This window comes from Cupressus sempervirens, chromosome 4, assembly GCF_028749045.1.
Source record: "Cupressus sempervirens isolate cs-2001-9-10 chromosome 4, ASM2874904v1, whole genome shotgun sequence".
Lineage (NCBI taxonomy): Eukaryota > Viridiplantae > Streptophyta > Pinopsida > Cupressales > Cupressaceae > Cupressus > Cupressus sempervirens.
Window position 1 is genome coordinate 259991084 of NC_143121.1, and position 144179 is coordinate 260135262.

The 144179-nt window shown below is 34.5% G+C and overlaps 1 long non-coding RNA gene across 3 annotated transcripts; it reads right to left on the reverse strand.

Moving 5' to 3' along the window:
- Positions 1-13705: 13705 nt before the first annotated feature.
- Positions 13706-76582, reverse strand: LOC149560978 (uncharacterized). 3 transcript variants are annotated; one of them, XR_016363742.1, is made up of 3 exons: positions 76392-76475; positions 73381-74060; positions 13706-14054 (listed from the first exon to the last, which is right to left on the reverse strand). It is a non-coding gene; the product is annotated as an uncharacterized LOC149560978 (long non-coding RNA). The 3 variants fall into 3 exon arrangements; XR_016363743.1 differs by lacking the exon at positions 76392-76475 and adding an exon at positions 75186-75622; XR_016363741.1 differs by lacking the exon at positions 13706-14054 and adding an exon at positions 30544-31126 and having other exon boundaries at positions 76392-76582.
- Positions 76583-144179: the final 67597 nt, after the last annotated feature.

Genomic DNA, 144179 nt, shown 5'->3' on the forward strand with positions numbered 1-144179 from the left:
AAAATTGATTCCTTTCTTTACCTCGAACACTCGGTAAACACTGGCTGCTTTGTTCACCTTGATCACTCGGTAAACACTGACTTCTTTGTTCACCTTGATTACTCGATAAACACTGACTTCTTTGTTCACCTTGATTACTCGGTAAACACTGACTTCTTTGTTCACCTTGATTACTCGGTAAACACTGAGAACTAGGTAAAGCTTGGCTTCCGGTGAGAGCTCGGTAAGCATTCAGAATCCAATAAGTGTTTTAACTAATGACAAAAATGTATCATAATGCCAACAGCTTTCATGTCAGTTAATTTTATAGTAAGTTTTTAAATTCTTTAAATTCTTACTAGTTTTAAAATAAAGAGTTAGGAAAAGTGTTTTGGAATAAATGATTCACCCTCCCCTCCCCACCCCTCGCCAAGTTATTAAACATGTTCAACATTATTGTCACTTATATTTTACACTGCTATGGTCTTCATTATGTATGCCATTGTAACCATTCAATTTTGGCATGAATACCCTTTCTTTCTTGGCCAAGTGCACTATGTAATGTATGTTTATTTTCACTATCTTTTTTTTAACTTGATCTCTTTGGGCCTTAAGACAATGCATCTTCTACTCAAAATAACCATTTGGTCTTTGTTTGTCCTTCTTCTCATCAACAACCATGCTAATCTTCAAGGTCCATAATTATGCTAAGACTTAGGAATCTCTCTTCTTCATAGTAGTATCTTTGGATTTTTATGCATCTATAGTTTAACTCTACTTAATTATTATATGGTGTTCTCTAAAATATTTGGATTCATTACATTTGTTTTCTTCATTTAAATCATATTGTGCTCCTTAAATTCCCTCATGTTTGTATTTTGAATATATTACTATCTTTTGGTGTCTCTCATCAATTAATTTTTTATAACAATAATGCTTTTAATCTCATTACTTTATTTAACATCATTTATTAGTAATTTATTATTTCTTATTGTCAACCTTGTTGATTTTTTTGATGAAAAAAACTATTATGTGTGTGTGTGCATACAAATGAACGAGGTGATGAGAAAAAGTGTGAAATGAAGAATTAGGCATATAGTTACACAAGTTGTGTGAGGCCTCACCCTGACCCGTCATAGCATAGATATTTTATTTACATTTTGATATTTGATACTTTGATATTTTGACAACTATTCAAGACTTAGATGGATAGTGGATTTTTTTATCTATCGATTTTGATACTTTAGTAGTATTTTACATTATGATATGCACTAAGGACCTAATATTGTGTATGAAATGATCGAACACATATGGATGCAACTTTATGACATGATAGTATTAGATTATAATGTGATGCAAAATGTTAATTGGATTATGATGATTTATGATATGTAAATAAATGTTAAATTAAATATGATGATTTATGATATGTAGATGTATGTTAAATTTATTATGATGGTTTATGATATGCAGATTTGAGATTCTAACACTTTGAATGAGTTAATTGAAATGATTAGGAAAGAAAATTTAATTTGAATTATGTTAATATGGATTTTGTAAAATTTGAATTATGCATTTATGATTACAATTTATATGACCTGCTTGGAATATTGATGCTCGAGTTTAATGTGTAAGAATTGGAACCATGGAAATTCTTGGGAGGGAACAAGTTCCAAACCTATGTGAACACAGTTTAACCAAGGAAAATCTTTGGAAGATTCAAAAGCCTCATTGTGAAAGTATTTTGTTGTGTAATGAACGTTTTCTTGTATGAGGAAATTTTTAATCATAAAGATGCATTAGGGACATGTCATGGTGAAGTGTAATGTATTTTAATGTGTCACCTAATACTTGTAATTGTCCATGTGTTGATGACATGTCACCTAGTGTGTTGGTCATAAGGTCACTTAATCTTAGTCTTCTTTTTTTTCCAATAAATGTTTAAGTACACCCACTTGGGAGAGAGTGTTAGGATGGGTCACCATCATATTGATTTTCGAATTCAAACTTGTCAAGGATTTTAGGGGGCCTAAATGTGACCCTAAAGTGTCATTTTATTAAAAATAAGCCACCCATATGGTAATATAACATGTTACGGGCCTAAATTCAGCCATTTGAGTTCTTAGCTAACTTAGGGGACCCCTTAAACAATGCACTCATGAACCAATTCGAAATTTGGTCACAATCCCACCTAGTCAAACTTTTTTATTTTGAAGGGACAACAATGTAAGAAATAGGGGGCTTGATGTTCCTACTAAAAAATGATTAGTAGAGAGTCTTTTTAGAGGAGTGGTGACAAATTAGTGGGTTGTTCACCCACTCTCTGAGTTTAGGGATAGTTAGGTTTTGGAGGGAGATTAAGGGAACTCTACAAAAACTATCATTTTCCTTTAGCTTGGACCAAGATTGGTGTTTCCAAACCATGTTCATTTCTTTCTTTTAGTATGGTATAGTTAATCTGCAAGTATGGAGTAATTGTTATGGTTTCATGCAATCTGCTATGAATCTTGTATTGTAGAATCTAGCATTGTATTGTGATGTAGTTAATGTGTGTTGTATTCTTGTAAATTACTTAGTTTTCTTTCTTGAATTTTCTTGGTTGATTTGGATGTTGAATGTGATCATGGGTGTGAAGGCTTCACTCACCCTTGGGAGGGAAGAGAAGCCTTGGGTGAAGGGATTATTCGGGCTCAACATTATAGTTGATAAAATTTGCCTCATGATGAGGAGTTGTTTTCTTTCATGGAGTATGGGCTCCATTGAAGCCATATACCTTTGTTTTTTTGGGAGATACAAGGGGTTATGTGTGTAAGAAGGAGGAGATTTTATGATGGCTTTGAGAGGAAAATGCAATTACAATATGATGTTTATGTTTGGTTATGGTATCTCCTCTTCGAAGAGTCCACCTTCACCCAATGCGATAATGATTCCAATGGTGAATCAATGTGTAAACTTTGGAAGGGAGTGTTGTGTGTTGTTTTGTATGTTTATCATGCATTATCAAATGTGGTATGTGTGTATCCCATTTGGATCTTGTTTTCCCTGCTTGTTGGGTGGCTTCATAGAAGCCAAGGATGGGAGGTGAGCCTCCATGGTTCCTAGTTTGTGTGTTTTTGCAAGTTTTGTGAAGATGGACTCTTGAAAGATCTTAGGGTTTCCCCTTTAGCAATGTTGAAAAACTAGGTGTGTAGAGGGAGACCAATGTTCCATGCCATCGCAAATGTGTTGTGATATCAAGGTTTTATTGTTATTTCATTGTGATGTAAAAGAGAATTGTTTATCATTATATGTTGCTGAAAATTGTGTAAGCAAAGGTTGAGGAAATGTAGATAGTTACTTGCAAGGAAATGTTCATTGTAAGTTTTCCACATTATGTGACTGGATGTAATAGGGAGGAAATTATGAAATGAAACCCTCTTTCTTTGATGATCTATAATTGATTTGATAGGTATATTGCATACTTGTTGTGGACAATATTTCTTTTGATAAAGTTGATTTAATATGGATGATTGCAATGTAAAAATTATAGGTTATACTTTTAATACAATGAAAGAAAATTATTAGCTCATGGTACATACAAGAATATTCATTCATTTAGAATTCAAGTCTAATTAAACCCTTAGACTAGATAATATCATCACATCATCAACACAATCACTAAGATTCCAAGGTAGAATATAACAAAATTTGCTTGAGTAGAGAAAATGCATAAATCCAAATCTATGAGAAGACTTGCTATAGGTATACATTTCCTCTCTGGAAAATGTATGGAAAAAGAAAATAAATCCTTCCCCATAATACAGAGCAATAAAATAATAGACAGGATATACCCTAGAATCTAGTACATCAAATATTAATAGAATAACATATATCCTAAGGGAAATACTTTAACATAACAAATACCTACTTTATAAGAATTGCAAATGGAGACTCAAGTGAGTCATGTGACTTTCATGTCACCATCATGCCAAACAAAAGAGAAAAAAAAACCATATATAAAGTTAAAACATAATGAGATATGTCAAATCCTTGAAAACATCCCCCTACATAGGTAAAATTTAAATACCAAAGAAAACAATAAAAAATAAATAAACAAAACCCAAATTTCATTAAAAAGAGGGCCTATGTTAGGATGGAGTCAAGTCCTAAAGTGAAGGTCTTATCACTAAATACCTAGTCATCACCTTTTAAGAAGGAACTACACAATGTTTTAAAAACACACCAAAAAAAAAAACTTACTATGGAGGAAGAACATTGTGGAGCCCACTAGGTGGCCATGTTCTATCACCCTTGGCTTAAGAAAAAAAGTAATAATATTGACTTCCCATGTCTGACATAGGACTACTACCCTCCCTAAGTGCCTACCTTTGAGAGATGTGAAATGGTGTAAAACTTAAGCTACACCCATCAAACCACACCTAGGAAGGTGTAGGGAGAACTTGGGAAATGTTCCAAGTTTGTTTAATTACCTAAAGTCAATCTGCATTGGGGAGCATGCTACCACTTATTTTAATTGTCCCCTAGGCATACTAGGAAGATGTGACTTTTGACATACCACTTGAAAAGAGTGAAAGAAGGGGTACGAAAGTTCAGACCCTAGGAAATTTCGCTTGAGGAAGTAGTTTTAAATAATGAAAAGTTGGGATGGGTAAGTGTAGAACATAGGAATTGTTAATATGGACTTAAGCAATTTAAAGTTATGATTAGGGGTTAGTTTACTAATAATGTATCTTATTAAAAGTGAATAATTAGGAATACATTTTATTAATTAGGATTACTAGGATTTATTTAATAAATTATAAAGTAACTATGTTATAAAATAGTTGCTTTGTAGTAAAAAGACATTGGATTATAGGATTAAAATAGTAATTATAAAGTAACTAATTTATATATATTGGTGGATGGATATGTATATGTAATGGTAATAAGTAACGTAGTTGGTAACTAGACAATGTTGATAGTTAGAATATAATTTTATTAATCAGAGGTATGAACTAAGAATCATAGTTAAGAGTAACGACTTATAGTTGATAATAGAATCATAATTCTCAATTGGATCTTTATATATATTCCTTATTTAATTCATTAAATCATAATGATATGATTTCTAGATAATAATAAAGGATTGATAAATAATAATTTATTTTAGATTTAGATAGTGAATAAATGATAAGCAATTTAAAATACCTTGTTGTAAAACATCTTCACCAAGTAATTATGGAACCATTATAATAACATCAATGCAAAAAAATTTCTTCCCACTTGCATCCATAATGTCTCACCTTGAGTATAGGATGCAAATCAGAAATGATAACATCACTTACCTATTTTGTCATAACCTAGATTGTCAGTTAATGTTAGGAGATAAATTGACACCGCTGTGAAAAAATTTAAGTACATGATGAAAAAAAATTCCATACATTAACTAACCTTATAATCTCCAAACTCAATGATTGAATTAGTAAAATTTTTTCTAGCACCCTCAAGGAAATATAAATTGTTATCCGAACAACTCACCATTCAATAGAACGTTCATAACAAGTATAGATTTATACATTTTATCTTTAAGTTTACCTTTCAAAAAAAAATTGTTGGTTGTGTTTTGCCTCATAAATTTAGGGCATGACAAGTTGATTGAGAAATTCTATATATTTTTATTTTGTATTTCTCTACACTTACTAGATTATTTTTCACTCTTGTAGAAACTTTGCACAAATCTATATTTTTCCTTACGATTGTGCCAAGTCTTCTTAGAATATAGTGAGGTCCTTTGCAATGTGCCTAAACATCTATTGAAAATAAATATATACAAGTATGAATATGTGTTCCAATTACTATTTTATCATTGATGTCAAACTTACTACTTGCTGGTAAGATAATTGCTTAGATGATTTGAGTACTATCATTTGTTTGATTGATGAAGAGGATTTGATCAAACAAGGTAACAATAGCACCTAGAGGAAAGGTTGAGTTATGATATGGAAAAGGAGTACAAGGATTAGTTAAGATAGTGATATTATAGTGCATTGATAATCTACTTAAGGTTGCAAAGGATGGTTACACTGATTAAGTTCAAAAGAACAAGTTAAAAGAATTGTGTCTGCCAAGCTTAACAATCTGCACAGTGAGTGCTGAGAAAAGTTAGTGTAAGTCAAGTATAAAATTAGTTGGAGCTATGAAAATTCAATTTCAATGTAAGCCAAGTAAATTTTAGTTGATTTCGAGTACCAATAAACTTTAGTTCATGCTAAGTGTTTTGATAGTGGATGTCGAGCAACACAGTATGTGCCTAGCATTAGAAGCCAATTAATGTCGAGTGTCAGCATGATGAGAAAGATAAATTTTTTTTGATGAATTATAGCTAATAGGTTTGATTTCTTGGATTGTGTGAGTTGTGTGGAAGATAAAGTTGATGAGTTGGTGGCACAGAATTGATGCAGGAGCATTTAGAGGTATAAGGGCAATCTTGTGTCACCCAAAAAAAATGTACTTAGACTTAGTTTTTGTTTTATGTGTTTTCATTTCTGGATACCCATTTGGGTCAAATAAAGGTTCCAACTCTCACAGTTCCACTATCAGTGTTCTAGGATAGAGTATTTGAACACCTTGGGATACGTGTAAATGCCAAAAAAATAGGAGTATGTAATTGAGCCATCATTTTGGTGAACTAGGAGGTGTAAATTGGCCAAATGAATGTAATTGTAATTTAGAGCATTCCAGAAAAAGAATCAGGTCAAAAGGCCCCATGGTTTTAAAGTTATCACAGTTTTTTGAGTTTTGGAGACCTCCTAAGAATGCTTCAAAGTTAGGTTAGGGGCATTAAATGACCTCAAAAAGGGCCAAAAAAGGGGTATGAGCAAAGCTGGTCCATAGGGCTATAGAGCACTTTGAGAGCTTTCCAAAAATGTAAATAGTTCGTCAATCAAAGCTACGGTTCAAAGGTTATGCCTCCCGAAAGTTCGGTTACCATTTTTGGATTGTTCTAGATTTGTAACTTCTAACATGGCTTTTGAAGCCTTCTATTTGGTCGGTGGATGCCTACTAGCACTTTCTAGAATGTATTCCTAGTCCTTAACCCTCCGGGGTCTATTTAAGGACATTTTTGGCATTGTAAAAGGCAGTTCGGAGTGGAGTTTGAGAGGAGGTATTAAAAAGAGAAATTATCTCTAGATTTATGTTATTATAAGCCCATAGGGAATTTTATGAAGTCTATTTTCTCTGTATTGAATGTACTAGCTTATTTTCAGAGTTAATGCAATTTCCCTTTTCCTGTTGTGTCCATTTTGTGCTTGGGTTATGTCCCCATCAAGTGGTATCAGAGCTGGTTTTCCTGAGTGTGTAGATAGAGCACCGACTGTGAGGCAGTTTGCACCAGGACTTTGTGGTTTTGGGTTAAGAAGATGCCTCCAACCCAAAAAAAATTGGACGAATTCTAAGTCCAAATATTGAACCTACATCCATGCCGAAATTTCAAACCCGCAACTTAGGTGAAAATACTATAAATAATAAACAATGAATACCTACAAGGATGTCATAACCCCATAGTGACATATAACTGATATAAAACTAAACATTATTTTTCTTAATATACATACTCAATCCATCATTAGTAACTCATCTTGTCTTATTAATCATTATAATGTCCACAATTTACATTAACATAATAGAGGATCTTATTGAATTGTACATAAAATAGGAAAATATGAATAAATGATCAAATTTGATAAATGACTATAACAATCATATTTATAGAAATATAATGATAATAATACTTAATATATGCTATTCTTATTATATAAATGGTATATAGAGTTGGGAGTAAAAGGGATGCAACGGCAACGTCTATACAGTTATGAAAATGCACTTCCTTACGAAGGAGAGGACTTAGAATTTTTGTTTTAAAGTTAGAAAAAACAATGTAAAGGGAGTGCATTTTCGTGGCTGTATAGCCATGGGCTATTATTAATACGAGGGACAAATCTACGTATAAACAAAGGGTCTACGAATCCTAATTACCACCCACATGGTATCCACAAACAAAAACGGCAAGGGTCGACAAAACCCAAGGTAATAAAGGCAACAATATTGGGGAAGACGCGGACCCCATCAAAGGTAAAGGCATATTTTAGAAAGATATTATTGTTGTTGATATCAATTTGTGATTATCATTGTATGTAATTAATTATATATTTTTTGCATTTATATAAATTTATGAGAATGGCATTATGTTCATTGACATATAGAGTTTGTAGTGCCTGCCCCTAGTTCACATTTTGTTTTAATTGCCAAACTCTTTTAGGCCAGTTTTATACTTGATGTTTAGTAGCATTACTTTCAGATTATCAGATGTTGTTTTACACTCAATTTATTATATGATGAGATGACTTGGTACTCTATATTTCATGCATGTATGATGATTATTCAATGTTTTCAATTATCAATGATGATTAGTTAGATGGTTTATTATCACATGTGCTTTCTTATGGATACTTACCCCATACTGCACGTGTATGGTGTGCGTGTTTGTTTTCTTTATGTATGGTGTTTCTGATGTGGTTAAGGAAGGGAGTCGTAGTCACCTGCTAGTCAGGATTTACACGATGCACCACTTCCTGCCATTGTCTGTTTAGCTTAGAATATTGTGTCTGTACATGCGTGGATTTTATGCAGGTTGTAGGTACCGGGTATCGACTTCCCTGAATTGCCAGGATGAGCGTACCCTATCGCATTATCTCAATGGTAAGAGAGGGGAGATAAACTCTTAAGTCCAAATCCTAAACCCTTTAGCCAATTGTCCTAATTGATAATTAGGACAAGTATCTGAGTTAAGTACCGTCCAAATGCATCAAATGATGTTATTTCGTGATTATAACTTTTTTTGTTTGATTTAGTATGTGTTCTTCTTTGATGGATTTTCATATGTTGCTTTATGAGTCCTTGATGTATTTTCTATTAATTAAGTTTAATTAAAAAGATTAATTAATGATTTAATTAATAAAAAATTATTATGATATTTTAATATTTAATTATATTTAATTAATTAAGAGATTAATTAAATAAAAAGAATTAAATTTGGAGATAAAAGCTTAAAGATAAATTTAGAACGTGATAATATTTATTTAATTTAATAATAACATATTTAGAGTTCATTTTTAAATAAATGCTAAATAGTATTGTTATTTAAATTAATTAAATATTTTATCAATTAAGTTTCTAAAATAAATTAAAAGTGGAAAAGATATTAAATTATTAAAGTTTCTAGATCGCTTGAGTTGAAAATAAAAGAAATAAATTAAAAGATAATATAATAGAAATAATAATGTTATTTTAATTTCATAAAGTGCACATGAGATTAAAGTAATAAATTAATTTAAAATAGAAGTCAAGTGGAATATTGAATAAAGTTATTTAATAATTCAACTTAATGTGCATGAAAGATGAATGCAAAATAAAATAAAAGATAATAAAGGTTAATTTGGGAGTTAACTGAGTTGAGCAAAGAGTCCTCTCGGGTGAACGCACAATTAGTGCCCCGATTTGAGGAGAAAACTCTTTATCACACTTTGGGGGTTCATTTTTGGGGGAGACGAATTTGGACAACGAATTCGGAGAGACAGAAATTTTGGGAGACACTTTTGGAAGCAAATTTCAGAAGGCGAATTCTAAAGAAGATTTTCAGAAGAAGGTTATTAAAGAGGAGCGAATTTTCTTACAGTTTTTGGAGATTGCATAATAGCATCAGGTTGAGGTAGGGTCTTGTGTTTGATCACGGGTTGAATTATGCAATTTGATAATCCTGTCTTCTCCGTGCGTGTGGATTATAAATCCGAATTGTCTGGATTTCACTGTTTGATCCTTTCGCTCTCTTGTTATGAACCTTATGATACTATATTGTATATTCATCTATATAATAGAATTGGAAGAATAAATCAATTTGAAACCCTCGCTCTAGATGATAGAATTTTACAAATTAAACTAGGGAGAGCTTTTGAAAGGAAAGAAAAGAAAATCTTGATTGAAAATTCGGGTTATATTTATAAAAGTTTATAAAATAAAATAAAATTTGAATTAAAAATAAAATAAAATAAAATGTTTAATTATACATGTTTAGTGATTAGATTGTTTATGTATTAAACAAAGATCCTTTTTTAAAATAGTATATATAATACTTAGAGGAAACGTATTTAAAAGTTTTTAAATTGAAAAGAAAAAATATATATTTAAGAAATTGTTTAATAAACATTAACATGTAATAAAGTTTTTAAAAAAAGAAGAAACTAAATTTTAAAAAATAAAATTTATAGGTTTATGGGAGGGGGCGGGAATACCCGCACCCCCCTGTACCCACCTTCTGGGTTGCTGTCGCCGACAGTCTGCTGGCGCAGGGACTGCGTCAGCAGGCCTGCCATGCTGGCTTAATTAAAAGGCCGGCGACCTATATAAGTTTTGGGATTTATATTAAGTTTTATTTTTTATTTTTATAAAGTTTTTAATTAATTATTTTAAAATTATAAAAGTTGTTAATAGTTATTTTAATATATGTATATTAATTTATAATTATTATTTTTAAATAATAATAATTATTAACAAATTTAATATTATTAATAGATTTTAATATTAAATCAAATATAATTTAATAATATTTTATTAATACATTTCATAATGTAAACTTTGATATTATTTAATAATATTGATAAGTTTTATTATTGTTTAATTAATTTAAATAATAATGTATTTAAAATAAGGTTATTTTATTTAATAAAATTATTAGTAATTATATTAATTATTAATAATTGATAATTCTAGAGTTGGTAATATAAGAACTTAGTTGATTATCATTAGTTAATTTAATTAAACATTAGTTTAATTAAAATTAACCATTGATGAATATAGTTAAATGAAAATTGTAAATCTATAAATTACTTATTTATTTTGATAAGTATCTTGTCTTTAGATCATTTTAGAAAATTGTTTTAAAACCAAATTAGGGTTTTAGCTTGATCCTAATGAAATATAAGAATAGGTTAAGAGATATATTGTAAATCATAAGTACCTAGATTATACACTGGAAACGAGAATAAAAACCCGTACATTTGAATTAACATTATATTATTAAGATTAAATCAAATTGTGAGACTATTCTATATTTCTATGTGTTATCTGTATTATGGGGTGTTTAGGTTTGTTCTAGTATTGACCAGTTTAGGTTGTTACCAGAGGCTCGGGGATTATGTGAATGTGATGTTATGTAGTTTTGATCTCGATCTTTTAAACCCAACCCTGGTGATGTGTTGATATGCTTTATGACATGTTTGTGATTACTGTTTGTTATTGCTTTCCAGTTTCCTGGTGTGAAGCTGAAGTGTATGTATATAAGATACCTGACTTAACCATTTTTGAGTCTCAATCAGTTATATTTGATAACCATTTTTGAGTCTCGATCAGTTACATTTGATAACCATTTTTGAGTCTCGATCAATTATATTTGATAACCATTTTTGAGTCTCGATCAGTTATATTTGATAACCATTTTTGAGTCTCAATTAGTTATACTTGGATTGCTTTTCGGTCGCTGAGAGGACTGAAGTGTTTGTTATGTTCTTGATGATGTCATGTGTTGACTTGACCATTTTGGAGTCTTTGATCAGTATTGTGATTTATTATTGGGATACTTTCTGGTTGCTCATTGGAGAACCATTGGATTTTGTGATTTATCATTGATGCCTTCAGTTGCTGATGGAGAACTGTTGTAATCATATAATTATTATTTGATGCTTATCTGTTGCTCATGAAGAACTGATGTAATTTTTTTGTGGCTTATCTTTTATGATTTTTTTCAGTCGCTTGTATAGGACTGAGGTGATTTTATTATGATTCTTTAATTTGTGATTTCATGAGCCTAGGGTAGGTTATCTATGTGTAGTGTCGGGAAGTGGCTTGCAATGGGGATCAGGGCCTTAAAAGGCTGCCTGGAGTAACCCATTGTAAGTTGTTTTAATAAGTGAAAACATCTCACCTAAATACTGACTTAAATGAACCTAATAAGATAATTGTATGTTCTCTCCCATACCTTGAGTGCTAGTACAAGCTAGGATGGGGTAGAGAGAACGCTTGGTTACGACCTTGCATTCCGTAGTATGCCTCGTCAATATGAGAGGATACTAGTGGCCGCAGGAATCACTAGGGACCCGAGATTCCTAAGGGATTGCTCGGGTAACTTCTACATGACTTTTGCGATGACACTTTCCCACTTGCATAGCAGGTTTCCTACGTGTCTTTGTGGTGCCTCTAGGTCTAGATGTCTTTCTATGTTGGAACCTTTGAGTTAGTATACTTTTAGGATTTCCCAGACTTAGAGAGTACTTGTGTTTTGTGTTTTGATACCTTGTTTAGGACTTGAGACTATCTCCTCAGCGCGGTGGGAGTGGACCATTTAGGTTCCACGCGGTCGGGTGGTAGTGCTTTTACTCTTACCATTTGAGATCCGTCTGGTGCTATCATGGCTGGAGCTTCTTGGGATGCTTGTTCATAATGTTTAGGTGATGTGTTCTACTTTGGAGGATCATCTTATGCTTTATTCTTGCATGTTATATTTCTTTATGCATATAATGTAGTATGTTTTAGGAGTGATGTCCCTATTACTATACTATCGATGATCTCTTCGGTGACTTGGGATGTTACGCGTGGGGGATGGCTAGGGCCCATGATGGTCTAATGATGTTATTGATGGTTGGGAGGAACCACGCACTTAGATTAGTTGTGTTTTATGATAGATGGATAGTTGTATTTCATGTTGGATGTTTATATCTTTTATGATGGATGGATGTATCATGTATGGTATATGATTTCATTTATTTTACTGTACTTTGTATCATTGATTTGAAGATGATGTATCTTTATTTCTATATATGTATATTCTTTTAAGCCTTTCATACCCTGTGACATGTACAGTGGATGATTGAGCATTCCGAATTAATTTGCCCAGAGGCATTCGGAGCAAATGTATATTATGGACATTGGACTTTTTGATTATTCTTTCATATGTATGTGGTAGTTGTTAGACTTAGAATTAATTAAATTTAAATGTGACTCAATGTCTTGGGATCCTTAAGGAGTGTAACTTGTGATGTATGTTTGTTGATGATTACATGTTATTGCTTCCGCTACTATGTGTTTGATGTGTATGTTATACATTCTTACTTTTTTTTCTTTCTTTTTTTTAAATGTTTAGCAAACTTAGTGAAACTTTAGGTTAATTCTTTTGGATCCCTTGGCGGGGCGTTACAGAGTTGATATACATTATAACGCATAAATATTATAATCAATCCAAACTATGTTTGGTGGAGGGCAATTTTGAATGTGATATAATACGATCCAAATTATGTTTGGAGGACATTTGTAAGGATGTCATTTATGATCCAAGTGCACTTGGTGGTGAATGATCCAAGTATAACTTGGTGGAGGGCATTCATCGGGAATGTCATGGAATGATCCAAGCATAGCTTGGTGGAAAACATTCATTATGAATGTTAATCATTATGAATGTTAATTACTTTTGTTTAGACAATTTATTAAGAATATGAAATATTAGTTAGAATTATTATCAATTCTATGCAACTATTATGTGTCTCAAGCTAACCCTAATAGCGGTGACATTACAAAAGAAAACTGATATGCACAAACTTTATTAAAGTCAGTCACCAATATATGATAAAAGGAAGATGTATTTGTATGATAAACAGGCTCATAAGCCACTTGGTTTTATTGACATGAATGGTGGGAAATTGTTTTCACTGTATAAAACCAGACCCAAAATATTGATTGTCAGACATTTCCAAAAATGTAAACTTCTCTCTTGAATACGTCAGCTAAATAAATGTCTATTTCATTCATATATCCCTCAGTTTCCACTTAAGTGGGGAACTATGTGCACGAGGACCATTGCTGATCACTAATGACAAGCACATGCCACTAAACTGCATCCCAAAAGTCCATATAGAGAAATTTGTGATCTCAATAATCAGTTGTCTTTGCATACGATCTATATCAGGGATCATCCTCTCATGCCGAAGAATCTGTACATGCAACAAAAATATTTACCAGAATTATAAAACAATAAATACCAAGTTCAGTTAGATTTGTGAGTAGACCACACACAAACTCAGAATTCAACTAGTTTCTCTAATCTTATGTCCGTACAGGCCTATCTCATGGAGTTTTAATGTCCAGGCTACACCCAGGAAAAATATAGCCCGCAACAACCAGATCAATATTTGAAAACATTTAAAACTTTAGAATCGCATTGACTGCGGATAGTCTTGTAATCCATAATCACTGCACAAATTTGCTACAAGTATAGCAAGACAGTATCAAACATTAAACATATCCCTTTCACTTTATTAAATTTTAGTTAGCATATCCACAAGAATATTACAAAGTATGTTGGCAAAATCATAATTGACCTACATCATCAAACTGAAAATGTATTATAGGCAAATACAATTACAAGCCAATAAACCAACATAAGAACTCAAAACAGCATGAGAAGATAGAGCCTCGTCAGCAGTTTGTGATATTCTTCCCAATTAATAATCCTACTATGGATATACAATTGATTATCCATAAATAATTACATATACAAGAACTTGAAATAGAAGACATGGAGTCCACCTGTATCCTAAATTACAGCCAACTGAGTTTAAACTGACACGTTAACCAATCAACCAATGAGCCAGAAAGGACCAAATTCCAATTGCAAGGGTTCCAAAATTAATCATCATACTTAAATGCATCTAAGGCAAATATAATTGCAAGCTCATTAGCCAACATAAAAACTCAGCCAGTATGATATGATAGAGCACAACATTTTGTGATATGCTTCCCATTCGAAACATTTAGCGATGGAAATATACAAAATTATAAAATTAATAATTACAAAAAAAATAAGCAAATAGAAAACACGGTAATTTTGAGTCTACCTGCATCAAAATTTAAAATTACAACAAAGTGAATTGAGTGACACATCAACCAATGGACCATAAAGGACCAAACTCCAATCACAAGTGTCTCATGACAAATGTTTGGGTCTTCCTAAAACTATTTCATGTTCATTCTCAAAAAGAATATAGTAAAAGTGATGGTAACTCCAGCACAGAAAATTATTTAACATAGAACTTGACATGGAGCATACAACTCTGAAGCTATGTATAAGGATGATTTTACACAAGCAGTCTGGAGAAAAACATGGCCATCTTAGAACTTCCAAAAAAGCAAGACTCCTATAATAAGGACCACTTACATCCAGTGTAACTCAACCCACAAGGAATCACCTGCCACTCAATCCCTATCGCAAAGCCATGGAAACATATTTCTACTTAATTCCTTTGAGCCCTCTTACACTAGTTATTGGGTACTTATTACTCATTGATACATTATGAAAGTTATCGGTTATTAAAACATGATCATTGATTTCACTAATCGATAATTATCGCGCATCATATGAATAAGGATTTAAACAAATTATTAAATTAATAATCAGCAATGTTACTTTTGATTTATAATTATTCGATATCTACAGGCTACAGCAATATAAGTACCAGCAACCAAAATGAGGTGCAATGGTAAGCCGATAGTAAAATATACATATTAAATATTATGTCTGGAACAATTAGAGACAAATCAGATCAATTAGAAACAAAAATCTAATTCTAATTGTATTTTAACTCTCATATAATCCACTTTGACTTTAATTGTACTATTAACCCTAACACTAATTATAATTTAATGTTAATACTAACTCTATCTTTAGTTTTAATCTGAGGAACACAACTCCAATCTTATTCTTTCTCTCTCTTCTCCTTCTTCTCCTCTTCCTGGTTTTTGTTCTTTTTTTTTCATAATAAAACATAATTTTAGTATTCTTAATGTGATAAATATAATTCAATGAATCCAATACATATATAGATATATAATGAAATTAAACTCATAAGTATATAGATAATTAAGTAAAAGAAAAACTCATGAAGTCGTACCATTGATAGTTGCTTTTTTCTATACATCGAAGAGAGTTTTGTCCTGGAGTAAACATTGTAAATATCCCTGTGAACCCTCAGGTTCCCTCGATGGGAAGGAAAAGATCTGTTATAATATGAAGATATCAGCCAGATTGGATGATCGACAAAACAATATGATAGCCTTACCAAAATGCGAAGTCTTGTGGATGGGCAAAAAGTGTTGCAATCGGGCGACATGCCATCACAGAGAGATCGAAAATTCTCCCCAAACTTCCACGTCTTCCCAATCAGAAGTGATGAAGCTCTAAATTCTATGTAATAGGGTATGCAGAATGTATATGAATGGGACAGAGGTGTGTAAATCTTTTGACAGTTTCCCAAAGAGTTTCCATTAAAGGATTTGATAAAATGCAAATATCTGTGGATCTTGAAAAGATTCAAAAAAACTTTTCAAATGAATATAAGTGGAAAACATAAAGCCAGATTTCATAGCCTTTGCAAAGAGTCCTCTCAGTCAATACAAAAGGGAAACTTTGACACAAGGCATTGATATCCATGGGAGTGTATGTGAATTGTGGCATAAAGGGTGGCATGGAAAATGTGTGGTGAATATGTTGGTAAGCATGCATTCAAAATTTGAAAGCATAACAAACACACATGGATGATGTGATCACTGCTGTTCTTCCCCAAAGCTAGCTCTCCAAGAGTGAAGGGGATTCGACTCTTGGTTTGGGACCAGCTAAATCCAGCAATGGAGGGCATCTGTGAACAAAGCTCTGCACAATAAACTGGAAATCCAGAAAATGGAGAATTGAACCTCTGCATCTCAATGCCTGTCTAAAACCTCTGCACAAACTGGCCATGGAAATTTCCCAATTTTCACAGAAAACAATCCTCTCGATTTTGTGTGGGCAACAGAAATAGTTTTTAACTTTTTATATCAAATCCCATAGAAAACTGTATACTTTTTTTATTCTGAGCAGACAAAACTGACAGTTTTCAAATCAGTTGAGATTGAATCTCGGAAAAATTGACTGTCCAGCTAGGAGATCATTTAGTTGTTTCATCACATACAATAATAGTTATATATTTAGATATTTATCAATTAACAATTCTGGCTCGGTGTGAATCAGATGGCTCATGGCATAGATGGAGATGTTGGCAAAATCCGTGGCAGTTTGAGGAGGGTACATCTTGTTGCGCACTCTTTTCACCATATAGTATAAACAAAACTTATGTATGTGCCTGCAATTTGACTTCGCTCATGCATCCCAGCAACGGCTAGACCACCTTTTCCAGGCTAGGCAAGCTAGCGTATTGCTGTGCTTGCATAAAGCGTACAGAGTTCCATAAATAAAATATTAAAGTAGATTTGACAACTTTTCCAGTACCTTATTTAATTTTCTAACAACTTTTCTGGCACCTTTTTAATTTACCAAGTGAGACATTACACAATCCGGTTGAAGTCTGCAGTGTACTAGCCTATCGGATATATATATATAGTCAAAGGTAATGTTAACATATGATGATTTCCTCATATGCTGATAAAACAATTTGTTTCTTGATCAAATCAATCTGACTGAAGCTACAAAATTAACTGTAACACATACGAGTGTAATCCTTGAGTCTTTAAAGTATACAAAGCAATAATGATGAAAAAACCATATCAAATTCTCATTAACAGAGTCAACAGTAAATGTTTGTTAAATACATGCCAGGCCAATAGGTCATGAATTGTGAGGCTTTTTCTACAGGCATTATCTGTCCATGGAAGACAAGGTATTACAGCAACAGCTAAAAACTAAATATCATATGACTATCAGAAGCCATCAATCCTTCCTATGATATGTATTATATTATCATGATTCATACCAACATCATCACCCCTCCCCTATGTGCAACCCTTGAAGGCCAGCCTGGACTTAGGTATCTTACAGCTTAAGCTGATGCAAGAATTGAAAATAAGAATCAAACCAGCCGTAGAAAATGCAAAAATCAAGCTTGGCTTGTCTATTTTGATTTTGAGCTGGTGATGCTTGACACTCGAACAACTCCATTCATTTATGATTCTTGGAAGAGATACAGAATTGCCAAAATTGTTTTTATGTACAAGGGAAAACTCTTTGTCCATGCAAGCAAGCGATGTAACAATCTCAACCTTGAAGAGAAAGTTGCTTCAAATCGCCAAAAGTGTAAGTTGAAGCAAAAAAATCTGATCCAAAGTGTCCGGTACAAAACATATGACATATTTTTTAATTTTTATGAAATATCCCAACTGGCAGCTCTTATGAGAAATAAAAATATTTTTGAAGATTTATCACAATAATCACACAAGTTATAGGAAACTTGAACCTTATGCAAATATTATGGAAATTTCCTTTATTTGCAACCCACTTACATTAAAAAACTTGAATTGTCCACTAGAATTAACCATCTACTACCAATCTCAGCAATAGGAATTTTTACAAAGAATATAAACAAAAAGCTCTTACATACCAGATTGCACCACCATTAAAATGAATCCCATTGTTTCTTTATCAATCATTTCGCAATGATAAACTAGCTGCATTCATTGGGGAACATTTTCTGATAGACTGTTAATAGAAAACTATAATTTTAATACAAGTTGTGATTTACCCTCACAAATTGTTGGCTAAATGATACGTTAATATTTTGAAGCTGAACATTCTGAATTTTTATCAAGATTGAATTACAATCTTCACAAACACTGCAGCGGCCTACTCTATAACCTGTGCACTTACTAAAATCTTGTGGTTGCATCCGATCATAGAATCTCCAGGATTTGCATCCTGGGAAGGTTTCTTGGGAAAGAAACTTGCAGAGATAAAATAAAAATCAAACATAATACCATAATGAATAAGCCTCGGACCTCCTTTGATCCTTTCATAAATCTTCTCCAACTAAAATGCATTTGAGCTCCTCCCTATTTTCCACCTTTGAACTTAGGCATTTAATTTACAATGTTTGTCACTCGTATACTTAAAAAGTTCACCATATGGAAAACACCTAGGAATACTTCAGTAATAACTTTAGTTGGCCCCTTATATTGTTGACAAAATGGTCAGCACTTCCCTTGGGATTTGTGACATGGTTTAACCTCCTCTTGTGGATTCTATAAGTCTAGGAGTTGTATCGGACATTAACAAATCAATCTTCTGGTGCAGTGGCAACCATACTTGTAAGAAGTGGTATCAAAGTTGGTCGCAGGTTTGAAACCCTTAAGAACGCTCAGCGGAAGACTGTTGGCAAAAAGGTCATGTGGGTATCCAACATGGTTTAACCGCCTTCTATGGATTCTATAAGTCTGGTGGTTGTATCAGGCATTATCATATCGATGTTTTGGTGCAAAGGCAACCACACTAGTAACATTTGAGACTTGAAGTTTATAATTAAGAGCTAAAAATTAACTTAAGCTTTTTGCTCCTTTATTTAATTGTTCACGCCATTCTTTGATTAACTTAACGTTTCAGCCTTTGGGGAGAACAAAAAATAGGCTAGCATTGTTATTTATTTACATGCTAGGCAAGAAGGAGACATTACAATCCTCCCTTCCCAGAGATTGCTTACCCTCAAGCAATCCATGCCTGAATGATGAAACCAATTGTTTGGGTCCTATATCAACCTCAAGAACACTACTCCACCAGTTTGCTACACTGCTTTAATGATAGCAAAATTATACTCAAAGTGGTGAAGCAACTCATCACACATGTTTTGAATCTTCTTTACATTTTCTATGCGATGAAGCAGAGTGTATGCCCTCTTACTAGTTGCACCATCAAGCCATGTCCCATGACTATTTGCCAAAACTTGAATGCCAAAATTAGGTGACATCGTAACATTATCTTCTCTACAACTATGGGCTGCATGATCTTGAGGATGAAGAAGTTTGACATTATTGTTATAACAATCAGCACTCATGTCCTCAGCTTTTACAAGCACTTATTCATTGAAAACTACATACTCAACACTTGTAGACCCCTCTGCATTAGTTACTTGAGAAGGGGCTGCAAACGCATGAGAAAAAGTAAACAATTGTAGTCCTAAACCAGAGTTTTGACCTCCTCTTTGCTTTCTTTGGAATCATCTAACGGTGCCAAATTTTTACCTGACTCATTTTCTCCCCAAGTGATTAAAGGTGGTAGTGTCTCAAATAAATCATCTCCAAATGGTGTCTCAAGGTTGCAAAGTATTTCTTTGTGATGTTCTTCAATTATTTCAACAACTTGTTCCACTTTTATACCTCTAAACATTATCACTTTTGCATCATAGAAGTGGCCGCTATAGACAATTGAAATTATTTTTGTCTTTCCTCTTTTAAACTGTCCAAAAGAGGTCTTCTGGGTGCTTATGAGTCATATCCATCATCATACATGAGTTATTTATCTTCCGCTACCACCAAATGGTCATGCAAATCTTCCCATGTCCTATTTTTTTCTTCATGTGTACAAATTGTGTCATTATTGACGTCAACTGTCACACTAGAAGATGCATTGTAATCACCAAAAGAAACCATACCATCATTATCCATATCAATGTCATGGTTAACATCAAGGCAAGTCATGCTTATCTCTCTTATATAATTCTCTTGTAAATCTTCTTGAAAAGATGATGGAGCCTTATGTGAGTCACTACCTGTTGGGACGAAAAATTGCATGCTTCATATTTAGTCCCATTTTGAAATTTTGAGAAATGAATGCCCATAATTGCATATGTACCCGGCTGTACCTTTGAGGCCTAAGAGGTTTTTAATGCTTCTAGTACCCTCCACTCATTGCGTCTATGTGTTCCATGATGATAAACTGACGTTTCGAACCATTCTGTGAAGTCCCCTTTCGAGCAAATTTCAAATCTGCATTTTCACCTTAGTGTCAAACAGCGATAGGAGGCCTTGTTTGCGATTGAATATCTCACACCCAGAAATGTTTTGTGATTCACCACTTTGAGATTGTCTAGTGTCCATACCTAAGAACCTATGTTTAAGATTTCAAGTCGTTTCGAGTTCGTTTGATTAGGTTTTGAATCCCTCAAAGTTGGTCATTTAATGTTTTCATGCTGATGCACATTGCATACATTTCTGGGAAGCCCTGTTTGACGAGTTATAACTTTTGACCAGTTGATCCAATTGTTGAAATTCCTTTTGTGTTGCATTTTAGAGGTCAGAGACATGCTATGTTTTAAGTTTGAGCTTATGACGAATCCTTTTGATCAGTTTTCAAACGCGATCCCAAATGGAATTTCTATCTTTTTACTGGTGTCAGCATTTACAGATTGATTGGAACCCCTGTTCGAGATGTCATATCTTTGTATCTGTGATTAGTAGGACTAAATGGTTTGTTACCCTATATTGTCCACTAAAAATACTACAAGTGTGCCAGTTTTTAGAACTTGACGAATCCGTCCTCACACTTTACCAGAGTCATTCCATTCACAAAAAATGATATTTTACTGATGTAATCTGTCCTGCAAATACAAGTAGCCAGCTTCAAACGCTTGCCAAATTCCTCCCATGATTCGTCATGAGCCCAATTCATAGAATCATATTCTTCTCATGATAAAGAACCAGTACCCCAGTTTTCAGAACCTCATGTGACCATTTGCCCAATTTTCCAGCCTTTTGACATGTTTAATTGCAAGTAATTTCAAGTGAGCAACTTCAAAGGTCGATATTTTTGACCCTGATGTCGTCATGTGACGAGATCAGGCAGACCTGTTGAATGTGTCAGAGAGATGATATATCCTGAGTTTCAGAGTTCTGTCAAATGTTTGAATTAGTTTTCAAGACCGGGTAACAAGCTTCATGACACAGATTTCACAGTGGTGCAAAAATGATAAAATGAGTTTTTAACGATCAAATCTGTGATCAAAACTGATTCAAATCAGTCTGAGAAGGTCAGTGGATCAATTTGAGGATTCAGTTGTCCGGAAACAAAAATTCTTTTTAGCCGGACTCACTTTGGGGCCCGACTGATTCCATAAGATGATTTTAATGCCATAGATATCAGAGTTCTTTGTTTGCCAATTAGCAAATCATCTGTTGAGGATCTCCTCATAAAAGTGAAAAAGAAGAAGCATTTGCAGCTATTAATGTGGGTGTAAAGAATAAGAAGAATTTGCTGGAGTCGCTTGAATCATTTGACTAGGGTGATTTAGTAGGGGATGAGGATGCATACCTCTGTGAGAAATGGAATAAGAAGTTTAATGCATTAAGAAAATGCAAGCGCAAAAGACACAAGACTTCTCTGGAGGCTAGCGGTACGTGCATTGTTCATGAATCCTACTTTTTTGTTACTGGATGAGCCTACAAACCATTTAGATCTTGAAGCTTGTGTCTAGCTCGAGGAAACTCTGAAGAAACTTGATCATATTTTGGTTGTAGTGTCACACTCCCAAGACTTTTTCAATGGAGTTTGTACAAACATTTTCATATGCAAAACAAGAAGTTGAAATTGTATACAGGAAACTCTGATCAGTACATCTAAACAGGGCAAGATCCACGCAAAAGAGCCCATGCATTGGTGAAGAGCCCACGTGGGCTAGGGAAGCACAATACAGTCAAAGCCATTCACAGGCACAGGGGACGTCCACAAAAAGAACACATATGCAAAAAATTAAAAAAATGCCATTCATGCTGTAGCGAGGAACCAAATGCCAGGGGATGCACACTTGGAAGTGGCTGGAAGAAAAGTGATGGGGGTTGCAAATGGAGACCTCTCTGCAACAATGAAGGTATCTAATTCAATCAAGAAAGAACGATTGGCAACATCAACTATGTCTCAACCGGAGGCATCATTAGCCAATCTTCTCAAAAAGAGAGATTAGCATCTTCAAGTACATCACGGGTAGAAGTATCGCTTAGGGAGTTTTCTAGAAAGGAAGTGGTTTAAGAAAACTAGAGCTAGGGCTGTGCCAATGACCGATTCTCTGGAAGAACCTGAATTAAGAAAAGACGCAGAGGATGTTCCCACTAATCAAAGGACGAGTTTGCCAAGATCTCACCCACGCAAGCAAAGAAGTTTAAGGCCACCAGTTAAATGTGGAAACGTCACTACAGGGGACGTTTGAATCTGGCCCTTGAAGACAAAAGATGAAACCCGCCTGCACAAGAAGCAAAGGATGTCGTAATGAGGAGCTTTGCCTACGTCTAAGAGATGAAGGGATCTCAAGCTGAAAAGAGACAGTCAATCACGCAGTAAAAAATGCAAAGAAATTCCCCACACAAATGAAGCAGCCGGGAACTCACATTGTAGAAAAGAAGCCGCATGTGTATAGAGGCACTTCACACCATGAAAGAGCCGCCAGGTTTACAAGGAGAGCCCGTAGTTCAGAGGAAAGAGTCCACATGAGGACAAAATAAAACCAAGCTGCAAGAACAAAGAGAAGCCGCTGGGAACCCGCTTTATCCCACATCTACTAGGTAGCTTTAGTTTTAAATCTTTAAATATACTTCCACACAATGCAAATTGCCTTAAAGGCACGCCAGTTTTTGAAGCTTGGAGTAGTTGCCCGCATGGTGAGCCTGATCCAGATGTCGTGCTAAAAAGGAGTGGACGCCAACTGGAGTAGTCAAAGACAAGATTTTGAACAAACTCACATTCAAAAAGCCGATGACATCAGCATGGAACCAGGTCGTTGGGAAGTTAAAAATTCCGGCAAGGCGCTATGTTGCCAACGGAAAATGGCAAGGTTTTCCGATAGCGACATAGCGCCCTGCTGGAAAACCTTGAAAACCGGCAGAGTGGGTCCCGAGGGTGAAGTGACGGCATCAGCGAATGAAAATAGGACAAGTGGCAGTCAAGTAGTGACAAGGCAATGATGTGGCAATCAGATGAGGTGAACGAGTCCGACAGTGACACGTGGCAAAGGTTGACACGTGTCATTCTGTCGCTATGTCGCTAATGACGTGGCGATTGCTAACTCCCATAGCGACATAGCGCCCAGGCTGACATGGCGATGAGCGGGTGTACACGTGACGGCGCGCGCCCGGGTGTAGTGATAAGGTAGTAACTGTACCAGCCTAAGCCAATCAATGAGCGACATGTGTCCCTTGGTCAACGGAGGGTTGACCTGAATGGAGGCATAAGGGAAAAATGTAAAATGGTCTTAAAGTGATTTTTAAAGTATTTTCTCAATGGGTGTGCACATCACAAGGTTTAAATTCAAAGAGGGTTTTAATAGGAAGTCCAAACTTTAGATTCATTTAAATTTTTGACAATTTTAAAACTTAAAGATGTGCAGACATGATTTTTATATCAGAGGGAGCATTTTCCAAATTAAGATTCTGGGGGTTTTCGATATCGAAAATGGGCACTTCAATATACCACCGGAATCGGCAAAATCTGAATTTTTTGATTCTGCAGTCAATTTTTGCACAGGAATCCGTCTGTTCGAGCAATATGAGGTTTTCTATCAGGTTCCTTTTCTGCGACTGTATTTAGGTATGGAAGTTCAAAATTGATTCCTAGCATAATGATGACATGGGTATGGTTAAAAGACTGTAAAAATGCAGTTGGGGTCGAATTGAATTAATTTCAAATCAGTTAAAGTTTGATTCCTTCAACATTTCATGAAGATTTCAGATATTTTGGCAAGTAAAGGGATTTCATCATTAGGCAAGGATATTTTGTAAGTTTGTTACAGAAAATGATAAAACAAGATCAGATCAAAATGGGAAGAAAGAAGAGAGATGTTTTTCAGTTGAGAGAGATTGAATTCCCAGTGGACAGATGTCAGTTGCATAATGAATCCGGGAATTTCTTCCTCTCTATTTATGCTTTCTTCTTCTCTTTTGTAAGGGTTGGAATTTTGGAAAGTTTCTCTGAATGGAAACACTTAGCAGAATTGGCCCTGGAATTGATGAATTCTGGATGGAAGACCTGGGATGTGCTGGTTCTAGACCATGAGCCTTGCTTTGGCTGTGATACCCCCTTCCCATCCCATCAATTTCTCATTCCCGCCATTTTCTCTCTTGTATGACAGCATATGTTATTGTACAGTCTGGTTTATTAGGTGATTTGTGAGTTAATTTCATGCATTTTCATGTATTATTTCAAGGAAATAAATACAAAGAACAGCAAGGGTTTAGTTTCAATTTAAATCTTGTCTCCATTCTCAGGTGATCTGTAATGTTTTATGATCTTTGAACAAAGAGCTTAGGTCATTTTTGCAGTCCCTTAAGGCTGTATGTTGTTTCATTGTTGCTGATGATTCAAGGAATTGTGTAAATGCTTAAGAGATTCAACAGGGTTGCAGGTTTATTGAGAAGGATATCAAGTAAGAATGAGATTTGAAATGAACATTGATGTCTATTTGCAAGGTTAATGGATAGATCATATATCTGAATATAGGAATAAGTATCAGATATCTAAAATGCATGAGGGAGATTCATAAGTTTGCCCAATGGATCAGGCACTGATCAGATACAGGGTCATTAAGTTGTTCTTCATACTTGGTTTTCATCCACTTTCCCCCACCCACATAAAATCAAATCAAAATCATCTTTACGTTGTATGTTGAAGGACCTAAATGTTTAACCCTTACTCAACTCCTGAGATTCATTGATTTGCATTTAGCTACTGTAGATTGATGTTATTTCATGAGTTACTAGGAGAAATAAGGGCTTGTATCTACTTAATAGATTCAAGGATATGTTTTTGCACTGGTACGGTATCAATTGAATCTGAGGTTCACCCGCCTAGGTCTTGCAGAGCCTGATGTAGAAGAAGAGTCTAGCCTTATAGTTGGCCCTGTGTCTGAAATGATATGTTGATAATGAGAGTTAGCTGCCCCTAGATGTGTCATATTCTCATGGGGATAATTGAAAACCCTCCAGCGTTTTCAAACACCAACACTACCCAATGCTTTCCTTTTGTCCTCATGAACCAAATTTGCATGTTTATCAAATTCTTCACGTAGATTTTTGCATACTTCCTTTGAGCTTGTGGATGATTGTTCTTCTCATTTTGGTATAAAAGTAGGTCGAAATGGTCTATATGAAACTATTGCAATGGCTCTATGGTTTCACTATGTCATCTACTATTAAAATAATCTTTATGTTTCTTTTTAATGCTTATTATTGTATCTTATTATATCTCTGTAAATATTAGAATATTTCTAATATTTAGGTGTAGTCTAGAATAGAATGTTTCTATTCTATTCGACTCTCCTCTTTGTATATATAGATCATTTTGATCTCTGATTAATAAAAAAGTATTTTGCCATTTACGTTTGTAACATGGTATCAAAGCTAATTTTTCAAAACAAAATTCAAAAATTTATAATTTCTATTGAAATTATTTGTTACGATTTTTTGAAATTATTTCTGAGATTTCACCAAGAATTCGGCTAGGGTTTCTACAAATTGTGGTCAAATCTGAAAATAGCGTTTTCTTTTGGCATCTGATTTTGGAAAATGCAGGTTTTGTTTGAAAAATCGCAGCATCAAATCGCCATTTTTTCTAAACAAGGGTTTTACCAAATCGTCTCTGCACAACTCGCATTCGTTTTTGGTTGTTTCTTGTCTACAAACCAGGATTTCTCTCTTCCGTAAATGTTTGGACTTGGCAACGTCTGTAATTGATGACCTTTTCCAACAAAATCGCGACTTAAAACTCATGTTTTTCTTGTGCATAACTCGCATTTTTTTTGGACGACTCTACCCTTTTTTAAACACTCGTGACTGCACATTCCGTTGTTTTTTGGAGTCAACACAAGAATCTTCCATGCCACATCAGCCTGTAGCCGCAATTTGTGACAAAAATCGGCATTTTTTCCCAAGAAATCGCCATTTTTTTTCAATTTTCTTCTTCCATTGCTGCCGACTAGGGTTTTCTTCAAAACCCTAGTTTTTGACATTGGAAATTTTTTTTGTTTTCAAATGTCTGGTGGGTTTTTCAAGATCTCAAATGGGTCTTCATCAGATTTTTGTGGGTGCCTTGATTTTCGAGCCAATGGATCCAGATTCTGACACCGCATTATTTCTGGGGTTTTCGAGCTCTCATCTTTGTACTCCGATTTTCATTTTCTCACCTCGAAGTTTGTGTGATTTGAGATATTCACATATTATGAGCATTTGTATCAGTAACATCAAAAGTTAGAGTCAATTAAAAGGCAAGCCAATGCTGCCCAACATTCAAAGCAGAAAGAATCTATCTACCATGCCTTTATGGCCAGCATACTTGCAAATCATGTGAAATCTTCTACTTTATACATAGATTTCGGTGCCTCCCGACATTTCACTCACAGGCGTGATTGGTTTGTTGAATTCAGCCCCTATTCTGACTTAGTAATCTTTGGAGGCGGCGAAGAATACAATATTATCGACAAGGGCAATGTTCAGATTCAGTCCAGAGGAAAAAGACTCATGTTCCTCAATGTATGTTATGTTCCTGGCATGAAACATAATCTTCTGTCTATTAGTCAAATTATAAAGCACTCCCCTCAATTGGATGTCGTTTTCAATGGAAATAAGTGTTCGATTATTGGTCGTGCTTCTCGCACTACACTTGATGTCGGTCTTGAGGAACATGGTATTTATAGGCTTGTAGATTTAGGCAATTCCCTTGAGCGTGCCTTCATCACCAAATCATCCGCTCTCAACAGCCTTTGGCATCGGCGATACGATCACTTGAACATTCAATATCTAGCACAACTTGCTCGGGATAATTTAGTCCATGGCCTACCTGAGATCTAGACCCAAAACCATTGTGTTTGCGGAGCTTGCCAAGCAGGAAAGCAACATAGGACGCCATTTAAGGATGGTGAATTATGGCGGGCATCTAAAGTACTCCAGCAGGTCCACGCCGATGTATGTGGTCCTATGAATACTCCTTTTGTTACTGGGAATAGGTACTCCTTACTCTTTGTGGATGATTTCAGTCACAAAACATGGGTATATTTTCTTAAGCAAAAATCAAATGCCTTTCCTGTATTTCAGCAATTTACAGCTCTAGTAGAAAAAGAGTCTGGTTCCTCCATCCGTACTCTTAGGACCGATAATGGGGGGGAATTTTGTTCTTCTGCTTTATGTACTACTCATGGCAGTAGATGTCAATTCACCACACCTCACACCCCTCAGCAAAACGGTGTTGTAGAGCATCGAAACTGTACCATCACAAAAATGGCTAGGGCTATGCTAGAACATAGAAATGTTCCCATAAAATATTGGGCAAAAGCAGTATCCACGGTTGTCTACCTTCTTAACCAATCACCCACCCTTGTAGTTAATCGTAAGACTCCTGAGGAAGCCTGGTCTAGTCGCAAACCTAGGATCAACCATTTGAAAGTTTTTGGCTCTCTAGCATATGTATGGATTCCTGATGCCAAACACACTAAGTTGGATTCCAAAAGCCAAAAACTCATGTTTACAGGATACAGTCACACACATAAGGCCTACAGATTAATTGATGTAAATGTTGATCGTTTAATCTTCAGTCGTGATGTTGTGTTTGATGAGGAACTCGGACCATTTCCGCTCTCTGCCTCCCCGCCGCATCTCGAGATTCTGTCTTCAGCAATCTCTGACTTGGGTTCTATTTTATATGAGTCATCTGATGCTACTGATACACCACCTTAGCCACTTCCAAATAATACAGCTCCTGCCCCTGCTCCTCATCCAGCTATTCCAACAGCATCTGATATTGGCTCCTCGACTCTTCGGCCAAAATGGTGGGCTCAAACGATTAGTGATCTTCGTCCTGATGAACTCATTGAGGGTAGAACCTCCAAAAATAAGAGCATTCAGCACAACACAGTTAATATAGCTCTTATGGCCAACATCCACAGTATCCTTGAGCCCCAGACATATGCAGAGGCCAAAGGAATTCCAGAATGAGAACAGGCAATGGATGTTGAGCTTTAGAGTCTTCAAAAGAACCACACCTGGGTTCTTTCAGATCTCCCTCCTGGGAAGAAACCCATTAGCTGTAAATGGGTCTATAAGGTCAAGTACCATGCATATGGTACCTTGCACAAATACAAAGCCAAACTTGTTGCTCGAGGATTCACCCAGCGCGAAGGCAATGACTATGAGGAGACCTTTGCTCTGACAGCCAAGATGAGCACTATTCGCGTTCTTCTTGCCATTGCAGCTCAATATGTTTGGAAAGTTCCTCAGATGGATGTGAAGAGTGTTTTTCTCAATGGTGAATTACAGGAAGAAGTCTACATGACGCAGCCCCCAAGTTTCAAGGTTGTCGGTTCAGAACCAAAAGTATGTAGATTCCAGAAGGCCCTCCATGGTCTTAAACAGGCCCCTAGGGCTTGGTACATAAAGATTGATCAGCACTTGGTTGCTCAAGGATTTCAGCATAGCCCGTCAAACAGTAATCTGTATATTAAACACTCTGGTAATGATATTTTTTTTCTTGTTGTCTATGTGGATGATTTGATTATTACTAGGAGTTCAGAACATTTGATTTCAGAAATCAAACAGGATCTATGCAGAACTTTTGATATGACAGATCTCGGATTGCTTCATTATTGTTTAGGTATTGAGGTTTGGAAGACTGACAACAGCATTTTTTTGTCTTAGTCCAAGTATGCCAGAAATTTGCTTGACAAGTTTCGAATGCAGGATTGCAAACCTGCCTCCACTCCTATGGAGACTTGTCTGAAATTGTCCGCACAATCTGTTTCTCCTCCTGTAGATGAAACACTCTTCAGGCAGCTAGTAGGTAGTCTCATCTACCTTACTACTACTAGACCTGATCTCAGTTTTGCAGTCAGCTACATCTCACGGTTCATGACAAACCCCAAGACTGATCATTGGATTGCAGCGAAATGTGACATTTGTAACATCTACTACTCTAACTTCTTGACTTTCTTTATGGGGAATAGTCCAATCTTATCTGACCCATAGCTGTAATTATGCTGTCCTTTAAGCATTGTAACATTTGCTACTGCCGTTGGGCAAAGGTGTTCAAGAAATCACTTAACTGATTATGTAAATCTCTTAGCAGGCTTTCACCTCTTCTCTCACTTGTCTCTTCAACAAATGTGTCATCCTCAGCTTCTTTCACTTCTTGTCTTGACTTGCTTCTGGTATTATATTTGTGTTGTCCTACCACTCTAGGGTGCATAGAATCCATTCAAACATACAATAATCCACTTTCACAAACTGATCGAAAGTCCCTTGAGGTCTCTACCAAACTGAGACGCAACACAAATCCACTCACTGGGATTGCTCAAAATTAACATGCAATGATAACCCTCTTCATAAAGCACATCTAAACTGACGTGCACGAGCAGCTAAGTCGCATGTAATCATTTAACTTGACATGTAATTGATAATCTTTGACATGCTAGTTTGCCACTGAAAATTTTGACATGCAACTGAAAAACTCAAAGGCTGGTTATAGGAAACTCGAACCTTATGCAAATATTATGGAATTTTCCTTCATTTGCATGGAACCCACACTTACATTAAACAGCTTGAAATGTCTACTAGAATTCACCATCTATAACTAATCACAGCAATCGGAATTTTTACAAAGAATATAAACAAAAAGCTCTAATATACCAGATCGCACCACCATTAAAATGAATTCCATTGTTCCTTTATCAATCATTTAGCAATGATAAACTGAGTGCATACATTGTGGTACCTTTGATGACAAACTATTAACAGCACAGTGTGATTTCAATACCAGTTGTGATTCACCCCCACAATTTGATGGCTAAATGATACCTTAATATTCTAAAGCTGAACGTTCGATTATGGCTCAAGATGAATTACATGTCACAAACACTGTTACAGCCTCCTCTATAACCTGTGATTAAATGAAAAGACACTTGTTGAAGCTTGGGGTTGCGTCCAAGCATAGAATCTCCAGGGTTTGCGTCCTAAGAAGGTTTCTTGGTAAAAATCAAACATAATAGCATTTTAAATACAAGCTATGAGTCACCCCCACAATATGATGGATAAATGATACCTTAATATTCTGAAGCTGAACATTTTAATTATGGCTCAAGATAGAATTACAATCTGTCACAAACACTACTGCAGCCTCCTCTACAATCTGTGACAAAATGAAAAAGCACTTGCTAAAGCTTGGGGTTGCTTCCAAGCATGGAATCTCTAGGGCTTGCATCTTGAGAAGGTTTCTTGGGGAAGAAGCCTGCAGAGATAAAAGAAACATCAAATATAATAGCACAATCAATGAGCCTCAGACCCCAGGTGATTCTTTTATAAAAATTCTCCAACTAAAAAGCTTTTGATCCCCTCCCTGTTTTCTGTCTTTGAACTTAGGCATTTTGTCATGCCCAAACTACGAGGGCAAAAACACACAAAAAAAAGAAAAATTTAAATATAATTATAATGCTCAAGTTTGATAAGTTTGCGATCACAGTTTAAGTATAGGTTCTCTACGTTAAGTCTTAAATTTAAAACTCTAGAGGATGAATACATTGTTAAGATTTTGAAAATTTCGTTATTAGATTTATATCGATAAAGTTATGATCTTACATTTCTTATACAACACTATAGTACAATTTATTTAAATAATAATGTAGATGACTTCAAATTAGCTTAATTTAAAAAAATCTAAGCAATTAACATCTACATTTAAACTTATTTTAAATAGACAATAACCTTAAATTTTAAACCAATTAATACTCAAAAATTTTAACTAACTTCAACACTAAAACTAAATATATTTAAAAATTTAATTAAAAGAAATCAATCTAAATGAACGATTACATCCATAATATCTAAAATTGAATGAGTCGAAATCAAACTATCTTTAATTATTTAAACTTTACTTACCTAAACTAAATCTACTAATTACATTTCAAGATTGGAAGCCTTCCAAAAACAAATATCAATTTAACTAGCATTGCTCCTGAAATTACATACTATCAACAATTTTAGAAATACTAACTTACATCTATACTTTTAAATTAGGACTAATTGGATTCTTATTACATTTAATTTACAATATTTACCACTTAAATATTTTAAAAGTTCACCGTGTGGAAACACCTAGGAACATTTAAGTCATAACTTACGTTGGCCCATTTTACGACTTAAAGTGAAAAATTAGGAGCTAAGAATTTAACATAAGCTTTTTGCTCCTTTATTTAATTATTCACACCAATCTCTAATTAACTTAATGCTTTAGCCTATGGGGAAAATAAATAAAAGGCCAGCATTTATTGACATGCTAGGCAAAAAGGGGACATTACATTTTAAGCCTTCGACATTTATGCCAGTTTAGCTGGAAGTTGCACAAGTCGCAAACGAACATGTTCAATATCCTCCTTTTGCAGAATAATTTCTTAACATTTTTGGAGTGCTTGAATACTATGTTTAAATTTTAGTTTACCCTTTACTTGAAAAGCAATTTTATTTGCACCTGGATATGAAACTGTGTACAACTATACATTAATAGAGGTGAAAATAATAACATAATAGGATAATTATCATTTATGAAACACTAATTTGTACACAAGTAGCAAAAAGTAAGATTATGGTAATGCTTTATGATTAAGGCATAAAATTTGGATGCAAAATTAAAGAGTGACTATTCAATGTCCTGGGGAGAAAGACAGAAAGAAATCAATCCACCCAAAAAAACTCATTCTCTTGGATTCTACCCCACCACAAAGTTCCTGCTTAAAAAGATGGAAATAACATACATAGCTTGCTAAGGAATTCAGAGGACAGCACTTCAAGAATAGTTGCTAGATCTCCTGAGAACACATCCAGCACTATATTTATCCAAAGCTCTCCTCACTTAGAGATTATTAAGGCTCTGCAACCTTCGAAAAAGGGAAGCAACTTCTCGAATTGCTTTTATTTTATTTTAACAACAAAATGGAGGAAGAATCCAAGCTATTTGATAGAATTAGTATTTACATGTAAAAACAACAGTTTAGGAAGGTTGCAATTGATTTAGCAAATCTTAGTGATTGCTGAAGATAGAAGGGTGAGAAGTTACCATATAACTAGATTTAACAAACAGCAGTTACAAAATCAAATCCACTATTAGGCCAAGACGAGATAAAAATGTTAGGACCAATAACAAACCAAGGCAATCACATCAATACAAGTTAGGAAAAATCCCTTCACCTACTTCAAACCAAAACCATATGCTTCCATGTAATGCCCCCACCATGATTAGCATGAGAAAAACATCTTAATTTTAAGACTTAAAAATTTCTATAATATCAGACGATACAAGAAGCAGTTATTCCACCCCATCAGATTGATCAGTATATTCTCAACTAAGGAACAAATTCAATGAAACAAGAAATCAGCGAGTTACCGTTACAAGCAATCACCATATGCCAGCGATCTAATATGTTGACAACAGCATTACTCAAGCGTGAAAGAACTTCAGCAATCTAATGTAGCAGTAATTAGATTTAGTTAAGGGTAAAAGAATCTTGAAGAGAGGACGACCGCCACTAAGAGAAATGACGCTCCAAAAGATTTTAAGGGCTTTGCAGTAGCCTCAGCTAATGGGACTACTGCCCTGTGTACTAAAACAATGATACTGATGTACTCTTGGAGATGTCATGGTTGTGCTGATTAGGATGCTTCACCCTAGACTTCCCAAAATTGGGAATTTGTTTTGAACATAGTGGACAAGAAGTCCTCTACAAGGGCTATCCAATTGATCCCCAAGTTTTATCCATAGTTCAAAATCCCGTTCTCTACCACTTATCGACGAGGCAAAAAAAAAAATTCTTGGCAAATATCGGAGATAAATCGGTAACCTCTCAAGAAATATCGGAAATTTTTTAAATGACTTAAATTTAATCAAAAGTGCATTTTTTTGCAAAATTCAATAAGTAGATGCATCTAATAATCAGGAAATGAGTATATAAATCCAACAACCTGATCTAGATATATATAAATACCATAAGTAACAAAATTGCATCCTCATGTGGAATGCCAATGTAGTCAGAGACTCTGAACTATGAAACAAACTACAAATAGCAAATTGTTTTGTAAAGCCAACTTTTCATTTTTGCAAGTCCGAAGCCAACTGTGATCCCTATCACCAAATTGGTGTGGTAAATGGAAAGAATACAAGCACAAAGTAGTAACTGAAGACTTCTGGGGTATTTCAGCTAAGACGAATATGAGATGAGAAGAATGTGGTAAAGAATATTTGTAAACTTAATCAGGACATTTGAACTTTTCCCTACACCTAACCAACTATAAGATGATGGAGATTGTACCCATCCATACTATGAAGAAGAGAAAGATGAAGATCTTCCTCCAATAAAATGGTCTAGTTCTTAAACTTGCAGATTTGACAACATTAATGAAGGTAGTTACCAAGTATACCAATTGTTGGGAAGATCAGAAAATTCACAAACTAATGGAAGATATTATTGCCTTATTATTTGATGGGCAACATGGAAGCACATTCTTCCAGTGATGATGAAGCAACCCACAGTGCTGAGAAACTTGAAGGCTGAAAATATAAAAGAAAAGATACAACAAAAACTTCAGCAAGATCAAGAAGAAAGAAGGTTGCAAAAAAAGAAAAAGAAATCAATTTTGGCCCATTCTTCAGCTTGCACTTCATCCATGAAGGGTATTGATTTCACCAATCGAAAAAATATATCAATTGCTGAAAACGAACCACAAGTGGAAATGGAAATTCCTCCTCCAATTCATGAACAAAATGCAGAACCTATTGAGTAGGAAATCCAAGAAGAGAAGACAGTAAATTCTCGAGAGAAGTTTCAAACTTCTTGGCTCTGTTTTCTTGCACAAAAACTATGTGTTTTCTCGCGAGCTGTAACTTCTCGTGAGAAGCTAATTTATCGCAGATTTCTCTGCATAATTTTGATCTAGGGTTTCATCCAAGAGGTTGAGAAGAATATTTCGACATTGCAAGGAAAATAAGGCGAACAATGCATGATTCTTGACAAGTCTTCCTTCAAAGGCAAGGCCATCTACACTAATATCCAACCTATCTTGAAAAGACACAAGAAGGTATTTGGCAATATCTTACCGAGTCTTCCCCCAAGAAAGGTTTCAAACATCCCATAGAACATGATGAAGAGGCAAAGACCACAATGAGCACACCTTATAGGCATCCCAAAAGTTCAAAGAGAAGATAGAAATATTGTAATGTTCCTTTCTTGGATCACCTTCTAGTTTGCACTAATTTCACAAACCCAAACAAAATAAAAAGTATAATGTAGTTAAAGATACAAGTCTATTTCAAAACCCTACAATCAAGTTAGATAATAATGTAGATAGAATTCGTGAGATAAATCCATTTCTAGGGATAAGTTATATATTTACATATAATTTAAATGATTATGTGGGGGTTCAAGCATAGAAAGGATTGGAATAGGAGACATGAAAAGGTGCCCCAATTTTTTCCGACTCTATGCCCAAGGGTGTAAGCTCTACTCCCCTTGGCCTCATCTGGCCCTTAACAATTCTCATGAGGTGGTGTACCTAGTGAGGCGTGTACGTTGTTTGCTTCTATAAGCAACAATTGCTAATTGGGGACTCTGCAAATTGTTTTCCCTTCTTTTATTTGTCTCCTAATTTTCCTCTAAATCACTTGTAATTACTGATTTTATTTTAACAGTTTTTAAGATAACTGATTAAAAAATAAGAAACAAATTTCATAACCATGAGGACGCTAACTCCACAAATAGCTGCTAAAAAATTTAAGCAGCCACGAGGGTGCCTATTACCCTTATAATCAGATCTACAAGCAAAATTTGAGCAGAACTAAGAGTAGTTATAAGACAGAGATAAAGGAGACCCTCGAGATGATTTGGAGTGGACCTCTGAAAACAGATTTATAGCAGATCCTAAGGGTTATATCAAAGCAATCAGCATTAGTACATGGCTATAACGAATCATCAAACAAACATTTTCAAAGGAAAATCAAGCAACCCATAGATAGATTAACCCATTCAGCAATCACCATTCTTTTCAAAGAGGGGGACACTGAATCCCCTATCAAGTATGTCAACCCCTAGGTACAGCCAAGAGGCTGAATGACTTAGTGTTCATCCCATGCTCTACCTTTAGTAATTTTTATTGAGTAGAACCGGGAGAGATATTTCCAAACCCAAAGAAAAACCGTTTCATTTTTCATTATTGTCTCCATTTTTTTTGCTTTCTATTATTTCCAGTGTAACCCGGAGACTCACACCACCCTCCCAAACCATGAAGTACCCGTCCCTGAGACATCCTTGCACTGGGTACTTGAGTGCCCAAGCACACCCCACCTCTGCCATTCCGCAACCATGCCGCTGCTGGCATGTGTACTTGAATTTCTATTTGAATTTTGATTTTTGAATGTTACTATTGGGTATGTAATACGTTACTATGTTGAATGTCAATCATTCTAATTCATGTAGCGATTTTGCTATGTTCAAGTATTTTAATTTGGAATGTTCTAGTGAACTACTAAAACATCATTTCATAACTAGCATTTCAAGTTCTATATGTATACTATACAACACCCCTCTCTGGCCCGTCCTCCCCTTGCCGCCATCCCTAGTCGTGCCCCCGCTGTCTCGAAAATGAGGCCCATTTTCCCTGCATCCTGGAAACTCGCCCCACCGTCCTACCATCCCGAAGTACCCCAGTACTAGTTTACCACTGATTCTTTACTTTGATATAGCTCTTCTTTTTTTCCCCTCTTTTCAACCTTTTTGTTTGGCTTACATGCAATGAAGCTCATAGAGGGCGTGGAAAACCACAATGGCGCTGAAGGAGTATAATTTTTAGTAATCCCAATTTCACCTCGAGAAATCTCAAAGAATTCAGAGCAATTAAGTGTGAGCAAAATGTTGTAATTGAAAGACTCAGATACTCAAAAGACAACCATGATCCAATCCAAATTTAGGACAAATCCTTTTCGCAAGATAAGGCTGTTAAGAATCTAATCTCTAATTCAAAGGAAATTATAGAGAGATACCAAGGCAATGGGCCAAACAAATCCACTCAGAAAGTACCAATTTGTGTTGTCTAACACCCCACCTTTCTCACGAATTTAGATCCCTCTAACTAGCTAACCAAGCAAACAAAGAAACAAAAGGAGGCTAGACAACTAAGGAAACAACTACTAAACTGCTCAGGTCAAATGATTCAAGGAAACCCTACAAACTGACTGAGCCACTCAAACAAATCTCAAGTCAAATGACTCAGAAAAAAATTCAACCTTGTAGCATGAGGGAAAGTTCACTAAGGATCACCTACTCAAACTTGTCATGATTACCTTCTAGTTCTTCAAAGACGTTATCTTTGCCTTCGATGATTCCCATTCCTTGAACAAAATCTATCACTTCCTTAATTTTCTTCTCAACATTTCACCTTGTATTGTAATGAGTGAAAGTTCTTCCTCTTCATTACCACTGGCATAAGCTTAGCCATGCTATATTGATGCAACTGATTTCTTTCTTCAACCTTTGGTTCCCGACTTGAGTGATTGTTGGAAAGTTTGTTGAAAAGGTAAGGTGTTCAGAGGAGGGTGAATCCGTACCTTCTAAAACTTTTAACCCTCAATACCAATATGTCTATGTCCTCAGTTTGCATTCATAAACATAACAGCATTTGTTGAATAAAGTAAACAAACCTAATAGCTATGATAATAACACATTACACATCCAAAGGGGGGTGAATCAATACCTTCTAAAACTTTTAACCCTCAATACCAGTATGTCTATGTCATCGGTTTGCATTCATAAACATAACAACATTTATTGAATACAGTAAGCAAATCTACTAGCTATGATAATAACACATTACACATCTATCAACAAACATGACACAATGATTTGGTCTGGCAAAAACCCTTGGTTAGAGGGAAAAACTGCAGTGGGGATGGTACCCACAAATACATTACTACTGCAACATAAAGGCTACTCGGTTAAAGCATACAAAATCACTTATGGTGATTTACCCTTTTAGGAGTAATAAATTAAGACCTGCTACAGTCCTATTTGTTAAAGGACTTCAAAAAACCCTTCAAGTGTGTACTATGTTAGGAGATTTATAATATAAGGCTTGTTAAGACCTACCCCGCTTAAAGGATTTAAGAAATACAATAAAAACAAATTATTACTGTAAAACTAATCTGTAAGAATGCATCTACCTCATACTTATTCAAATCCTTTATGCTATGTATTGATCCATCAACTTCCTATGATTGATTTCACCCAATTCGTCCTTAATCTTTGCTCGATAGCTCTGCTCTATACTAACTATGCTATATCTTCAAATTGTCTTCCTCTCACCAACATCTAATCTATTCTCAATCCATCTTCATATAGAACTCATGTTGCTTCCTCAATACGTGACCTAATTAGGGTTTTAGATCCTTTTGGAATGCTCAGATGATAGATCAATGATCCTCATTCATTCTTATCTTCAAAAACATTAGGCTTTTATTTCATTGGTTTACATTTTTCCTTGGGATCCATAAAATCATGTACCAATCCCAATACGCCTTTGTCATGTCCCCAATTTCTGCCCTTCCTTAGTGACAACATTTTTAGCAAGGTTGGTCTATTATCTGGTTTTCATAGGCCAGCAGAGCATAGAGGGAACCAACCCAAGGGCTTTGAGAGTCATGCATGAGCTTCCCAAGTAGTTTGGAGCAGTAGACAACAATTTCCTACAATTTAGGAGGGATTCCTAATTTGTAGGGATTGACTAGGAGTGGTCTAGGAGGCATTTGGAGACCTCGGCGAACGTTTTGGAGACTTAGAGTGCATCTCCTATTTTTTAGGAGGAACTCCCAGTTCAGTGACAGTTCTCTCAGAGGTGCACACAGTAGGGGAGATTCATTGGGACTCAATTTTGTTTGATTGGGGCAATCTCCTACTTTTTAGGAGCATCCCTAGATTTTAGGGATGGACTACCAGTTGACCCATCTTGTTCGGCATCAGTCACAGACAGGTGACAAGGTCAGATTCATGTTTGATTGGTCATTTTGGGCCTTTTGGGACCATTTGGGAAATATTTTAATATATTTAAATATGTCCTAAGTTGGTGATTAAATAAATTAAATAAGGTTGAGTTTTAGCCATTTTGGAGTAATAAGGGGTTTTTTGGCCTCATTTGGATGCGCATCCTATGGTGTGATAGCTCGTTGGAAAGGCCTCAAAATTCTCTAAATCTTTCTCTTTGGTCTCCGGGCATTTCAGTGAATGGAATTCTATCTATGAGGAAAAAAGTCATTTTCTAGTAACATGACCACTTTAAAATAAGAAATTATAACATTTTCACTACACAATGCCACTTGGAGACACTTAGGGTTCAATTTGCAATTGAGAGGGGGTTATAAGGAGATGGAAGCTTCATTCTAAGATCATCTTTTGCATATTGAAAAACTTGTTTTTGTGAATTGGCTCTGAGAGAGCAATTCTTCATCTGGGACGCAAACCCCAGGTTCTGAACTGGCTGGGACGTAGCCCTCAGCAGTTATTGGCATTGGATTCTTCAGACAGTGTGCGTTGCTATCAGGGATAGAGTACACCATTCTTTATTGTGGATTTAGGTTGCAGATTTATGGTTTCAACGTTACAGATTGATTCTTTCAGCTGGGACGTGATTCCTTGCAGTCTTACGGCTGCCATTTGCAGCAGTTTGGCATCATTGTTGGATTTAAGCTCCTTGGAACTGCATTGGATTTATTATTTGGCTTTATAAATCAGAAATCTGCCTGGTACGATTTATAGCAATTCTGATTTGGCTCTATGTTCTTATTTATTTTCAGTCTCCTCTCATGTTTATTGTTCATTATTCATTACTATTGTGAAAACTATCAAAAAAACACAAAACAAAAACAAAACCTTCTGAAACTTCTGTCTATTCTCAAAGACCATCAAAGAAATCACAAGAAAATATAGTTTATTAATTTAAAAACTACAGCAGATCAGCAAGGGTATCTATCAAGGATCTTTCAGTGGTATCAGAGCCTACATCCTGCCAGCCTGTAGGGTTTGTGAGAAATTGTCACAACAGATTTTGGCATCTAGGCATTGGATAAAAAGTTTTGATAATTCATTTCAGCATCTGGGTACTCGCTTAAAAGTTTTGATAATTCATTACGGCATCTGGGTATTGGATAAAAGGTTTTGATAATTCATTTGAGCATCTGGGTACTAGCTAAAAAATTTAGATAATTCATTTTGGCATCTGGGTACTAGATCAAAAGTTTTGATAATTCATATTAGCAGTACAGGGTCGATTTTTGCTCTGGCATGTTAGTTTCTGTTGGTCAGCGTGGTAGTTCATTATGGCAAAATTGTTAAGAGATATAACCCTGTGGAAAGAATGGGAACAGTCACAACAAAAATTCAAGCTTCAATTGCAGCAGTTCAATGATTCTATGTCAAGGAAATTTGGACATGCTAGTGGATCATCATCTTCTTCTAGAAAGGATCCATTGCCACTAGACAGGAAAATGGAAGTAATTAGCATACTTGAGGAGTATAATACTCTTCCTCAATATGTTAGGGAGAAATTTCATTTCAAAGATTACATTGACATGCATCCAAAAATTTGTCATAAGGTTAAGCTTGCAAAAAAGGAATACCATGCCATAGTTGATGATATGTTTTCATGTGAGAAAGAAGATTTGTGTCAACCTATCCATGTTCATGATAAAAACACCATAATGGATCAGTCACTTGCAGGGTATGCAGAAGAAAGGCATGAAGATGTGTTATCATTTGAGTTGCAGCCTATGAAAAACAAAAATCAGTCATCATGTGGGATTCCTAAAGAAGAAATAACTCTAGATCAGGAGGAGACACATAGCACACCATTGATTCATCAAGTTGATCACAAAATGGAAGAGATTACAATCATGGATCAGTCCATTAGGGATGCTGAAAGCATGTCTCCAAGGTCTGATCCCTATTCTAATTTTTGCAATAGTAGCTCTAGTCATGTGGTATCATCCATTTCACATGAAGGTAATGAGGTTGTTGAGTCTTCCTATGATGGTACTCAGGTTAAGTGTGTTGCAAATGAGATTTATATTGTGGATTCAAACCACAAAGGTTTTGATTGTGTTTACCCCACCTTAGAAGATGTGAAAAAGGCTCAAGAGACGTGCAATGGATGGTCACATAGAGCTAAGAAGGCCAAGATGCTTGCTGCCCAAGCAAGACAACACTTACAAGAAGTCAAGGAAAAATGCAATCAGCTTGATAATGCAAGAAGACAAAGAGAGTCATACATTAGATCCTTATTTCTTCCAAGGGAAGAAAGTGAGGATGTTGAGCATACAAGGGAAGAGCTTCTTGAGGTAAGTCCACAAGAAGAGCATGTTGAGATGTGTGAAGAGGAAAAGAGTTATGATTTAGAAAACTCAGTTTGGTCTAGTTTGCATCATGAAGTTTATGACGTTCCTCTTTTAAAGAGCCCCTTAAAGGCTCCAAACAATGATGATATTAGTTTCACACTTGATGGACCAGCCACGTGTGTTATTTTCATTTGTGTGGAATGGAACATTATTGATTCTGATTTGGTTAGTCATGCATCATCTACAATGGAAGGACAATTGTTAAGATCATATGAAGCATCTTGTCTTAAAGAGATGATTAGGGAGACTAAGAGGCTGATTACTAAGAAGATATTGCATTTTGATAATGTTTGGTTTGTTTGGCATACTACACCTTGGAGTTTGTTAGTAATGGAAAACATATCAGTTATGGAGATAGAGGTATGGATCAGATTTTGGGCAGCTAAGGCAGTTAATGGGACATGTTATATTCGTTTGAACACACCCCATGGACCAGCACCTTTAAAGGAGTCACCTACCTTGGAAGGAGAGGCAAGAGAAAACCGCAAAAACATTGTGAAAAGGTATGAACATACTTCTGATTTTCTGACTTTGAACAGCAATTCTCTTTCATCTCATGAGTCAAACTTTGAACCTTGGGTTGGTTACATTCAAGTTGGGGTGTTCAAGTGTGAAGTTGATCCTTCCCTACCAAGAGTTGATGACATATTAAGTTGCATACCTAGTGGACCAGCCACAAAGAGCCTGTCTTTGTTGAGAATTAGAAACATCTCTCAATCATCAATGGGTTTATCACCTCTTCCATATGATAGGGCAGCGATGTACCTTTTGATTGAAGATTCAGACTTTTTAAATATTACATTGGGCTTTCAAGATCAGAATATAAGGGACTTTGTTGGTTACATGGTTAAACAAAACATTTACTTAACAACCTTTAATGAAGGCACACTAATTTGTGAAAATATAGGTAAAGTTGCAGCAACTATTTGGAAGAGTTGGAAAAGTATTCAACAAACTTTCCTTGCCAATGATTGGCTCATTTGTGAATTCCTAACAACATTGGTTGTTGGTAGTAATTGTGGCTTCATTTGGAGTGAAGTTCTTAGTTGGTTGGATGAGGTACAGTTTCACAACAACATAATGAGTATCAACATGCCGGAGGGATGTCTCAGTGCAAAGATTTGGGATCTTGGTATCAACATGTGTCGAGCATTTCTTCAGTGGATTCATATTGAGTTGCTTCACTTTTGGTATATAGATGTTTACATCAGAGTAGCGCAGTGGTTGGGTGGAGCAACATTTCTCAGATCGATATGGGATTCAGGAATTGATAATCCTACAATGTTGGGTACAAATGACACACGCTGTCCAAGCCAGAATCATTTACTACTTGACTTGGCATTGACTACATCCATGATTCGGTATGAGGGCATTGAGGAGTGTTTCTTTGGGACATTTGTTATTTGGAATTGGTATGATGACGTCTATGATATCATTTGAGTTGCTGGTCAGAATTATAGCAGCATTGTTAGGTGGTCATGTGGGTTGGAATACTGGTTTATGGGAGTTCACTTTCACACCTTGCTGGTTTGCTTCATTGTATGTATGTTTCATGGAGTGCGGTTGAGATACTTCTTCATCTCATTCAGTACATTTGGTATTTTGGTTTGGGATCCGGGCCCTGGTCTCATTGATACATTGATGCTTCAGGGTCCTAATGAATTGCTTTACAACTTGTGGTTCACTAATATTTATATCAAAGTGACGAAGCGTCAGCATGGTGGTTCCCTTTTGAGGCGAATTTGGAATCTTGGAATCACTTGGATTTGCAGTTCAATAGTTGAGAATGTGGAAGCCAATGTAGGCTTACTAGAGTTTCCACCTTTAGTGTTCCAGTTTGGTTCTTTCGGAGAGCAATTCATTGAGGAGTTGACAGAGTTGGTACAGTATTTGATTGCTCTTCCTTCAGGGGGTTTTCATGAGGCTACTTGTTTGGGTGCAGTGCAGGACAGTGTTTCTAGAAGATGGAACTACAAACCTTCTAGGATGGCTTGGGACCCTGGGATCATTCTTGGTTATGGTATGGACTTGCCTAATGTTTGTGGAGTTGGATTGACATTGCTTGAGGACGAGCAATCTTTGGGAAGGGAGGACTGTCATGTCCCCAATTTCTGCCCTTCCTTAGTGACTACATTTTTAGCAAGGTTGGTCTATTATCTGGTTTTCATAGGCCAGCAGAGCATAGAGGGAACCAACCTAGGGGCTTTGAGAGTCATGCATGAGCTTCCCAAGTAGTTTGGAGCAGTAGACAACAATTTCCTACAATTTAGGAGGGATTCCTAATTTGTAAGGATTGACTAGGAGTGGTCTAGGAGGGATTTGGAGATCTCGGCGAACGTTTTGGAGACTCAGAGTGCATCTCCTATTTTTTAGGAGGAACTCCCAGTTCAGTGACAGTTCTCTCATAGGTGCACACAGTAGGGGAGATTCATTGGGACTCAATTTTGTTTGATTGGGGCAATCTCCTACTTTTTAGGAGCATCCCTAGATTTTAGGGATGGACTGCCAGTTGACCCATCTTGTTCGGCATCAGTCACAACCAGGTGACAAGGTCAAATTCATGTTTGATTGGTCATTTTGGGCCTTTTGGGACCATTTGGGAAATATTTTAATATATTTTAATATTTCCTAAGTTGGTAATTAAATAAATTAAATAAGGTTAAGTTTTAGCCATTTTGGAGTAATAACGGGTTTTTTGGCCTCATCTGGATGCGCATCCTATGGTGTGATAGCTCGTTGGAAAGGTCTCAAAATTCTCTAAATCTTTCTCTTTGGTCTGAGGGCATTTCAATGAATGGAATTCTATCTATGAGGAAAAAAGTCATTTTCTAGTAACATGACCACTTTAAAATAAGAAATTATAACATTTTCACTACGCAATGCCACTTGGAGACACTTAGGGTTCAATTTGCAATTGAGAGGGGGTTATAAGGAGATGGAAGCTTCATTCTAAAATGATCTTTTGCATATTGAAAAACTTGTTTTTGTGAATTGGCTCTGAGAGAGCAATTCTTCATCTGGGACGCAAACCCTAGGTTCTGGATTGGCTAGAACGTAGCCCTCAGCAGTTATTGGCATTGGATTCTTCAAACAGTGTGCGTTGCTATCAGGGATAGAGTACACCATTCTTTATTGTGGATTTAGGTTGCAAATTTATGGTTTCAACGTTACAGATTGATTCTTTCAGCTGGGACGTGATTCCTTGCAGTCTTACGGCTGCTATTTGCAGCAGTTTGGCATCATTGTTGGATGTAAGCTCCTTGGAACTGCATTGGATTTATTATTTGGCTTTATAAATCAGAAATCTGCTTGGTACGATTTATAGCAATTCTGATTTGGCTCTATGTTCTTATTTATTTTCAGTCTCCTCTCATGTTTATTGTTCATTATTCATTACTATTGTGAAAACTATCAAAAAAACACAAAACAAAAACAAAACCTTTTGCAACTTCTGTCTATTCTCAAAGACCCTCAAAGAAATCACAGGAAAATATAGTTTATTAATTTAAAAACTACAGCAGATCAGCAAGGGTATCTATCAGGGATCTTTCAGCCTTTATCTAACAATCTTCTCGATCTTCATAAACCGTTTCCTAGCTTCGTAGGATTCAAACACAAAATTTTGAGCATTCACAAACTTTCATATTCATCCTGTGTTTTGATGGGACTCAAAAATGCATACCCAATTGAGTACCATTCTAAGCTTTTGAGTTATTTTGAGCCCCTATAAGTGCATTTAATGCATATGTACCCGGCTGTCTTTTTGAGGCCTAAGAGGTGTTTCATGTTTCCAACACCTTCCATTCAATATATCCATGCATCCTATAATGATAAATTGTCATTTCGAGTCATTCCGTGAAGTTTTTTTTTAGCAATGTTCAGATCTACATTTTTGCCCGTGTCAAGCAGCGATAGGAATCCTAGTTTGCATTTGAATACCTTGCACCCAGTAATGTTTCATGACTCCCTATTTTGGGAGTATTTAGTATGCATATCAGAGAACCTATGTTTCTGTTTTCAAATCGTTTCTATATGTTTTGACTAGGTTTTGAATCCCTCAAAGTCGGTTATTTATTGTTGTCATGCTGATGTAAATTCTTCAGAATTCTGAGAGGCCATGTTTGACCAACTATAACTTTGACTCAATTGACCGAAATGAGAAAAAAAAATTGCATTGCATTCTAGGGGTCAGATACATGCTATGTTTCAAATTTGAGCCTATGATGAATCCATTTGATCACTTTTCAAATGCGATTCCAAATGCAATTTGTAAAGTTTTACTGGTGTCAAGAAATGTAGATTGATCAGTACCCCTATTCAAGATGTCAGGAAATTGAATCCGTGATTGACAGAACCAAATGCATTGTTGAATTCGTCTACACACTTTCCCAAGTCCATTCCATTTGTGAAAATCACAGTTCTGCCACTGTTCCCAGTTTTGCAAATCCATGTACCCCACTTTGAACGTTCACCAATTTCACCCTGTTATTCATCATAAGCCCAAATCACAGAATTATACTCTCCTCCTGACAGTGAACTTATGCCCTAATTTTCAAGCTCCCAAGTGTCAATTTGACCTATTTTCGAAGCCAAAACCAAATGCGATTTATTGTTTTCTGACATGTTTGCTTGCAGGCAATTTCACAAATGCAACTTTGACGGTCAATATCTTTAGACCCTAATGTCCTCATGACACGAGATCTGACAAGGTAAGAGAATGTGGAACAAAGAATCAGTATGTCTGATTTCAGAGCTCAATTTAGTGTTTTGGTCAATTTTTAAAGTCAGCCTATATGCCTTCTTGTCAGAAAATCTCAGTTTGCAGATACGTGGTAAAAGGGGTTTTTCAATGGTGACTCAACGGTTGATTTAGATTTTAATCAGTACCAGTTGCTCATTGGATCAGTTTGAGATTACAGGTGTTTCAATTCGAGAAAAAAAATTAGCCAGACCCACTCTGAGGCCCACTATTTCTGTCAACTTGATATTGATTATGGGGTCTCAAGATGCTCAAAGAGTTGGTGTTTTAAATTTTTTTAAGAAGGGGCTTTCAATGTATGCACAACACTGTTTGAAAGGGTGATAGAACAAGTCACAATACACAATGGACAAAAGGAAATGCATGTGAAGTCTTGGAGCTTACGTACATATAGCAATGGTTTCCTCTCTATATAAGATTTTCTTATGTGATAGATAAGGAGAGGCTTATGAGGATTATCATGGTGATGAGTAATATTATGTGATCATTTGTCGGTGTAAGTGGAAGTAGGGCATGTCAAGTCATGCGAGATGAACTTTGCACAATCAAGCCAATCACTCGTTGGTCCAACTCAGGCCTCTAATGATATTTCTTTGCTACGCGACCATCAACATTGATCTTTAATATTTGGCGTGCTCTAAAACTAGGAACACATTTTATTTTTTTAAATGGTGACCATTACTCAAAAGGCAGTAGTAAATCATTTTTAGCTTAGTGTAATAGATGTAAAGGTCCTACAACAAATGACGATGGATACCACTACATTAACTTTGCCTTCCAAAGTCACCTTGAGAGGTAAAATCTTTGCAAAATTGGGGATGTTCAAAGCATTCAGGATTGGCTGGGAATGGCTGGCATAAATAAATGAAGTTTGGATGGAGTGCGAGTATTGAAGAAGGGCATCACAAGCTTCTTTCCCCTCTCGTAGTGTGTGAAGACTCCAACAGTTTGTTGCGTGTTGTAAAGTGGAGACGGAAGGTTTCTTTTCTATTTACCCATGGCAATGTGAGTACCTGTTTTACTGTATCAAGTCAAAATTGATTCGTGGGTGGAGCAGACAAGGAGACAATCTCCGCAACCGCTTCCATTTGCTTGTGTAAGAAATGCATGCCAATTTTATTGCAATGGTGGAAGTAAAATTGTGTTTTCAATTGCCATCGAACCCATCTTGGAGTGAGAATGGGTGGAATGAGAAATGTTGTGCAACTGAAATAAGAAGGGCTAGTCAAAAGAATAAATTAGGGAACAGCTTGCAGACATCCATGGTGCCTTTTCCAATGCCGACTGCTCTAGTGGATATCTTTATCCCTCATGTTAAAAAATTTCATGAGTCCCTACCATTGAATCGCTCTTAGTCCAGGCATTAAAGATGCTACGGATCTCCTTCTTTTTGTCCATGTTGGAGAGCGACTGAGGCAGAAAAGGGATGGCTCCCCAATCCTTTGACGATGGTTTCTCCACTGTAATTTATCAGTGAGTTTCATGCTAAAACAAAACTGAACTGAACTGAATGTACATGAATTTGGATGGGAATAGGCAAGGGTTTCTTGGTTTGAAGGCTAGTGTAGGTTTTCATTTGCCAATGCAAGCATTATCAGCTCCAAGTGTAGTTGTAGAGCGAACAATTTGAACCATCCAAGTTCATAGACGAAGCATAGCAAGTAGTACAAACTTAGGGCTTTAGTCCCACATTCATGTCGTGGGGACATTACAAATACTTTATAAGCATGAGCCCACACTTCCATAGTGTCTAACAAGACACACAGCTTTTGAAGCCGCTGGCTCATGTGTGAGGGCCCCACCGTGGACGGATGATAGCTGGTGGTAACTGGACCAAAATTTTGAAACAAACCATAGGCGGTAAAGAGAAATGATGACATTAGCAACGACCTCAACGACCAACCAGCAGGTGCCATGTAGCACAAATTTTGAGGTAGGCCCAATTCGCACGATTGCAATGGTCAAGCCGCGGTTAGGCCTAACCACAGTGACGGAGTGAAGCGGTCAGTAAACCATCACATGCGCAATTGCGACAATAACTACGCAGTTAGTGGAGACACTTCCAAAGATGTGAAAACGGTAGACTTAATTACGTCATGATTTCACAACGAAAAATGTTAAGCCAGTTGAAACCGCCCTGACCATGCGAAATGGCTTATTTCACAACTTTGCAGGATTTAACTACAGTTAGTGAAGATGGATTCCAAAGGTGCAAAATGCCTTATTTCGGGTGATCGCCAAGGTTAAGAGGTAGTTAAGGTTAAGAGCCCCGATTATGCGAAAAATCAACATATGGCAAGGCATCTAATAGGGCAATAATGATGTAGCGGAGCCGACCAATGAGGGGCTGACGCATGGCGTCTACATGACGGTCAACCAGGAGGTTTGACCCGGATTCAAAAAGGAGCCAAAATATATGAAAGTGAGAAATTTTGATTTTATTGATTTTCATTCAAAATTTGAATGTGCAAGCTCTGAGATGAAAAATTCAAATGATTTTAAGAATTTTCTATAGTTTTGACTATATCATTTTTTAAAAATTTCATTTAATGCTCTGTTCATAAACTGGGGTCTACAATTTCAAACGCATGCTAGAGGGGCATTTTTTATCCTAAAGATAGTGCATTATACCTAATGGAGCTCAAATTTTTTGCAAAATTTAGGATCTCCATTTAAGAAATAATGTTGAGAATTTGATAAAACACTAGCGTTGATGTCGAAAGCATGAAGACAAAGACTAAGAGATGGATACATCTCGAAATTAATGTGACTGGGTAGATTCAAAAAGAAAGAAAAGGCAGAGTATATAGAATATGCAATGAAGAGAAACAATAGTATATAGAGTTCACTATGAGCAATAAAGATATACATAAGTTGAGCCTCATTGAAAGTATAAATAATATGTAAGGCAGTAATTATTGGTGTCATTGATCATGTCAATCAAATGGCAAAGTGTTATTGTTCGGGCTTAATTTAGTACATATCTGATATGCTTTAATGTGTGCACATCAGAATGACATAAAGTGACAGTGGCTTGCCATTGGGTTGGAGTGTGACCAATTTAATCCCATCAAGCAAAGAGTACAGAATATCGAATGAATATGAAAAGATCATCTTCAATGAAGACAGAAATAATGGTAATCAAGACACTCTTGTGCAGATCATATACCATAAGGGGTGTTGATGTGCTTATTGTTGAAGATTCATGGATCTAATAAAGCGAGATAATAATCGTATACTACAGCCAAATGTTGGATAAGAGGCAATCTGAAAGACTTTCAAATAGAAATAAGTGAATAAGATAATAATCAATAGCTGAAATAAAAACGGCACCACGAAGGCTGTCACAAGTGATTACAAGAGATCTAGAAGACCAAGGACACTATTTCCCAGTTCATAACAAGTAATAGACAAGATAAAATAAACATATGGTACTATTAAGGAGATTCATCACCGGTGATTGTTAATAAAGATATCAAATTAGTCTCCAGCAGTCATCGTAAAGGTTGTGAAACAAACAAAGTTAAAACCGGGCACATAAAAATCAAATAGCAAATCCTCCTCATGTGGATGTCGTCAAGACTTAGAAGAGCCACGAAGTTATGCAGTCAATAAATGCCAACAATAACAAATATATATTAGCTTCTGAACCCAAAGTCATGTATGAAGAAAAGGAAAAACTATCTGACAAAAACAATAGCAAACACCAAATATTGAAGGATTGACGGGAGTATCTGAAGATGGTGTTGGTCCTGAAGATGAGCAATTCACTTAAGACGCACAACTCCGTGGATCTGAAGACGAAACTTCTGATGAAAAGAAGCGGAGAGTCAGGCAAACACTACACAAGACCTACACAGAGTGACACGTGAATGCAAAGAGCTCCAAGTCAGGAGAGAAATCGAAGTCAAAAATGAAGCCGTCCACATCCAAAGTCATATAACACACAGGAAATGATATTCATCATGTACACAAAGTAATGGAAGTTTATGCGATGGAAGAGAAATTATAATAGAAGCCATTAGCATCAAGGTTCTATGACTTAAATTCACGGGATTATTTTTGAAGAATTAAAATGTTAAAATCATTCAAACTATTTACGGCACCAAAATTTATTCCTGAAAAGGCGTGATTAGTAATTCAAATGAGGTGCGATTTATTTTTAGGGATATGATTTTTTATTTCAAAAGTTCACGTTCCTTTTAAGATATAAATATAGAAAAGATATGATCTTTTATTAAAAAAGGCATGACTTTAGAAGGAAGAGATGTAAATAATAATAAGAACATTGAGCCAAGGAGACATTGTAACACATCCGAACATTTTACATACACAAGGAGTATTTTATATTTATTGTACGGAGGAATAAGGGGCTTATTATGGCTTTGAAATATAAATTCTGTTATTTTATTTTTAATAAATTAAATAAAATATTTTTGCTTATTATTAAAGGCATGGAGATTTAAACTATAGGCGAATCGTCCTTTGTAATTTTATTTTTTTAAATTCTGTATACAAATTAAATATCGGATAAGTGGATACGATCATTTAGCATTTTAAATTTGATCATCGCAAATATTGTGAAATAAATAATTGTTTCCGCATCTGCGTCCAATTTGTCTCCCTGCCAGAGGAGTTAAAATTCAATCTCGACTAATTTAAGATGGCATAATATTTGATCTGTCGCATCTCGGTTATTTAATTGTTGGCAGTAAGGTGGGTAAAACATTATAAAGTTGTACGTGATAATTCACTGAAGTTGACTCTATTGCCCAGATAAGCAGAGGCACTGGTCTTTTTATTGAAGTCAGAAAATCTATAATTTCCTTCCTGCAAACACCAAATCACTTATTTAAAATTATACAAAATATTCAATTATCAAATATTCAGCATCTAGTTTCAATTTCATCGAGTTTGAGGACCTTGTCAGTCGAAGAACTCCAAGTTTAAATTCGCTATAGAAAAACCTTGAATCAAACAATCAACGTTTGAGGTAAAGATTAACCCGCCTGGGTGTAGTGGAGCCTGAAATGCAGGGGAATCAAGAAGTATTCCCGTTCGTTGGCCTTAACCGGTTGGACATCCCAACATCGAGCAAGCAAGGCTCGTAGGATTCCAACCTGCGGTTTTGGGAACCAACAATACCATTGGAACCGGGAGAAAACGAGCTATCCAGATATGGAATTAGAAAATGCATAGTATTCACCGGTACAGGCTACAGGCAAATTTGTAAAATGGGGAGCATTCTCAGCAGAAGGAGCAATTTTCATGATTGAGCATCAAATTCAGTTAGAAGAGCAAACATGAAGTTGGTTGACTCCAGATTTGGAGGAAAATGTTTCTGAGAATCGCATTTTTCCTTTAAGAGTCATTTGGTGGGTATTTTCCCCCTTGTCTTAAATATCATATCTGGCATCTTTTTTAGTTGCATGTATCCATCATTCTGAAGATATTTTCAAAGCATTCTTCAGCAGCAGGGAAAAGATCTGATTTTCAGTTACAAAGAGAGGGTAGAGAGATGTTCTTCATCGACAAATGGAAGCTTTTCAAGTGGACAAATGCCAGCATCTGATCTGATCCGAGATTGCTTCCTGTCTTTATACTCTCTTTTCTTCTCTTTTTTTAGGGTTGGTTCGAGTTCTTGGACATTTTTCACTGTTGTGATACCACAACGATGGTTCCGGTTAGGTTGAAATTTCTCGCATGGCTATGATTCCACCATTCTTCAACATTTCTCTTGTAATGAACAGCAAGTAATGATATTATAGATAGTTCTAGTCTATTCAGCAGTTTTATATTTCAATTTCATGCATCCTTTATGTATTTGTTTCAAGGAAATAAATAAAAATGCAGCAGAAAGTTTATCTTCAATCTGAATCTTGTCTCTTATTCATGTAGTTTGTAATCTTTTCTGTTTGTCAACAAAGAGCACAAAGCTCATTTGCAATCTGTTCTAGGTTGTACGTTTGGTATGCTTTGCTTATGATTCAAGGAGTTATGTAAATGCTTGATTTACCATAATGGGGTTGCAGATTGTAAAGATTCTGCAACTTCTTTGTATCAGACTTTTAATACTGATTTCCTTGGTTGCTGATTATTCCTACTGAGATCTGAATATAGATGAAATCTATACTTGTAAATTCTGATCTTTGTATGTAACTGCAGGTAGAATAGTATAATAATCTCCTTAAGAAAACAGTCTTAGATTTGAAGGACTTGAAGAACACTTAATTTCTTTTATCTCAGACACAAGAAGAAAGAATCGATAGTTTGATCTGATTTGGACAATATCTTAAATGCTGCTAAATAATGAACAATGGTGCTTGTAGAAACAGACTGAACTTTTTGTGTTGTGTGTCCTACAAGTCTGCATCATTATTCCCCTAAATATCTAAACCAAGGGACGTCACCATCCAGGGGCATGTCCAACTTATAACCAATTACGTGAGGCCACTAATTCATGGGCCAATAAGAAAATTTCAGTTTAGGAAGATTGATGTGGTGGGAATCCTTTGGTTAGAGAATTTTCACCAAACATGATTTTCTTGAAATGCCATTACCAAAACTTATCCCATTTCAACCTTTCTTTAACAATTTCTTCTTCCACTTTCCCTTCCAATGTTGGATTTATGTCTTTAGACCAGATTTGAGCACCTTGGAGAGTGGTGGAATTTTTGGGTTTGGGAGGATTAATGTGGTAAAAATCCTAACGAGAGCAGATTTCCACGGTCGGAATCCTTTGGAAAGAGAATTTCCACCAAATATAATTTTATCACTTAGACTTCCAAAACTTTTCATTTTGCACCCCTCATGTTTTGCATTTTCAAGTTGTCATGCCTTAGCATGATTTTGGATCAATTTTAAGTTGACGAGGAGCAAGGTGGAAATCCTAAAGATCTAGGGTTTCCACAGTGGAATCCTCTAGTCAAAGGATTTCCACCAAACATGACTACGGCAGTTACCCTTAGGAAAATTACCATTCTTCCTTCTCTTCATTGTTTTAATATTGTATCAATTAGTCTGTTGATTTAGCAAGGATCCCCTACAACCAAGTTTGCATCACATCACTTTTAACTAAGGCAAAATCCTAAGAGTTTGGGGAGAAACGATAGCTAGTGGAAATCCTGGAGCTTGAGGATTTCCATAGGGGAAATACTTTCCAAATTTGCTCACAATCCTTCTCCCATCTCCCAAGCATGTAAACCTTTCTCACTTAGACTTAAACTCTACCCCTCCACAAGAACTTAGGCTACAAAAATAACAGAAAAGGACATCAAAATCCTCGCACTAACCCCAAACAAATATTACTTCTTAGCAGGCCAAAATGTTCAAAATAAAACCAACTAAAATCACCTAAGACAATGAATCCTACTTGCTAAAGTAAAAAGAGGAGGTCCCCATTTACAATGGATTGATGGTGTGAAAACCTCAAAACAATGACCTATCAAATATATATATATATATATATATATACTTAAATGTAAGGTTACAAAATAATTGATCTTATGAACTATATTACAAATACTATCTAATACAGTTGCAAGATCTCAACCAGCCTTATCTTGATAAAGTCATATTATTCATAAAGGTGTGATTCTAACTATATTACATTTTTATTTTTAATTGCACTTGTAAATCTAGGGAAAGATCGAGGATCCTCCCAAAAAAGGGACATTACAATTGGTATAAAACTTTGATCCTTCCAGCCTACAAGGCAAAGATAAATCAATGGATGCATTCTAGTCAATGACGAAGGATTTATTAACACAGTCCAAATATACGACAGTGACTAAATACCAATGGCAAGCTATGAATTTATTGCATCTAAGGGCATAGATGTGTATTATGCTTCTAATACTAATCTTAATATAAGCTCTTGTTCTCATTGTTGAAGATTATTGGGATACCCCACCTAAGAGTGAAAACAAAACATATCTTGGTTTAAATTTGGAAGTTGAGTTAATATCACAGTTGTGCAGTAGAAGCAATTTATATCCCATGGAGGATCTAAGGGCAACATTTCTCCAAGGGTCAGTTTAGGGACCCTCACATTGAAAAGAATTGTTTAAACCGTCACTACTCAAGGACAAGCAATCTTGGGAAGGACAGACTCTCATGCCACCGCCATAGAGACTTCAACAACCCATCACACTAGTATAAATAGCCAAACTTGGGTGATTGCATAAAAAGGCCAACTAGGACAAATGGAAGGGATGACCAATTGGTGTTTGAATTAAAAGTAAGGTTGATTCCTCAAAAGAAAAGACAAAGGGCATGTATTTAAGAAAAGCGTAATTACCTCTAAAGGATGAAGGAAAAAAGCAATAATAGGTAGTGATTGTCAGAGTAGAAAGCGGCAAAAAATAATAGGCTATATGCAATGATTATCATAATATATGCAACAGGGATTGAAGAATACAAAGGTAAGTGATCCCACTAATAACAAGTTTGATAAAAGATTAACATATAAATCAAAGTAATAAAAGAGATTGACTAATATTATCGGTTTGAAATTAAATAAAGATTAATAGTGAAGGGCAGCAATTTATGAGAAGGGGTGTGTCCATTCCAGAAAGGACAAGAAAAAGGGTCATGTTCTTTCACAAGGATCGTCCCTCCTCATGAAGACCTTACGATATAAAATAAAGAAACATATGGGAGAAAAAAGAAGTTAACCAAGGGAGAAAAAAGAAGTTAACCAAGGCAGACCTTGTGAACACCTGTAGCAGATCCAACTAAGAGCAGTAATGAGGCAGAGAAAGAGAAGACCCTCGAGGTGAATGGGGCAGAAATTTAAGACAGATGAATAGCAGATCCTAAGGGTCCCATTAAAGCATTCAGCATCAAGAAACAAAGTTTGAGCAAATCATAAAGCAATCATTTTCAAAGGACCACTGACATTATAATGGAGTAGACAATATTCAGTGATTCAATAGATGGATCAAATCATCAAGCAATAAGCATTCATTCAAAAAAGTGGCACTGAATCCCCCACCAAGTACACCAACACCGAGGTGGGGCCCAGAGGCTGAATGAGTAGATGTTCATTATGTGCTCTTGGGCTTATTCAGAAATAAGCATTCGTTCAAAGGAGCAGCACTGAATCCCCCACCAAATACACCAATACCTAAATGGGACCAAGAGGCTGAATGATTGGATATTGAATTTGTGCTCTTGGGCGTGATTTGAAAGAAAAAATACCTGATAAAGAGACAGCAGCACTGAGTCTTGCATCAAGTACCCCAACCCTCAAGGTAGGGCCAAAAAGCCAAATGACTGGGTGTTCATTCTAGGATGGGTTCTTGTTGCCTTATTTGATCCTCCAAGAGATTCCATTTTTTATTTTTGGAAGATAACAAAGGTACCCACCCCACTAAGTAAACCACCTCATGTTAGATGTCCAGTGTGCCTACCACTTGGGACCAAGAGGGTGAGTGTCTGCTCTTGGGTTTAGAGTGAGGATTTCAATCATAAGAGGATGATTAAGGAAACATGGATCAGATACAAGTGTCCCACTGGGTACCACCCAATGCTGGAATATACCCGATGCTGGAATACATTATACCATCCACTTGGGGCAAAGAAAGTGAGTGTCAACTCCTGGGCTTAGTGAGAATATTTGCTTGGCCAAATCCTATCAAGCTCCTTCATTTAAACTCCATTGTCATTAGAAATATTAAATATGATATGGGTGTAATATGACCTATCTAATGAATTATAATAATTATATGAAGTTGTACTTACACACAAGATTACTAAATCTAATGGGAATGATTGATCTTATGAATTATATTACAAATATTGTTTAATATGCTTGCAAGACCTCACCCACATTTATCTCGATAAATTCATTTTATTGGTAAAAGTGTGATTCTAACTATACTAAGATCTTTATTTTTTTATTGCACTTCTGATATGAGGCAAGTTTGAGGATCCTCCCAAAGAGGGGACATTACAATGAGTAAAATACACGCCTCTATTTTTTATATCGAATGCATGAAAGGGAATAACAACATAGTAGTGTGTACCCTTTCAATAAGACCCCATCTATGCTCCAAGACGAGCCTCTTTGCAGATTGGAAGAATCAATTATCGTTGAGTACACCAAAAGACATGACAATGACATGATAGAAGGGAACATGCAAAATGAATAATATAAGGTGGTAAAAGAACTCATCCTATAAAAAGATAGGATATACCTTGCATTGAATTCAAAAAAGGAAAGAACGGATCACAAGGGAATACCATGACAGCCCCTTGGTCAACCATCGAGGATAATATTAAACTACGCAAGGGTAAAATACTCATAGAAAGGCATCAATAGACATACTCAAACATCTTCAAGAATACCTAACTTGCCAAAAGAATAAAGTAGAACATATCCAATAGGGCTCCTATAACAATTACCCATTCCTAATCAAAAAAGGGAACGTGATTCTGTGGTGTTCATAACTGCGCTACCCCAAAGTGCAAGGCAAATATTGCATATACGTGATAGTGGATTGCTTACCGAATATGCACACTTCGTGGCAATATCTAGCAACTATAGAGTTCCCCAAGTAGCTAAGGTCTTCTTCAAAGAAATTTAAGATTGCATGCCCTCCCAAGAAACATCTTCAATGATAGAGAGAGTTAATTCCTTAACCTATTTTGGCAAGAACTCTTCTAGCTGGAAGGGACAACTTCCACCAAGTGCAAGCTATCATACCCAAACAATTGGGCAGACAAATATAGTAATCAAATAGGTGGAACAATACGTAAGAAACTATTTCACGAGTTTGCCTCGATCAATCAAAGTGGAGTGAGCCATAGAATAGTAGGTGGGCCAAGTTCAGGAAAGAAACTTCTTCCATTGCGAGACTAGGGGATGGTCCATCCCCTTTTTTGAGCATAATATTCCGAGTTGATGATGAAGCGCAGAACAAAATGCTTGCATCAAATGATTACACCTTGAAGAAAATTGTTATAAAGCCCCCCCTAATATGTCATTGCTCATAATGAACCTTTCAAGGCCTCCAAGGAAGTCGTGTACCAAGGGCCAAAGACTTTACATAACAAAATATAGATATTATTGTTGATGTTTTGGTAGCTTTAGTAGGATAAACTTGTGAGATCAAAGAGATATTAAAATAATGACAATGATTCATATATATATATATATATATATATATATATATATATATATATATATATAAGGTTGTCATTACATTATATTAATTATGTTGATGAATAGACATGTCCCATGAAGGGACATATTTCTCCTCTTGGTTTATTCCTCTTACAAATACAACTAGGACGCTGCCACCATTTGGAAAATACATACCAAATACTATGGCAGTGCTTAGTACAGTTGCAGCGATACCCGAAACTCAACATGGTATTAGAGCCAAGTTGAAAATGTAAGAAAGGATAAAAAAGATTGAAGAATAGTCATTGAACAATAAGCCAAGGATGTCAAAGTTGTATAAAATGTTTTACCAACTGGCTTTATTAATGTGATTACCATGTCCTTGCTTCAGCACTATGATCTTAACGAATCAAATATTAAAGTCTATGTTGTTCCATTCCTAGATATCTGTCTGTGTTTAGGTTACTAATCATTGATCGAAACATGCATTTTTCATACGGGAAAAATAAACAAGAAGATACATTAAAAGGGTTGTTATGTGATTGACAGGCCTGATGGGAAAAGATTAATACAGACATCAGCTTTTGATTGGCTCAAACCGTCAGGGTAAACAATATTATGCAACTGTCATTCAGCAAAATAGAGAAGTGGCTGTAAAGGTTGACCCATTATTGAGCACTCTCCAAAAGCAATCGAATGGAATATGAAAATATAACAAGGGGCAAACAAAAAAATTTATAAATGCTCCTAAATCGATGGCAAAATCATAGCTCATTCATTGCTGCGAGAAAGAAGGTGTAAAGTGTTGGAAGTTGGACGAGCAAATCTATACGTCTACAAATTAAAGAGCACTCAAAATTATCGCACAAACTTCCCAAATGGTAATAAGGAAATTGGAAAATCGAGGTAGGGGTTCCTAAAAGTGCTAATCACAGAGTCTCAAAAAGAGAGCGAAAGACTAAGCGCAAAATGATTCATTTGGAGAACGATTTCCCCAATAACCGTTACCGACCAACATGTCTTTTGCTCGAACCATGGGCCAATGGAGAGGTAGTAAGGTGACATTGGAAGTTCAATGGGGTCCACAACAGACCCATGTAAACGACCCACTGCACGTGTTGGTTTAGAAAACTAACAAAGGTAAATGCTAAATATTGGAGAGTGAACTAATTTCGGTTATTGAGCAAGGCCAATGAGAACACCAATGATAAATAAATCAATTAAATTATGAACTATCACGTAAGATAAGAACTATGTGGGCTTTCCATGGGTCACGTCACTTGTAGGGCCCAAGTCGCTTATTTATTTGTGCCTAAGATGTAATTAAGGGCATGGAATATATTTGAGGAATCAAACGTTGATTTAAATCGTAGAAGTTGATTGGTGTATCTAGGTTATAAAGGCCGTGTTCTACCAATCAAAGTTGTGTGTGCAGCTAGGTATAAACGATTATTTATGAATAACTTATTAAGAATGGGGATCATACTCAAAGTAAGATAGAACAAGGTTAGTTCATAATTATTATTATTTTGATTTATTATATTTATATATATAAGGTGGAGAATTATTAAATGAAGAATTCTCTTAGGATGCTATATATATGAATAAAATACATATATTTGTTATTAAATTAATAACATTAAAATTTTGAAGTATTGTATTCTTGATGTAATAAATCTCTCTTGTATTTATTGTATTTCTATACATAAGAGCTATTTTTCCTTCATATTTTTTCTAAGGATGTTATTGCAAGAAAAAGAGAGATTGAGATTCGGAGGGAGACTGACATTTTAGGCAACCTTGAAAGAGAGAGAGCAAGTAGAGTATATGATTCAGTCAACCTTTGATGATCTTGATCGTATTGATTCAAAGGGAGTAAACCATGTTAAGATGGATTCTCCAGTGATCAATAAATTGTAGTAGTCAAGAGGACTATGCTTTATACCTCGTGACTATGTTATTTCAATGGGCCTACCCCCTATGTACATCATTAGGAAGTGACGAGTTCCAAATGATGTCACTTGTATTTGCAGAAGTTACTGTAACGTAATAATCTAACAATAACTTGTATTATGAAAATCAAACAAATTGAGTATATAGTGAATGTCTTGCATCTCAACATTCTGGAAGGCCATTACTCAAAGAGTACTTGGTGAATATCATTGATATTAACCAAGGCCAATACTCTTGATATTAGATGTGATATCAAACTTTATTTTGAGTACTTCGTGAATATCATTGACATTCTGGGAGACCAATACTCTTGATATTAGATGTGATATCAAACGTTAGTGAGGAATTGGTGAACATCATGTATTCTAGGAAACCAATATTCATGATATCAAATGTGATATCAAAATGGTGGATATCTTCTACTCAAAGAGATATTAAGGTTGTCATTATATTATATTAATTATGTTGATGAATAGACATGTCCCATGAAGGGACATGTCTCTTCTCTTGGTTTATTCCTCTTACAAATACAACCAGGATGTTGCCATTTGGAAAATACATACCAAATACTATGGCAGTGCTTAGTACATTTGCAGCAATACCTGAAACTCAACAATTACGAATACACTCAAACATAATCTACACAATGCACAAAACCAGCAAAAGATTAATGCCAACCACAACTAAATCAAAAGGAAAATTGAAGTTGGGGACTTGGTTTCTTAAGGTTACAACCTTACAAACAATCATTAACAAAGCTTAAATTTAGATTCTATGCACTATACAAGATTTGATAAAGAATAGGGAAGCTTCCTACAACTTATAACTACCAACAAGCAGCAAGATCCACATATCTTTCATGTCTACTACCTCAAAAAGTAAAAGGGCAACATGTTACTCCATACTTAGAGGTACCTTTGCTTGATGATGAAGGCAAACTACCTCTAGAACCTAAAACTATTCTTGATGTGCGAGAAAGGAAACTTCGAAATAAGTCCATTTCTGAGTACTTGGTTAGATGGATGGGTCTACCCACCAAAGAAGCCACTTGGGAAGGAGTTGAGATCTTTGATTGTCATAATTTAAAATTGCTTGAAGACGAGCAATCTTGGGAGGGGTGAACTGTAATGCCCTTGTTGTGACTAGCACAAGAAGATTATCTTAAATTCTTAATTAAAAGACCAATGAAGGGTCTACCCACAAAAGGCGTCACTTGGGAAGGAACAAATTCAAGGAAACAAGCAATCAGTGAGTTACGATGAGAAGGGCAAACTATCATGCCTCAGCCATGACTAGCACAAGAAAATTATGTTAATTTTAAGGCTGCAATTTTTTGTAATCCATATTAGACAGGAGAAGAAGCAATGACTCTATCCCATCAATTAGATTGATAGATTCATAACTAAGGAAAAAATCAGTGAAACAAGCAATTAGTTTGTTAAGATCAAAAGCAATATAATGTAACAACAATTATGTCATGTCCCCACTCTAGCTTAGTCTAGCAGAGACATATGAGTCAGCCTATTATGGAGTCTTGTAGGCTGACAGGGTTGGATAGAGACCCAGTATGGTTATTCAGTGTTGGGGACTTGATGTTCTGACAGTTATTGATCAGTTGGGAGATGCTCCTTGTTTTTAGGAGGCAGTTCCTACTTTTTAGGAGATATGATCTTGCACAGGGTTGGGTCTCCATGAGATTACTCTTTGGGTTCAGTTTCAGAGGGATAGGGCTTGTTTCCTAAATCTTAGGATCATCCCTAGATTTTATGCATGAGACTGCCAGTGGATCCTTGATTTTCGACTTCAGTCACAGACAAGTGACAGGATGATTTTATGGTTTGTGATGTCAGTAGGGCATTTTGTGGCTATTTGGGTTATATTTTTAATATTTCCTAAGTTAGCATTCAATAATTAAATAAGGCAAGTTTTAGCCATTTTGGAGTAATAAGGGGCTTTTTGGCCTCATCTGGATGTGCATCCTATGGTGTGATAGCTCGTTGGAAAGGTCTCGAAATTTTCTAAATCTTTCTCTTTAGTCTCAAGCCAATTCAGTGAATAGAATTCTATCTATGAGGAAAAAGGTGATTTTCTAGTAACATGACCACTTTAAAATAAGAAATTATAACACTTTCACTACACAACACCACTTGGAGACACTTAGGGTTCGATTTGCAATTGATGGGTTATAAGGAGATGGAAGCTTCATTCTATGATCATCTTTTGCATATTTGACAACTTGTTTATGAATTTGCTCTAAATGGGCGATTTCTAGTTTGGGACGCAAACCCCAGGTTAGTGATTGGCTAGGACATAGCCCTCAGCAATCTTTGGCACCGAATTTCTTAGGCATTGTGCATGGTGATTAAGGACAAAGGCATCAATTCTCATTGGGGTTTCAACGTGGCATATCATCTTTCCAGTTGGGACGTGGTTCATTACAGACTATGGGACGCCATTTGCAACAAATACACCACATGGTGTATAGGGTATTGCTTGTATTCACCTCCATATGTATGTTGGATTCAAGAACAATCTTCACCTTTCAGTTTGACATCAAATTTGTATGTGAGCTTTGGGAAATGCATTGGATTTATTGCTTGGCTCTATAATTCAGACAAATCTGTCTGGTACAGTTTGCAATAATTCTGATTTTTGCTGCATACCTTATTTATTCCAACCTTGTTTCATGTTTGTTGTTCCCTATTCCTTTCTATGTTATAAAACCATCAAAAAAAAACCTTTCTGCACTTCTGTCTAGTTCTGCAAGAAAACATAAATAAACAGGAAAACAAAATTAAATATAAAAAATTACAGCAATTTAACAAGAGAGATCTATCAGGGATCTTTTAGTGGTATCAGAGCTTACATCTTGCCAGCCTATAGGGTTTGTAAGAAATTGTCACAACAGATTTCAGCATCTGGGTACTGGCTAAAAAGTTCTGATAATTCATTTTGGCATCTAGGTATTGGATAAAAAGTTTTGATAATTCATTTTAGCATTTGGGTACTGGCTAAAAAGTTTTGATAATTCATTTTGACAGCTGGGTGTTGGCTAGAAAGTTTTGATAATTCATTTTGGCATCTGGATACTAGATCAAAAGTTTTGATAATTCATATTAGCATCTAGGTAGTCACTAGATGGTGGATTGAATACAAATCTATGCATCCAAGAGCTAAGATACACAGATTTTATACACGCAAGAGAGCTCAACTTGAGCAAGGGTTTGGAATAGACCAGGAATCTATTATGGCAGAAGAACAAGTGGGCGGCACAGGGAATTAGGATGATGAAGAGAGAGAAATGGTGCGGACCCTATTCACTACCCAGCCCAAGATCGCTTAGGCTTTAGACAGATTACAGGATACCTTGGAGTGTTTGGAGATGGGTGGACATAGAGGCAAGCGAAGTAGATCAGTTTCAGTGGCAAGTAGTCAATGCAGCCATCAGTCCCATTCTTCAGTTGGGAGCTCCCTTCATTCCTCTAGGCGGCATCACCATCGTACACCTACTACGAATAGGCCATTACTTCCCCAATTCATACCAAGTGAACAACTAGCGCAAGTGGAACCACCAGAGGTGGGGTTTCAAGAGTGAGTTTTGGCGGCCATAGATGAGTGAGAGCTCTACCTCCTGAGGTTAGGGACGTCTTCCCTCTTCCCCAGTATTGTGCATAGTGTAGAGATACAGCCAGGTTCAGGGGAGATCGTGGTAATAGACCACCACAACAACAGCAGAATTATGACCTCAACAGAGCTACTAGGAAGATTACATTGGCCCCATATAATGACTCAGGAGACACTAGCGCACGAGCTTGGGTCCACAAGTTGGACATATATCTTTCATTAAGGCCCATGCCTGAGTGTGAGGCTATTAAGTTTGTTGTGTTGCATTTAGAGGAGATTGCCTATGATTGGTGGCACCATGGGTTGATCACCCAAGATCACGCCTTAGTTCACTCCTATGCTGAGTTCACTGAGCGACTCATTGTATGGTTTGATCGTGTAAGGATACAAAACTTTATTACAGAGAGTTGGCTCACCTTAAACAAACTGGTCATGCAGAAGCCTATATTAATGAGTTCCAGCGTATTGCAGTTATGGTACCTAATATGCCTCAGAGACGTAGTGCGATGTTGTTCATTGAGGGCTTGCAAGATAGGCTAAAATGATTGGTGCGTGCTTTCTGACCAGTGACCCTTAAGGAGGCTATTGATGTGACATTGAGACTGGATACTGTTCCCACTTCTTATCAGGCAGATAAGAAACCATTTAGAGATTCACGGCCTGCACAGAAGGCCAATACATCACAGAACAAAGGAGGGACTTCATCTAAAACCCCTTGGATGAATCAGGAGACGAGGAATGAATTGAGGAGGAAAAAGTTATGTTTTTCCTGCAAAGAACCATGAGAACCAGGATGTCATAAGATCTCTCAGAGATAATTTACAACAGGCCCAGAATCAGCAAAAGACGTATGCTGACAGGCATAGGATTGAGAGAGCATTTGCGGTGGATGATATGGTCTTTCTGCACTTACAACCATATTGGCAGAGCACCCTAAAAAAGGGGGGAGCTGAGAAGCTCAAACCACATTTTTATGGTCCATACAGGGTACTCAGGTGAGTGGGAGAGGTTGCATATGAGGTTGAGTTGCCACCTGGCAGCAAAATTCATAATGTATTTCATGTATCTTGCCTGAAAAAGGCCCTTGGACAACATATTACAGTTTCACCCGAGTTACCTCCTATGGATGAGGAAGGTAAATTGATCTTGGTTCCTGATGAGATTCTTGAGGTGAGGGAACGGTGATTCGAGAGTATTTGGTTCGATAGAGAGATCTTCCCATAGAGGATGCCACCTGGGAGGGTGAGAGCATTTTATAGCATCCAGCATTACAGTTGCTTGTGGGCAAGCATCTCCGAGAGGGGAGGACTGTCATGTCCCCACTCTAGCTCAGTCCAGCAGAGATATGTGAGTCAGCTTATTATGGGATCTTGTAGGCTGACAGGGTTGGATAGAGACCCAGTATGGTTATTCAGTGTTGGGGACTTGATGTTATGGTAGTTATTGATCAGTTGGGAGACGTTCCTTTTTTTTAGGAGGCAGTTCCTACTTTTTAGGAGGTGTGATCTTGCACAGGGTTGGGTCACCATGAGATTACTCTTTGGGTTCAGTTTCAGAGGGATAGGGCTTGTTTCCTAAATCTTAGGATCATCCCTAGATTTTAGGCATGAGACTGCCAGTGGATCCTTGATTTCCGACTTCAGTCACAGACAAGTGATAGGATGATTTTATGGTTTGTGATGTCAGTTGGGCATTTTGTGGCTATTTGATTTATATTTTTAATATTTCCTAAGTTAGCATTTAATAATTAATTAAGGCTAAGTTTTAGCCATTTTGGAGTAATAAGGGGTTTTTTGGCCTCATATGGATGCACATCCTATGGTGTGATAGCTCGTTGGAAAGGTCTCGAAATTCTCTAAATCTTTCTCTTTGGTCTTAGGGCAATTCAATGAACGGAATTCTATCTATGAGGAAAAAGGTCATTTTCTAGTAACATGACCACTTTAAAATAAGAAATTATAACACTTTCACTACACAACGCCACTTGGAGACACTTAGGGTTTGATTTGCAATTGAGAGGTGTTATAAGGAGATGGAAGCTTCATTCTATGATCATCTTTTGCATATTTGACAACTTGTTTATGAATTTGCTCTGAATGGGCGATTTCTAGTCTGGGACACAGACCCCAAGTTAGTGATTGGCTAGGACGTAGCTCTCAGCAATCTTTGGCACCGAATTTCTTAGGCATTGTGCGTGGTGATTAAAGACAGAGGCATCAATTCTCATTGGGGTTTCAGCATGGCATATCATCTTTCCAGTTGGGACATGGTTCATTGCAGCCTGTGGGATGCCATTTGCAGCAGATACATCACGTGGTGTATAGGGTATTGCTTGTATTCACCTCCATATGTATGCTGGATTCGAGAACAATCTTCACCTTCCGGTTTGACATCAAATTTGTATGTGAGCTTTGGGAAATGCATTGGATTTATTGCTTGGCTCTATAATTCAGACAAATCTGTCTGGTACAGTTTGCAATCATTCTGATTTTTGCTGCATACCTTATTTATTCCAATCTTGTTTCATGTTTGTTGTTCCCTATTCCTTTCTATGTTATAAAACCATGAAAAACAAACAAACATTTTTGCACTTCTGTCTAGTTCTGCAAGAAAACATAAATAAACAGGAAAACAAAATTAAATAGAAAAAATTACAGCAGTTTAACAGAAGAGATCCATCAGGGATCTTTCAAATTCGAAATTAATTAAGGGTAAAAGAAGTCTTCAAGAGAGAGTGACCGCCGCAAAGAAACATAGCCCTCCAAACGATACTCAAGACAGAATTGCGATGGAAGGCATTGAGGAATTAACATAAATGACTTATCCAAAAATCAGAAGTCCACATGCAAAGGAAATCACATCAGTTCAGATTCACTTAATTTACAATAACTGAACTAGAATTATATATCCTGCAATAAGCTCGTATTCTACAAGTATTGTGGTATGCAATGGAATGATAGACTTAATACTCAACATATATACTTGCTTGTGTGATAATATGAAATCCAATTCTCAATTATTACACCATTTATTACTAACAACCAATCATGTAGAGAAGAGGACACAAAGGGAGAGCACATATGAGATCACCATCTAAGTAGGCCACCCCATGTTGAATGACTGACATGTCTGCCATAAGTGGGTCAAAAGTTTACTGCATTCCACAATTGGGCTTAGTTTGGAGTATTTTGCACACCCTATTGTGGTTTCCTCCCCAACCTCTATGATGGTTGATTGGTGAAGTCACAATCAAAAGCCAGTTAATAAGGTGACCTGAATATGAAGGGCAGGGGCAAGCCTTCCCACCAAGTAGGCCACCTACATATGATTGACGCATCTAAAACATGTGGACCAAGAGTGTATTAAGTCCATTCTTCGGCTTAGTTTGAGAATTGATTTGGGCACCCTATTGGCTCCCTCATTCAATCCCAATTATGGTTGAATAATAACAATGAATATAAATATTATGACTTATCTAATGGATTATGATCATTATTATACACATATTTTGTACTCATATGTTTGATTCCTAACCCTTTAGAAATAATTGGTTTAATGAATTATATATATCCAATATTGTTTTCTATGATTGTAGGACCTAAACCAAGATTTACCTTGGTTAAGGCAATTTTATTGGTAAAGTCATGAACTCTAACTTTTACATTTATTATTTTAATGGAATTTGTTATTCTAGGGCAATATTTAGGGCAATTCCAAAAAGGGACATTAAATTTCATGTAAATGGATATAGTAGAATTTACTCCTTAAAGTAAGATTACCATTGTATTCTATATTGTAAAAAGGCAAAAAGAAATATCCACCTACAATTAGAATGCTTGAGATTTCTTACATAATAAATTAACTGTAATATATCTAAGGATATGATAGTTGGGTGTGTTGGGTAGTAAATATATAAAGGAGCAAATAAATATATTTTGTAAGCCATCTCACTAATTAATTTAAAAAATTATTAGATTAAGCATTTACTATTTATCCCACATGTATGAGATATTTCATATTAGTAATTTTCTTTAGTAAAACTATATATTCTAAGGGCTTGCCAACAATTAAGCATCAATATTGAACTATATTACAAGATTGGCACTTGAAGTGCCCAAATTTGGGTACCAGAGGCCAATTTATTGGGGATTTCTAGTCAAGTGTGCATGGACAATTTATTATTATAGGGCAATATTTAAGGCAATCCCATAAAAGGACATTAGATTTCATGTAAATGAAAATAGTGGAATTTACTCACTAAAGTAAAATTACCATTATATTCTCTACCTGAGTTACCGATTCTTCCTAAGCAATCTTGGATATGGAAGTTGGTGCGTGTGGATGCCTTGTGCATCTGGAAGCCCTATGGATGCCACTTGGATGCCACCCATAGGAACCCAAAGTCCAAGCAAAGATTTTGTGCTTTCTACTTGATGATGTTGGTGTCCTAAGAGGGAAAGTATGGGATTGAAGATTTTCTAGTATGGCATATTGTGCTAATACGTCCAGGCAGACTGTGGCTGGCCAAACTATTAATACTTCTCTAAATTTCCTTCATTGGTTGGGTGTCTAGTTGTCGACGGCAGTTAACAGTTTTTGGGAGTTATTTACATGTTATCCAATGATACTTACAGCCCAGATGCACGAGCTGCATATTAATATACATCTTGGTTCTATTTGTTCTTTGAAATGTATTTGGACATCTTGGTTCAAGGATTTGTTCTTTGAACTGTATTTGGACGTCTTGGTTCAAGGTAATATTGCTGTTAATAAGCAGATTTGTTAGTAATCAGCCATTTTTCGGCAATCTCGCATCCCGCATCTGTTTCCTGCATCCACTTCCAGTTCTGCATCTGAATCAGTAACTTAGTTCTCTATTGTAAACGGGCAAAAAGAAATATCCACCTAAAATTACAATGCTTTAGATTTCTTAAATAATAAACTAACCGTAATATATAGGGTGTGTTGGGTAGTAAATATATAAGGGTGCGGATAAATATATTTTGTAAGCCATCTCACTAATTATAAAAAATTGAATTAGAATAAGTATTTACTATTTATACAACAAAATGGTAACTTGTGAGCCGCTCATCTAGGAGGTCTTATGTTCGAGTTTGCTCGAGCTTACCAAATAATTATGACTAATCTTAACAAATAATAATAATTAATCAAGGCTTCAGCCCATTAGCTATCAAAAAAGTATTTATTATTTAAAATTTATCCCACATGAATGAATTGTTTCATATTAGTAATTTTCTTTAGTCAAACTATATATTGTAAGGGCTTACCAAGTATAAAGCATCAATCTTGAACTATGTTACAAAATTGGCACTTGAAGTGCCCAAATTAGGGTATTGGGGGCCAATTTATTGAGAATTTCTATTCAAGTGTGCATGGACAATTTATTGATGAAGTGGATTCATTGGATATATTAAGAAACAACAGTGGTGGCATTTACACGAGACAAGACGCCCAACAAGGGCAATGCCAAACAAGCAATTGGACTTCTCAACTAAGGGTCTTCATTGCAGAAGGGTAGTTGTAAGTCTTCTCTATTAAATCTTTTATCATCACACGTACACCCACAAAGTGTTTAAATACACAATATCACGCACATCCCTTGCAAATACAATATTATAATCATTTTGATTTCCTTTTCTTTGATTAAGAATAATCTTCCTGTCTCTATCTTAGAGTCTAGGTTTTGCTATTGTGGATCTTGACAATGCAATTTTCTTTTAGAGGATATCATCAAAGTAGTTTTTCTCAATTTATTGGTAATATAGAATAAGGAGCAAGAAAATAATTGAGGAAGATCAATTGGCTGCATTGATCTCCAGCATAATTTATGTTATTGAATGGGATGACAGAAATTGTAGCTGATAAACTATGTATGATTTTTAATCGATAGTCACATGCCAGTTACTAATATCATCTCTGGCTTTATTTATAATGCATAGGGCAACAAAATTGAATTAGAGGTTTCAAGGAAGTTAAGGAAACTTTAATAGAATAGGTAGGGGTCCTTGCTGTTTGAAAGATGCAGGCCTTAATCGTGGGGCATTGACTGCTGAAGAGGATTCCATTCTAACTAAATACATCTCAATTCATGGCGATGGTGGATGGAAATATCTCCCACAGAAAGCAGGTGAAATAAAACATTTGCTCTACTTCACTTTTAAAAATATATATTCCACTAACAGTAGGTCTCTTAACTGCTTAGATGTTGGATAATTTGTTCTTCAGACTACTTCTAGCCTCTGAGTTATTCAATTGATGCATTACCTTCAGTTAAGGTAGGTCTCTTTATTATTATTATATTATTTTAATTCTTTATTTTATTCAATTGATGCTTTAGCTCCAGCTGAGGTAGGTCTCTTTATTAAATTTTTATTAATCAATAAATAAATGAAACTATATTTTGGTTGCAGGACAGGCAATTCGAAAGATAGGTCTCTTAATTGCTTAAATAGTGGGTAGTTTTCTTCTTTTCCAGATCTGAAGCGGTGTGGGAAAAGCTGTAGATTATGCTGGTTGAACTACCTCTGTCATGATATTAAGTGTGGAAACGTCTCAACCGATGAAGAGGAACTCATTATCGAAAGCATAAACTACTTGGGAACAGGTACTTTCTTAATCCCTTAATTGGAAAGTTAGACAATACCAATCATACGATCTCTATTCTAACCAAGGTGTTTTGGTTTGTTCAATGTAGATGGAAGACTGCCTGGTCAAACAGACAACAATATATTTGTTGTGAGTGAACTTGCATTAACCCATAAGGAATCCAATCGAAAAATCACATCTTACCCCAAATGCTATGTATATTTTCTTTTTGAGGTTATCAATTTCTTGAAAATCTGAGTTTTTTCTTTTACATTTTACAAATACTGAAAAGGGTGAATACACTAGATGTGGCAAAAACTAAACCAACCTTAGAATCACAGAGAGAAGTATAAATTAGGAGAACACCCTGCAATAAGATGAATCTGAACCTTTCAAACTCATTCGATTGTGATAAGACAAACACTTGTTTAAGCCATCTGAATGAAATAATAAGAGCATTCGGATGGTTCTGTGCTTAACCCATAGTACTCCTACAATTTGAATGGAAAAAACAATATCCAGATTTCAAAATAATATTTCGTTAGCATGAATGCTGATATTCCTATGCGGGAGTATATTAGCATTGCTGGAGACATGATTCAGTGGTTATGTGTTGCATTCATGACAGTGTTTGTCATTGATGTCAACATACTTGTTATTCTGTGAAGACTGGCAGAGTTACAGAGGTAGAAGTGTTTGGTGCAGTTCATGGATTGAAGATCAGCATATGCGCTCTTGAAATTATATTCTACAATATATACGGATGCTACAATTAAAAGCGCATGTGGAAATATGAAGCCTGGACAGAGTTATGAGGATTTTAGTGAAGGCAGCTTTCAGAGAGCGTTTCTGGAAAGAAGGGTATTGTTGTTTTGATTCCATCTCCTCACAGGGACGGAATTGGCTTAAGCGGACTGAGACAGAGATTGAATACATATCAGAGATGCCTTGGTTAAGAGGGCATAATCAGAAGATCATCATGTGCAAAGTTATTAAGAACTATGAGCTGACAGTTTTGCTTGTAATCTTGAAAAGATGTAAAATTGTGATGTAATGTGTATTGCGATATCTTAAGATTCTCTTATATTATTATTGTAAAGTGGGAAAGCCTCAAGGCTGACTCAATACTTAATCTTAAGTACTTGGTATAAAGGAAAGGTTATTTCCTTGTGGTAAAGTGTAGCTTTTTATCAATGAGATTATTTGTTGTTATGTGAACTAGAAAGTGAGATCTAGTGCGGATAGTTATTGTATGAGTGAACCTGAATGCAAATATCTTTTAATAAAAGTAGAGTTTGGTGCGGTTGATGCACAGTGAACTCAAAAGGAACTGAGTTGGCAAGATAAGTTGCTAGTTGGACAGTTGTTACTTCATATTTGTATTACTCAGTGAGAATAGTACTGAGAAAATTGGGATAGTGAGTTTAGTTGTCCTCTTTTCAACTCCTAACAGGGTTGGAATCTGCTAACAAGGATTCAAAGTCTCCTAACATGGACTCATATGTACTGATTGTATTTCATTGACTCCTAATAGGGTCTATCCTTTCACAAGGAACTTTTATATTAGTACATCTTATGGGCGTCATTCCCACCGAGGTTTTACCTCTAATCAAGGGTTTCCCTAGTTAACATATCTGGTGTTATTGTGCATGGTTATCTTTCTATGGTTGTTAAATCTACTGTTTACATGTTTCAAAATTAATAGAGATATTGAGAGTTGTTTTAAATGCATAACTGATTCACCACCCCCCCCCCCCCCCCCCCCCCCCACTCAGTTATCTTGGTGGACTTTACTTTCTAACATATTTGTCATGTTAATATTCAAAATTGATAACAAAATAAACTAAATTATTAGTATATGCATGTACTAATATAGGTAGTTGGTTGCAAGAAGAGTATTTTAAAAGGAGGCATGTTACATATATAATCTGGTCGATTTTTACTTGCCATTTTCGCCAAGCTCCAGAAAGGAGGGCTAGAATAAATGCACCCCTGCCCCCTTGATGAAGTGGATTCATTGTTGTCGATAAATTTAACTTCAGATTGACTAGACTAACCAAGTAGTCAAATGGTTAGCACTGGACTATAGTACTCTATGGTGAGGGAGATAATTGTAAGGGGATCCCCCATACTAGAAAAAAGTTAAGGGATCATTGCACCATTGATAGGCCTTATCTGCAACTTCATGAAGACTAACACTTTCGACCAAGAGGAAGGAACTATGCCTTCACTTCCAAATGAATAGCCAAAGAGATCCCAAGGTCTCCTATGTTGATGAATATCTTATTGCATGAGTGCTTTGACAAAGATTCTTTTATCCAACAACTATTTCCTCTCCCCATCTGAGGGGGGACTAAAGTTTTCCTACCCACCCTAGAAAGATAGATAACCCCGTGCAACATATTAGAGAGGTAGAAGCAGCTACCCCTCACTTTGTTATAGATCCTCTAGTAGAGCCCCTTGTTACAATTGCATTTGAACCCCATGGGTCAAAGAATGAATGAACTTAATTAGATCCAGCTAAATCTCATTTAAAATAACATATATTATAATTAAATTTATTAATATTGTGTAAACTAATGCTTATAAATATTTTTATGCAATAATATAACGATTTAAATATCTATATTTTGTATCTCGTATTCTTAATTTAAGCCTACAAATATGTATTTATTTATGATTTTTGTACCGATGAACCCAAAACAAACCAGCCCTAATTGTTTTGACTGAAACGGCAAACTTAAACCTAAACCAGTATCAGAATTGGTAACTTAGATCTTGAATATTATAATTAGTGTGTGCGCCCCATAGGAAGTTTCGCCCACTGAACTAGTTATGGATGTTAGAGCAATACTGGGATGGGTCACCTCCTGGGAAGGCTTGATGCTTCACCCCAGTGAGCACGACCTAGAAGCAATGAGTGCTAAGTGTTCCATTCATTCTCATGAGAGATGGGTTCTTCTGAACCAATCCTCATGAAGATGGGTCGTTGAGTTTAACTCAAAAACTACACAGTTGAATCCTGATAGCAATATCACAATTTGACTTGCTGCAGAAAATATCTCCTACTTATCAGTTGCATATCTTGTTTCCCCCTATTATGTAGCTATCCAATGTTGTTCCCCTGAACTAATTGATCATTTCTGAATACATTGCATATATCTATTATTCTGTGTGGTTCCTAACATTACCCCAGCTTGCATCAGTTAGATGCCCAACGACAGGTAAACACACACAATTTGTTAGACAGGGTGGTCGTCATCAAATGTGCATCCAATGCATACTAAAACATATACATGGTTTGTGCTTGATCTTGAACCTTTACAAATCCTTCATCCTCTGCACTCTTTTGTTGTGGGCTTATACTGTCCTCTTATCACAACTGGCAGGATACTAGGGCAAGTACATCCTATGACAAGTGATCTAATTTCTGATGTCCCGTCAAGTCACCCACTCTTGTTTAACATGCTTGTAATAACAAAAGTTCACAGTGATACATGAATGAAACTAGACCACTAATACAAGCACAATCATCACAAAATCAGCTATGCAGACTGCAAGTTTGTTAGATCAGAAGTCTTTAAAAAAATGACAACCTAGGCAACAACTAAAATTACAAATATTCGGGCCACACAGATGCTTTAACTCAATCTAAATGCTTTTCTAGCAAATAAAAATCATTTATGCTTCTATTTATTACTTTATTTCTCTTCCTAGTACATAGTCAAGACTTCAATTCCCATATAATGATTTGCAAAATTTGACGAAGAATATGAGATCAGAACCAGCAAAAAACTGTGATGATAAATATCTAATCAAATTTTCACAAGATTCCACAAAAATCAGCAAGCAACATTATGAATTAAAAAAAAATTCCAAAGTTTCAGAGCCAGATAGTTGATGCACAATACAGATAATCTTAATTTTTTAGATTTCTCAAATTCTGGAATGACATCGAGTCTAAATATCAAATACAAAACCATCAATGCATACCTTGAAAACAGATTGAAAAGTTTTCTTAGAAGTTCAGGCCTGACGAACCACATTACCACCCTTGAATATTGACATGCTTCAGCCTCCATACAAACAATCTTAGCAACCACGCAGAGACGCCTGGCAATTGTCATCCTTCTGATTGAATGTGGAACAAATTGACTTTGATCGTAATTAGGCATGATTCCTATGAGATGTCCTCTGTGGTATGACTCGAAAAACAAACCGCAAAAATGATCCAACAACTGAGCTGACAGAGTAGTAGACTGTAGCAAACCGCTGCTCTTGCAGTATCCAAAAACTACTGATAGTCGCAAGAAAGCACTGACAAACAGCTGACAGTATCCCCATTTTAATAACCAAAAAAAAATGTGCTGGGTAAATTGTGGCAGTCATGAAACACGACTAAAGTTCTTTGCAATAAAAATTGCAAGATCAAACCAGTTCACAATAAACAGCCACATCTTAACCCCTTTATTAGCCAGTAATAGGTTTGAACCACTATTTTCAATTCCTTTAAGAAAAAATGGAAATGACCATCCTCTCTGTTCCGCTATTAAGCCTTCACAACTTCAAAATTTGAAGTACATTAAATTATTGCCTCCGGACTATAAATTTGTCAAACTTGACCAAGTAACTATAAATGCCCCCAAGAAATCATTTTACTCACTATGTTAGACCTGCAACATATTACTCAATATTAGCAACAATAGGTCATGGTTAAAATGACAATGTCATTCAAAATCCTAGAAACTATATTTTGCAGTGTAATCTAAAAACTCCAAAAGTAACCAAAATCTCCTTTCATTCAAATTGTAACTTAGTTTCTGCAATTTAATTTCATATAAGTAAATAACATATAATGATTAAAGAGAATAAACTTAGAATATTACAGCCAATACCTCTTGCTTGCATATTACTCAGAATTAAGAGTCCTATTAGAGTTTAGACAATAACAAACTGCTTATTTCTATGAGCAGTGTCTTTATATACCGGAGGAAAGTGAGATGCTTACAACAAAATGATACTGAAAAAAAGGCTATTGGCTTTTGTCATTTGATTAAAGGATCCTTGGGGAAAACATAAGAGCTTTCCTGTAGCCAAGGCCAGGAAACTGACACGTAGACTCCACCAACCCGTGAATTTGTTTCTGATTAAAAAAATAAAAGTTCACTGTCTGTCATGCAACTATTTCTCTCACCCCATTAACAATGTATGTCCAGCTCTAAAATGGCACCAAATACAAATGAGTGTATTATCTAGAGATAAACTACATAAATAATAACCATAGTTAATATGATCATGCAACTTAGTAGACAACATCCGGATCAGAACGATTTATTAAAAATTGACTACTAAAGTAAATGTCATGAATATTTGGCAATGAAACCGCTTTTGTTTTCTATGGTAGCTAAATATCAGGTCCTTTTAGTAAACACGCTTAAATCAGAACTGTCGATCCAAAATTGCTTCAAACAGCAGATGTCAAGAGAGTTTCGGTGATTAAACCACTTTGGCTTTATTGGGTATTGTACAATGTAAACAATGAACAATTCTTATAAATATAGTTCTTGGTGCTGTGGTGATTTTCGAAAGTTAATGAAATGAACCTATTTGAGGAACCTCGAGAGCTACACCTGTGAGTCAAACCTACACCTCTCTTTGTGAGCCTACAAACAATTTGTTCTTGATCAGCTAATGTAAACTTCCCTTGTATTCATAAACTATAACAGGCATAAATAGTGATAAACAGATTTGCCGCTGATTTAAAAACCGTATAAAAAAGTTCTCTAAAAATATATTACCAATGAAAACAGCTTCCAGTTAAATTCATAAGAACGGTGCAAATTTTATGGTGTAACGGAAATAATGTCGCTCATAAGACCACGATCCAGTATTGAATCCTCTCCTCTCGTTAAGTCATCATGTAATCCCAGTGGACATGTGATGAGGTTCTATAGTAACTAATATATGGTACATTGTAGTGAGTGCCAGTTTTAATAAAAGTAATTCAACCGTAACCTAGTTTTAAATCTTGATATTGTGACTCTTCACAGCCCCTGTTAATCGCGAATCGGTACATCATCCAGAATGGCCAAGCAACAAAGAAATTCAGAAAACCGACACAACAAATCTGTACATTAGAGAACCGTGCACCATATTTTTAGTTTCTTTTCTCTCTTATTTTTATTAGTCCCCTCTTTTTCCATGCCCACCTTCACTTTCTTGGCAATGCAGACTACGTACGGTACTATGAAGTAAGTTTGTAATCCAACTCTCAATGACGATGGATCATTGACTGTGATCCGAAACATATTGATAAAAAATGAACACGGTTAAATCCTACTGTTATCTTCATGGACTGTAAAACACATTCCTACACTTTAACGATGACTTTCAAAGTTAAACGTCTTTTTCAAAAATTGTCGAAGAACAACTCCAATTCTTGAAAAACTACGTCAAAGATTATTTCGAATAATCAAAGTTAACTGCCTTTTAACTTTTCTAACAAAACGTCCAAGAACATTATCTTCAAGACTTGAACTATATCAAAGAATTTTTTCCAAATAATAATGCTCTTTCCCGAAATCCATCCATTTCGTAGGATAGTTTTTCACGGTTCTTTCAAATTTCACCATATCCGTTAAATTTCACGTTCGTTTTAAAATCTATTTACTTTCCAGATCTTTAAAGTTTCACGACATCTGGAAAAATGTTGACTCATTGTTCGTTTTAAAATCCATTTACTTTCCAGATCTTTAAAGTTTCACGACATCTGGAAAAATGTTGACTCATTGTTCTTTTAAAACATGCTAGCTTCTGGTTTTTCCAAATCTTTCGTGTTCTCCAGTTCTTTAGTAGCACTATATTTTTTTGGCAAATCAAGATAGATAGATAGATAAAAATTTAACGTCCACAAGACTAAAAATAGCCTATGGAAGGTTATTAGAGATCTCCAATATTGTAATGTATGGAAACATTGAAAATGAATGACAAAATTCTGTACCTACCTGAAAGATTTGAAATTCCTGGAAGCATCGCCATTATTGGAGAGGGTTTTAAAAATGGAAGAAGAAAGGCGTTATATAATATTATATAAACGAATTCCATGTGTTGTCCGCGGATTTGCTTAGCTTGTACGGAAATAGACAAAAGGAAGGTTCCATGTAGCTGCTTCTTCTTTTTTTTGTTTTATTTGTTTCTATTAGATTGCTTTTTAATTGATATTTTGAATCAAATTTTATGTTCGAAATGATAATTAATATAATGGCATTATGGCAGAAAGGTGGATTAGAAAAGTGTGAGCGAACAATTATTATTTTTAATTTCAATATTTATAATAATAATAATAATGATATGATTTGCTAAAATTATAAATAACTAAATAATCATTTTAAGTGATTCATTTTATAAATTAATTAATTTTTTCAATTAGTTATTTTTAAATATTTATATAATTCTCTTATCTAGATGTGAAACTTGTATATTCATCAAGACTTAACTAACTATAAATTATTAACAAAAAATAATCATATATTTGTAAATATTTTTAAAGTTGCTTTATGTCTAAATTTTTGTCAAAATTCATTATTATGAAAGAAACTCTATTGTTACAATTCACCAAAATAATTATGATACTACCTATTCAAATATTAAAATTTTAGTACAAATGACTAGAGACAAAATAATGATAATATAGGACAAGATACACAAAAGTTCATATAATAATTGAATAAATACAACCATAATAAAGATAATGGAAGTGCACATTTATAAACCATAATAAAGATGATTGCGACTACACATTTGACAAACATATCTATAGTAAGTGCACATTTATAAAGCATAATAAAGATGATTGGGACTACACATTTGACTAACATATCTATAGTAAGACAAGTGCCACTAGCTTAGTATTGCCTTTAGTTTTTATATAATTATAGTTTTAATTTAACAAATTTATTATAGTTTATAAAATATTTTAATTAAGAAAAATATTATATATTTATAGTAGATATTAATTAGGAATATAATTTAAATTTTATTTATTAATATAATTATTGATATAAATATTTTATTGCATATATATCATGTGATACCATTATATTATAAATAAATTATAATATCTTTATAATAATATTTCTTAAATGGTTATATAATACAAGAAATATCATTTTTTTAATATTTTTAATTGAATGACAAAAATTATATTATAAAAAGTGCAATATTAAAATATAAAAATATAAGCCAACCCACTTACATTCAAAAAAATATATTAAAAAATTAATCACAATCACTTTAATAAAAACAATTATACAATCCATCTAATGTAAAGTTAAAAATCTTACATCTATGTTATGCAACATATTAGTTTTGATAACAAAAGTTTTTTAAAAATTAATTTGATTCGCACAAGCCAATAAATTTAATCACTATTAAAGCCTAAAATTCAAAATGTATGACAAGTACTAATAAGTAGAGAGGGAAAGACTTAAACCAAAAGCATCCATATGCTCACCAAATTTTCTAGAATATTATATTGTTTTTTTTGGATTTTTGTTGACATTTACATCTAAGTAATTTCATTATTGTGGGCGAATAAGAGTAACTATTTTTTGTTTAATCGAGTATTTTTAAAGTTTGGAGACTTGTTTTTAAATTTCTTATATTATATGATTTATTTATCTTGGTTGAATTAATTTTTTGTTATAGGAGCCCTTTTTTCGAAGGCTCCTCCTTATTACATTTTTTTGGCTAAAGTTTAGGTAACCATTTAGATGAATAGTTAATAATACTATAATTACATTAAATAAAACTATATAATTATATAAATAAATTTATTAATAATTTTATCATATCTAAATATAGATTTTAATTATAGATCATTGTTATATTTTGAACAACTTAATTATAATATATACATGTTAGAAATAAATATTATAATTTAAAATGTATATTATATTGTTATATAATCTTTGCAATATAATAATACTATATTTTATGTGCAATATAATTAATATCCTAAAATAGAATTTTATATATATATATCTTACATTTTCTAATATAATCTTATCTTTTAGAATATATTTTTTGTACAATACAATTTAAAACTACAATATAATTTAAAGTTACTCATTACTAAAATATTTATTATATTAAAATTAAAATATATACATGCAATTACATTTTTTTAACAATATAATGTCAATCTACTAACGACAAGTGCAAGCCACTATGTGGCACTTGTTCAACAATAGCTCCTAGTTTTGATCATGTTTCATTTGACAATGCAATGGGTAAGAAAGTCACTTATTTTTTATAATAATGATTTTTAAAATTACATACAATTATAAAAATCAAGTATGTAAAAAGGTTTAATTTATAACTTTAATTTACTCATTTAGATGATGATAAGGTAATAATCTCTTGTATAACAAGAGCTCTCAAGAGCTTCAGTCCATGCCCTATGTAATTAAAGACAAATTTAAGAAGCATTCTAAGAGGATATGTAAAGAAAAAGTTGTTCATATAGTATTAGTAATAGATTTAGTAATTATAAAATTTTATTAGAAACACTAAACTTATATTTATTTGTATCGATCAGATCTAATGCAAACTTTATATGCTTCTAGGAGTTTGTAGTAAGCTTAGTTTCAAGTTATATCTAGGCCAGATACAATACCTAGGAGTTTGAACAAATTGATCACACAACCTTGGGAACCATGTCACTATTATCTTCTTCACAGTCTTTGATACCTCTAGGATACACAAAATTGTCATTGGTCTCACACTATTATCAATGATAGATGTTCACAATATTGGGGTAATACCGTAATACACATCTCCACAAGCTTAATCACATCTCCCTTATTAGTTTTCTTGATTGTGATTACCTAATGACTTCGGCTAATACCTATTATTGCTAACCTTGAAATAGTTGTCTCAAACATGAATCTCTTTATTGTGGCGATACTTCATAAGTCCCATAATACAAACATAAATCCCCCACTATCTAAGTGAACGAATGATTACGGGTTTGTGTCAGTCTACCAACATACTAATTGCTTGTGAATGGATATATGTTTCACTACCTTAATGTGATTTATTTTACGCCAATAGACATCCTTTTGAAATAGGTCCGACCTTTGTTATATTGATCATAATGGCATCAATCTGGATATATCATCGCTTTACATCCAACCATGTTAGATGTTTGTCCTTAAACCAACTTATAACACTTGAACTTAGAACAATCAACTTGAATCATTCTCCAATATCTTGAATCATATTTCTTCTTTTGTTATAATTTTTATATTTTGTATTTCTTTTTTCTATAAGCCTAAATGTAATATTTTGAAGTTTATAATTTATTTTAAAATGAATTAATTTAAATTACAAAATGTTTTAATCTAAAACACCCAATCAATCAATTTTGATCTTAAAATTAATAAAACGTTTATCCCTCCAAGACAACCAATTCTAAATATTTACATATTTCATACTTCTTAGAATATAAAATCATATGGATCAAATGTATTGTTCATTGGTCTAGAATATATTGAAAAATGGGGGTTCTATAAAATGTTTACATTGTGCTTTCACTACTTACTTATTCAAGGATTATATGAAAACAAGCTTGAGAAATCCCCAAAATATAAGGCTACATGCAAGATTGTGTCCAAAAGTTGTCCACAAAATGCATACAAAGAAGTCGACATTATGCAGCACCTAACTGGTCATCTCAAGATTAAAATGCTTCATTCAATGTATGATGATGCAATTCCTTACATCTTGTAGTGAAGTTTTTTTGGGGAAGATTGGTTATTTCTCTCATAAATAATGAGATTAAGATAATTTGGCATACAAAAGACAAATTAACAAACTGGTTTAATAAAAATGAATTATTACACAAAAAAAATAAGATTACAGTTTGAATTGATATATTAAATCAAAATAATAAACAAATAATAAGGTGTATGAAACTTTGCAATAATTAGGCACAAATGGTTAGTTATTTAATGTAGAGGGGAAAAGGGAATTTATGAGATAGTAAGTGGTGGACATTTGTTCGCCAACGGAAAAACATATTTTTGGGTCTCAATTCTGTAAGCTAACAAGATTTTGTCAAATTCTCTAGCTGAGTATTTGAGGATTATGGCTTCACATTTAGCTTTAAGTAAATAAAAGAAAAACGTAGGCAGACATCTACATTTTTTACTATATGATAGTTTTGTTAGAAATAATAGTCTACCAAGATAACGGAGAGGGGGGGGCGGTGAATCAATTATCCAATTAAAACATTTTTCAACCTTAATTAATCTTAACCATTCAATCAAAGTAAACAACAACCATAACAAGATGCACATGCACAATTACACCAGATTTTTTAACTAGGGAAACCCTTGATCAAAGGGGAAACCCCGGTGGGAATGATGCCCAAGGGTAAAAGCACAAACCTGTGTCACCTTTTGTGATATCTTGTACCGTTTCGGCCGAAACACTTTTGACCGTAACGGTTTCGGTCATAACGGATCCGGTCGTACACACGTGGCAGTTTTGCGCGCCTACGTGGCGTGTACCGTTTCGACCAGAACCGGTTCGGCCGAAAGGGTTCCGGCCGAAACCCTAAGACGGAATAAAACCCGACGCAAACCTCTAGCGGCTATCATTGTTACTGTTGCGGTTATTGAATGTTTGGAGAGCGGGTTAAGGGTTTTGGCCGTAACTGGTTGGTGGTTTTTTCCTCCTTATTTTTTAATAGTTTTTAAACGTATTTTTTGATTAATAGATGTTAATCGTACTTAAAATAGTTGTTTTTTACGTATTTTGTGAGTGGAATGCTTTAAATTATTTATTTTTTAATATGTTTAAATTATTTTAATTATTTTAGATTATTTTAGAATGGTATTTAAATTAATTTGTTAGCAAAAATGTAGTTAAACATGAGATAAAAAAGTAGAAAAACATTAATTAAAAGTGTAGAAAAATATTAGGAAAAACATTAGGGTAAAATATAGAAAAACATTAGTTAAAAGTGTAGAAAAACATTAGGTTAAAATATAAAAAAACATTAGGTTAAAATATAGAAAAACATTAGGTTAAAATTTAGAAAAAAATTAGGTTAAAATATAGAAAAATATTAGGTTATGAGGTAAACATGTAAAAAAATATTAGTAAAAAATGTAGCAAACTTTTAGGGAACATTATTCAGTTTCTAACATAACTTGATGGATCTAGAGGTGAAACAATAATATCTTATGGTGAAATTAATTTTGACATTAAATACACCTTCTAACATAACCTTATATTAACTACAATCATAACCCATACCACATTCTAACCATAACATAGGCCCTCTACTAACCGAATGAACCACACTTAGATATTGATGATGTTCATTTTAACAACTAGTTATTGTTAGGTAATAATGATTCTTACATTACCAAATGACACATAACGACCTCATGATACATTTCTAGGTATTTTTATCTATATATATGTTAAGGGAACCTAGGGACTCCTACTAGGTCATTACATCTGTTATAGGTTGTAATAGGTATTCATATGTTTACTAGCACATAATAGGTATTGTCAGGTAATAATGAGTCTTACATTACCAAACAACACATTACTTGATCACTTATGTCAACTGCATTTTTCAATATGTTATCCATACATGTGTGTCTTAAGGGGACATAGGAGTCGTAATAGGTCATACTATTTTTTATAGGTTCTAATAAATCTTAATATGTATTATTAGGATATAATAGGTCTTATTAGGTAATGATGATTCTTACATTACCAAATGACACATAACGACCTCATGATACATTTTTAGGTATTTTTATCCATATATATGTTAAGGGGACCTAGGGACTCCTACTAGGTCATTACATCTGTTATAGGTTGTAATAGGTATTCATATGTTTACTAGCACATAATAGGTATTGTCAAGTAATAATGAGTCTTACATTACCAAACAACACATTACTTGATCACTTATGTCAATTGCATTTTTCAATACGTTATCCATACATGTGTGTCTTAAGGGGACATAGGAGTCGTAATAGGTCATACTATTTTTTATAGGTTCTAATAAATCTTAATATGTATTATTAGGATATAATAGGTCTTATAAGGTAATGACGATTCTTACATTACCAAATGAACATAACGACCTCATGATACATTTTTAGGTATTTTTATCCATATATATGTTAAGGGGACCTAGGGACTCCTACTAGGTCATTACATCTGTTATAGGTTGTAATAGGTATTCATATGTTTACTAGCACATAATAGGTATTGTCAGGTAATAATGAGTCTTACATTACCAAACAACACATTACTTGATCACTTATGTCAACTGCGTTTTTCAATACGTTATCCATACATGTGTGTCTTAAGGGGACATAGGAGTCGTAATAGGTCATACTATTTTTTATAGGTTCTAATAAATCTTAATATGTATTATTAGGATATAATAGGTCTTATTAGGTAATTATGATTCTTACATTACCAAATGACACATAACAACCTCATGATACATTTTTAGGTATTTTTATCCATATATATGTTAAGGGGACCTAGGGACTCCTACTAGTTCATTACGTCTGTTATAGGTTGTAATAGGTATTCATATGTTTACTAGCACATAATAGGTATTTTCAGGTAATAATGAGTCTTACATTACCAAACAGCACATTACTTGATAACTTATGTCAATTGCATTTTTCAATACGTTATCCATACATGTGTGTCTTAAGGGGACATAGGAGTCGTAATAGGTCATACTATTTTTTATAGGTTCTAATAAATCTTAATATGTATTATTAGGATATAATAGGTCTTATTAGGTAATGATGATTCTTACATTACCAAATGACACATAACGACCTCATGATACATTTTTAGGTATTTTTATCCATATATATGTTAAGGGGACCTAGGGACTCCTACTAGGTCATTACGTCTGTTATAGGTTGTAATAGGTATTCATATGTTTACTAGCACATAATAGGTATTGTCAGGTAATAATGAGTCTTACATTACCAAACAACACATTACTTGATCACTTATGTCAACTACGTTTTTCAATACATTATCCATACATGTGTGTCTTAAGGGGACATAGGATTCGTAATAGGACCTCATGATACATTTCTAGGTATTTTTATCCATATATATGTTAAGGGGACCTAGGGACTCCTACTAGGTCATTACGTCTGTTATAGGTTGTTATAGGTATTTATATGTTTAAACTAGCACATAATAGACTGACCTTACTATCAACCTTAATAAAACTATATCCCATTTACTTTATTAACATTCTTAACTCTAATTCAAACTAGTAAATTAAGTCATGAGTTCTAAATTGTAAATTAAAATTTGCTAACTAAACTCATTTACTTATCTAGTAACAAATTTTTCTATCCCTATGTCGTAACTCTCATCTACACTCCCCATAATCATCAAAGCATTTACATCAAAATTTAGATTTTAGTCAAGAATTATATTTTTTTATTGCATGTATGTACATGTGTGCACTTAGTTATCATTTAATCAAGAAATTTTATTTTATTTTTATTGCATATACATGTACATGTACGAATATTTATTTTTCACACTTGCATGAGCACGTTACAATGTACATTAGATATGGTCTCTAAGATAATTTGTTTTAAAATACATATGTATGTTACATGATTGTTCATTTAGCACCATACATTTAATGTTGTGTATTTATATGTACATGTGTTTCAAATTAAATTTAACTTTTAATTATTTTAATTTAAATAGACTTGTATGTTTATATTTGTATATATATGCATGTGCAGATCTCTAGATATTTATCACTCAGATTGTAGCTTCACATTCATATTCTCATATTTATTTTCATATATACATTATGGCATCCGATTCTGGGGATCGTGCTCCTGCATCCTCAGGGGATGCCAGTGTTCGTGGTGGGGGTCGGAGTGTTGAGTCTGGTATAGCACGTAGAGCGACCTCCACCCATGATAGACATCAGTTATTTAGAGGTACAGTGGCGAGATTATCTCGTGCTATGCAGGTTTTGGATAGCTCACTTTCCTCTTCTACCACCCTCCCTAATAGGGAGAAGGTTATAGCGATGCGAGAGGAGTTATTTCGTATGATTCAGACAGTTGAATCATACAACCCTTTTGATGATATGAGCATTGAGACATTTTATTCTTCTTTATCTCATAGTGTCACTGGCACTACGAAGTACACACAGATTGATACTGAGGTTTCCACCGGCATGGTGAAAACCATGTTTCCATCTTATGCAAATCGTCGCAGAGTCAGAGGCTACTCTACGACGAAGTGTATTGAACCACTCGTCGCACCATTGATGTATCCTCGTTGGTTGGCTACTCATCATAGATGGCCACAGAAGGATGAGTTCCCCCTATATTTCTGCAAACAATTGTTTGCAAAATTTCATTTACACTATGATGTTGACTATACAGATTATCCAGGGCATGTTGGGTAGGATCAAGGGAGACTTTCTGATAGATTTAGACCCATGGACACTCCTGCGCTCGTTAACAAATGGGCAATGGTGGGTCCAAACCTTTTGGTTATGCCGAGAGGTCCACAGATGGCTACTGTAGGTGAGAGTGTTCCTGATGACACAATTAGGACACAGATTTTTTCGAGCATCGCCACCGTCACCACACAGTTACACGAGATTTCTTCTGATCGATGTAGTCGATATATGCTACGGTCTCGAGGTACCGCTCCCACAGCTGCATCATCTAGCACACCTGTTGATGATGATTATGGAGTTGCAGACATACCTTCTCCTGTAGACATTTTTGCAGTCTTAGAGGTGGATGTGTTGCATCGTTTGGCATCATATTTAGCATTTGATCTTTTAGATCCATATCGAGCATTATCTACACTCTCAGGGATTCCACTTCGTGACATGAGCTCTCAGATTAGACATGTTTTGTCACATACAGCAATTCCAGAGGATTCACAGAGGCAGGAGGACATTCCTGCACCTTCTACTACTCCTACTGCTACACAGACCCAGGCTACAAAACCAGCCCTAGCTACTCAGGACCCTACAACACCCCCCCTACTCAGGATCTCAGTGGCACCATACAGCCTGGTCTATTTACTTCCATGCTTTCAGATCAGGGCCGCACTATTGACTTGGATGCTGATACTATTTTTTCATTACATGATTCAGATATCAGTCAGATCGGCAGAGCATTACATAATGCTACGGTAAATATCTCTATATGTTTAGATTTATTTTTATTATAGTAAATAATATGTCTATATGTTTAAATTAATGTATATGTGTGTGTTTGTGTATGTGTTATAGGGTTTGACTGATAGTATGTTACGTTTTGCTGATCTGCAGACACCGACAGATCCTACACGTCGTGAGTCCTAGGTATGTTACAATATATATATATATATATATATATATATATATATATATATATATATATATATATATATATATATATATATATATTTGATTTATATACATGTAGATCTTGATATAATTTGTCTGTACACATAATTAAATGGCTCACTTGTTATCATTTGACACAGGGTTCAGATGTAGCTGATAGACCCTTTTGGGGACAAGGCCCAGGATCAGGAGGGGGGATGTAGCTGATTAGATCATATGTGGCCTTTTATTTTATTACACACATGTTATGTCTAGATACATATTTATATGGATAGTTTGATGTTTTATATGTTATTTCCATATGCATACATTTTATATTCAGACACTTTGATGTCTTATATGTTATTTTCAGATACATGGTTTATATGGACACTTTGATGTTTTATATGTTATTTCTAGATACGTGTTTATATCATGGACACTATATGATGTTTTATATGTTATTTCGAGATACATGCTTATATGGAGATTTTGATGTTTTATATATGTTATTTCCAGACATTTGATCTACATGATCTATTTTTATACATTTAATATGGGTACATTATATTCTCCAGATATATGCACATGTATGTTATTGATCTTTTAATGTAGACGTCTATTTTATTGATCTTTTGATGTCTTCATCTTTTATGTAACTTATGCATGTGTTATGCACATGTTTCTATATGTTATTCATATTTTCAATATTCAAGTTTACATGTATATGTATAGTTATTCATCTTAATGCCTTAATCTAAGTGTAATTAACTATATAATTTTAATGGTCAATGTACATAACAATATAACATATATTTAATGACATGTCTTAATTAACTGTATAATTAACTATATTTAGTCTAATTATATTTAATGTAGATCATGTATTAACTATATTTAATGACATGCCTTAATTAACTATAATTAACTATATTAAATCTAATTATATTTAATGTCTTAATAATTAAGTCTATTTAATGACTTAATTAACTCTATTTAATGACATGCCTTAATTAACTATAATTAACTATATTTAACCTAATTAACTATAACTAACTATATTTAATCCTATTAACTATATTTAATCTAATTATATTTAATATCTTACTAATTAACTCTATTTAATGACTTAATTAGTTACTCTATTTAATGACATGTCTTAATTAACTATAGTTAACTATATTTAACCTAATTAACTATAACTAACTATATTTAATCTAATTATATTTAATGTCTTAATAATTAACTCTATTTAATGACTTAATTAACTGTATTTAATGACATACATTCTTAATTAACTGTAATTAACAACATTTAATTAATAAAATATAATGTACATGTAATTATATGTAACATAGTTCATATAACATATACATGTAATCTTAACATAACGATTATATAAAAACATAAAGAATGTATCATATAAGAACATATAAAGATTATATGTACATACAAATACATACAAATACTAAAAAGGCTGTCTTAAGGGGAGGTCCTAAGAGACCTGGTCTTAAATGAGATATCCATGTCGAATTTAAATAAAAATAGCAATACATGTCTAATTTTGCATATGCAAGATAAATGATCCAATGTACAAAAATTTATATAAAACAAATATCCTATCAATATTAAATATGAAAGTATAAGAGCTATATAGGCATAACTCAACTAGAGCTCCACAATAAGTACATAGGTAAACTAGAGCTCCACAAACAATATATTGTTAGGATCCTCTCTACTTTTTATTATCTCTAGAAGTTTTTCATGTTCTTCAATAGGCAATTTCCACTTTTGATTTCCAAGACGTCCTTTTCTTTGTACTGCTTCAAATTGTAATTTGGTTGCTATAACATGGTTACTATAGTGTAAAACCTTTTCTCCAGGGTTGTATTCAATAAATTCAATACCACTACCAATTACCCTTGTTTGTTGATAATATGCTCCTTCAATAACAACTGATCCAATTGGATATGATTGTTCATCAGCATCTATAGTTCCTTCTAGCAACTTGTGTTTTGCTTTTGTGCATCTTAAAAGATAATAGTCCACATTTTCTGCATTATCTGGTAAGGCTTGAACTGCAAAAATATCTCCTCCATGTATATAAAAAGAGAAATATAAATTAATTTTAAAACAAATATACATGTATATTAATTTATATATATGTATATATGCACACAAACCTGCCACAACTAAATCAGAAATGCGCTCATAATCAGCTGAATATACAGGATCATGAATGTCAATATCAATGTCAACATCTTCAAAAGGAGGCTTTCTAACTATCTCCTTCAAATCCCAATGTGAAACATATCCATTCTCAATATTTTCACATGCACTCACTACATTGTCCTTAATGCAATCATCACAAAAACATGTTTTCTCTCTTACTTTAAGTACTGGAGGTTTATGGTTTCCTGTAGTCATCACTTGATGTAAACTTCTAATTCCAGGAATCGTTTGACAATTGTAAGGATTAGATCGATCTATATCTGTTACAAATACAAAAACTAATTGTCATATTTCAAAATAAATATTTAATTAAAAACTCAACTTGATTTGAAAAAGACATTAAAAATAAATATAACTTAGTTCACCTTTCACCTCCCAAAAGTAACGCTTATTGTATTCAGTATCTCGAGTAGCAAAATGAACTTTGCACCATTCAACAATTTGATTTGCACTCTCTATCCTATTCCCTGTATGTACATAAAATATGCATATATATATATAAAATTTAAAATATATGCTATTAGAGTATTAAACATGTACATTTAAAAAATGCATATACTTACCTGCAAGTTCATGTTGTCGAAGCGCACGTTTTATACATGCTCCTGCTCCATCATGCTCCCCTTTTTCGTGTCCACTTTCAAAGAAATTCCATAAAAACTTAACATTGGTTCTAGCATGTTGCATTGCTAACCAATTAAATGCTTTTGCAGATTTGAATTGTCCTGTGAACGTGAAACATGATAAGTATCTACAATTATCCAAGTACATATATTAAATAGAAATAGACATATCCAAATAAATACAAGTTAAAATAAAGTTAAATAAATGTGTAACTATTTCGTGTATACTAACCTGCGCATCCATCAGACCAAATCTAGTGCTCTGAAACATTTATTCCACGATTTCTGAGATCTTCAGAGAACATTGCAAAACAATGAGCCACATAACTCTTGTCATGAACTTTATCATCGCTAATATAGAAATGAACCTCTTTGATGATGATGCATTCATTTTCATCCAATCTTTCTATCTGATCCACCTCAAATTGTGCATGTCTATAGTTGATGCAGGAGCATCCAGAGGTATAAGGGCAATCCTGTGTCACCCAAAAAAATGTACTTAGACTTAGTTTCTGTTTCATGTCTTTACATTTTTGGATACCCATTTGGCTCAAATAAAGGTTCCAACTCTCACAGTTCAACTATCAGTGCGTTTGAAAATCTTGAAAAATTAGGAGCATGTATTTGGGCTATCATTTTGATAAACTAGAAGGTGTGAATTGGCCAGATGAATTTAATCATGATTTAGAGCATTCCAAAAAAAGAATCAGGTCAATAGGCCCCACGATTTGAAAGTTATTGCAGTTTTTTGGGTTTTGGAGACCTCCTAAGAATGCTTCAAAGTCAGGTTTGGGGCATTAAATAACCTCAAAAAGGGTCAAAAAATGGGGGATGAGCAAAGCTTGTCCATAGGGCTATAGAGCGCTTCGAGAGCTTTTCAAAAATGTAAATGGTTTGTCAATCGGAGCTACGGTTCAAAAGTTATGCCTCCCGGAAGTTCGATTACCGTTTCTTGATTCTTCTAGATTTGCACCGACTTCTAACGCAGCTTCCGGAACCTTCTATTTCGTCGATGGATGCCTACTAGCACTTTCTAGAATGTACTCCTAGTCCTTAACCCTTCGGGGTCTATTTAAGGAGATTTCTGGCATTGTAAAAGGCAGTTCGGAGTGGAGCCTGAGAGGAGGTGCTAAAAGGAGAAATATTCTCCAGATTTATGCTATTGTAAGCCCTTAGGGCATGTTCTGAAGTTTATTTTCTCTGTACTATTTGTACTAGCTTATTTTCTCAGTTAATATAATTTCCCTTTTCTGTTGTGTCCATTCTGTTCTTGGGTTGTGTCCCCATCAATAGGTCACTTGCACAAATATTGCAACTTGTTCAGAATGATAATATTGGCTTTGGAGCTCTGTATGAGGTGCAAATGTATAATTCTCAGAAAAATCTACAATTGAAAGTATACAACCAGGTGGAAAACAATTTTTGGAATCACGAAACTGTTTAGCTTGCCATCGTGCACCATGACAATGTTGGATATGTGGATATATCAATGGACGGAACTTGGCCATGAACTCATCATAATGCAATTCACTCTCCTTCAATACAATTTTTTTGGATTCATCCCCTCTATTATTTTGGTATGTCTCATATTCATATCTCATCCATGAAACTTGTGTGGATTCATTAATATTCTCAACTTGCATAATTTGAGAAAATTTGTGTAAATCTGCACAAACTTCACACTGATTTTTGATGCATTGCACTTTGATTTCATCTGAATCTTCTAATTTATCACGTAATATGGACCTCACAATTTGTGTTGTACTGCTAGGGATGACCAAATTAGGATCAAGTATTGCCATAACTTTTTTAAATGATTGCAAGTGTAGACCAAATTCAACATGATTTCTACAACATCAAGTTTCTCGCATCTTATTTATGCGTACAAAGGAAGGACGTAAACTCTCAAACATTCTCTAACATATTTTGACATTTGAAAATTCTTGTTTGAATGCTTCAAAAAGTTCACTTTGAGTTATATCTATGAAATGTTTTGAATGTTCAATTTTGGCCCCTGTTTCTTGATCTTTAATTTGTATAGTATCACGCCTGTTGGAAGAAACACGAGAATGTGTGGTCCAAAATTCAATAACTTGTCTTTTTACTTCTTCAAAAATCTTGTCTTTTCGAGGAACTCTACAAATATTCACCCAGTTATTCTCAATGTTATCATCTAGCATATTTCTCCTCTTGATGTATCTCTGGACAGTTCTTCTAGATATATGTAGTACATCAAAAATTGCACGTACTTATTTTCTATGTGTCAATTTTCTACTAGATATAGGAGTCATCGATGCTCTATGTGCATTACTCAAATCACCTCCTCGAGTTGTGTTGTCAATTTTGTTATAAGCATTTTGCAAATTTTCAACTATTGTTTTATTAATATTATGAGCATGGCTTTTCCTGTTATCAACACCCAACAACTCTACGACAGGTCTCATATCTCTTCTCCTAAATAACTTGACAAATAATTGTGCCTGTCCAAATATACTTTTATCCTTGAAATATTCATCCCACATGTTCTGACAATGCTTTTTGATAGTGTTATCATTTATCATATCTTTAGATGGAATTTGGTTAAAAAGTAGTTCTTCATCCAAATCTATCAAATTTTTTATGCTTTCTAATTTGTCTCTATCAATAGAACTGCCAATTTCTTCCTCTTCATTACTTTCATTTTCTTCATGAATCTCATCATGTTCAGGAATTTTAGTAGGTTGGTTTTGAGCATGTTTTGTATGGCCTTTCATTTTGTCATCTCTTTTTCTATCATATTTCCTTGATCTTTTCCTTTTACTACCTATTGAATAATTCAACCTATAGAAAAAAAAATAAAAAAATTAGATTTCACTAAATATCAGCTAATGGTTCAATATATAATACATAAAAATAAAAATAATTAGAAGAGAAAAAAAGCACCTTCAAATTATTCGATCCTTTGCAATATTGATTAAATCTGGAAAACAGTTGTTGAAAATTGCTTCAAAATTAATTGTTTTTTGCAAATCTTCTTTCAATTTTCATTGTCCCTATATATTTAATTATTTAAAAAAGATAAAACAATATTTTTTTATATCAAAAAGTCACACTAACCACTAGCAGTTTCTCAAGCCGACTGGGGGTTTCGGCCGTAACTGTTCCGGCCGAAACTGTTACGGCCGAAACAGTTTTGGCCGTAACTATCTATGTGGCAGCCAAACAAGCAAAAATCAGAACTTCTGTAAACATCTCACTTTGAAGGCCAATTTGACCTACTAAATTGAAGTATTTTTTAAAACTAAAAATATACTTTAGTAGTTCTCGGAGTCACGATTATGATTGTATAATTTTTTTAAAGTTTTGATTATGAATAATATGTTATAATTTAAAAATATTACAAGTAGGTATCTTAAGATTCAGGAAGATGTCTATTCAAATTTAAGAAAAAAATAGTAAATCATGTTAAATTTTTTTTTAAAAATTTTATGGTGCACTAGAGGAGAGAGTCTTCTTCAAGAATATGTAATTTTTAAAAAAAAATATGTAGATTTGATGGAAAAAGTTTGACGGGAGAAAAAAACTGTCTATTTCTGATAACTTTGACTTTGACCAGTTATAACTTCAAAAATATTAGCCGAATTTCAATTTTTCTTTTTTGGTGCACCAGGTATACATGTTAACTCTAACATATTCCAAAATCAAACCAAAATATGAACATTTGCATATATTTGTTTGACGGGAAAAAAACTCTATATTTTTAGTATTTTTAAAAAATTAAAAAATACACTTTAAAAAATCAAAAATAAATAAAATTTTCACTCAATTAAAAAAAAAAAAATTATAGACATAAACTTCATCCAATTTTACACATTTCATTAGTTTACATCATCTTCAAATTCTAAGCACAAATGCCACTTTTATTTTGTTAAAGTTGAAGACTTTAAATTCTGATATCACTTCTCCTTTATAAAAGGTGACACAGGTTTGTGCTTTTACCCCCACAAAGATATATATATATATATATATATATATAGTCCTTGTTAGAGGATGGGCCCTATTAGGAGTCTATAAACACATTCAGTACATCAAGAGTCCCTATTAGGAGACTTTGAATCCCTATTAGGAGTTGTAGAAGGCAAAAGGACCCACTATCCAAACAGCTTCTGGGGCAAGAACACTGAACTTCATTGCCCAACTGATCTCTCAACTATTCCTTGCAAAAAAATTGTTTGTTATGTGTTTTATCCTCTTTCATCTATCCTATCAACTAGACCAATCACTGTCAAACCTTGTGGACTAGGTCACGAACCTCAAATCCAAATATCAAATCTCAGATCTCAAAATAAAACCTCGGCAACAAAGTTTTCTCCAAATTTTCTCTGCATAGCTTATCCTCACATATCAACTTGTTTCTCTTCTATTCCTTTCTTCATGCTTCACACAATCATTCATCCATAACAAAGGAAAATGTCCTTCCTTTATACCAAGTCCACAAAACAATTCCCTTGAGTCAGCTAATACACCTTCTTAATTAATTATTACAAGACCTCATTAAGAACATGTTATACTTAGCGATAACATCAATCAGTTGCCTTATAACTTGAATAAATTTTTGTACATGTAATATTATGATGAGTGAGATTAGCTACATCATATCAAACATGTCTTTTATATGCCTTTAACCTTGCTTCTCAGAATAACAATTATGCTAAGAGATATAACAAGTTCATTAGAACATGCTTCTGTAAACTCTATCTTAGAACAGTCTTCACCAAAACTTGCATTACTTCTTCCAGACTTAATATCGTATGCACCCAAGGTTAGCTACATATATTAGACACTAGTAGTATCTCCCATTTACCTTGCTGGTGAAAATACTTAACGATCTGTCCGTACCAACTTGATCTTTACCACTGTTCTTCTGTCAGATACCACAAAAAACTGCTATGTTGACATCAATGACAAACTCAGTCATGAATGTAACATATCATCATGATAATGATCTAATCATGTTTCTACAATACTCCCCCAATGGAATAGCATCGACATTCATGCTTTCAACAAGTTTATCTAACATTTTAAGGCGAGGATTGTATTTTTATTAATCTACGTAAACGTACACTAGCAAATGTTCTCTATACATATTCATGTATTTAAATGTGAAATCTTTAATGTTAGGGTTGAGTTATGTTTTTCCTATGTGCCCAAAATTATAGAGATATTTGGCAATGATTAATCACTTTTATTTTATTATGCATCCCTAATAACTATACACTGTGGTAAATTTGTCAAAATTGAAAGGCTTGATGAAGGTTTAATCTCTAAAGTCTAAATTAAAAATATAGGTATACACAGAGTCACAATACCTATGAAATTATAAGTTAAATTAGCCCTCTATTTTGTTTAAAAATTAGAGATTGAAGTTAAGTGCAAGGTGTGGTCTACATGCCTATATGATAGCTTAGTTTAAAGATAACCCTGAAAAACCTCCATATTTTGAGGATGCTTGAATGTCATGCCTTCCCAATCACAACACAATAACACAATAATTAAGTTGCTTAAGTCTATCATATTAAAAAGAAATGGCAATCCAACACTTATTTAAAAAAATGTAATGAAATAGTTTGGGGTACATGAATATGATTACTAAATTGTCTTTTGCGATGAATCAAAACATAACATTTAGAATAAGATTGATACTTACAGGCCATTCTAGCACTTTCAATATTACCGTTCAAATGCATCCTAATGATCATTTTGGGCCCTTTAGTAATGAAAGAAAATAATCCATTTGTATTCTATTGAATGAAACATGGTGAATCTGTGGACCAAAAGTTAATTATTATTTCAAAACATGGCATTGATATAGAAAACATGCAATGTGAATACATTTGTAAGATGTTTGGATTAAATAAATTCCTAAATATATTCTAACTTCAAATTTGAGGCTTTAAAAAATCTAAACTATAGAAGAAAACTCTTGTGTATAGAAGCTATATGAACTTAGGTGATATTTTTTGTCTATAAGATAGTTCTTTTGAGTATTTAGAAAACAAATATCATATCAAGAAAAATGCAGTTCTTAAGTATACTAAGTGTCAAGTTACGGTTCTTAATAAAAAAATAATAATGTTAAGAAAAAAATTAGTAGAGAAATAGTCATGAATGTCGTGCCCATTACCATATCACAAAATTAGAGAAGAACTTCTAACTGGAAGCACATTTGGAAAGTCTTCAATCTTCATCTATTCACACAAGAATAACTGCCATTAGATTCATTAACAATTCAAAAAAATAGAAATCAATCTAAGGATAGAACCAGACAAATTATGGATGAAAAATGATCCACTATTATGAGTTCCATATAGCTATCCACTAGCATCTACAATTATAGCCATCCCCTGCAAGAAGAGAAGCAATTTAGAACTTGCTCTGATCTAATGGGAAAGCTCCCATTTAAAAACAAAAAAGAGATTATGTAAAAAAATTTGAAATCAAAACTATTTTAAAAAGCTGCACTTTTGTGTACATTCATTTTGGGTATTATTGGGTTCTACTATGCCCTTTAAAAGTGCGCTAAATTTATCTGGGATGAATCCACCATCATTTGCACACATTACGGTTGAATTCCTTATTGAATTTCCCTTGAAGATAGTATAGGAAGGAATTAAACCTAGAGCTTGGCATGTTAAGAGTTGAATAGATTTTTCTAGATTTAGATCAATGAAAATCTTGATTCAAATATTGCTCAACTTCACCATCATTCAATTGGCTCACCCATTTTACTCATCCACAACAATCACTGCCAAGTCCTAAACACCTACAGTAAAAAAACCAATCCAATTACTATAATTTAAGTATTTTAAAATTGATATTATTATTATTATTTTTGATTAGTAAATGGCCAAAGCCATGTGTTATATTGAATAAATTAAAATTGAATTTGCAAAATTCTCCATTCAAATGAGCATTGGTAGGAAAGAACAGAGCAAGAAAACCTCTAGTCTTGCCCGAGACCGAAGTCCACTATTATACAATTTAAAGGGGCATACCCCAGTTTACATAAAACTTCATACATGTTTATACAAAATTTGATGAAGCAATTAATAACAAATAAACTTCCTTTGAAAAGGGGACATAAACCTAAAGAGAGGTAAGGTTCCAAACAAAATTCAGCAAGGATCCTGCCATGAAGAATTGATCCACCAACCATCTACATGACATAATACAACTATCTTCTAATATGGGATTAGTACTGAATCAATGTGATCATAAAAAAACCAATCAACATACTGAGACACTCTTCATACAATAAGAATCCTAGATTGTACCAATGGAGTTAATTAGAAGAGTTTTATAATATGCTTTATGTGAATCTTTATCTAGAATCTCATCCCATTACCTATTTAGTTTACAGTTTATACTTAGAGTGGATTAGATTTTCAGGGTCCTTATCTAGTTCGAATGAATAGATCAATCAAGATTATATTAACTAAATTCAATAATTTTAGATGTTCATTGATTCTACTTATTCTAATTGCATACTTATGAGTTTAAGAGGAGAAGTCTGAATCAGTAGCCAAGTTGAATTCATTCCTATTTCCTAACTAAGATTGTAAAATAATTAGTGGTAGGGAAAAACACCTTGCTCTGCTTAAAGCTCTAATCTTAGTATTCTACTTAACTTAATTATGTTATGCTAAATATATAAAGTCTTCTCCCTCCACTCCTTTATTTGCCAATTTATCAGCTTCTAAATTCCTTCATGATAAATATGCCATATTCTAATCTCCTCAAATTGGTCTATAAGATTAAGTACATTTTCTAGTTTAGCATTTAATACCCAATTTGGTGTTTGTCGCTTTCTAATTGCATTTAGGATTATTTGTGAATCACCTTCAATAATTAACTTTTTAATATTCTTTTTTATGCTTAATTTTAATCATTCTTTTAATGCTTCCAATTCAACTATATCATCAGTTACATTACCTAATGGTTTAGCTCTTCTTAATATCCAATCTCTGTTTTCTGATATAACTATACAGTCCAATCCTACTTTTCCAGGATTCCCTCTAGAAGCTCCATCAAAGTTTAATTTCTTCCATCCTATCAGAGGTGCAACCCATTTACATTCTTTCCTGGCTATAGTACCCTTTTTAGGATAAACTAAGGGAGGATTAATCAAATCTAGCCATTTTTTCCTCATATTCTCATCCCATGTTGAGAATGTACCTTCTGCCTTGGGTGTGTTCCTGAGATGGCAATTCATAATTTATGTGATGGCTGCCTCAATTTTATTGAAAAAAGTTATCTTACTAAGTTCTAAATTTTGAAATATTCGTCTATTTCTTTCCTTCCATATTTCCCACATAATGATTGCAGGTGTAATATTCCATAATTTCTCATAGACACTAATCATATTCTTAACTAGCCAACCCCTAAGAAATCCCTCGATATCCTGAGGTATAGGGGATGTCCAATTCAATTTATTCTTAACCCAATACCAACAATCTTTGCATGAAGGGGCACTTAAACAAAATACGCTCCATATTTTCATATTCATTTTTGCATAGACTACATCTGGATGGTCCTTCAAAACCCATTTTAGAGAATCTATTAGTTGTAAGAATCCGGTTTCGAATTGCTACCCAGACAAAGATGCCAACCTTGGGTAGGCACGTTGAATCCCAACATAGATCCAAGGGTATATTAATATTATCCCATCTTTGTGAGTTAATTATAAGATCATATCCTAGCTTAACTTTGTATATTCCATCATTAGATGCTCCCCATATGAGTTTATCTGCTCGATTATTATGATTCACAGATCTACCCTTAATGATATTTTCAAGGATAGTTTTATCTATACTTGGAATTGTTGGTGTAATTAAATATTCACTAATTACACTTACTTAAGCTTACTTAGGATAATGCATTGTAAAGTAGTTTGTGATTGAGACACTTGGGAGTTTGCACTTCAATTAAACACATGGTGTAGGAGAATTCCACTCTAGGTGGTCATAGTTGTTATCTCATTCCACCTTTAGTGTACTTATCACATTATCATCCTCATCATCGCACATACTTCATTGCATGATGGAGGATAATCCACCTTTGGTGGACATATGATTCCACCTTGTGTGGGTGATAGCTTATCTTCTCCTTATCATTGTCTCTTATTGTCCCTATATAAGGAGGCCTATTATGTACATTTCAAATCAATCTATTAGATGTCAATCAAGTCCATTATCAATAATAGCATTATTGCATCTTCATGCAATTGTCTTGCCAATCTCTTGTGGAAGTTATCTTGGTCTTTCATTTGATCCTGAGGGTGTTGTAGAGTCACCTAAAACTCTAACATGGTATCAGAGATCTCATGGTGAGAAGACTTCTTCTCAGGACATACAATATTGGCTTGACTCATTGTTGGTGTAGCATTGGCAATTTGGACATCACAATTTGGAGGAGATTTCAAGAGTCGTATTTTGTGACCTTCTATTGCAAGCAAAAATTGAAGCTTGCTGGTGCAAATTAGAGGTTGGCATCATATAGAGGAGGAACAAAAACCCCTAACTCAAATTTTGTTTCATCCAAATTGAACATCTGAGGCCAAATCTAGAGCCATTTGATTTTTGAAGGTGCGGCGGCAGCGATTCAAGAAAAATAATTTCAGAGGCGATTTTCAAACAACGATATCTCCCTCATATGGACTCCTTTTTCTAAGCGATTTTTTTTTGTTTTGGGGGTAGAATTCCATAATCTACATAGTGGTGTAGGTGATTTTGGATCTCTATCTCTAAATTTTTTTGAAAATTACAAATCCCATTTTTTGCAACTTTCAAGACTCTATTTGGGCACATTCGGTAACATTTTTAGGTGTAATTTTTTTTGAAAGTGCATGATTTTTCCTCTACTTTCTAGATCTAGAATCAAATTTTAGTGATTTGGAGTGGACATCTCACTTTTAGAAATAGATCTTTTTTGGCTATATTTGCACTTGGTGAATCCTTGGGTTTCAATTTCCTTAATTGAGTTAGTAATTTGAAGGAGTTATCAGCTTATTTCAGTCATCATTTGATTTCATTATGGATTTTTCAAAAGTTTCATTAGTCTCTCCATATAACTATCATGAATGGAAACAAGCAGTTTCTAATCGGTTGATGAGTATTGGATTGCTTAGAATGATTCTTGGACAAGATCTAGAACCAGCTACAAGTGTTGTAGAAAGAAGAAAATGGTTTGATAGAAGGGATAAAGCACTTGGTTGTCTTAGATCTACCATCTCCAATGATTTGTTATATCATATTGCATCCTTCACACATCCTCATGATGCTTGGACTAAATTGGAATGAATCTTTGGTAAACCTAATAGAATAAGAAAATTCAAATCAAAGAATGAGCTTATAGGTCTAAGTCCATGTGATTTTGATAATATTCAAGACTTTTTCTCTAAGTTCAATTCCATTAGATTGGAGCTTTCTAATTGTGGTATTACTAAAGATGATGAGTAATTGATATTATCTATTCTTTCCAAGCTAGGTCCTAAATATTCAATCTTTGTTTCCACATTCTATGCTACTATGGATGCTCTTGGTAGTGCATACAAAATGCATTCTCTTGATGAATTTGCAACTCAACTCACAAGAGAACAAGCAAAGTTAGCACACATGGGTCAATTGAAGCCTTTAAAGCATCAAGCATTGGTTGCAAATGAATCCTCTCCAAAGGCCCCCAAAGGAAAGGGAAACAAACAACACAAGGATCCTAAGCAACATGAAAAAGGTGATGACTCTGCTTCACAACATAATATTGAATCCAAGTCCTCTTCAAGAGAGGAATCATCTATAAGAAAGAGACATAAATGTGCTTATTGAAAAAAGTTAGGACATGATGAGCATAAATGTCTCCATAAGAAGATTAATGAGCTTACTCACATTCTTCAAAAGAACAATATCCAGTTGCCTTCATCAGTGTCTTCTCCTTCTTCTCAATATCAGGCAGTTGCTACATCTACATCATCATCTAGAGGCAAAGGACAAGCACTCATTGCTTCCACACATCCTAAGCAAGGTAAATGGCTTCTTGATTCAGGTGCATCACATCATATGACATCTTCTATGAATATATTTTATTCTATTGAGCCTTGTACTTCTCCACCTATATTGATGGGTAATAATATACACATGAAGGTTTGTGGGAAAGGTTCTATTCCTATGGGAGAGGGTACATTTAATGATGTTCTTTGTCTACCATCCTTGACCACTAATATCCTTTCCATTTACCAAATTACTCATGGGGCACAAGGTAAAATTGTTGAGTTCACTCCTAATTGTGTCTATATTAGGGACATGGAGACTAGAGATGTCATAGCTATGGGAGTTGTTGATCATACATCACGCTTGTATTATTTTGCACATTTTATTGATAATGATGATGATATTCATGATGTACCTAACCCTTTATCAAGGGTGAATAATTCATGCGAGGAGAACATTGGACACTTGAATCATTTTTTTCTTGAGACAAGTGTTGAACTTTCTACTCCTCCACCTCCTGTTTCTTCAAACATGAGTTCTACTATTCAACATGATGATCTTTATGCTTCAAATCTTGCAGTGTGGAATGAATTCCTAGATGCTTTTTTAGATGAGTCTCATAATGCAAATTTGGTTAATACATCTGAGGAGGTTTCTCTTTGAGATTCTTCTTCACCTTCTTTGGAGATTGGATTTCCCAAATCTTCATGTTCTCTTGGTTTTTCACATCTCATAGGTCATCTTGATGGTGTGATAGAATCTTTGAGTTTGGAGACACCTATTCAGTCTTCAAAGATGCATACATGGAGACGTTCTTCCTCCTTCCTTTCTTTTTACACGGAGTGGCTTCTTCATCATTTGATGTATTTGTCTCTTGCTAAGGGGAGACATGTTTCTTGTAGGCATTGGATTATATTTTTCTTGTAGGTACTCTTCATCTACATTGGAGCTTCTTCATTATGGGTGGGATATCATGTCTCCTTATTTCCTTCCTATGGGGGGATCATTCTTTGTATATACATGATGTATGTAATTTTTGGGGGGTCTTGAGTACTCCATCCATCCATGCATCTAGTTTTCATCTCTCTTTTTAGAGGAGGGTTTTTCCCATGAGGTTTTCTCTCTTTCTCCACTTTATGAGAGATTAAATTTCATGTATTGCTTTGCATATTGTACATGGGTACCTAAAATGGACTTGTAGCCAAGACCCATCTTGCATTGTGAGTTTAAGTGCATTCCCCTAAGTTTCACTTAAGGGGGGTGTTGATGTAATTAAATATTCACTAATTACACTTAATTAAGCTTACTTAGGATAATGCATTGCATAGTAGTTTGTGATTGAGACACTTGGGAGTTTGCACCTCAATTAAACACATGGTGTAGGAGAATTCCACTCTAGGTGGTCATAGTTGTTATCTTCCACCTTTAGTGTACTTATCACATTATCATCCTCATCATTGCACATACTTCATTGCATAATGGAGGATGATCCACCTTTGGTGGACATGTGATTCCACCTTGTGTGGGTGATTGGTGTAGGAGCACCCACATAAAATATTTTGGAGGTGATTTCTAATTGAAGAATTTATCCCGATTTTGTCATTACGATAAGATTTTTTTCTTGGGATTCGTACAGATCATTGTGGGGTCATTCTTCCCTATTCTATATCAATCTAGAGTATTCTATAGACTATTTTTCCTATTTTGTAATAATCTAGAATTTTTCGTAGACCATCTTAGCAAGTATAAATAGAGTTTTAGGTTTAGGTTTAGGTTGAGGGAAAGTCTTTGGAATATGAAATTACGGGAGAAGAAATTTGTACAAGAGAAAATATATTTACTATTCATTTGAAGAATTAATTAAGAAGAAATTTTAATATATATTTCTTGCTGGTGCTGGTTCCTTTTTTATATTGCTTTCGTTGAATTTATCTCGACATCATTTTTGGTATCAGAGCTTGGGAAAAGCTCTTGAGGCAATTAGATTTTATGTCTGGATCAGAATCAGAAGCTGAAACATCAAACATGGTCACCAATGTTGAATTGGCAAAGAAGATGCAAGAACATGAGAAAATCAATAAGTGGTTAGTAGATGAATTTGAGAAGATGAAGGGGCGGATGGAAAAGACAACAATGATCTCCTTAGAGCAAGAGGAAGAAGGGGAAGAAGAGTATACCCCTGAGAGGAGGTGGTTAACATACCTACAAACCATAGATACTTCATAGAGGCCCTTGAAAGAGTTGGTAAGAAAGATGCCAAAGGTAACCTACCCATCTTCTCGAGAAAGATGGATGCTAACGCTGTTGTGGATTGGATAGAAGCCTTGAACAACTATTTTGAATGTGAAAATATAGCAGAGAAGGATAAGGTAAAAATTGCCAAGTCAAAGTTGAAGGGACCAACCCTCACTTGGTGGAATTTCATTCAAGGAGAAAGGGTCAAAGAAGGTAAGAAAATGACAACTTCATGGGAAAGGATGTATGCCAAGGTGAGAGAAACATACTTACTTGAGGATTATGAAATCCAACTTCATCGAAGGAGACAAAGTTTAAGACAAAAGGAACTAGATGTCACTACCTATACTGAAGAATTCCAAAAACTAAGCCTGAGGGCAAAGTAGAGTCAATGTGAAAGTGTAAAAGTTTCTGGATATCTCAATGGATTGAGGTTGAACATTCAAGAAGAACTTAATTTATTGTGTCCTGATACAATACATAAATGTTATCAACTAGCATTGAAGGTGGAAGCCAAATTGAAAAGAAGGCAAGAACAAAATAGTAGAGGAAGAGGAAGAAATCAAAGGGGAAGAGGAAATTTCCAAGGAAGAGGACAAAACCATGAAGATCATAAGAAAATAAAGCAAGAAACAAGTCAAAGTGAAGGAAATTTCAAAGGTAACTTCAGAGGTAGAAGAGGCAGTTCAAGAGGTGGATTTCGTGGTAGAAGGGCAAGTCCAATTATTTGTTTCAATTGCAATAAGGAGGGACATTATGCATCTAGGTCTTCGGATAAAGCAAGTTCAAGTTCACAATGTGAAAGAAGAACACATTTGGTACAAGATGATGAATACCAAGAGAAGGATGCGGCTGACTCAGATAGTGTACCTAAAAGAGGAGAAAGTTTAATGATGAAAATAACACTTTTGAAAGTGCCTACTACCATGGAACCACCAGAAAGGAAAACTATCTTTAGGACTGCTTGCAAATTTAGAGGTATGGTATGTAAAGTCATTATTGACTTAGGATCTACTGAAAATTTAGTTTCTCTTGAGATGGTTCAGAAGTTAAAACTTAGGAGGATACCTCATCCTTTTCCTTATAAGGTTTCATGGCTAACAAAGGGTCAACAAACTCTTGTAAATGAGCAAGCATGGGTTGATTTTCAGATTGGAAAGTATAAGGATAGAATTTTGTGTGATATAGTTGATATGGATGCATGCCACCTATTATTTGGTAGGCCTTGGCAGTATGATTTGTAGGCACAGCATGATGGAAAACTCAATATATACACCATCAAAAAGGATGGAAAAGTGATTAGATTGATTCCATTTGCTGATCATGAGGAAGTGGAAGAAAATAAAGAGAGGGAAGCCAAAATTATTATGGTTGATAAAAAGGAATTCTTATGGGACATGAAGGATAAACCTAAGCCTTGTTTTCTTTTGATGCCTAACCCACAACCACAAGAACTCGTTGGAAATGACAGAAAGGAGGCTGAAACAAAGAAGGCAATTCCTAATGAAGTGAAAGAACTTTTGGATAAATATGAAGGTTTGATTTTAGAAGGTATGCCAAAGTCTTTACCACCTATACGAGACATTAGTCATTATATTGATTTTATTCCTGGAGCTACTTTACCCAATAAGGCTGCATACAAGATGACACCACAACAAAATGAAGAGATTGCTAGACAAATAAAGGAATTACTTGATTCTAGCTTGATTACGAAAAGCTTAAGCCCATGTGTTGTACCTACTATTTTGGCACCCAAGAAGGAAGGAACCTAGAGGTTGTGCATTGATTCTAGAGCCATTAATAAGATTACAATCAGATATAGGTTTCCAATGCCAAGAATTGAAGATTTACTTGATTGTTTGGGAGGTGCAAAGTATTTCTCCAAGATTGACTTAAAAAGTGGGTACCATCAAATAAGGATAAGAGCTAGAGATGAGTGGAAGACAACATTCAAAACAAATGATGGATTATATGAATGGAAGGTAATGCCATTTGGACTCTCTAATGCTCCTAGTACCTTCATGAGACTTATGAATGAAATACTCAAAGACTTTAATGGCAAGTTCATCATAGTATATTTAGATGATATATTAATTTTCAGCAAGACAAAGGAAGAACACCTAGAACACATTGACATGGTTTTGAGAAGACTTCATGAGGAGAAATTGGTAATAAATTTGGAAAAGTGTTTGTTCATGCAAAAGGAGCTGACATATCTTGGTTTTGTGATCTCCCAAGGTAGCCTGAAGATGGATAAAGATAAGGTAAGTGCTATAGTATCCTGGCTACCCCCGAGAATAGTTGGAGATGTTAGAAGCTTTCATGTTCTTGCTACATTTTATAGGAAATTCATAAAAAAAATTTGTGATATATGTGATCCTATGTTAGAAACTATTAAAGGAGGAAGGAAGTGTAAGTTTGCATGGAGTCAATCAGAAAATGAAGCTTTTGAATTGCTTACAAAAAATGTTAGTGAGCAGCCAATTCTTTCTTTACCTAATTTTAACAAAGTTTTTCAAGTAGGATATGATGCTAGCAAGGTTGCTATAGGGGTAGTTCTTAGTCAAGAAGGAAAACTAGTATCTTTCTTAAGTGAAAAACTCAATGAAGCCAAGAAAAAATACTCTTCATATGACCTAGAAATGTATGCATTGGTTCAAGCTCTCAAAAGGTGGAGATACTACTTGTTGCCAAAGGAGTTTGTTGTATATACCGATAACCAAGCACTCAATTTTTTGAATAGCTAAGACAAATTAAGTCATAGGCACATGAAATGGGTGGAGTATTTACAAGCCTATACCTTTACCATCAAGCATAAGAAGGGAATATCAAACAAGGTTGCTAATGCTCTTAGTAGAAGGAATTTGACTGTCTCCCAAACACAACTAGAAATGTAGGAAGTGAAGCACTCAAGGACATGTATGTAGCATATCCAAATTTTGGCGACATCTACAAGGTATGTATGGAGTTTGGTGAAAGATACCATGCTGATTTTCCTTTTTTTTTGATACAAGATAGACTTCTTTTCAAAGGAGGACAACTATGTGTACCCAGGTGCTCTATGAGAACAAACATTATCAAAGAGAAGCATAGTGGAACAATTGGTGGACATTTTGGTTTGGATAAAACCTTAGAATTGATTAAAAGGTACTACTATTGGCCTAAACTTCAGATTGATGTTAGAAACTTTGTAGAAACATGTATGATTTGTCAAAGGGCCAAAGGAAGGACTAGAAATGCAAGGCTTTATCAACCTTTGCCAATACCATCTAGACCCTAGGAAAGCATAACGATGGATTTTGTAATGGGGCTGCCATGAACACAAAAGGGGCATGATAGTGTATTTGTTGTAGTAGATAGGTTCAGCAAAATGGCTCACTTCTTACCATGTAAGTTGATCAATGATGCTTCTCATATAGCAGATCTCTTTTTCAAGGAAGTCATAAGGATTCATGGGCTACCTCTCAACATAGTTTCAGATAGGGATGTGAATTTTATAGGACACTTTTGGAGAACTTTATGAAGGAAACTTGGAACCAATTTATCATTCTCATCAGCCTACCACCCTCAAACTGATGGCCAAACAGAGGTAGTTAATAGAACTTTGGGGAATTTGTTAAGAACACTCACAAGACAACATGCAACAAAATGGGATGTAATCCTTCCCCAAGATGAATTTGCATATAATGACTCCATCAATAGAAGTATAGGAAAGTCACCATTTCAAGTGGTATATGGAATTCATCCTAGAGGGATTTTTGAGTTAAGAGATATGAGTCCACAACAACAAGCTAGTGCCCAAGGAGAAGAATTTGCTACAACCATAAAAGAAATCCATGATGAAGTCAAAGGACAACTCCAACAAACCTCTAACAAGTATAAGAAGCATGCAGATCAAAAACAAAGATACTTAGAATTTGAAGTGGGAGATTTAGTATGGAAAAATCTCAAGAAAGAGAGGCTACCAAAAGACAAATCTACTTAGCTTATGTTGAGAAAACTAGGTCCTTGTCAAATATTGAAGAAGTTTGGAACCAATGCTTATGAGATTCGATTGCCACCTGAGATTGGCATTTCTCCCATCTTCAACATAGTAGACCTCACACCATTCAAAGCACTCACTGAAGAAATTGATACAGGATAGATTGATGATACAGAAGACATTCAACGTCTACCATTTAAGCAGATACCACAGCTAGAAAGGATACTTGACACCAAAGTCATAAAGCAGAGAAGAGGAAAGGAGTCCAAGCAGTATTTGGTAAAACTCAAAGGTTATTTGAATGTAGATACTATGTGGATGACTAAACAAGATATCAAGAAGCAAGGTACCACTCTATAAGTGCTCATCTCAAGTGGGCTTGAGATAAAATTTCTTGGGGAGTATGGTGTAGGAGCACCCACATAAAATATTTTGGATGTGATTTCTAATTTAAGAATTTATCCTGATTTTTTCATTACGATAATATTTTTTTCTTGGGATTCATATAGATCATTGTGGGGTCATTCTTCCCTATTCTATATCAATCTAGAGTATTCTATAGACTGTTTTTCCTATTTTGTAATAATCTATATTTTTTTGTAGACCATCTTAGCAAGTATAAATAGAGTTTTAGGTTTAGGTTTAGGTTGAGGGCAAGTCTTTGGAATATGAAATTATAGAAGAAATTTTTAGGAGAGAAAATGTATTTACTGTTCATTTGAAGAATTAATTAAGAAGAAATTTTAATATATATTTCTTGCTGGTGTTGGTTCCTTTTTGATATTGCTTCCGTTGAATTTATCTTTGCATCAGTGATAGCTTATCTTCTCCTTCTTATTGTCTCTTATCACCTCTCCTATATAAGGAGGCCTATTATGTACATTTCAAATCAATCCATTGGATGTCAATCAAGTCCATTACCAATAATAGCATTCTTGCATCTTCATGCAATTGTCATGCCAATCTCTCGTGGAAGTTATCTTGGTCTTTCATTTGATTTTGGGGGTGTTGTAGAGTCACCTAAAACTCTAAAATGAATATTAATATTATCCAAAGATTTCCATACCCAAGTCTCAATCTCATCAATCCTGATAAGTGTTTTGGCATCTGAAACCTTGGGTCCCCAAATATTAGTAATGACATTGATGTTGTTTCTGGATATTCCAGAATTAATAATCAGGGGTTGACTATCCGATGAATCATCCTAGAATAATGCCTCATCACCTCTACCTAAATCCCAAGTAAGATATTTGCTGACCAGAGGCCTACACTTCATCATAAAATTCCAAATTTTTGAACCACTTGGTGGATTTTTGATTTTAAAGAGAGGAAGGATCTAATGGATTAAGATATTCATTATAAAGTATTTTTGTCCATTTTTTATCTTTTTCCTTGTATAGATGCCATACTAGCTTTGCTCCTAATGTCTCATTTTGCCAACTGAGATTTTTTATGCCCAATCCTCCTTTATTCTTAGGAAAACATATCTTATCCCATTTTATTAGTGTTTGTTTCTTTTTCTCTTTTGTTCCACTCTAGAATTTTTTTCTAAGTTTTCCTTCCAGTTTTTTATTAACATTATTCGGTAGCAAAAGGAAAGATAGAGGATAAGTAGGAATAGCTGATAGAACATATTTAAATTTTGTTACTCTCCTAGCTTTAGTTAACCTTTTTCCTTTCCATGATTATGTTTGTTTTTCTACTCTTTCTAAGATATTGTCCTAACCTTTTTTACTCCTAAATCCTTTTTCTAAGTATATCCCTAAATATTTGCATGGAAAGTTACTCTTTATGTATCCCATATAATTGTATATATATTCCTTCATGTTCCATGGTGTGTTTAAAAAGAAAATTTCCAATTCTTCTTCATTAACCTTTTGTCCCAATGCTGTTGAATAATCCAATATAATTTGTTTAAAAGCTTTGATTTCTTCCTTCATACTACTTCCTGGAAGAATGGCATCATCAACAAACTGCTGATGGGTAATGTTTGGAACATTCTTAGTGATAGTAATTCCTTTAATTAATCCTACACCCTGTGCCTTTTGAATAGCTCTACCAAATTCTTCTAGCATAATTATAAAAAGAAAAGGTGACATAAGGTCTCCTTTTCGGATACCCCTTGAAATCTTGAAGAAACCTTCAAGAGTACCATTAATAAGTAGTGACATTTTTGGAGTAGATATATAGTTAAAAATTATATTTATCCATTGTTTGGAAAATCCAAACTTTTCTAGGAATTTACATAAAAACCTCCAATCTACTACGTCATTTTCTTTTTTTATATCTAACTTCATAAACATACAACCTTCTTTGTTTTTAACTGTTGAATGTATAGTTTCCTGAATGATGGATATTCCATCGAGTATTGATCTACTCGGTACAAACCCAATTTGTTCTTTTGAGATAATATTTGGAAGCAAAGTTTTAATCCTATTTGCTATTTCTTTAGAATAAATTTTATATATTATATTACATAATGTTATGGGGCGAAAATTTGAGGTTGACTCTGCTGTAACTTTTTTTGGTATTAATGCTAAAAAAGGTATGATTAATTTTAGTTAAGATTGATTCCCCATTTCTAGCTACCTCTATTGCTTCCCATAATTCTTCCCCTATAATTTCCTAGCATTTTTGGAAGAAAAAAGCTTAGAAACCATTAGGCCATGGAGATTTATCTGGGCTAAGCTTAAAAAGGGCTAATTTGATTTCTTCTTTTGTAAAAGGTTTATTGAGCTCCATGTTGTCAAATTCTGTGATAACTTTAGGTATATTATTAAGCATTGTTTTTTGTTTGATTAAATTGGATGAGTCATAATTTTTTAATAGATTCTCATAGTATGCGACGAAGGTTTGAGAAATTTCTGCTAGATTATCAATAGTATTACCATTATTGTCTTTAATTTGAGTAATAGTTTTAAGAGCTCTATTGTGTATTATACTGTTGTGAAAGAATTTTGTGTTTCTGTCTCCTTCTGCTAACCATTTTTCCCTCGACTTTTGTCTCCAAAAGACTTCTTCTTTTGCTAAAATGTCTTCTTGTATGATTTATAGTTCTTTTTCTTTAATGAATTTTTCATTGTCCATACCATTTTTAATGATTTCATTATTTAATTTTTAAGATCTTATTCGTTATTCAGTTTGACTTGGAATATATTATTGAAATGAGTTTTATTCCATTTTTGTATGTTTTCTTTGAGCATTTTAAGTTTTGATACAAAACAATACATCTTTGATCCTATAAACTTGCCTTCATCCCACCATTGTTTAATGTTCTCCATGAATGTTTCATCTAAGAACCACATCTTTTCACATTTGAAAGGATTCCTATTAGATTTTATAGGTTCTATTAACTCAATTTTGACAAGATAATGATCTGATCCTGCAATAGGTTGAATGGAGGTAGTGATTGTGAAATCCAATTCTGCTAGTTCTCCTTTGAAAAAGAATCTATCCAATTTTTCTACAATATAACTGAAATCTTCTCTTTTATTATTCCATGCGAATACTCTGTTACTAGTTGGTATTTCTATCAATTTATTAACTTTGACCCATTCTCTGAATTCTACTATGTTTTTTGTTAAAATTTGGGAACCTCCAAATTTTTGTTTGAGGTCAAGTATGGCATTGAAGTCACCACCTACGATCATGTTTTTCTCAGGATATAACTCCATAAAGGCAAATATATCATCCCAAACTTTCTATTTGTTTGAAGTTTGTATTGGACCATAAACATTAATTAGAATGAATTGTAGATTATTCTTATTACTTGAAACCGTACTCCCCATCTAGTCACTAATACATTAGGGGTCAATTTGTGACGGCAAGCAAATATAATGTGTTTTTGGCTTTTGTTTTTTCAATTTTAGCTCGATGTCGTTGCAATTGCGACACTATCTCCAATACATATGGAGTGGAATTGCAATGGCGGAAAATGTTATGTGATTTTTGGCCCCTTTTTTTCAACTTTAACTTAAAAATGTCGCAATTGCGATGCTAACGGGATATAAGAGGAAAAAAAAACCAAAATTGCTCATTTGAAATCGACACAGGGACTCTGGGTTCTTCAGAAAGGAAAGGCAGGAGACTTCAGCAGCGAGTTGACTTAATGCAAAAGCCTAATTGCCATCTACCAGACTTCTCGTTCTAGCCATCTATCTCCCTCAACTCGAGGCATTGAGAGGGGCAGAGACCCGCATCTACTAACTGCTTGCTTGCCCTACTATTCTATGGCGATCTCTGTGGCAAAAGGGCCAAGGGCAACATTCAGAGGAGGATGATGGCAAGGTGCAAAACAAAAAAACCCATTACTCTTAGAATCCTTTTTTCTCCAATCATTATTATTATTATTCCATAAAGAAGACATATTTGTTCAACCAAACCTAGCAAATACGATTATATCAAGGGAAAGATGAATATGAAGATTGAATCAAAAGTTAAAGTTGATTGCATACTGAGATATGCTTTCGAAAAATAGTGTCATTTCAATACAAAAGGCACCTGATTATGAATCCATATGCAATAGTGACGGCCACCAAAAGGACAATATTAAATGGTCAGTAGAAGTGGCTAACCTACATTTACCCCATGGCAAATTTGCATTCACCATAGGTTATTTGCAACTAGTAAAGTGGGAAAGATATAACTAAGCAGTCAAAGAGTCAGAAACTGGATCACCAACCAATTTTATTCCTTTTTCTTGGAAATTGATCTTTTGTCTTCTAACATTGTAAATCAAGGAGCTATTATAAACTTCTCCATCCTTGTGAGATTGTTAGACAATACTAAAAACTGATGCTTGGGCATTGGTCCCTTGGCGTTATCTAGCACAAAAGAATCCAAGACAAAAACTATTGCTGGTATTAATTTGATACAATCAATATCTAGGATAAAGTGATGATTTTGAGAATGATTGTACAAGCAGCAACACCCCTCAGTGACCATTTGAAGACAAAAGTAATAATAGCTAAGTGAAGACCATAAATCATGTCCTTCAGAATCAAGTTTTCTAGATAAAAATCATAGAATGGAAATTCGAAAGCCCCTTCATAACCTTGATATTTGACAGGGCAGATATATACACTAACTATAGTATTTCTTTGTATCATCATGCTTAAAGTAGACACGTACATTATTTTCCATTTGAGGCTATATCTAAATTATGGGAGGCAAAATATTAGTATCTAAATGGGGAGATTAGAAAGATGACCAAAATTTGTCAATCTATTTGTAATTTATCTTAATTTTTCGATTGTGTTCAAGAATTATTTTGTTTTCTTGCAATTTCAGGTATGGATTGTATGATGAATGTCTGAGAAAATATAGAAATGCAAATGTATGGAAGTATTTTATAGATCTCTTTGATTACTTGCCACTAATAGCCCTTATTGAAAGCCAAGTAAAGAAAAGGATATTATACACTATTTTGTTGGTACCCTGTGTAGCACAACAAACTTGTTCTTACTATAAGAAATTTTTTTTTTTTTTTTTTTTAGTGTAGATCTTCTACTTGCACGGAGGTCTCTCCCCATCATTGGACACACTTGATAACATACGAGCTTTGGATCGCATACAGGAAGTGCATCTATACACATAAGTATAATGTTCTGTGCTGCATAGATTTGAAAAGAAGATCACAACCATAACATTCAGTTCTATGCATGATAGTGTTTTAGATTTGGTTCTATGTAGTGTTCTCTATTTGAAGAATTTTCTATCCTTGTTACTAAATAGTTTCTATTTGAAAGTATTTTGGTTGTACTGGCTATGTAGTGCCCCGCCAAGGAACCCTTAAAACTAAGCATAAAACATGCAGGGGATTTTGTTAAAGCAATTGCATCATTACACACTTAAATTAGGACAACAATGCTAACAACATGAACAAAAATGAACAAAAAATCACTATCACTTTGTGCTTGTGCACAAGTAGAAGTCTTGACACACTTCCAAGGATCACTTGACACTCTACTAAACAATTGTAATGAAATTCCCACATTCCATTGTTTTGCCTGATACAAATGGCCTGTTATCAGACCAGTAGGGATGAAGGTGCCAATTACCAGTTGGAGGCACTGATTAATGTATGTGTTGAAATATTGGTGGAGACATTAATCTAGCAAAATTGCCCACAAGTTGAGTTAATATTCACCCAAGACTGTGCTAACTCCAACATATGGCTGAATACATAACATCCTCTTCAATTAGGGTCCAATAACATGATTGTCAAGGCCAAATCACTTGAGTATAACAACATACATATGCATCAATTTGCTACATTACAATATCCATGAATACATGCATGACTCTTACTAAAATTGGAAGAGAGAGAGAGAGAGAGAGAGAGAGAGAGAGAGAGAGAGAGAGAGAGAGAGGTGCAGAAGGAACTCATGTAGGTGCCACTAAATCTGATTTAATACTTGTACACCGGTCCCCAATAGTGCCTTGTCAAACCACTCAATCATGTGGTACTCTCAGGTCCACCTCACTATGCTTGTGGAGATAGTCACATAGCCCAAACAAGAACACAAGGTATACAAGGAGGTATAAGCATACTCACACCAATCAATGTATATAGAGTGCAAATAAATCATAGGCTTATTTAAGACAAAACATGGAGCAACACAACATGAAGCAATAGCCACAATGCAATATCTAAACACACTCAATTAACCAATACCCAAGAGGTGCTATTCATACTACTAGGACTTCGGTGGTTGAGTACAGTGCATAGGGAATGTCATCACATGCCCATACATGTGTCAACTATCCTCACAAGTCACCCATTGCCTTGAGGAAGTGCTCATGGTATTATGCTCATGGATTTAATTGTGAAACTACCCTCACAAGTCACCCATTGCCTTGAGGTAGCACTCTTGGTATTCTTGGGGATTTAATTGTGAAACTACCCTCACAATTCAGCCATAGCCTTGAGAAACTGCTTATGGTGTGCTCGGGGATTCTATTATGCATAATGCCCTCAGAAGTCACCCATAGCCTTGTAAAAGCACGTATGGCATGCTTGGGGATTCTATTATGCATATTGTCCTCACAAGTCACCCACAGCCTAGAGAAACTGCCCACGACATGCTCGTAGATTCAATCATACAGCTACCCTCACAAGTCATCATAGCCTTGTGAAAGTGCTAACGTGCTCATGGATTCTATTATTTTATTTTCCATACCTAGTCAAAGCACCTAATCCTATGGCTTAAACTTTTTAGAGAAGGTTAAAGCACCTGATCCTATGGCTTAAACTCAAAAGACTTGATTGGTAATCACCAAGAGTGCAGGTCCCAAGATGATCACACAATATAATAACATGACTCCATTGGCCAACATGCCAAGAGGGTGGATCTCAATAAGATCTCACATTACCAAGTAATATCCCAATATATTAATATACCAAATCACAATATCCACAACGTCGCATAGATCCCCTTTTACAAGCAAAGGCAATGTGCAACAAGCATACTCAGTTGGCATCTCAGCCAAGAGTATGAATCCCTAAGTGATCCAGAGTACATTTCACATCACATAGCCATATAATAGCACATGTAAAGTTTAAGTGCATTACCACAAAGAATATAACCTCAAAATGACAAATGTCCAATCATGCACATATGCACACTCAATTGACCTCTATACCAAGAGTTTAGATCCCAATGCACCTGAAATGAAAATTCCACAACAATTATACCCAATGCTCCACATGGGGATAACATATCACAATGCACAAAATCTAGTGTTAATAAAATGCCATTCATGGCCTAAAACTAGTTTTAGAAATTAATAAAACTAATCTGGAGTTTACCTATATACAATAATCAGAGGTGCAATTAGTTAAACAAAGATACATTGACCCAAACAGAAATGATAATAGCTATAGATTATGAAGGGCCAATGTGACTATCTCCTCTAACCACTGTCAGGGATATAGACATAGGTAGACCTGTGAAGTTAGTTGGAGTTGATGTCAGGTACCTGCCATCACTACAACACACATTAAGTGTAGATGTTCACCAATTAAACAATTTTTAACCAATGATAAAGGGTGATGCTGATATCTTGCACTGGTGACTGATATCTGACTCAACTTTTAACTGTTGAGAATATAGCCTCAACTTCCCAAGGATAATCCTTAGTTCATTTATTTTAAAGTCAACGATGGTCTACCAAAATAAACTTGTTATGAAAAATCTGTAAGGCTTAACAGAAAAAGCGAGCTCAATGCTCAAAGGAGGAATCAATGTGATCTAAATATATTGCCAGGATAGACTAAAATTGGGGGAAACCGTGTGTCCCCAACTCAGTATATTGCCAGCACATATCCTATTTGACATTGGCATTAATGTTCCTCCTTTCCTTCCCAATCCCTTCTTCATGAGAATAATGCAAGGCACACATCCAAGGACCATCCAAATTGAAGACCCACCTTGAGGACACTCAAGAGAGTGTAGAGGCAATTTGATCTAAGTATCTATGGCTAATTATGGATGTCTTTCTCAACTTGATGCTTTATAAACAAGGCTATGAATCAATGAAGAAAGAAAATAAACTTGGAAATGAAATCAAGATGACGAGACTGACAACTAGATCTAGTATTGACAAGAAGTCTAAGAGACTATCCATTTACAACAGATCAGTGATGCCTTCAGTTGCCAATAGAGAACTGTTGTGGTCATGATTTTCTATGGATGCTTTTCCAGATGCTCATGGAGATTTGATGATTCTCATCTTGGAGATTTGATGATTCTTATTATGGATATTTGATGCTTTTATCATGGATATTTGATGATTCTTTTTATGGATTATCTTTTGGATTTTCTTTACAGTCGCGTGTACAGGACTGTGGTGATTTTATGATTCCATGAGCTTAGGGTAGGTAATCTACTTGTAGTGTCGGGAAGTGGCTTGCAATGGGGCCCGGGGCCCTAAGTGGCTGCCAGGGTAACTCATTGTAAGTTTGGTTAATAAGTGATAACATTTACACACTAAATGGGGATTAAATGAACCTAAAAAGATAATTTTTTTGGTTCTCGCCCATGCCTTGAGCGCTTGTACAGGCTAGGATGGGAGTAGTGAGAATGCATGGTTGCGACCATGCATTCCGTAGTATGCCTCGTCAGTATGAGAGGATACTAGTGGCCACATGAGATCAGTATGGACCTGTAGAGTTTAGCTAACTACCAGGGTAACTTGTACATGATAAATGCGATGACACTTTCCCGCTTGTAGAGTAGGTTTCCTACATGTCATTGTGTGCCTCTGGGAATTAGATGTCAGTTTTGTGTGATGGAACCTTTGAGTTATACAATTTTAGGATTCATGGATTTATAGAGATTTATACTTTGTGGTTTTGATAGCCTGTTTGGGACTTGAGATTATCTCCTCAGCACGGTGGGAGTGGACCACTTAGGTTCCATTCGGTCGGGTGGTAGTGTTTTTCCACTCTTATCATTTGAGATCCGTCTGAGACACTGTGACTGAAGCATTCTTGGTTGGTATTTATCTTCATTATGATCTTGGAGCATTATGATAGATGATATACCTTATGATGGATGTATTTTTTGGTATGTTTCTTATATTGATGATTCGCATATGTTAGATGATGGTATCCTATGCTTTACTTTACATGTTAGTAGGATGTTTTAGGAGTGACATTCCTACTATGATAATACTGATGATCTCTTCAGTGCTTTGGAATGTTATGCACGGAGGGATGGCTAGGATCCACGATGGTCTAATGATGCTATTTACGGTTGGGAGGAACTGTGCACTTAGTTATTTATGTTTGTGATGTATGGTTATCTCTTATGATGGAAGTTTATATCTTTTGTGATGATGTATCATGTATGACATGTGGTTTCATTTACTTTAATTGCATCATGGATTAATATTAGATGATGATGTACTATATTTACATGGATGTTTATTCTTTTAAGCCTTTGACATGTACAGTGGAGGATTGAGTAATCAGAAAATATAATTTATGTATGTTGAATGTATCATTTCTATTTCATAAGGATGTGATGTTAGATGAAGAGTTAATTTAGATGTGATTCAATGTTAAGGGATCTTTAAAGAATTTAATATGTTATGTTATGTCTACTTTCAGTTGGATGTTGCTATTGCTTCTGCTATCATGTAAATGTTATGAATGGTTTTACTTTCATGTTTAAAAAAAAAAATTTGTTTGGTAAACTTAGTGAAATTCTTTGGATCCCTTGGCAGGGCATTACATTTGGTATCAGAGCCTAAGTTTCAACATTGGGAGCTCTGGGTATATTGGAATGCCACTAGTTGTTAACTAGTTGAACAAAACAAAAACTTTGAACTATCATGTGTATCTCTTTCAAACTGAAAACTTGAAACTAGGTGAACTGAAACGGAACTTAAAACTATTACTTGCATACTTCAACACTTAGCTTTCAAAACTGGAAATTCTACTGAAAACTTAAACGAAGGCAAAACTGACAATTGAAACATATTCTAGTTGTAAAACATGTATCTTTTATCTATATTGTGAGGTAGTATGTCCTTGATTATCTTTGCGAGCATTAAGTTGCTCTTGTTTAGAATGTATTAAGGGATCTATTTTAGTAGTTGTTAAAAGAGTGAATGTTGGATCAATATGGTTTTCGATTTACCATTAAACCAGAATCATATTGCTCTAAGGGTGTTGTAATGTCTTCAGTGGAATCATGTTTCCCTATAGAGGTAAGAAGGTTCAATGGTACTCGCAAAGTGAGTAACTTAGTTTCTCAATCTTATAGGCTTCCAAGAGTAAGCCTAATCCCAGGGGGGGTGGATGTAGTGCCTGCCCCTAGTTCACATTTTGTTATCGTTGCTGAACTCTTTTAGAGCTAGTTTTATGTTGTTGGTTAGCAACATTCTTTTGAGATTATCAGATATTGTGCTATGGATTCAGTTGATATGTGATGAGATTACTTAGATTTTTCATTTCATGTATGCATGACGATTATTTTCAATGTTTGCAGTTATTAATGATGATTAGTAAGATGATTTATTATCATATGTGTTTTCTTATGGATACTTAACCCATACTTGCATGTGTATGGTGTGCGTGTTTGCTTTGCATGTTTGCTTTTGTATGGTGTGTCTAATGTGGTTAAGGAAGGGAGTCGTAGTCACCTGCTAGTCGAGATCTACACGATGCACCACTTCCTGCCATTGCCTGTTTAGTTTAGTATATATTGTGCTTGTACATGCGTGGTTTTTATGCAGGTTGCAGGTACTGGGTATCAACTTCCTTGAATTGCTAAGATGAGCATACCCTATCACATTATCTCAATGATAAGAGAGGGGAGATAAATTCTCAAGTCCAAATCCCAACCCTTTAAGCCATTTGTTCTAATTAAAAAATTAGGACAAGTATCTGAGTTGGTACCCTCCGAATACGTTGGATAACATAATTCGTGATATTAAGCCTTGGCTTGATTTTGTATGTATTTTGGCTATGATAGGTTTTCGTATTTTTACCTTGTGAGTCTTTGGAGTATTTTTTATTAATTAAGCCTAATTAAAAGATTTAATTAATGGTTTAATTTAATGGAAAATTAATATGGTATTTTAATATTTATTTTATTTAATTAAATAAAATAACTAAATTTGAAAATAAAAGTTTAAAGTTTAAATTTGGAATGTGACAGTATTTATTTTAATACTAATATATTTGGAGCTCATTTTTAAATAAATGACTAAATAATATTATTATTAAAGCTAATAAATATTTTAGCGATTAAGTTTTGGAAAATGAAATTTAAAAGTAGAAAATATATTTAAAATTATTAAAAGATTCTAGATCTCATGTGATTAAAATATAAATATATTAAGATTGAAAAGTGGAATTATTAAAGTTAGTGCATAAGATTTAATAAATTAATAAATTAAATTGAAAAGAGTAAATTAAATATTATATTAATTATTGTGCATTATTTTAATATTTGCTCACATAGGAGTTGGCAAATTCTCGAGAGTTGTCATGTAGACAACACAGGAGTTTGCACTCTAAGAATGCACTAGTTGTCTACACTTAGGAGTTAACATTTTATTTGAGCACATGGTGTCTACAACCTTAGGACTCATCTAGAAGGTTGGAGTAGACTCATGCTCAGTTGTCATGCTTATCTTCCAGTTCTTTCTAGACACATTCTAGATGCATCTTAGAGGCCTTTATATAGAGGCTCCCGTAGTGTGTATGATCATCCTAATGGGTGTCTACAAGCTTATATGCATTTGAGAAGCTCTTATGCTTCTACATCCTCATCTGCTTCTACAAGCACTTCTAGTCACTGGGAGGAGGTTCAATTTTTGGAGGAATTGTGATTGAGGGAGGAGGGGACTTACCTATGGACTCCAAAGGCGTAGTGGATCAACATCAGAGTCCAACTAAGCACTCTTGACCATTTCGCATATACCATTACTCTCTCCCTCTTCCTGTTCTATTCACATTTTCTAAAAAGACTATTTGAATATGGCATCATACTTTTAGCCACATTATCATAGAGATTAAAACAATCTATTTTAGAATAGGAGTGGTTGCTTGCATTCTCAGTATTGCAGTAAATGATCCATGGTTAAATTTGAATCAGTAGGTTAAAATCACGAAATTAAAAGAGTGAGGCATTTGCGAGGCTAGGGTTTAAACCATTTTGGAAACTCCACATATTCTAGCTAGGTTTAGAACCAAATCCTTTAATCACGATTGTTTGATTGCCCACATATTCAAACTATACATATGTGTAATAAGAATGTTGTCTTTGTTGATTTAGACCCTCGAACTGATGAGACTTTATATCTCTGATTCAGTGATTGATCTATTACATTACGCATCTTGATTGACTATGGGAATGAGATTTATTGATCATTATATTCTCTTAGAACCAAAACTTTGAGTGTAAATTAAATTTGGTCCTTATAGCATACTGAATCACTTTGCACGAGTCGAGTAGTATCAAGTTTTAAATCAAAAATTTTCTTGAGTCAAATGTGCGATTGTATTTGCTGTTAGTTAAGTAGACTCTTAGAACATTCATCACAATGGTATTGTATATCAATTAAGACAAGAAATTACAAGACTTTTATCATGGTAGGGAATGAATGAAGGAGCCCAAACAACTTGTTCAACCTTTGGATAATCAGCCCCTCTGATGTAGTGCAAAGCTAGTAGATTCTTTAATGGTGTATATATTTATTTTCCTTGGATCTGGAATCTTGTATTTCCATTCAAGATCTTTTACTGTGGATCTTGATGAAGAACTTATAAGGCCATTATGTCTTCTTCATCAGCGTGAGATTACTGTAACAGCAGAGCCATAAAATGTGATATATCACTACACTTTATTAAGGAATAAGATAGAATTAAATTGGTAATTCCTATCTAGATGACCCAACTACTATGCATGCGGGCGATGAATCTAGACTGATCGATTTCATCAACATTACTTTCAACCAATATAACTTATGAAGCACAATAATTTTAGAGTACTGCTCCAGAAGAAGAAGTCGATCTCCTCAATATCAATCGCTGAGCAATAGGAGCAGTGCATGACCATTTTTATTGCTGGCAGAGGCTATAATAGCTTATGCTCATGAGAATTATGCAAGGTGATAATAAACATATATATACACACACACATATATATATATATATATATATGTATGTATGTATATATATAGTTAGGGTTTTGTTTTTTGTATAGATCTCACCAATCGATCATAGCATGCTTGGTCTTGCCTTTAGTTACATACATCATTCTCAATATAGTTCATTATCTCATCTACCTAAGCTTTTAAGGCTTTATGATCTTCTATATTATTATGAGGATCACAGGTGGAATGAGTAATCAAATGGCTATCAAATAGCAAACCGATAGGCATAGTCCCTATTCTATTGCAAAACATGAAGTTGAAGCTGCGGCATAATCAATGGGTAAAGATGACTTAGACTTCTCATGATGTAGAGATATAGACTTTTATCCTTTTACAGCAACAGGGAGCGTTGATAATGTCACGGCAAGGATACAAACAACTCAAGACTGTGAAAAGACAATTCAGAATCTAGTGGTGCTGTCAAGATAGATGATCTTTATGCACAACCTTGGTTAATATTATGCACAGCCTATAAAAGCCATATACGTTATTTCGTTGATTGTTATATAGTAAGTTTCATGGTGTCCTCTTCTAATAATAGATAAATTGGAAAGTGGGAAGCTCTCCTTTCTGAAGTTGGGCATTTTCTGCGTGCACAACCGAATCAATGTTTAAGCTCTCTTAACAAATTTTGTTTTGAAAATTCTGCATATGATTCAATACACTGATGTAGAAATGAGGTATCTTCTTAAGATGTCTCTCAAGCTTGATTATTAAGACTCAACTGCACAATCCTGTAGGGTTGTAGTAATATATTAAATGATATTAAAACTATTATTGTTATTCAACAGTAATAGGTTTTAACTTATAGCAATGTATGATTATTATTTAATAATTAATATTAAATATTAATTATTAAATAATATTTATTTTTCCTTTAGAGGCTGTAATTACTAAATATGGAGTATTAAATACTAGTTTTTATCTAAGGAGTTATAAGTTTTATTTAAAGCAATGTGGGTTATTATTAACCATTTGAATGGTGTTTAATTAAATTATTATTAATAATAATTTAATTGAGAGGTTTGAATTATGATAAAATTTAGCGAGTTCTCAATTAAGTTTTTAATTAAGGATTTGGGTTAGGTTTGGATCAATAGTCAAATACTATTACTTACTTTCAAGCCATGTTATGACTTATTAAATGTACAGGAGTAAAAACACAATGGCGACTCTTATTGACTCGAAAGTTTATATGGAAATTGAAATCTCCTTATTAAGCATTAGTGTTAATTAATCTAATTAAAATTAATTTAATTAAGATTAGTTATATTGGACGAATTGTAATTAATTAATAGTTAACTTGGATGAATAGATTTTAAGTAAGATCAATTCAAAAGAAATGAGATATTGACATAAGTGTCTAACAAAATTTTGTACTATTGAATTATTAATAAGATTGACGGTTATCTTGTTTTAAAACAAGGAAAGATTATTTTAAATAAATGATCATTCTTGAAGTGCTCTAAGACAATTACTAATTAAACATTCAAAAGTTGATTTGTATCGTCCAATGGTTTGATTCTATGTCTCAAACGAGGGGATAAATGGGTTGACCTATAGATTAAATGATGAATCTTATTCACTTGAAATATATGGCGAAAATGAAATCCCACATTTATCCCAACTATGTAATTTTAGTAAACCAAAACATGTGTTTCAATCGTGTATTCTATATGCTTCTTGTTTTGGGTTTTGGGTTGACTAGTGTTGACCAGTCTTAGGTTGTTACTAGAGGCTCGGGGGTTATGAGATGTGATGGCATGTTGATCTTATTTGGTATCGATCTTTATAAGCCCAACCATGGTAATGTGATCGTATGCTCTATGAAATGTTTGTAATTACTGATTGTTATAGTTGAGATTCTTATGTATCTGAGACACTTGAGCTAATCATTTTTGAGTCATCGATCAATTATCCTTGGATTATTTTCTAGTCGACATGATGGGACTGAAATGTGGATTTATTTCTTGATGATGTCATGTTGTGACATGTTTGACTCAACCATTTTGGAGTCTTCGATCAGTATGATTTTGAAATGTTCTTGGTTGCTTGTTGAGAACCAATGGATATGGTGATCTATTTTGAGATATATTTTGGTTATTGAGAACCAATGGATACTTATGATTATCAGTGATGCCTTTAGTTGCCAATAGAGAACTATTGTGGTCATGATTTTCTATGGATGCTTTTCCAGATGCTCATGCAGATTTGATGATTCTTATATTGGAGATTTGATGATTCTTATTATGGATATTTGATGCTTTTATCATGGATATTTGATGATTCTTTTTATGGATTATCTTTTGGATTTTCTTTACAGTCGCTTGTACAGGACTGTGGTGATTTTATGATTCCATGAGCTTAGGGTAGGTAATCTACTTGTAGTGTCGAGAAGTGGCTTGCAATGGGGTCCGGGGCCCTAAGTGGCTGCCAGGGTAACTCATTGTAAGTTTGGTTAATAAGTGATAACATTTACACACTAAATGGGGATTAAATGAACCTAAAAAGATAATTGTTTTGGTTCTCATCCATGCCTTGAGCACTTGTACAGGCTAGGATGGGAGTAGTGAGAATGTATGATTGCCACCGTGCATTCCGTAGTATGCCTCGTCAGTATGAGAGGATACTAGTGGCCGCATGAGATCAGTATGGACCCGTGGAGTTTAGCTAACTGCCAGGGTAACTTGTACGTGATAAATGTGATGACACTTTCCGCTTGCAGAGTAGGTTTCCTACATGTCATTGTGTGCCTCTGGGAATTAGATGTCAGTTTTGTGTGATGGAACCTTTGAGTTATATACTTTTAGGATTCGTGGATTTATAGAGATTTATACTTTGTGGTTTTGATAGCCTGTTTGAGACTTGAGATTATCTCCTCAGCACGGTGGGAGTGGACCACTTAGGTTCCATGTGGTCGGGTGGTAGTGTTTTTCCACTCTTATCATTTGAGATCCATCTGAGACACCGTGGCTGGAGCATTCTTGGTTGGTATTTATCTTCATTATGATCTTGGAGAATTATGATAGATGATATACCTTATGATGGATGTATTTGTTGGTATGTTTCTTATATTGATGATTTGCATATGTTAGATGATGGTATCCTATGCTTTACTTTACATGTTAGTATGATGTTTTAGGAGTGACATTCCTACTATGATAATACCGATGATCTCTTCGGTACTTTGGAATGTTACGCATGGAGGGATGGCTAGGATCCATGATGGTCTAATGATGCTATTTACGGTTGGGAGGAACCGTGGACTTAGTTATTTATGATTGTGATGTATGGTTATCTCTTATGATGGAAGTTTATATCTTTTGTGATGATGTATCATGTATGACATGTGGTTTCATTTACTTTAATTACATCATGGATTAATATTGGATGATGATGTACTATATTTACATGGATGTTTATTCTTTTAAGCCTTTGACATGTACAGTGGATGATTGAGTAATCAGAAAATGTAATTTATGTATGTTGAATGTATCATTGCTATTTCATAAGGATGTGATGTTAGATGAATAGTTAATTTAGATGTGATTCAACGTTAAGGGATTTTTAAAGAATGTAATCTGTTATGTTATGTCTACTTTCAGTTGGATGTTGCTATTACTTCCGCTATCATGTAAATGTTATGAATGGTTTTACTTTCATGTTTAAAAAAAAAAATTTGTTTGGTAAACTTAGTGAAATTCTTTGGATCCCTTGGTGGGGCATTACATGAGCTACAATTAAGTTTCTAATTTAGTATAACTAGTGGGAGACACCTTTCTGGATCTGTGAGGAAATCAGCTAGAAGAATGGCTACCCTACATATCCATATTTAATCAATGTTTGAGCTCCATGAAATCTGCAAACTTGATATTTTAACTAAAACTCCAAACTTACAGTGTTATTGTTGCGCTTTTGCTTGCAAAATTTTGTTTTCGATGTAGATCAAGGATACTGTAGGTTGAAGCCTATACCAAAATGCCCATTGCAATATTAGTGAACACTCAGCAACATGTTACTTCTAGACTTTTGTTCATTAATCTTGAGGGGACACTCTCAATATAAAAGTCAAATAAAAAACCAAGATCTTGCATGCTCTATCAGTAAACTAAGCAATGCAAATTTACAATTTGTCTTCTAGCAAATGCAAGTTGTAGCACTAAATAGTCTAGAACATAAGAGATGACATTTAAATACTCATTATTATCCAATCAAAATTTGGTTAGATCTGTCTTAAGAATTTAAAATGGAGGCAATAATTCTAAGAACTCTAGATTCTGAACGAAGACTTAACGAATGGAAAAGTGGCTTCACACTACCCATTGCCTTTCAACATGACAATTCAGAAGCATGGTGAAGAATGGAATTAATAATTGAAAAATCTTCCTAAAATTAATAATGCCGAATTCTAATAATTAAAATTTAAAAATACAGTCTCCTATTTTTTCAGATATTATTGTAAAGATCATTCACACCAGTCCAAGATATCAACATCACCCTTTACATAACAATAAAGGGGCATTTGGACGATGTAATCATTTTTATATATTCAAATGTTAGGACATTGACCCTTTCATATCTGATCACCATTTAAACCATCATAATAATAATGTAATTAAATATATGCATTTAAATAGCATTTAAACAACAATGAGTATATATCAAATCTCTGAACTAGATAATAACAAAGTATTATCAACAACAATATGTCAACAAATCAATAACCAGATAATTTATGTGCTTTTTCATGACTATGTTTGACTCATATAATTGTGATCTCTCTAGCACTATGATGTCGTTTAGTATGTCTTGCTAAAGCTTGTAAATTTTATTCCTTTTGCCATGTCATGTAATATGTCTTTCCTTGTAGCTTATATGTTTTGAAATTGCTGTTAGGCCTTGTAGCTTGTATAATTTGATTGCTGGAGAGCTTCTACAACTAAGCAAGAAGGCCGTTGCACGAGTTATAGCTGCGCGCTCGGGTATGAAAATTGTATATTTTTTAATCTAATGTATATATTTAACTAGACTTTTAGCTTATATGTTTTGAAATTTCTTTTAGTGGCTTAATGTCGTAAGGTCTCTTGAAATAAGACCTTCAGGCGGTTGGTCAAAGTTTTACAAATAATCTTATCCACAAATTTGCCTAGAGTAATTGACTGAATGTTATAAAAGGTGATTGGGTTAAATGTCTTAGGAATAAAGTCAATTAAGAAAGTATTTTTAAAATATTAAAGTATTTAGCTAGGTCTAAGAAGATTTGTGTACTTTTGACAGTTTTTCTTAGTTTGTGAAAGTTGTAGACCAAAGTTTTCATAGCCCAATTTTTGCTTCCTGCGAAGAACGATCATGTCAGATAATATAAGTGAAGAACAAAATAGGGAGACAATCAATAGATTGTGGTCTAACTTGAAAAGAAAAGGTGATGAAAAATGTTATTGTTTTTGAAAAATTTGTAAGGGCTTAAACCGTAGAAGACTACTAATCAGAATAGTTAAGAGACATTGTAGGGAGAATGGTCACATTGAAGGGGGGCATGACTATCATCCACTGGTAAGTTGTTCATTATATCATTTTAACAATTTATATACATATGAAATCACTCGATGATTAGTTGATGATCATGGTTTATTTATGTTAATCAATTTTATATAGGTTGATCTCCCCAAGGAAGTACATGATATGAACCACAACAATCCAAAGAATATAGTTTTCGAAGTGGAGGAACATGGAGGTGCGAATATCCAAGGTGAAGATAATGATCCCATGGAAGATGACTATCATGTGCCAAAAAACACAATTGAAGATGATGGTATAAATACATTGATCCATGACACATTTATTCCAAGTGTATTTGATCATGATGATGATGATAGCCTTGATGTACCTCTACTTGAGAAGGTATACGAGCCCCTATACAAAGACTCCCAAACAACTCTTCTCTCTACTATATTGTTGTTGTTGAACTTGAAGGTTATGAATGGTTTATCCAACATAACAATGTCACGTATGTTAAGGTATGTCATATATGTCTTTATAGTTAACAAAGGGTGAATAATGTACCACTAATATGGTTTATATTAACAACTTATATTTTTTGTTGTAGATTGATAGGCAAGTTTCTATTACCACCATCAAATATTCTACCTCACTCATATCGAAAATTATCTGCTATTATGAAAGATATTGGAATGGAGTATGAAGCAATACATGCTTGTCCCAATGATCATATTATATATTATAAAGAACATGAATTTGCAACACAATGCCCTGTATGTCATACTACTAGATATCAAATAGATCAACTAACAAAAAAGGTTTCTCAAAAGGTTCTTCGTTACATCCGCATTATTCCACGAATGAGAGAATTATTCAGGTGTAGTAGCTTGGCTCGATTTATGGATTATCATGCACACAATAGAAGTCGAGATGACATTATTCAAATCCCTGCGGATGGTTCAACATTTATGCACATAGAGGAAAAGTGACAACACTTCAAAGAAGAACCTCGTAATCTCAGGCTTTCATTGGCAGTAGACAGTATTAATCCATTTGGAGAGATGAAATCTATTTACTCGATGTGGCCTGTTTTTGTTATCAACAATTTAATATTCCTCTGTGGATGTCAATAAAGAGGGAGAACATTATGTTGGCAATGATTGTTCCAGGTATCTTATCATTTGATAGTTATTAATTTACATGTACTTACAAATCTTGCAATAAAATGGTCACAATAATTATGTAATGTTACTGTTCATTCAAGTAGGTAAATATCAAGTTAAATATATGAATGTATATATTGAGCCTCTTATTGACGAGTTGGTGGAGTTATGGAATGGTGTCACTATGTATGACGTGTCTAGACCAATAGGACAAAGACAATTTCAATTCCATGCAATACTTGCATGGACAATACATGATGCCCCAGGGCTAACACATTTTTGTGGTATGTTATAGTGAATTCAAGTTGCACACGATAAGTCTAATTATAAAAATTAACATATTTAATAATCCAATTATATCATTATCTTGTAGGTCTTCAAACAAAGGGAAAATTTGCATGTCCAGTTTGTGGTCCAAAGATGAAATCTCATCATTCAAAAAGTTTAGGAAAAGCATGTATTTGATGAGTGTAGACACTTCCTCTACAGGAATCATAAGTATCGAAGTACGAAAAAACATCTTTTCAATGGGAAAGAAGAGACTACATCAAAGCCATGAAGAATGACACCTCGCCTATGGAAGTTGGAATATGATAGAATTAATCGTCGAGGTAATGTCATTCCACCTAATGGTTTATGTTTGTAATTTATATATTTCTATTGTGATTTTTGTTTACTAATTGTGTAATTGATGATCATGAAGGTCATCAAGACAGTAATGACAACCTTCCAAAGGGACTAAAAAGCTATCCCGGACAATTTAGTAGGTTGCCCTACTATGAGCTCTTACAAATTGTGCATTTGTTTGATACTATGCATATTGAAAAGAATATAATAGAGACATTGTGGAAAATATTGGATGGAAGGCGTGACAAAGAAAAAATTGTCAAAATTTGTAATGACATTCATGAATCAAATCATGCATTGAAGAATTTCATTCACTCAAATAGCAACATAGATTAGATTAATATAAGTGCCCTTCCTTGGTTATTAACAGAGCAACAAAGTGATGCCATAAAATAAGTCATACAAAAAATTTGATTTCCCATAGGATTTGTTGTGAACATAAACAATCTCATATAAAAAAAAAGTGAATTTGGGCCAGGGCTCAAAACACATGATTGGCATACTTTCATCAAGGTAAGTTATGTTCTTCTGTATTTACAATATATTCATAAACTACGTGTACTGTTTGTTATGTTATGTTAGAAAACAATGAAATGATTGGTTTATAATTACTATAGTACATGCTTCCTCTATCTCTCCCAGAGCCCTTCAACAATAACATCAAATAAGTGATATACGATCTTGGAAAATACATGAGATAAGCAGTAATATCTATTCAATTTGTTGTATATATTTATTATATTCATGATTTGTTTTTCTTGCTATGTAATCTATTGTATATTATTTTGTAAAGTCTCGTATCTATATATTTTTTGTGACTTGAATCTCTTAATGTAGGTGGTTTTCATCTAAAGAAATCCATAAAGAAGATATAAACTATTGGAAGAGAAGAATTCCTCATTTACTATGTCAAATGAAAAAGTGTCTACCTCCAACTTTTTTCAATGCATAGGAACACTACCTCATACACCTAGTTGAGGAGATTGAATTGTGTGGACCTGTACACAGTAGGTCAATGTGGATGGTTGAGAGGCACTTGAAATCTTTGAAGGCTTTGGTTTGACAAAGAGCACATCCTGAGGGCTCTACAGTAGAGGGATATATGGTATACTAGACTATGGTGTACATTACTGAATATCTTCTTAAGTTTGCATCAAATATCCATGTAGATCGCATTTGGGATTTTGAGCGTTTTAAAAAATTAGAAGGGGAGTACTTGATGGGGAAAGGTAAATTGAGGAAAGTGAGAGGTAATAAATTATAAGATGTTATTGTAATAAATTATTTCTTAATCTTCAAAGTAAATTGGTTGTAAGTTGTCTATTTTTTTTTTGTATAGGTGCTTGAGAGTGTGATGCACTACATTTGTATATTGCAAAAAATCTTGATTGGATGACGGTATGGATTGAACGATGTCAACATTATGGTCAGACATTAACATGGGAAGGTGTATCTTCATTGGTTAAAGAAGCTCATCATAATGGAGATTCCAATATTACACAAAGGGAAATAGATTTAGCACATGGTTTAAGAGATTTCTAGGTACGTACAAATTTATTAATCACCCGTATGTTTATCAACTCATGATACAATAATTTTGACATGTTTCACATATTATTGTAGGTTAAACACCACAAGGCTATGTTCTGTAATGGTCAAAAATTTTGCTCAAAGTGTTGGATGACATGAAGAAAAATTGTGATTCAAGAATAACTGCAGTCTTTCAAGTGACTAATATTTCATCTAGAAACGACTTACATCCTTGAGAGTCTAAAAATTGATACTATGGCATTTTGGATGATATACTTGAGTGTGACTTTAGTTCTTTCAAATTAGTACTCTTTTTTGTCAAATGGTACAAGCTACGACTTAATCGAAATGATCCTGATAGAACTGTTATTGAATATGATAATGGATTTACAATGGTTAATACAAGGTCATTTGAACCAATTGGGGATGAGCCCTATGTTCTTCCGAGCCAATGTGAGCAGGTATTTTACTCAGAGGTTCCACATAAACCAGGTTGGTCATTTGTTGTTAGACATGAACCGAGAGGAAGGCCAATAAAGTATAATGCGATGGAAGAAGAAGATACTGAAGAAGTAGACGATGATGTAGATGGTGATCACGATCAACAGTTATTGGATGATGTTCCTGACACAAATTTTCATGAAGAAGAAGAAGAAGATGATGACGATGATGCTGCTATTGATGATGATGATGAAGATGATGTTGATGTTGATGATGACGACGACGACGACGACGACGACGATGATGGTGAGGATGATGATGATGATGACGATGATGATGATGATGAGGGGGAGGATGATGATGATGATGATGATGATGATGACGATGAGGATGATGATGATAAAATTTTGAGGTATGCCATCAATCCTTAATCTATTTAATATTCATTTCTTGAGAGAAATATATTTGCCTTATATATATGGTTACATAGTTTATTCATTATCTATTTAAAAGCTACAAGTTTCAACTACAAATAGAATACTGCTAATCTAAATTAACTATTAATCTAAATTGATTAAATAAAACTATTTAAAACACATATTGATGCATGAATGTATTGAGCCTTATTTTCTTTTAGGTCAAAAGAGTTTTTAAGTGTTTAATTTAGAAAAGGGAATTCATTAAATATCTATAAAAGGGAGTTGTACCTAGAATAAAATTCATAGGGAAAACATAATATAAGTGCTTACCCAATTTGGTGGTTAATAATTCTGCCTCTGTAGGTGATGCAGAGACCCTAGGCGGACTTGCAATCATTCATAACAAGAGGGACTTCCATAGTGTTCTCACAACACCAACCAAGCATCTTCATAAGATCCCTCTCCTTGATCCAAGCCAACTCCATAAGCTATTAGAGTGCACACCAAATCCTTATGCCACCTCAGGTTCTACATCTTTGGAATAATCCCATGAATGTCCCTCAATCCATCCAATGGTTTCATCCAAGCAATCCAATCAACAAAATATCAAATGCTCACAATGCCTCAATAGGCGCCAAACTTGACTTCACCTTAACTAGGTGTCTCCTCCACCTCCACACACATAAAAAAACTTCAAATAGCATGTCCCCAAGGTGACTAAGCCCTCAACTCATCAGCTGATACAAAAACCTAGGTTTAGCCCTTCACCAGGCCTACTTCCCTAGTAGGCTTATAATGTGAGCCTGATTTAAGTGTTTTATTTTGTACCTTTTAATGTTTTTTATTTTTTATGTGATGCTAATGATGGATGTGATTATAATTATGATGTGATTATGCTCACGATAATTGAATTATATTTGCAGGAAACTGAACCCCTTTCAGGAGCATCCCGCACAGTCTCATGGATCGACAGGTATAAATCAATACTCCTTATAGACAGTCTATTTAATACACTTATCAATAGTAATATTGATGTCTTCTAAGATCTCTCCCATTTGCAGGTACCGGCGAATAGGTATTTGTTAGAATTGTCTTCCTCGAGTGAGGGAAATATATGAATAGAAGAGGAAAGTGAGACATGTAGTTTATCTAGAATAGGGAGATTAACTAGAGGTCAAAGGACTAGAAAGAAATTCAATAAATGCATGAAATTTTTCCTTGCTCAAGGGGGGTCATGTTCTTATGATGATGAGATAGAAGGAAACATCGAGGTGCCCTTGAGGTACCAACATCTACATAAACATTGGGTACCCAAGGAACTTCCTCCAATAAACACTAATTTTTGTGTTAATGAGAGGATATATCGCATAGCACCATCATCACTACATGGTTTGGGCCTATTTTCTATGGACGACATAAAGGTGTCTTACAACAAAGTTTTTGAATTGATGGAGTATGTTGGACCATGTTACGATTACAAAAGTTGGATGCATATTGTTCAATATAAAAAAAGTATGCGTAGGTATGCCCTCTCGGCAAATTACATACAACAACAAGACAATAATCAAAGTAAAAGTGTGGCTATATACATTGATGGAAGGCCAAAAGCAATAGGGAATATTGCGGGTTTTATAAATAGTACACGACCTGGGTCAACTATAAAGCAACCCAATTGCATATTTGAGGTGCGCGAGGGAAATCGTGTATTCATCTGTGTGATAAAATCAATATGTGCAAGGGAAGAGCTTCTTATTGATTAAAATTTGAACCGCATAGATACAAATGAGGCTACTATCATGGGGGTGGTACATACTATTAAACCAACTTCTAATCAATGACTCCAACATACCATTTAGTCAATAAATTTTTGGTTAACATTTTTATACTTGATCTTTGACACAGGGGCACAATATGGAGCAACTGCTCAGAGGGGATGCTGGCGATGTTCTCGGCTCATCTACACATGAGCAGGTAAAACTCATTATAATTGTGCAAACTAGATAGAAGCAAAATGTTATTTTTTTAATGTTGTTTTCTTCATTGTTTTGGAGTAATTTTGATAATACTAATACTATTGTTGTCACAGAGGGCCAGTGGTTGAAGGGAGGGAAAGGAACCTGTAGTCCCTGATCAGCAGCCCCCCCTAAGGAGGACCCTTTTTATATTGATTCAGCAGACACCGATGACCCGATCGGTTTGACTAAAAAGTTGCTAAAGAAAATTGGCAAAGAAATTTTACGTTTGGCAACCATAAAGCCTACTACTCATGAAATAAGAGCTAGGGGATCTGAATTGATGCACACCTCTGAAAACTTAAAAGTAAGTATTAATGAAATTTTTAATTATAAAAAGAGTTCAATAATGGTTTTTATGTTATGCTCTTTTATTGCATTAATTAAAATATGGATGCATTGTCTTTACAGAGTTTTTTGCGTGATTTTGAAGCACGTTCCCATGATGAGGGTGCTGCAGGTGGTTCAGGTAGATCGCATGTTCCATTCCCCACTTCTATTTTCCACTGAATGTATATAGGAATAATCATAATCATTGACAATACATGCTCGAACAATCCTTTTTTTTAATGCTCTAACAATCTTGTCCATGGTAGTCCACGCGCTCTATATTTATGCATGCTCTAACAATTTTATTCTTCAGCTTCACATCAATTGAATCCTATGATGATGCTGCCTCCATCCAGGACAACTACAAATCTCTTTCTGACTGCTGAGTTGGCAACATGCAGCTTATAGGCATCAACTATTGCATCATCTGCTTGTACACAAATCCCTCTTTTTCTCTCTTATGACAGCAACAAAGAATTTTTTTTTACAACTTTTTAACATCAATTATCATTTGTTCATTTATACTTTGTGACAAATACTTATGAAACTATTTGCAATAGGAGCTGCAACATCATTTCCTAGATGTTCCTATGTTCCTAGTACGGGAACGGTGAAGGATGTCATATTGATCGTCAACGACGATGAAGGCATTCCATTAAAAGTAGCCAAAGTTCCAGGTACTTTAAAGTTATTATTATTATTCTATAGTGATATGATATTAATTTAGTTTTTGATCACTCTTCATTGACTAATGATCCCATGATTATTTTGTAGGGAATGATGTTTTTTGGAGAAAACTTGGTGATGAGTGTTTGCAAATATTCAGGCCCACCCTGCGTACCTGGTGGAACATCATATCCTAACTAAAACCCCAAACCACTATTTTTATTTCATATCATTGCTATAATAGTTTTCCTTTTCATCCATTTCTTGAACTATATTAAAGGTAGCTTCACTTCATTTATGATTCTAACATGTTTTTTTTTACTTAAAAGGTGGAATAACCAACACAAACTGTTGAAGGATGATCTTATAGAGAGCATGACCCAACTCTTTGGACCTCGTGCATTCGAGAGAAACAAGCTCCTTAAAAAAGTTGGTTTATGTTTGAAGTATATTAGGGACCAGTATTAAAAAATTTATGGGATAACCCCAGGTACGAGCGTCCACCCTATGTTCCTGAGGCTGAGTGGAAGGCTCTGATTTTGGATGGAAAGTATAAAGCTGACAAGAAAAATAATATTACACCAGTGGAGAGTACAACAAGGTATGTGATACTATTGAGAATATAATTATGTACTAATTAATCTCTATATTTATACCATCTAACATATTTCAAACTTTTCATAGATTTCTTGACACATCAAAGGTAAAAAAGGCAAGACTAGAAAAGCATGGGACACACAAGCTCGGCTCTGGTGGTTTTTCGAAACTTCAAGCAAGAGTTGTAAGTATTAGTAAATGAAAAATTATATCAAATTTTTTATATAATGTGATGGGAAATGCTAGGATAGACTAGCTTGTCTATGCTCCTAATCCTCAACTTGGATCTCAGTGTTCCTCCACACCAATATATGATGCAGAGTAAGACGCTTTAGAAGCACTAGTGTAAGATAAAACTCCTAGGCTTAGTTTTCCACTTCCACCAAGAGATTTCTCTTATCTCCTAGTATCTTATGCTTCTATAGGATCTCCTAATAGGATTAGATCATTAAATAAATCTTATTCACTCTTTACTACAAGAGTCACACCTTGGATGATCCACACGTTAATTTTGGTTCTCTTTCTCACTTTCACTTAGATGGATCTAAGTGCCAAATCCACTAAAACATCACAAATTTCAAACTTCATTGTGGGGACCTTCTTCACATTGAATTCATTCATATTCCATCCCATTTTACTAATTTGGGAAGGTTCTTGGCTCTTAGGTTTATCATATTCAAGATTTCATCCAAAAGAGATCTTACAAATAGGCCTATTTCTAGTAGCCTTCACCAATCAGTTTTTCCCCTTTTTAGAAATATTTTCCCAAACAACTCAGGAAAATAAAACCTGATTTGGATACCCTTTTGGAAGTTTTAAAAGTTTCATTATGGTTTCTGGGTCTCAAAGTGACCATACACCTCCTTCCTAATATCAAGGAGAAATAGGGCTAAGAGGCCTAGTTTCTAAGACAGCTTGTCTACGATTGATGAAAAATGCTCAAAACCTATCCTAATGGATTGGTAAGACTTCCAAATGCTTAGGATGGATAACTAACATGAAAAAATACCATAAAAATTCCTAGGGACGTGCTTTAATTCCCATTCCCCACATGAAATAATTTGATTTCTCTCTATCAAGCCTCTAACCGGGTATGTCAAACTCACCTAGGGCCTGATCATAAAGCTAGCTCCCTTTCTCATGATGCTTCCTAGATTTAGATAAAATATGTACAGAGGCCCCAATTGAATATTCAACCACTTATTTAGTGTTTCCACGGTTGAAACTCATGTGGGAGCCATTTTTACAAAATCTGTCATAGTGTGACCAAAAGAGAGTCCTGAACTAAAACAACTTGAAAACTATGATAAAACTACTCTAAACCCTTAACACATAAAATGAAAAAGTCTTAAAAATGAATATAGAACACGTCTCAACCACTTTATCAACATGTTTTAGGTTTCAAGTATGAATTTTCCTTCAAAAACCAAAATATCACTTCAAAAATAGAGTTTTCCAGCCACTTCATTAACTCAAACTTTTTACAATATGCAACCAATGCTTGGAGATTCGAGACATAACTCCATTAGGTGTCTTCTCCACCATTCTAGGGCCTATTTGGTCGAAAATAACCTCCCACAATCAAAGGAATCCAAGGCTATCCATGTTGCATGGAATATTTGCAATAAGTGCAAAATGTTGTTATGACAACATTCTTACAACACTTGGCAACTTTGATAGATGCCTTAATCCTATATTATAGGCTTCTTATCCTCACATATTTTGAGGATCCAATATCATTCATGATCATCATATTTATTTAATAACCATTAACCATTCTTAGGCCTAAGACATATTAATGACTCAATCTCCCTAACTCCTAACATTAAGAATTTAAATAACAACTAACAGAGGCTATTTGTGTGACCTTACTCTTAGTGACTAATTCACCTAGCCAACATAAAAAAAGACCTTCTAAGTTCCTCAACCAAATTACACTAACTTTTTGACTTGGATAGATTCAAGTACAAGCCAAAATTGACTAACTAGTAGAGGTTAGACTAGGTGCTCCCACACCAAGCACCAACAAACTCCTAGCAACTTGGAACAACTAAGAAATTCAAGTTATCACCCCAATCCTATATTCTCTACAAGAAAATTCAAGGCTTGATTCACCTTCAAAAAATGAACTAATCTACTATTACAACGTCTGCTCCTTTAATTCATGGACCCAACTCATCACATAAGGCTGCATACTAGTTACTTCTCCCTTGTACCATTCAAGGCCTCATACACCCAACCTTGAAACCAAGTGTTTTGGACAACTCCAACCCTCTAACATAAATGGAAACCAAAACAAACATCAACACAACCCAAAACAAATCAGGTCTAAGGAAAACTTGCTGTTACCAATGACAAGGCAGATTGCAACACTTGACCTTTATTCTACACACCCAACCAAGAGTGAAATTGGATCCTCTAGGACTCCCAAAGACCAAAGATAGTTTAGAACAACTCCAACATGACCAAAATAAGGTGTAACAAGGGTTGAAAACCCTGCTAACTATTTACCATTTCCTTTTGATATTTTAACTACCCTTCATTGGTTGATGAAACAATGCAAGTAAAATTCACCATACCACACAAAAATGTAGGGATCAAAGTTCAAGAGATGCCTCATAGAAGAGGATAAGAGAATTGGCTTCCAACAAGGCTATAGAGCCGTGGCTGAATGACTATGAGCTAAAATCAGTGTGGAAGGTTCTAATAATGATGCATCTAAGCCACAAGTAAATAAGCTAAATGAAATTTATTTCAAATTGAATACTTTACCAATTAGTCTATTTGATGTTAAGTTCCAATATAAAGTGAGTATATCTATTTTAAGCAAGCAATGATAACAATGCGTAGGATGTTGGAATACAGCCTGACAATCCTTCTACAAAATCTATGGATGCTGAACGTTTGAATGATGTGCATCCCAATGGTGGAGGTATACATTTGCTATTAATTTTTTTATATGTAATTGCAATTGGTGTTTAGATTAAAGTAACATTTTGTATAGCATCTATAGAGGATTGAGGGGTCGATGTTCATGACCGTGTTGATGTTGAGTCCAGACAAAATGATGTGGTCAAATCAAGTAAAGAGTGCCACAGTTATGTTATTTAAAATAATTAAATACTTGTAACAATTATAATAAATTATTTTTAATTTAACTCTTTTATTTTTTATTGCAGAGAACCCCCCTTTGCAACAACATAGGAATTTGAGATCATCAAGAACAAAGAACAAAACAACTGATGAGGGGGGAATTGATGATGACACTGATGCTCCTTTTAGAGCTTACATAGAAAAAAGAAATAGAAAGAAAAAAAAGAAATGATTGTCATCTACATACCTTAATTGATAATGACTAAATTTTATGTCTCAATGAATTTAATTATGTGCTAATGAATGTTCATGAATTATGTGTTAATGCAGAATATTGATGAATGTTGCATGTTAACGAATCTAATGTGTTAATGAATGTTATCACGTGATATTGATTGAATGTTATCATGTGATATTGATTGAATGTTACATTTTATTAATGGTTGAAAGAATGAATGAATGTTAGATGTTAATGGGGAATGTAGAGTGATGTTAGGGGGAGGGTGGTGGGGCCAAATGAGCTTCCACCTTCACGTGGTTGGCCCTGTTTAGTAGAGAATATTAAACTATTCTCGAAACAAAGTGAAGCTCAATAAGATACTAAATATTTATCTATTTTGTCCTATGTTTAGACCTATAACACTGTGTCTTGCTAAGGCCCCTTTCAAGTGGAAGGAAACAAGCATCTTTTACATAGACACAAATTTGACAGGATCTATTGATGATTGCAAGTAACAATTGGGTATACTGTCAACATGAGCTCAAGAGCAGTTTCCTAGGTTTGTAAGAAGAAGATTACAAGGAAGCACATTGAACAATATGGAAAACAATATGGTATTATAGAATCTGAGATGATGTTTTTATTTTCTCCAATCCATCTCCAACAATATACTTCAATGCTCAATGTTTTGAAGATGGTGAAGAATCCACCGATGTATGAATGATTCAAACACATTAAGTTTTATTTTCATTAACATGTACTGCTTGATTAAATGTTTGTTGTTGGATTCACATTGGATGACATTTACATCTTATTCTAAACTGGTTCTGGCAAGACATACACCATGGGGACTAGTTATGCAGAAGATGAGGAGATAGGAATTATTCCTCAAGTTATGGAGGTGATATTCAGAAAAATTGAAACATTGAAAAATCAAGCAGAATTTCAGTAAAGAGTTTCATTCATTGAGGTATGCTTCAATGCTCCTTTATTGTAATATTTGTTCCAATTTTCTTCCTTATCTTCATCAGTCATGATACTCAATTTGTTTATCCTTGTTTATCTCTCCTTTCTATATGTTGTTATTTAAACCTCAGAAAATTACTTTATTACATTAGCTGCATTCCTCTTGGGCTAAAGAGAGACACTTCTTGTCATGTGGCCCTTCTCTACATGGTATAGTATTATGTCTTGAGAAATGTAAATTAGGCTCCTGATATATTTAGTACGTATTATTTAGTTGGTGAATTTAAGTAGGAATAATCAATGTTTCCTTTCACTTGCCCTTTTCTTTGTGCTAAGAGGCACAATTTAAATCCCAAATCAGCTTGGGCTTTTGTTGTGTATAGGTGAAGGTATGCGTGGATAACTTTGAAGGTCAAAATTAATAGGGGTAAAATGAGTAGAACAAATTCAAATAGGATAGCATATTCAAGCCTCAATGGAAACCTAGAATATATCAAAAAGAAAGTAGACCAAAATTGTTTTAGTTGTGCATTAAAACATTGTTTAAAACTTAATTTGTCAAAGAATCTACTCCAGATGATTCTTTCTCTAGCTAATTACTATTTACAATTTGGGCATTGATCAGAATGCAGGACCTTGATTAACATTCATCAAGTCGCATTCAACAACTAGCCTTCTACCCCCATGAGTGGCAGTCAATGCTATGACCAGTGTAGCATCCCATTCTACCACCTTATATGTCTTCATGGGTGGCCATGGTTTAATATATTAAACAATGGTGCAACTTTACACATGTGCATGTGAACATGTATAAATCAATTTGCTTTTTTATTGACATTTGACAATTGTCATTAAGTTATCAATTATCGGATGTGTTCCATATTTAATTTTGAGTATTTTGTAAAAATCTTGATTATATGCCAAACACAACTGATGATTGATAGTTCAATGTCTACTGTCAAGTGTTTATAATAAATCAATTTGGTTTATATTACTTGATATTGAATTATCAATTTGCAGCTGTGTTCTATATTTTTAGTTCGTATATTTTGTGCAACTATATATTCAACTGGTTTTGAGGAAATGTGCAGTTTCCCTAAAATCATCTATTGTCATTGAAATAACTAAGGGGACATCTTTTATTTAATCAGTGTTTAGATGCAACATGTCCATCAAGTAGTTTTGAATTGTTAATTATTTTGATTAAGTACTTTGCTATTCTGTATGGTTATTGTGTTTCTAATATACACATGAATATTTCCAGGGTAAAACATTGGCATTTGTGTTGCCTATTTTGGAGTCATTAACAAGTAGACAATATTCCAAAGGTAGGAATAAGTCGTATGGAAAGCTACCTAGTGTGATTGTTTTGGTTCCAACTCAAGGGCTTGCAAAAGAGGTATTATGTCAGCATTGACCTGTAAACTATTTGATTATGTTAGTATTTTGAAAATATGTTCTTTCTTTGGCAATTTCTCTACATCAGCAAATCTAGGAACTTTGTATGATGACTTTTGATATGCAGGTTCATGTGGATTTTGAGTTTTACGTTGGATCTATTGGCATTAATACATGCTGTGTGTATGGAGGTGCTCCGTATGGTCTACAAGAGAATGCACTACGCAGAGGTGCAGATGTTTTTGTTGGAACACTAGGTCGTATCAAGGTAAGTGAGTAGCTTTTATTAACTACTTTCCTGATATGCAACAGTTCATTGGTAAAAAAAATGTTTCAATTTCTTTACATAGGATCATATTGAGAGAGGCAGTCTAAACTTGAAATCATTGAAATTTTGCGTCCTTGATGAGGCTGATGAAATGCTTAACATGGGCTTTGTGGAGGACGTGGAAAACATCCTTGGTATGATTTGTAATTTTGTATTGAAATTGTAACTAATAGACTATATGACTTCTTTTGTGAATGACATAAATTACATGTTTGTTGAGTTTTCAATAAGAAGTGCCAATTTCCATGATGTATCTTTAGCACCTCACTTTTAATGGTTACCTTCTCATGTTTACTTGTTCTTATTCTCAAATTGAATTCAGTTTCAAGTGTTTTTTTTTCTTCAGTGTGTCAAATTATGCTATCTCTGCATTTAATTAAGATATCTAAATTCTTACAATCTTGTGATTTGTATAGATTACTCAAATATTTGGTGCTCTGTACTGTATTAGTTTGTGCTTGTTTATCTGGATTCAACTTATAGTGATCCATATTTCAATGAGCAGTGGTTAGTGATTAACTAAAGTTCATATCTCATGACCTATGTTTAAACTTTGTTGAAGCATATTGAACATAAAAAATATTCTCAAAATTTATTTGGAAAAATTGACCTTATATTGTGATATTGCTAACAGGATTCAACTCTTGACCCATGTTTCACAAGTAGTGGTTCATAAGAACAAATTTCTCATTACATTCGCTTGTATGTAGTCATATAGTTTGCTGAGGCATTTTTTTGATGTTATTTTGAGTTAGAAAAGCTGCTTCTGGGGCACTTACAGGGCCAACACGAGATTTGTAAAGCCAATATGTGACCAAACTCTTCATAGAAAGAGCCATCATTTATAAGCTTTACCATAAAGTCTTGTTAAAATCTTAAATAACTTTTGTTTATATTTAACATTTATTATTTAATCAACTTTTTGGAATTTAGATTTGAATTCTATAATTTTATGGAAGTATTGGTATTTAATGTTTTAATGTTATTTTAATTTTTAAAGTATAATGTTGATGTGTGTTTTATGATCGCACCAACAACAAAATAAAATATCAAGGTATCTTATCCTTTCTTGAGCAAAACCCCCTGTATAATTAGATTGTGAAAGATCATACATGATTCCAAGGTTCTTTACCAATCATGTCTTGACTTGTGATAAGTTCAATGGTTGATGTGATATGTTGGTGTCATAAAGGGACTTACATTTAAATTGTTCTTCACTTCCACAATATTGATTGAAACTAGATCGCTTATTGCAATTTTGCTATGCTTTTTCTTTGAATGATATAACTAAAGTAAGTGCCCATTGTGTAAGTCCACTGAGGAAGAGGGGTGAAATGAATGACCACTATGCATTAAATGTCTTGCACCATGTAAGTGTGCTAGGTGCCATGTAGGTGTGGGTCTTTTCTACTTGCATCATTTAATAGATTGCTATACTTCAAAACTTTAATGTATGTCCACTACATCTCTTAATAGTCCCATTTCTTCCTGCTATTTTAGGAAAAGTCAAGGATGCGAGTAAGGTTCAGACACTTCTTTTTAGTGCAACAATGCCGAACTGGGTAAAGTAGGTGGGGTTTTTGACAGTGCTCAATGTGGCCTTTTAAATTTTTTTAAAGCATGTACGCTGTTTATTTGTAGAAACTACAATACATGCTGACACTTGCACTTTTCAAGTTGGTTTCCAAATTTTCTTATTACATGCTAACACTTGATACCTTGTTTTTACCTCTTCAATAGATTGCATCAAAATTCTTTAAACCTGATAGAAAAACTGTAGATCTTGTTGGTGATGATAAGATGAAGGCAAATGCAAGTGTGAGGCACATTGTTCTTCCCTACTTTTATAAAGTAAGAGCAACGGTTATACCAGATGTCATTCACTACTACAGTAGGTTGGACGAGAAATATATGATCTATGTATTTGGAAATGGTTTCTGTAAATTCTGATTATTGTATTGTCAAGCATCTCTCATGAGCAACTCCATTCTTAATTGGAAGGTAAATTCTTTTTACTTTTGTAGTGGGGGATGCAGTATTATTTTTACAGAGACAAAGAATGATGCATCTGAGCTTGCTGAATCATTTCCTGGTAAAGGTCATGCATTGCATGGAGATATACAATAGTCACAACGTGAAGTAGGTTATACTAACTCTTAGATGTGAACTGTTTGTCTTTAAAATGCTTTGTGCTGAATGAGGATACTTGTTACAAGTGGGAGGCTTGTCAAAGATGATGTTTACTCACCTATTTGTGTATCTTTAGATTCAATAGAATTTTTTGGATATTTTTGAGATATTTAATGTTTGAGATACTTGCACTATTGTAACCAAAGAGAGAACATCAGTCAGTTGTGCTCAAGTAACGGTGGTCATGTATTGTTTCATTTTTGTGAAAAAGGCACCATGTCCATACAGATGGGATGAAATGAAAAGTGTGAATTATTAAAATTGTGGAGTTATGGTGTTTTCATTTGGTATGGGATTTTTGGGAGCCTGAGTATGTTTTGTGCAGTTTTAAAAAAAAGAAAAGATTGTGAATGTATATTACAACCAAAAAATTGTAACATATTCATATTAAATTACATTGTATAATTTTTTTGAAGTATTGAAAAAGCCATATCAATATCATCCTCTGAACAACCTATCAATATGTTCTTTTAATTGATGTTTGAGAAAGTTACTAGTTCAGAGATCAGAAATTGATGAGATTATCTGGGGACTTGACACTGCTGAGAAATAATGTTTGATTGAATGAAGACCATATATTCTAGTTTTATCAAGAAGGAAGCATGAATGGTTTTATTCAGTCAAATATTGAAGTCATTGGCTAAGAAATGGAAAAGCATTTTGTTAGATATGGTTGTGGTCTTCTGTTGTGTAGCTGCAATCATTATTCTTATGGCTTGTCAAAGTGGTGTTCAAGTAAGCAGAGTTTTCTCCTTCACATTTGTGTTCGATCAGCAGAGGGTTCCCTTGTTTCTTGTGGCATCTAGAAATCATGAAATGAAAGGAACACTATCATCAATGGTTTTTTACTTTGAAGCTGAAGCAGACATCCTAGCCTGGAGGCACTATGAAGATTGGTGCATTGGTTAAGATAGATGCACATATATGACCAAATTTGTTGTAGTTGTGCATTAAAACCTCAACAGACCTATGATAACAATATCATTCCTTGCCACTTTACCCTAGAAATAATCTCAAGTTGCAATTTTTTTACACTAGAAAAGAGACAAAAGGTCCCTTGGGTGAATATTATTAGCCCTTATCACCACAGACTAAGATTTTCCTAATCAGACTATGATTTAGGTGAAGAATTCTTGGACTGTAGTGTTTGTCTCATCATTGGCCCTTGAGGCAGTGGCCTATTGTCCATATCCATATTTTTTTTGAGAGAAAACAAGATTGCCTCTATTAAAATAATATCCTCACTTAGTTCAAATAATTGAAGTTATATAACCACAAAAATGTTTGATCCTTTAACATTTACTAAATTTGGATGGTGCATTCACCAAATGGATGTGAAGATGCATTTTTTGAGTTGGAATCTCCAAGAGGAAGAAAATATGTAAGTACTCGAAGGATTTGAATTTCAAGAAAGAAAGAAGTAAATATGTTAGTGTCCACAGATTATCAGAAGTAGGTCAATGCATCTCAAGAGTACAGTAGATTATAAATAAAGTTCAAGGAGATTCCTAGAGCATCAGTTATGTCAATTGATCAAATCATTGTATGGGTTGAAGTAAACTCCTTGTGTAGGGTACAACATAGATTGATTAGCACCTTTGAGCTCATGAATTATGTCAAATTCTTTTAGACAACAACTTTGCACACTTTAAACTGGACTCTTAGTAATTGAATCTGCACAAATTAATATTCTGTGTGTGTGTGTTGAGCAACTCGGCAGAACTTTTTTTCATTATAAAACTTTAGTGTTAGAAATATAGTTACAATAATCTTTACAATTCCAACTCTCTTCTTGTTTAATTACACTTATGTATCAGACACAACTTTCAAACTGCTAGTTTCTTTTGTATATTAATATGTGCACATGAAAATACTATCATGCCATTTATTTTTTAAATAGTGCATGATGCATATTTTCTCAGTAATTGCTTCAATTTATTGAAATCCATTAATGACTTGTATTTTAATCATATAGATTCTGAGATTTGGATTTTACATTCAATGGAGTCGTAGAGTATATTTCTAACTTCTACCAATTTTTGATTATAATTTTGTAGGTGCAAATTGGTATGCATTCATTTACATTTGATCAAGTGTATGGGAGCACTGGTTCTCCATCATCAATGATTTTTGGAGAATGTGTTGCTCCACTTGTTGATGGTTTATTCCAAGGTTATAATGCCATAGTTCTTCCATATGGACAAGTGTCATCTCATCATGGCACCTACATGTTGGTTGATCGATTTCTTTTTTAAATCCCTAAACATGTAAAACTAAATTTCACAGATCCAATCTCTAATCTCTAAACTTTTAAAATTTAATAAAATTCATATTCTAACTTGTTTATTATTTGACAGGTTGTTCCTGGCATCATGATTGTAACGTAGTTTCATCACAATGATCCTTATGAACTTACATGTACATTCACTAACAAGTAACTCTAGATGAAACTTTAAGTTTAATGATCCTTATGAACTTACATGTACATTCACTAACAAGTAACTCTAGATGAAACTTTAAGTTTATTTATCAAATTTCAATATTCTCACCAAAATCTGAACTACATTACCTCATGATTGTTGCAGAGTACCACTGCTCACATGTGAAATAGGCATCTAGATTACTAAACCCTTCTTAAAATTAGTTTCATTGAATTAATATATGTTATGCTATCACTGGGTGTGTAATTTGAGCATGAGAATAATGTCATATCTATCTACATGTTTTGCCTAACAAACTTCTGAAATATAATTTCTATAAGTTTTTAAAATTAGAGTAGATGAATTATTCTATAGGAAAAGGTGTTGCATTTAGGCATTTATTGATAGGTTTGGACATGAACAATTTTCTATTTCTAGTAGATTATAATGATGATAGTATTGGAGTTTTTTCCATGTTTATTTTTTCTCGTGATTCTTGAACTTTCAGGTTGTTGCTTCACAATATTGGCCTAAACTTATAAAGGATGCAGGTTTATTCTATGTATGCTCAAGCACATCGGAAAGAATTGACTCAAGAGATAGAAAGATCATATGAGGGGCACTATATCTGCACTTTCAACTCCCATGCACTGCTATACATTTCATATTCTGAACAAAGGAGGGCAATTTTAAGTACACT